Below are 124,362 nucleotides of genomic sequence, written 5' to 3'. Positions count from 1 at the left end.
TTCTGTGTCTTGGGCCTTGAGTTGGAGTGAATCTCATGAGCAAAGTGTAAACATCAACATCTCCGCTTCCTCAACAGCTACATTTTCTGATTTATTTAAGCCATTCGATTTGGTCCAAAAAACTTGAACTGATTGTTCTTATTTATCCTGCAAACTATTTGAAGAAACTTTGCACCACGTTATCCTGAAAAAGCCAAAAAAAAACCAAAAAAAAACCAGCAGCTCAGAGAGACAGGCAGGTATGCGTCTCATATCCTCGCCACATAAATAAGAGGATTCGAGTAAGAGGGCATTGTGCGCAAAAATCTCAGGTTACATGCCCATGATCTCAGCTGCGAGGGTAAGCTGCCCCCCCAGTGAGGAAAAAAAAGAAGAAAAAAAGAAGCGTGTTCTTCCCTTGTCACAGCTAGCATGAATGAGAAACAGCTCCAAGGAATGCTCCATTATCGTCCTATCAGCAGCACTGGGGGAGGAGAGCTTGTAGTCTCTCTCTTTACGTCGCAGCAAGTGTTTCAAAATCGTGCGTCTGAAGGAGGACGGAGGACGGGGGGCTTTGTGAGTGGCACTGGCCTACAGACCCGCAATTGGGCCGAGCGTCCTCCTCCCCAACCCACCAGACCTTGCACTTCCTCATTTGTCTAGGTCAGACGTTCCTTTTTGTCAGCAATTAATCTGCAGCCCCGCCCTCCTATATTTATCCCCTTTCACTCTCTGTTTCCCCTTCACCTCTTGTTCTGTTGGCCTTGAGGAGATTTACACTTGGGTTTGATCACTGTTCACCGTTGTATACGTGCGACTTATAATGGATCACCGGGCCCTTTTTAAGTGCTACATTTTTTTTCTTCCCCCCCCCGAGCATGATGAGTGTCTTGTTGACCTTCCCATTATTATGCATCTGCTGTGCAACAGTGCTCCCTCTCCGCTCCGGACTGACCTTTCACAGACCCCCCACACACTTAACATGATATCGGTGTGTTACAGATTTCGATGGTAAATGATTTTTTTTTTTTTAATCTCTCTTACTGATAACAGAAAAAAAAAACATTTGTTATATATGCAGCATTGAAAGGAAAAATGAATAGAGCATGTGAGTGGACGCGTCTTTGATCAGTGCTTCATGGGGTCTGCTAAATTAGACGTGAGTTAAAGTATGCAAACCAAATGAATGCTGCTAATCCCGGATTTGCTGTGATGACGGGATCTACAATGCCTTTCGAGGCAATTATTCAAATCAATTTAATTAAACCTGTTGAAATTGGCTTTAATTGCCTCCCTGACTAAACAAACACTAAGTTTTGGCATGCAAATAATGGTGGCAGCGCCATAGCTTCCTCCAAGTTGATGCTGTGGAGGGGGCGTGAAAAGTAGTGAACTACAGCGCCCCCGAGTGGCTAATAGCTTCCTCTGGCTTTCTTAAATAATGACGTCAGCCCTGGACATTACTCTGTACACACTGTCTGTGTGTGTGCATGTGTGTGTGTGTGTGTGTGTGTGTGTGTGTGTGTGTGTGTGTGTGGATTACCTTTGTTGCAGATGACCCAGATTCTGATTATTTTTTCGAGCCAAGGAGGGATCATCATCATCATCATCATCATCATCAGCAGCAGCAGCAACGCGCACTCTAAACGACAATTAAAGGTCAGCGGTTCTTCAGAGACCTGCCTACAATTTGTGGGTTTAATCAGTGGCCATTAGATGTACTGTTTGGTGTATATTTTAGATAAAGACGATAAATGCCTCATTGTTTTTGGGGGGGCGGGGATGGGGGGGGGGGTATATCAATATCTTTCACTGTAGTTTGAGGCCACCAACCAGATCTGTCTGTGTTTGCATCTATTGTGTTCATCTCCTCCACGCTTTGAATGAGAGAAGACACTGACTGTAACCTCACAGACGTCCTTCTCTGCCCCGACTGGATACATTTACACTACTTAAAGGTCCAATGTGTAGGATTAATGGCGCAGGGAGCTATTTGTAAAATGTATTTTTAAAATTGTGTAGAGTCACCTGAAAACAATCATGGTTTTTTTCGCGCCAATCCTATCTAAAGAGGGACCTCGTCACTTGTCCAGAGTACAGACAAACCTAACACCGGCTCTGCAGAGGGCCTCTTGTTTCATCCACCAGGGCAGACTGAGAGGAGGGGTGGCAAGTGAGGTGGCAGATAGCAGATTCCACTAAATCCTACACGTTGTTGAGGCGGTCGTTTCGTTTGTTGTGCAAACTGTGTGTCTATCTCCACTTCACAAACACATGTCACTAGTTAAAGGAGCTCTGTACAACTTCTGTGTTGTGCTGGAAGCCGGTCATTATGTTAGCAGACTACCGGACAGTGAGCATTGAGTCACAACCCTTTGGACTGTCACTGAAAATCCGACCCGAGAGAAATCCCCCAGTCCAGCAACAAATCGCCTGAAGGCTTGTATAGGCAACCGAGAGAGACAGGAAGGATTTGTTTTTCACCTCACGTTACAATGCGCTCACACATAGCCAATAAAACTTGATTAATACATGTAACTTGCTATAAAAAGACACTATAAACGTCAGCCAATCTTGCAACATGTTGCAGACTTTGGACGTAGCTTCCAGTTTTAACTCTACCACGTACCGTTGAGTGACGCGTCTGCATCTCGCACGGTTGTGAAACCATTGCATCAACAAAAACCTGCCCGCAGACAAACAAAAGAACACCTGGCAAAGTGCTGAACACCGGGCCACAGATGTGGGGCAGGGCGTAAAGTGAGAGGGGGGCCAACCCAAACTTATTCCACCCCACTGCTCAGACCACACCCGTCTCTGAAATTAGCCGTCACGTTTAATCCCAACTACACACGCCTCTTTAACGGTTGTGGTGCTATCATGCTGACAGAATCTGTCCACAGACAGACAGACAGACAGACAGACTTTACAGGTTTAACATTTGGCAAAGTACCCAGAACCGCTACTCTGCAGTTTTTAAGGCGTGTCCATGGCCACAGTTTGCCAAGATGACACACACATACAAAGACTCACAAGGTGAAAACATAACCAGTCGACACTGTTGCGGCAACTGGAAAAATGTTTTTAATTAAGTATTTTGAAAACTTTCTCTCATCTCCATGGCAGTACACAAGACTGCTCACAGTTTAGTAGTTTTAATTTACAAAGGATTTGAGATGTCCATCTCTGAGATTTCTGCCGCCACCCTAGAAATGGATGAAAGTTAATTTTGTGCGGCTCAAAACCTTTTTCCGGAAAAAAAAGTTTTTACTCTGGATAATCCACAGACTTTAAGGCAAACCATTTTGATTAAAAACACAATCTATGGACGAAACAGTCCCAACAGCTCGTGTCTCTGCTTCACAGCCGTTGTCTGCATGAGGAGCTGCTAAACCATCAGAGGTGTTTTCTATTTTCATGACTCTCATAGGGAAACATTTGCTCAGTATTTGGCATTTGCCGAGCGCCGCTGAAAAGCGTGTAAGTAGCCGTAAGCGGGGTTTTTTTGCTTATTAATTTTGACTTGTGTTTACAGTGTCTCCCTCGGGGCAGTAATTTCGAAAATGTCACAATGTCACGATGCACACAAGATGCACCACACATGCCCCAGTTTTGTCAAAACCCAGTGAGTGGTGTGTATGAGATATTGTACTTGAAAGACAGACACTTGTAATGCTGTGGTGCCTTTTTGACTCCCTCCTCCAGATTCTGTAGTTGTCGTTTTCATTCATACTTGTTTCGCCTCACGTAGCTTTAAAAAGTCAGTAAGAGGTGTTTGTGTGTGAGAGCACAGGGACTAGAAATGCTTTGAAGCAACTCAGTAGTGAGACTATTTCACAGCTTTACAAGGAGCTCTTCATTTAGTAGATCCACGTGTTCAAGTGTTAATATACTGAAGCTTTACCATGGAAACGGAAGTAACAAAGGAAGTTTGAAGCACCAAACATATCTTTCATATTTTGATTAAAAAGTACATTCGCGCACATACGTCACACAATTTGATATGTAAAAGAAATGTCTTGCTCACAGACTTTAACAAAACACCATGAGGGGTCACTCAATTTCTTTTTCAAAACTACATAGTGCCCCTTTAACGCCTCACTAATTATAATCCAGTAATATAATATAGGCTGTATTATTCTGAAATCGGCCATTCTTCATAATAAATACTTTTGTTACTTTAAGTACATTTTGATTCTAATAGCTAAAGTACTTTTTTAAAACGGAGTATTTTTACACAGTGGCATTTTCAAGCAACAAATCTGACGTTTTTATCTGAACCACACGGGGGCGCTGTTTGACTTTCTCCATATGTTCATCAGACGCCGTGAGGTTCCAGGTCTAATTAAATCGGTGCCGTTAATGTGTCGGTCCTTCTCGAGGTGCACCGATGCAATATCTACTAAAATATACTCACAAAAACGTGGAGGGACCGTGTGCACGAGGGGAACGAACCACCTGAAAGCAATCTTGTAAACCACTCCCTCCGGGTCACTGTACATCAGCTGACCTTGTGTGTCAACAGCAGTCAACACGGACGCCATCGTTCCTGTTGTGCCGCTGAAGCAAGTCAGCTCAAAGGTGAGGGTGTGTGCCGACGGTGCGCCGTGTTGTGAGTCACCTGGTGAACTGCCACTTGTCGCCGAGAGCTCGTTGTCTCAAACCAGCGTCGGCTAATGTTTAAGCCAGCACCGCGGGGCACTTAACGCAGCATGCCAGGACTTCTTAACGCCATGCTAACCAGCTAGCTTGCAGCTAACGAGGTTGCTAACCGCAGAAGCTAACGGTCCCGTCGGAAAACATCATCTGAATTGCAGCATGTCTAAAAGAGCACTGAGGAGACCTTTAGTGTTTAATGTCGGCTCCTTTACACATGCTAAACACGCTAAACGTGGTGTGCATGCTAGTGCCCAACAGCGAAGTTAGCGTTGTGTTGTTGCTAACGTCGTCAGATACCTTGAGCAAAACAACAGTAAGGGGAAGTTTCGACGAGGAAACTTTAACGGAAATAACACTCGGGTAAATTTAATGTCAACGTTAGCTACAAGTTGAAGTTTAAATGTCATCCAACGCTCGTCACTTGGCTAACGTCAGCAAGCTAGCTAACGTTTATAACCTTATTTGCGATTTAGCAGTGGAAAGTAGACAGATCGTTAATTATCAATCAGCAAAGGGATCAGATGAAGGACAGGGCAAGCCTATTGTTTCACCTTGAAAACATCACCACGTTTTTTGTTTGTTTGTTTGTTTTTTTATGGTAAAAGTTATCAACCAAATTGTCTCTGCTTAGCTAAACGTGAGTGTTAATTAATAGTGTTAATTTTTGTTTATTAGACAATGTTAGTTTCAGATCAGGAAATGAGTTTCTATGTATAGACTGGGAGACATGATGCCTGCAGCTTGACACATGGCATCCCATACATACACCATTAGTTTCCTCCTGTTTATCTGTTAAGTTGATTGTTTATTAGTTAGGCATTTTTGTTTTTTAAATATTTTGTGTTCTGTTCAGTGGTAGACAGATTATCGGCCCAGCTGATTATCAGGCTCAGTATTCAGTATTGTCCCAAATATTGTTATTGGTGATTCTTCTGTCAGATTGCCCATTTGAATTTAAAAATGTGCTGCTTTGGCTCTGATGCAACATTCTCACACGACGTCCTGCCCACAAATATTTCTGAGCGGTATCTCGTCACAATGAATAGCTTGTAAACACTGTATAATAAGAACAGAAAACAGGAAATACTCAAAGTTCAGAAGCATTATACTTAAGGACAGTGCTTGAGGAAAGTGTACTTGGGTCTGGTCTATCACTGTTTGTTTTAAATTTTGACACAAAGGCTGAATTTTTCACTGCAATTGGGTATTGGTTTCTAATATCAGTCTCCTCGATTTCTAATAATCTGTATGAATACTGAACAAGCCCCTCGTTCTGTTGCAGGTGGTTTAACTGTTAAAACATGTTGTGATGTGGCTTTAAATGTCTGTCTGACAGGCTGCTGCCTCCTGAGTTATCTTTTACCACAGGTGCTGTAGCTAAAGTCCATGGATCCATATCACTGTCAGGGAGTAACTCATACTCTACAACCTTATGTCTGAAACTCTCAAATCTTCCTTTTAGGTTGGCTTTCAGCTCATACATCAATGGCATGTGAGAGAAGATTACGGTTTCCTTGAATCTGTAGTGCATGTTGGATTTAGTAATGCAGTTTAATAATACATGAGCTCACAGTTGTGGCTGTTGTACAGCACCTTGTTTGCTTGGACATGCAACTCAGAGTGCTGCTGCTCATTTGAAGTGTCATATTCATGTGACAGAGTTCAAAGTCCCCAAGATAGGCATCGTGACTCTGATACTGAGTCCAGAGAGCGGCATGGTGGCAGGTTTTGATGTTTACAGACACACTGTCACGTGTGCTGCATCAACATCTCAGATACGCCGGCCCAACCAAGCCTCATTACTTGCTGTGCTCACCGATTGCGGACACTTCCAGAAGTCTAGCCTGTACTGTATTGATGCATCTCACTGCTTCCTGTCAGCAAATCTCAACCACCACCCTTTAATATTTTTGGATTTGTCATCCTCCTATCACCACAGGCAATCCGTGATGGACTCCAGGTCTCGCAGACTTCCTTTTTGTCTGCCCAGCTCGAGGTCGTCCTACACATCCAGTTCAGCGGTCTCCTCCTCGTCTCTGGGCTCCAGCAGGTTGTACAGTAGGGAGACATCGCTGAATAATGACCACTTCCCGAGGGCATCGTCAGCTTACAAGGCAGATTTGGAACAACAGGTAGGTTGACGGCTCAGCCCTCTACGGCCCAGTTAAAGGCCAGGAACCATGCATTGTCATTTATTACAAGGTGCACAGTCCCCTCTGTGCAGTTGTCTACAGCATATCTTATTCAACTGGACATCCCTTCCTTGGTTTGTCATATCACTGTTGTTGTCCTGTTTATGTTACTTCACTTAGCATGCTTGATTTTCAAACAGTCATGGATGGACACTAATTTTATCCAATGCAGCCTGGTATACAGAAGTCATGCAGGGTCACTCTGTCAGGTGGATTAGTGTTTGCTTTAAGTTGGATAAAACAGTCCAGAGCAACATAAGCAACAGCTTTGCTCGCTTGGTGCACATCATCCGACTGTATCCGTGTTGCTATGACTTATCTGCTTTTCCAGTGTATCCCAGAGAGGGAGCATGCGAGTGAGCTCTTTTCCTACAGCTTCCCTCAGGAGCACGGTACAGTAGCTCACTACATTTATCAGCGGTGCAACAGCAGACACTTTGGAGGTCTTTTTATAGGGCAGCCTAGATTCCTTGGCACACGTTGTGTGTATTTTAGTCCTGCTGCTCGTCAAAGCCCGTCTCGAAAGATAGTGTTACTGTTGGCCTGGCTGGGCCCTTTCTAGGCGTTTCTTTCCAGAAGAGTGTGGAGCTAGGTGCAAAGACCCAACGCCACACAAACATGGCGATTTAATTTATTATTGGGTTAGGGAGTAATTTAAGTTGTCCTGAGTAGGTGTTTAAAGACAAACCTATATTGGTTTATATATTCAATTTATTTATAATTTCACCACTTGCTGCACTGTCCAAGATTATATCAGATCATCTGCGGTTTCTTGACAGGCCTGAACACAGAAGCAGCACAGAAACAAAAAGTACAGTTTGATTTCAGCATCAGCCACATGTTGTTTACAAGATAAAGCAAATCTGTTAACATAAATGTTTTTGTTAGTTAGTTTCCCACAGTTACGGTCCATTTAAAAAGATCCTGAGTGGTTTTCTTGTAAGCAAAGTCATGTTTATATTCACTTTTTCCCATCAGAACACACTAACTGGTTGAATGCATGTCCATCCTCATAAAACACATCCAAAGCCAGTCTCTTGAACCTGTTGTTTACGTTCCATGTTGATATTAGCTGTCAGTTTTCTTCTTCCCTGTCTTTTCTGTGTTTTTTTTTTTCTGGGTGTCTTACAGCCATCATCACACCATATGCATGTGCTTATGCTAGTAGAGCTAACAAAATGCTCCATGGCACCACTAGTGATGGGGGGGCGATAGGAGGAGTATCTACTCTTTGTATGCCACGTTCGCCCGGACATGAGTCTAAACTAACTCTGTTTTACCTTCTCCCCTCCTGAAGAATTCTCGTCTCCTGAGGTCATCCAGAGACTACTGCAGCTCTGACAGTCACTCCACCAGCTGGAAGTTGCCCTCTTCTCTGACATCCTCCAGCAGATCTTATGACCGCCCGTGGGCTGAATCCTCTCTCAGCAGCAGGAGCAAACTGGTACTGGAGCTGTACTGTCATTTGTTTATAACAGGCAAAATACAGTCTGGTAAAATATACTGTCTAAAACATTTTAGAGTAGTAGTTGGAGGAATATTTCAGAATGATATCACTGAAATGTATTTTTTTTTTTGTATGTCTGCCTTCATCTCCCCAGACTGATTCTGAGGGGAGGTTGGGGATGCGCTCAGTTCTGTTGAACGCCACTGATGATGGCGATTCTAAAAGGGCCAAACTGTCATACAGCAACAGAGGACTGTACTCAAGAACGCCCAGCACCTCAGTTACAGGATCCACCTATTCCAGTAATGGGCTTAGCAGTGGCAGAGGTACAAAATATCATATGACTTGTGGAGGTCATGAGAAGGATCACTTCCCCCAGTTTTGGAACCTGTGTCTTGTCTCGTGCAGTTGTGGATGTAAAGATCAGATATGTTTTTACCAGAGCGCACCCCAACCGCCTGGCCTGAGCTGCACATTACATTTCCACATTTTGGTCAATGTGCCTGCAGTGGAGGGCGTGTGTAAAATCAGACGACCGCTTCTTTTTAACGTTTTGTGGGCTCATTAGCAGTAGAAGCTGTGGAATACCACGAGATTAAATTACACCGAGCGATTATAATCATTCACAGTCAATACACAGAGACGATACTGGGCATTTTGAAGCATGTCACTGAGTCTGATTTGACTTCATTACAGGGGGTAACGGCAGCATTGTAGTGTGGGTGGTTAATATTAGGTTACATCAGTAAAAGTCATCATACATCAGTAACGCAAAATATGATAAGGAGTGTTGCAATTTGTGAAAATTAATTACATGTTAAACATAAATTATAATAAACTATATCTGAATAGTTCTTTAAGGAAACTTGGCTCTGAACTAAAGTGATAGACTGCTGGTGATAATTATGAATCAATTAAAAAATGTATTAATCCTAACCAAATAAAGCTTTATCACCTGAAGTATGTCATGTTGACATTGTACACTCCAGTTTTTATAATTATATTTTTCAATCTTAAAAATGACGTCCTAATCAGATGTCAGGACCATCCCATCACCTCTCTCTCTAACAGGTTATAGCTGAGCTAACGAAAGCTTTGTCATTTGAATCAGTTGGCTTCGTAACCGTCACACCTGGCATTTAGTGTGTGTGTGTGCATGTGCGTGTGTGTGTGCGTGTGTGTGTGCGTAAGTAGCCTCTTCTGCTTTTTCAGCGATGCATGAATCTTCACTTGGAAACACAGATGGGCTCAGTTCAAACTTGCAGCCGGCTCTAGATGTTTATTGTGCTGTAACGTAGGAGCAGGTTGTCAGGAGAAGGCCTCTGTCAGCTGAAGATTTAGTTGCAATTCATCACAATCTCAACCAGACATGGATACTTACGGCTAAAATGTCTGGGTGCAGAATAAATGACTAATGAAATGATTAATGAAAACTGACAAATATACATTTTCTTTGCTTACATTTAAACATGTAAAATAGCTCATAACGTGCCTAATTGAATCCTAATTCAAATTCTGATACCTTCCTGCAATATTAAGGTGATTTGGAAACCTCAAAACAGTTTTTCTTCTCTTGTCTGAACAGGTACAGGTGAAAAACAAAATGACACATATGATTCATCGTGGAGCTCGCGCCATTTACTCTCACGGTCGTCATCCTCCTCCACAAAGCCGCTGTCAACCAGGAGAGAGCTGGAGACGAAAACTGAGCCAAGTCTCTCAGGTTTGGGGGAAGGAAGGATGAGGACTCCTGGACTGGGCTCCTCATTGTGTAGGCATACTTTATGAAATAAAAACACACACAGAGTACACAGTTGGCTTACAGTATCACATATGTTTAATCCAGTATAACACAAACTGCTCTTCTTTCATTTCAGATCAGACAGACAGGGTGACCTCCACATATGCACAGGGAGCTCGGCCTAAAGAGACTGCCTACTCTCCCTCCTTCTCCTCCTCCTCCTCCTCTTACGCCTCCACTGCCAGAGAAAGCTCCCTAAACCGCCACCTCTCATCTTCCGCCTCCCACCGGTCTCCTCCTTTGGCGCGTGACTTCAGCACCAGAACGGCGTCACGTTTCTCGAACGGCTCATCCAGCCTCCACTCATCTCAGGAACAATCCAGAAACCCTGAATCATCCTCAAATATCAGCTCCTCTTACTCCTCCCGCACTCCCTGGTCTACAACTCCTCAGGCCGTATCAGAGTCCATGCTCCCTACCAGGCTGATCCCTGAAGGTGGTGAGCCAGAAGGCCGTCGCTCCACTCGCCACTTCCTGTCCCGTCTCTTTTCGCGGCGCTCCAGCCAGGACTCCTCCAGTGGATCTTCCAGTGTTCGCTCCCTTGACGATGACAGTCCGTCGACTGGTGGAGAGTCTGTGGACAGTGACGAGTGTGCCAGAATGCCGAGCGTGGAGCCCGGCACTGGAGGGTCCGAGGCAACCTTGGGTAGCCTGAGGAATCGTAGAGTGGACCTCGCCCCTATCAGGGAAAACAACAGTGATGGCTACTGTAGTGGCCCGGCTCAGTCCAGACCATCATTGTGGAGAGAGCCTGGCGTTGGCAGCACTAATAACACAAGCACTGCCGGTGGAAGCAGCTCCTCCTGGCTCTCCTCCTCCCTCCGTGGCCGCTGCCCTCCCCTCCTCTCTCGCCTTAGAAGACACGTGAGAGACGAGAGCACACACTCGGCCGCAAGCTTAGAAGAAGGCTACAGTCGCCCGCAGCATTTCCTGAGAAGGTGGGACAACCTAGAGCGTACAGCTTCACAGGACGATGATGATGATGATGATGATGAGGAGGAGGACGAAGAGGATGAGGACGAGGAGGAGAAAGAGGAGGGCGCAGTGGGTGTAGAGGCCTTTGGTGCAGGTCATCCCTGCAGACTCGAGGACGAAGCATTACCTGAACTGGAAGATGCCTCGGTTGGGTTTTCGCCGCGCCGCAGAGTTGGAGTGTATGAAAACATCTCAGTTTCTCGGCGTCCACTGAGCGCTGTCGAGAGCCAGCTGGATGAACAGAAGGAGAAGCCTGTCTCCAGCAGGGATCAAGAGAAGCTGCGCAAGATCAAGGAGAGGTAAAGGGTTTTCATCTCCCACATTATATGCATTTATTACGTTTGTCCACTAAGGAAACTGGTGCTTAATAAACAGTGTGTTTGATTGCTGTCTTAGTACGAGTTAGATAACATTGGTATCAAGCTACTTTTTTTTTTTTTTTTAGAGACAGTTCTCTCACCAGTTAATCTTGCAGTAGCTGGAACCTCGACTAAGGTGGCATTAAAAACAACCCTAACTGGCTACTTCCCACTACTTCTGCCAATGGATAACCGAGTTAGAACGGCTCCAAACGAGTCGAGTTCAGTGTTAACATTTATTAGAATTGTGACATTCTGGTCCTGTTGCTGTTTTACTTCAGCTCACTTTATCACAAACTGCTAGTTCTGGATCTGTGGAAATGTTTAGATGGTGTTTTTTTTTTTTTTTTTTTTAAATTTAATTACTTTTTTTTTGTCTATTGTTGAAATTTAACTACTATTATTACTTATTATGGATCATTATTACTTAATACTACAAGCATCAGTTTTTATCAGGCTTTCTACACCAAACGTACTGTAAAATAATTTTATCTGACGATGAAATGCTACTACTGCTCTCTGGTTTCTCAACTATCATCTTACATTAAAGTTGCAGGTTGGTCTTAAAATATACATGACTGTTTTGCCTCTCACATACAGCCTAAGATGACTTTGTTAAAGACAGTGATGAGTGAAAAGCAGCTCATGTAAAACCTGACTGACAAAATGGAAATGGGAGATGTAAAAACTGAGCCATATCTCCAGTGGAACTAAATGATCCTCCTGTCCCGCTTCAGACTGCTGCTGGAGGATTCTGACGAGGAAGAAGGCGACCTGTGCAGAATCTGCCAGATGGGGGAGGAATCTGCATCCAACCCCCTGATTCAGCCGTGCCGCTGTACAGGCAGTCTGCAGTACGTCCACCAGGACTGCATCAAGAGGTGGCTTCGCTCCAAAATCGGCTCAGGTAAATGTAAACCTCCTCCTTGGCTTCAGCTTTCACCAAAACCACATTTTTTCAAACAAGTCGTGTGTTGTTTTTTTTTTCCTCCACCTTCTTTTAGGCACAAATCTCGAGGGCATCACAACGTGTGAACTCTGCAAAGAGAAGCTGCGTTTGAACATTGATAACTTTGACATTCAGGAGTTGTACAGGACACACGTGCAGGTGAGTCACCACTTTATCGACATTCAGATCTTCAGCCAGTTGAACATCTATGGTTCATCATTCGAACACTAAATGAGAAAGGATCTTTTGAATCACGGTGCGCTTTCCTCTAAAATAGTTCCAGAGACTTTTACAATCTGTCAAGCAGCATTGAAACTATTCTGGCTCCTCTTGGTTTCCTGATGTGGTCTTTGTTGGCTTGTCTTTTCATTTTGTCAGCCATACTGTGTGTGCGGCCTTGATAAAAACTGTTGGGTTAAAGATCTTTTATTTTTGCCTTGCAGTCAGAATATGACGAGTTCATCAGCAGTGGTCTCTATCTGGTGGTGCTGCTGCATTTCTGTGAGCAGAGGTTCTCGGATGTTCTGGGAGCGGTCGATGCAGCTGGGGTGAGAACGCAAACACACACACGTGCAGACACACACTAGATTTACCCGCAGTGCTATTTCTGTATGACGATTGATCGTGCTCTTAACGCTGGCTGACTTATTTTTCTGTTTCTTGTCGGTGCGTAGCTCGTGTTTGCACACATTGAACGACAAAGGCTCCAAGTCAATACTGATTTACACAATTTGAAACTGTTGAATTGTAGAATAGAAATCTTACAAAGAGAAACTTCTTCCCTTTCTCACCCAGTTATTCAACCTGGTGAGAATCCTTCACGAACACATGGACAATCTTGAAAGTACGTTGCTCACTCTGTCTCTCCAATGCTTGTGTACTTATTGACAGGCCATCCTCATGTTTCTGTAGATCACTCACTTGGTGTATATTCTTGTCTTATTTATAATGAGGCCACAGAATTTGACTTGATGTCTCTGGATTGCAGTTCCCCACGGCGAAAGTGACGAGGAGATTCGCGACAACAGACCATCGATTGAGTTTTCCGACCTGGATGACGATCTGGAGGAGTACTGATCATGTGAAAGTGGCGGGCCGAGGGTTAAACGAAGAAGTGGGTCAGAGTTGCAGGGCTACTCCATGCCATATGGTAGCTCACCCAGTTTTAGCACACGCTTAAACATTATATCCATCTAAAATGCAACGGCAGTGAGAAACGCCGAGTGCACAGAACGCGTCTCGCCTTTGTCGCAGGTGGCTTTTGAAGTTATGCAAACTTGAAGTGAGCTAGTGCGTAAACTGTTTTGGTTGACACCACCGTATTTCTGTTTCTGAGAGTGCACTTTATTCAAATATAATAAAAATGAAAATGCAAGTCTTTTTAACTGTTATACCACAAGTGCTTTAAAACGAAATGGCAGAAATTGAAAAAGCATAGAAGGGAAACAGTGACTGATGTGTTGATTTGTACTTAAGTTGTGAAGGTAAGGACGGCACTTTCCAGAGAGGATGTAAAAAGTGGTGGTTATTCCTTTTTGTTGTCGGTTTTTGTGTTTAAAAAAAAAAAAGATCTTACCCCATTGTTGATTTTCTTCCTCTTAGTTTTCAGTGTTTGTTTTATGTATGTACAAATCTGGTTTCATGCTTTTTGTTTTGGGAATAAAGATTGAATATGCTAACTGTCTTTTCTGCTCAGTCTTTTTTTGCTGTTATCCTTTATCATTTTAAATGTATCTGTTGCACATTACAGCTGACAAGCATTCTTACATGTCACCTAATGACACCCAGTTACAATTTAGGTGAAAAAATGAAAATCGAAGAGACTGATATCTTCTGTGTTGATTGGGCTGATTTACAGCTCGATGTTGATTTCTAGTCAGTTGTCAGTAATAAGTGATGGGATGTAACTAAGTACATCTACCCAAGTACTGTAGTTGAGTCCAATTGTGAGGTATTTACACTTTGAGTATTTAAATTTTCTGCTACTTTTTACTTTCAAGGCAAATACTGTACCTCACTCCACTACACTTCTCTGTTGACTTGTCAGTAAGCATCTAAAACAAATACAGAGCACTAATTCCAAGGGTTAGAAATATGCTGAATGTCTGATTTACCTCTACTTTTGATACAAGATATAAGTACATTTAAGATCAGATACTTTAAGACATTTATTAAAAGTTATAACGACAGTAAATGCAGTGAATGACATTAAGATGGACAGGTGTTTGAAGACATGAGTTTTTATTTGGAGGATGCTGTACCTGATTTGAGCTGACAGATCTCTTTAGGAGTGTTGGGAAAGTAAAAAAAAAACAAAAACACGGGTTAACAAGCCGTGCCGAGGAAAGCTCAGGCTTTTGACATTCAAACAAGTCAGAGCAATCTTTGGTTCATTCTCAGTTATAAACAAACATCACATATTTACAAAGCATTCACAGCAAAACGGCAGTGCAACAGGAACGTCTTTAAAAACTCCTCAGACCTCGTTGTGCTTAAACATAGCAGGAACTGTAGCTCCACGACATTTTAAAGTGCGATCTTAATCAGTAGTTAAGTGCATAGGAAAGTTTGATCGGCATAAACAGACACTTCACACACACAAGTGCCTGACTGATTTTAAGACAGTGTCCTACACGTTTAAATCAATCAGCAAGACTGGAACTTGGTAATTATTTCCCCATCATTTCTATACTGACAACTATTAGGTGTTAATAAGTCAACTCAATCAGTAAATACACTGGAAAGTACCCAATGCAGTGGCTGAAAACCCCCCATTTGTTTTTGAAGTTATGATGCTGAAAGGCACAGTCAGTGTTCCTACTCATTTAAAGGCACAGTCCAACTAAAAACACATAGCAAAAACTATTTTCTCTACAACTTGAGTGCAGTCTCTAATAAAGTGGAGCCGATGTCCTAGTCAAATTAAAAAAAAAAAAAGCAGCATAAAGTGCTCAACAGCAACGTTGCCTGTAAAGTATAATTCAATCAAAGGGGTTCTACGCAACAAGTAATAGCCATTAACATCTGTTAATCACTTATGGGAGGTAACAGTAGCGTGATGCTAAAAATGCGAAAAAGTCTCTTTTGGTTTTCTATACAAGCCTGTGGATGATTTGCTGAAGTAGTTTGAAGCTGCTGGACTGTGGATTTCATCGTTAAGGACTCGTGTAAGATTTTTAGCGACAGTCCAAAGGATGTGACTTTATGCGCGCTCTCAGTACATCTCTCACTCTGCTAACAGAGAGCAACAATACCTAATGTCAGCTTAGAAATGATGAACGCCAACATAAACATAAAACAACTGGCTTTCGGCACACAGAAGTTCCGCAGAGCCCATTTAAACGTTGATATACCTGTATGGTGAACAGTCTTTAGTTTCTTCCCTTTGTTAACAGTTACGAGGCGTAACTAGCTGTAAAACTGTTAACAGTCACATCTGGGGAGTATCTGAGGGAGAAACTTTTCAAATATATCACACTCAAGGTCAAAGAAAACAAGTCTTCCTCTATTTTCAGGTGAACTGACCTTTTAAGTCTATCGCTAAGCTATGTGAAAATGCAAACCTTCTGTATTTGAAAATTAAAGCTTGAATAGTTTGAATAATGTAAATACAGCAGTAAATCAATAAATGCACATTATTGTTTCGGATGGTTTGGAGTCACTCATACATCAGTGCAATTTAACCCCGGCCAGAGGGGAGTGTTTTATCAGGCTGCATGTTTCTGTAAATAAAAAAATGATTTCACAATCTATATTATTAACACAAAAAGAAACACACACACAAAAAAGAGTAAAGAACCATCTCAAAAATCATCATTTACCAGAAACCATCAGCCCAGGTATTTACATTAGGTATAACACAGGGCTCCTTATAAACATCTAAAATAACCCAAATTAAGAAACCGAGTTTTTGGCCAATATTCACAATTCTCCAACAATATTTACAGTTTGACAGACAAGTTTGAATCGGTTTGTGCAGTTTGAGCATGATAAATAAATAATTTAAAAAAGGGGGGGAAGGTAGCTTTTGCTCCTGCTCAGAGGAACTAAAATGCACACGAGGCAGGCACATCAGTACTCCCTGAGGCTGACTCCTTAACGCGATCAATCAGCTTCTGTTATAATACTGGTGGTGTCCAAGTCATCTAGCGTCCTCTCGTAGCGGACGGTGGAAGAGAAGTAGTTTCTCCTCTTCTTATAGACGATGAAGCCGATGGCTAAAACAAGAGCGATGAGGACCACGATGAAGAGACCCAGTGCCACAGGGGAGCCTGAAGACTCTGAAGGAAGTTAAGTCAGTCAGTTTTGTGTTCCCACAGTATAATATGTCGTCAGGTTTGAGTTCACACAGCTTTTATCTGAGATCAGATGCTCAATCTTGGACAAACTGAGTCATTTATTTGTTTGCAAAAACACCACTGTTGTCAATTAAGTTATGTAACTTCTAAAAAGGTGGAGCTTTGCAACTGAGATAATTACACTTGTTTTCCTGCTGAGAGTTAAATCTGATGATTAAAACCTCTCTCATGTTTGTAAAGTTGAGATAAAGCAGCAGCCAGAAGCCAGTTAGTTTAGCTTAGCTTAGCACAAAGCCTATTTCTTGTCAAAAGGAAACAAAGTTGGCCTAACAGCTCCTCTAAAGCTAAAAACAACAACAACAACAACAACAGGGCTAGCTGTTTCCAGTTTTTGTGTTCAGCTAACTGGCTGTATGTATTTTTAATTTTTTTTTTGTTGCAGTTGTGATACTCACTTGCTTCAGTTTTGCAGACAACGCGACTGTGGCTCGCCTTGCAGCTGACAAGAGTCCAGCTCGCATCGTCTCCCGCAATCATGACGGCACACTGAGGCTCCGACTTCTTACTAGTAGGCAAGGACTTAAAGTTGGAGTATTCCAGAGCCGAGCCGTCCTGCCAGGATACAGGCTTACCTGAGAGGAAGAACGATGTTGAGGGTTAACATTTGACTCAAATGAATCACCTAAAAAAATTCACAAAATAAAAATGACAAAGTTTAAGAGATCTGTAAAAATTAGTGATGTGTTGCTTGCAAACAGTTGCATATTAAAAGTTCAGCAGGCGTGCAGCAACACTAGCTACTGTTTGGAGTTTATGTCCACTTAAGAAATTAAGACCAACTTTCTCTCTCCTTCTAGCAGTTTTAATGCAGATGACATGCAACAGCTTTGAGGTGAATCATTCACTTTATCAGACAAGCATGAAACTTTGTACAGTTGTACAGTTTGGAGCCCTGAACAGTTTCAGATATGGAGACATGGCTGCCACGTGGCATTTTTGCGATGGCTTTTCTGTTGCTGTAAAATGTATTTACAATTATGCTCATTTGAGGAACACAAATAGCATGCTTTTCCTGTGTTTACTTTCTATCAAAATCCTCATCAATGTTTTACTGTCTTGCTTCAATTTAAATTATGGGGTTTACCTTTATCATCGAGGACCACGTCAAGCCATATGCGACTGGTGATGAGAGGGTTATCGTTCATGTACTTTGTCACAAAGTCGTTCTCCTCTCTGGTTTTTAAAGTCAGCAATTCAGCCTCTGGCAGCAGAAAAAAAACAAACAAAAAACAAATGGTGACTACAGTTGCTTTAGATGAATACTGGTTATAACCCTTTGTACACCAAACAAGAGCTCACCCATGCTCTGACAGATGCTCTTGGCCTGCTCCATGCTGTACACGTTGTAGTTGTAGAGACTCATGTTGAAGGCGTAACAGTGATCCTGGTGCTGCACCCACTGGGACATACCATTGCTCTGAGGGCAGTGACTGGCCTCTTGGGCAGCCCGCAGCTTGGATTCTGATTCACAACACAGAAACAAGTTAGATGACGGTCACTGCCACAATGGTACGACTTTGTGCAAAAAGACTCAGTGGTGCTAGCATTCTCCTCTGAATCCTCTGAATGTCTTACGCTGGGAGGTGGTGGTGATGTTGGTGGTATAGCAGATGGCCCCCTCGACCAACTCATTGCAGCTGGTCCTCACCCAGTCTCCGGTAGGGGTTACGGAAACACAGCTGGGTTCTAGTTTGTCTGAGCTGGACCTCTGCTTTGAGTCAACGATTGTGACTTTGAAGTCAAATCTAGTCCCATCGGACCACTCGTAGGCTGAGCTGCTTAACTGCAGCGAGAGAGAGAGAGAGAGAGAGAGAGAGAGAGAGAGAGAGAGAGAGAGAGAGAGAGAAGAAACTGTTAGTAAAATTATGAGCAAAGAATTCTGAGGGACTACCATGTGACAGAAATCCAACGCTTTATTAAAACTAAAATGAAAAGATTTTATGTGAAATTCTTACATCCTGGTTCGACAGGCCGATCCAGAGCGGGAAGCCATCTGTCTTAGCAATGAGCTTCACATGTGCATGGTGCTCCAAGTCGTTGACACTCGCCAGGTTGCCTCCACGCTGATCACACTCTTTCAGAGCCTGGTACCAACTCAGCTTTTGGGTTATGACCTCATAGTTTAAGTTGCCGTATTGTTGGAGATCCTTGGCTGACTGGTTGTACTCCTGTTTTGAATCTTGGAAGGGGAAAGATAAGACCAAGTTACATCTGTTTTCAAGTGGCAAGAGAAATATGAATTATGATGTACGAATGTAATACACCAACCGTTATCCAGTTTGCAGGTCACAATACTTCTTTGTTTGAACTCTGGGAACAGGTTTGGGTTTGAGATGAGAATCCACCCTTTGTCAATGGTGAGACCGGCCATGAATGGTCCATCTATGTCTGGTCTGCCTCGAGCCCAGTTGGAATATTGGACATTTGTGCCGTCATACCACTTCATCTGGTTATCTATAGCCAAAAAAAAAAAAAACCCTGACATGACATATATACAGTATATAACCACATACACAATCAGTACCAGTATTAATATACTGGACAGCTTATTGCACAAGCCTAAAAAGACTGCACAGGTAACATGAGGACTATACTACACTACAAAAACAGAGAAAATTTGAATGACAAAATTCCACACAGCAACCCTAAAAATCCTGCACTCTCTCTTAAAGTCTGAGAAAGTAACCCTGGTACAAAAATTAGTACAAGTGGCGTACAATCAAGAAAACAGCATATGCACAATGTATATGCTAATACAGCCCCAGAAACACAAACACCAATCACAAGTCTCTAGTAGCCATATCACCACACAGAAGGAAGCAAGCATCTATTCATAGACAAGAGGCTAGCTAACTAAGCTAGCTTCAGTTATAGATCAGCCAAGGAGGAGGCCATTATTGATTACATTCTGCAGAGACATTGCTGTCAAGTTTCTCAGATGTTAATTTTTGCCATTTTAAGCACTACAAGCTATCTAGTTCCATTATACTGAAGATAAGTCAGGCATATTTTATGGCTGATATCTCCAAAACTGCAACTCAAACAAAAACAACCTAGATGGATAAATAGCACTACAGCTAAGAGGAAAAATATGTGTTTTGGATTTTGGGGTGAACTTTCCGTTGAACGTCAATGAGCTCTTTGATGGAAACAGTGATGTCAGCCCAGGTTTGTGATCCAACACACCTGCGTGTAAGACTTTCTGGCCTGTATCTGAGCAATATCAGCCAATGCAATGAGTTTAGGTATCCAGATCTGTATTAGAAGAAAAATGTCTTGCGGCCCTATAACACAACACACCTACTGTGGCTTGAAAATAAATGACTTTACAAAGATATCAGTAAAAGCAGCTACATGTAGGGACCACAGATCCATCTAGTAGTAAATTAACATCTGCGGTAAAAGTAATAAAATACAAACCGTTTTTATCCTTGAACACCCCCAGCCAGACAAACTGGACCAGGTTTTTAAAAGGTATGAGCTCCTGCTTAATAAACTCTTCCTCCTCTGCATTTCTGATGGTCAGGATGTCTGCATTTGCGTCTGAAACATAAGTACATCATCATTAACAACATCAGTCCACTATAGAAAGGTTCATAATAACTTTATTTTTGTGATCATAATATATACTATTTGTTATTTTTCAACACGTAGCCGGTGTTTTCAAAAAGTAAAATTCGTACGTAGTTTTTTGCAGGTCTCCTGAATCCATCCTTTGTCGAACTGCTCCCATCTGGTGGCTACCAACTGGAAGGAGTAGCAGTTGTTCTTGAAGGGGATCCAGTTTGGACCGTTAATCTTATGAGGGCACTTCACTGCAACATCCTCTGGTGTGGTGATGATCTCTTCTGTAATACGTAAGTTTACATTTTTATTCAGATTAAAAATTTAAATATCTGCTTCTTATTTTTGTCATTTGACAGTAAATAAAGAGTCTTTGTGTTTTTCAACTCTTGGCTAGACTTAAGAAACAACTTGAAGCTGTCTAGTCATTTTGAGCTAGCATTTACATAGTTATAAGACATGTTCTCCATCATCCTGCTGTACAAACGTACCCCCAGAGGAAGGAGAAGATCCTTTTTACAATTTATATTTATTCCAAAGAGAATGTTCCCAAATTGTCTTTATCTAGAAAAAATGTTTCATACACTGGCAAATCAACCAGAGGCAGCAATAAGCAGTATTAGTGTTTCAGTATATGTGTATTTGACATCTCCCCTCACCATGTGGCTTATGACAGATAGCGCCTCCCAGTTGTTCCTCACACTGTGTGGCTTTCCAGAAGCCGTCAGTGTCAAGGTAGACACACGAGCCACTGGTGTCATCAGAGGACCAGCGACTGAACACAGTGTGGCTGTGGTCAGTCCAACGGTAGTGGATCCCATCCTAAACACCAAACCAAAGACAACAGGAACTTTATTTACAAAGGATCTTGTAAATACAGTGGAATAAAATAAAGTCAGCCATTCTTTGGCACACTTACGTCTTCACTAAAGAGACCGATCCACATGGGAATGCGCGCACGGCTCACATGCACAGTGAGGGTGGACTGAATGAAGGTGTTGGCCACACTTGCCAAGTCCATGTTGTTACTCATGCACTGCTCTAAGGCTTCAAACCAGGTGAGATTTTTGACCAGCAGCTGGAAGGTGTGGTTGCCGACAGTGAAGGGCTCTGTAGGGGTTTGGGGCTCCTCTAGTTTATCTGAAATGAGAAACACGTGTTAAAAGAACATCAAGTCACATTATATAATGCATACTGTTCATTGTAGTATATTGCTATTAGTAATATTACTGCTTTTTTTTACATGCCAAGGGACTATGATTGTAAATAAGCATTCTTCCTTAATCTAGCACATTTACCGTGTATATTTTTATGCAGAGAGATGACAGAAAATAAATGGAAGAGAAAGACAGAGGTCCATGCATCATTTACTGCTCGATACTTATTAAAACCTTAATCAGAGTGAATCTGAAGAGCAATCATGGCTTCCCAGATGAAGTTAAAAAATCTATGTAATAAAGTACTAACAAGAGTTGGACGTGCTGATTTACCTGCATAGTGCTGGCAAACGGACAAGTGTTGAGGTTGAGTGCAGGAAGAATAGTCCCAGGTACCCAGCATGGCGGATTTGGGGATATTCATCATAAACACACACAAATCCATACTCTCTGGATCCCACGTCTATCAGAAAAGAACAAATAAAGTACAAACAAACATTAAACGGTGAACTCAAATCAGACTTAGCCTTATTTATTTCTTTGAAATATTCCATTATAATGAACTACGCTATCAGTAAATAACATACTGTATCAATCTACGGTCTGCCACTGTAATGCTGACTGGGTAAAGATAAAACATGGTGAGCACAGTCTTTTTTATCCCACATATTCTTGTCAAAACCTGCTGGGACATCACTTGGTGCTGTCACGGCAGCTTTGGCGAGGCTTCCTCTGGAGCTACAAAATTCAGTCACAACTTTTTTATGCCACATGCTGCAAGTCCTGTAAACAGACTTTGATGTGTTAGAACAGTGGAGTCACTTTTAAATAAAGAAATGAAGAGAAGGGGAACTTACATTGACTTTTATAGCCTTGTTCATGCCCAGAAGCAGTGGGTTAAAATTGAGGTAGTTCACAGGAGTGTTATCCATCCACTCAGGGTCGCCTCTTTTGATTTTCAGTCCGATCCAGATGGTGTCCATGTTTCTCATGTTTGGCAAAAGGGTGGTGATGAAGTCTTAAACAAAGATATGATACAACAATTTTCTACCATTCAATAGGGCATCGGATTTGTCTTTTAGAAATTTCATTAGACGTAGAAAAGCAAGGTTTTTAACATCATTTGAGACATGACAGATGTCCTCACCTTGCTCCACCTGATCTGATATAGTGACCAGGGTTCCCCTCACTGACTGGCAGTCCTCGTTAGCATACTTGAATGTCACAGGCTTCATGCTCTTCATCAGCGTGTAGCACTAACAAAAGACAACAGTACAACAATCATTTGAGCAAAACCTGCTTATTCAGCCTCTCTGTTACATACTCTCCATTGCCATTTGGTCCCAACAGACTTCCAAGTTAAATTTAGGTCAAATAAAAAAAACTCAAGCTGAGTGGGCAGATACAAAGCAAATATATTTTGCATTTCTTAAGCACTAATCTTTCTTTTAACAGCAATTCTGTTTTATATGATAGAAAAGTTCAGTGTCTAAAATGTGGCTGCAATGTTAAATTAATCAGTTTAAGAATCAGACCTTATTTCTGAAGGACAGAGAGTTGTTTCCACAGGGCTGTCCATCAGGTTTAGGATCCAGAGGGTTTATCTCCACCGACGTGACGTTGTGTTTCTCACACACAAAGGGCAGTCGCTGCTGGCAGCTGAGCTCATGATCTGGAAGGAAGCATACGACAGTTAATGTGTGCATTTGAAAAAAAAAAGAAAAGATGACGAGAATCATGGTGAGTAAGTTCATCAGAGTCTACTGTTTTATACTGCTCTGGTTAGTTGTCCACTTAAATATTTGCTCATATTTCATTTCTCTTGTTGTAATTAGGGTTAGCATATTAAATATTACAATATACTCTACATAAAAATAACAAATAAAAAAAAGAGGTTTAAAAAGTTCTATAAAATCCAGCTTCAAAGTAGATTTGTGAGTTAGCTGATACTATTGGCCAATATTGTCCTATCACAGATGTACTGTATCAGTATCGGCATATATATTGTCTGATATGTGGCAGTCTCTATATTGACCACTAAAATGGAGCAGTGAAGTCAAAGTTTGGAGAAAAAAAACTGTTACAACACAGCACATGAATAAAACAAAACAGTCTGTCATCAGGTTTCAATAAAAATGTTGATGTTTCTAAACTCTGATCAGTGCATGAAAATACATTACACCATCTTTTTCTAGCTGAGTCAAAACCACTTCGAACCAGCAAGAAGAGGGAGCACAAAAACACAAATCTCTCCTTTCAAACAACCAAAGCTCTGGCAAAACATCCTGTGGACCCTGTCTACCATAGTAGAACTCTCACTGAGAAGTATCTGTTTTCAGGGCCTTTATTTTCATTTTATTTTCCAGGTTAGACCTATAGAAAAAATATATTTCATCTTCTTATATTATAGAACATCCTGCATGCCCAAAGCTGTGAGATACTGATACATAAAATTACGTATTTCAAAAATGCCTGACTTTCTTTGACTTTGACGTGGCAGCCAAATGCATTGTGGGTGATGACACAATGATGTTTACCCACCTGGAAAGTAGTTATCAGGACTCATGGAGGTGCATCTGCCCAGGAAAACTGAATGATAAAAGTACATCTGGGTGTACCTACAACATGGATTATTTCAGCTGGTCAATCTCCACATCACATTTTACCACATATATAGAGGTATAAGAATCGTGAATATCTGCTCGATGTACAACAAGTGCAATATGTTTTGATGATTAAACTGGCTTACGACATGGGAAATATCCGCCCGGGCTGGCTCAAATCGATCCACCAGCTTTGCTTGGAAGAAGTTGATAGCTGTTCAAAACATGAAAGCTTTATTACTACATAATAACTGAATTATGTAATCACATTTAAGACGTTTAATCTTAAGCAGAGTTCATAAAGTATTGCACAAAAGAGAACTTGCAAGGCAGCAATCATTAGGACAAAACACAACAAAAGGGTTATATTTTTAGATGATTTTTGTGGTGAGCGTGGGGGCAGAATTTAGCTCCACTTTATTTTGATTGTTTTCCGCTGTGTTCACATGAAAAAATGTCAGCTTTCTCTGACCAGAAGTTTGTGGAAAGAATTCACTAGGTCTCCTGTCTCTACAAATCGACTATAAAAAAATGTAGACAAATGAGAGAAAAGGAAAGGGAATTACCATTTATACATGTTTTACCCCTTTTATTATTGACTGTACAGCAATTTGGAATTAACTGACTCATCACTTATGTCATGCCCTCCCAGCAACTGTCCAAAAATAGCTTAGCAACCATAACCAGGCATGGCAGACCTGTTACCTAAACAGTTTGCAGGGTAGAGGGTGGTGTGTTTCCTAGACTTCACATTTTTCATGGTGTATCTGCTATCATTATCACTGTTGCCCTCATGTGTGCCCTTCTTAGGACCAAGAGCTAAACAAGCAAAGAAACAATAACTAACAAACTACAAGCACACACACAACTTATAGTCCCCCCTCACTTACATTTCTTATTTCCTGGTGGATCTGTGAGCCGGCAGTTGAACTCTGTGGTGTAGCCAATTTGCTGCCATTTGCACTGCAGTAGAGCTTTGCCTCCTCAAAAGATAGTTTAGGCTCAATAACAAACCAAAACTCTGCTCCATCTATGAAGATCGATGTCTCATGGTGGCCACCTTTAACATGCAACAAACAGCTTTAAAATCATGACACGGTTTAAACAGTAACGACAGACATACTAAAGGAAAAAAAAGTGATTCCAAGAAATTCAGGCCACTAACAGAACCACACTACAGACTCTAAGCATAATTAGAGAAAGATGTGTTCATTACCTGGATTGTACCAGTCTGGGATTTTTGGAGTCTTTCCTGTTGAGGCATCAGCAATGAAAGAGTTAGAATATAACCAGGAACACACAGGTAAGATCATGTTTCAGTAGATTTGTGTATTAGCCCAGATGGTGCATTACTAAAAAAGAACTGTAAAAATAAGTCAGCTACTGTTTAGCCACTTAAGTCTTATGACATTACAAAGCCCTTCACTGAGGCAATCTTGATTTGGGCTGACATGTGCTTCACAGTAATTCTTATATGTGCATTCTTACCACGGGGTATTTGGCAGACCCACTCTAGTCTGGCGTCACAGTGAAATGGTGTGGCAAAGAAAGGAGTGGGGGGTAAGTCGTGGAGAAGAAACACAAACAGGTGTTTCAAGGAGCTCTTCATTGTCTAATGAGGACACAGATTGTTTGCAAAATGCAGGTCAGTGACAATTCAAGAAAACAATGTATCTTTGTCTAACAACACAATCATTAACTAAGACAAACTAAAAGAGAGCAGAGGTCAGAGTCTCAGAAAAAAAAAATCTTAAATGTGGGGCAAACGGCAAGAGTGAATCAGCTGGCACTCCCTTCTGTGTGGAACACAGAAGTCAAACAAACAAAAGTGATGGGGAAACCATTGTTCTGACTGGCTGTCTGTGTGGGATTTTGTTTCAAGACAGCATGAAGGACATGGAATCATGTCGGTGGGGGCAGACTTCAGCTGAAGCGCTTCTCATGACACCCACAGCTGAACAAATGGCCTTTATTCACAGGTCAAGCTGCACGGTATAGACAACAAGACTCCATGACACTTAACACTTCAAAATATTGAGAAAAAAAACATGCAGAGATATATAAAGTAAGAAAAATATAAGAGTCTATACATTTAAATATACATAAGTGGGTATGAAATGGACAATAAAGGCAAAATAACAATGTTTATCTCTCATTTTAAGAATCCATATATTAGTACAGATCTACCCAGCCCACCTTGAATGCAGTGCAGTCCCGACTGTATGCATCATCCTCATGGAAATCCTGGTGTAAAACATCCATAGATACCTGTTGTAGAGAGAATGAATAAACAGACTTCACACTCAGAAATATATATGATGCACTAGAGAGAGAAATAAAGGTGCAGTTTCAGCTGCAGGTCTACACAGATATACAGACTAAATTCCTATTAAAAGAGTATAACTAAAAAACGCTGGATGATATGACATTAACACTGACGTCTTAAGGTACAAACTACACTGTATGTCTTCTCATAATGTGATATGGAGGGGTTTAGGGGTCAGGGTTATGCTCACAGGCTGGCCGTTGCTCCACTGCCAGGAGCGATCGGCTGGGTTTCTCCTGTTCAGGCCAACCCAGAAGTATCGATTATCACTGCAACAAGAACACCAGAAGAAACCATTATTATTCATGACACTAAATTAAATCTTCTTTCAAAGAAAAAAAAAAAAGAAAAAATCATATTCAGTACTTTTAATAGGGATACTGGCATCTTATTCTTAGACAGTTTAGACTTAGCTCAACAGCTCAAAAATGTAAGGCAGGAGATCTAATGTGTTTATAATAAAAGGAAAGTAAAGTGCTGAATGTTTTTGCGGACACTGAGATGAGGTTGAATTCTGAGGTAAATGCATGTAAAGAGAAGCTGGCATGTTAAGAATTTAGCCATTATAACGTGTATAAAACTTTAATTGGTTAATGTTAAATGACCAAAACTCAGGCTTAGGCTAGTAATGCTTCTTTATATTACTTGCATGCATGTATGTTTACCTGATGATATTTCTCATGATGCTGTGCACAGCCCTCATCTCAAGATTACTTGTGAAGCTGGGCAGGTTGGCACCCAGAGCCTGACAGAACCTCTCAGCTTCCTCCCAAGAGCGCTTCCTGCTCAGCCTTTCCTCATGAAACACCTGACAAGGTGAAAGAACAATTTACAACCACTTTTAAAAGACATCCAGTAAAGGAACACCCTGAGCTGTAAAGGAGAGCCAATTCAACTGTTATCAGATCAGGTCAGGCAATTTCCCTTCAACTCCCACTACAACCATTATCACCCTTGCCAAATAACTGCATGACTACAAGTGTTCAAAGTCTCACACACACGCACACACACACACACACACACACCTTGTAGCAGTATTTGATGTTTGGTCTGGATACCCATCCATCAGGACAGGTTGCATTAGGGTTTGGCTCTGGTTCTGGGGGTGGAGGCGGACTGAGATCCTTTCTACATATGGTGCCAGCCTTAAAATTGGTGCAGTTCTGCACCACCCACTTGCCCAGGGGTTTTGTGGTGGAAATCGCTGCACAACCCCCATCTCGCTCTGAAATACAAATGTAGATAACACACAACAAAGTCAAATCTACTACCATGATCAAGGAGCTTGACTTCTAGATGAAAAACATCTGTAGTTTTTGTATTTTTATCACATTAAATATAAAAAAAGAAACAAACATAGGCCTGTTGTCCTGGTGTGCAGACAGTGTAGGGAGATAACATTAACACAAGAGTCTAGTCTTTTGACATATGCTGTATATGGCATATAAATACTAACTAGCAGGACACATAATGGTAATGTGCTATACATAAAACAGTGAATGTTCAATCAGTAAATCTAAACCTCCACATAAGAAAATATAACCATATCCTTGAAAGAGTGGTTCAGATTTTTAAATCAAATCACAATACATTATTCATGAATCTGTTGTGACATTGCTAGTCCTCCAGCCTTGAGATATTCTGTCATTATATTCTGAGTGGAGCAGCAGAAAATACTGTGGCTTTTACTTACGTGGTTCAAACCAACCCCAGTTGGTGTATGTAACCACACCCGGGGACCCATCCTGACTCAGCCACTGGTATTCCCCTGTGTTCTTAATGTCCTGCAGCCCTATCCAAAAGTACTGAGGGTCCTTGCTGATCTGCTCTCCAAGCAGACGGCTGATAAAGGCCTGCTCAAACCTGTAAAAGATGGTCAAGTATGAATGTCAGTTTCCTGCTCAAACATTGAAAATACAGTTAAAATACTGTAGTGTTTAGGAAAGCATATGTGATGAATGAGTTATAATCTGCCTCAGAGTTAGACAGAGAGGCCTTCTGTAGAAATGTTGTGAAATTGGTGGGCAGCAGCAGTCGAGTCACCAGCTGAACAGACTCCTACCTGTTTCTTATTGTGATGTTACAGCGATCTTTGAAGGATACTTGTTTGCTGTTCAATTGATAACAGGAGTTGCCGTGTCTCCTCCAACTCTGGGGAATCAACAGCAGTAAGGTTTAAGATGCATTCAAATTATAAGAAATTGCATTAACAGATTAGCTGCTAATATGGCTACAAATCTGACTTTATCCTCTTTATCAGAGAAAAGCTTAACAAATGTCATCTGACCTTGATAGCATGTGATATAAAGAGAATACACAATGGCACGGCCACTCCATTCTAATGATTTTATCATTTGCAGACGGATGCAAGTAGGCTGAGTACAAGATGTCCAGATGTGGAAGGATAGATTTCACTTGTAAACATAGATTATATAAATATACAACAAAAGAGTTATATTCGATTAAAAACTCCTTTGGTCTGACCCTAATTTACATGACATAATAATTCTATACCGTCAGTTTCCAAGTAACATAATTTAACAGTGCTGCTAAACACAGCAGGCTTCCCTAGAAAGTTACACCATTTAGACAATACTCACACCCTCCGAGGGACATCCAGTCTGTGACGATGATTCCTTGACCTCTCCTTTTTTCTGGCACATGAAAGGTAGCCTCTGTGAGCAGTTCCCAATCCGCCAACCATGAGACTGTGAAGAATGGATATAGGTTTGATTTTCAAGGCCTCATAAAAACAAACTTTAAACAGAGCCTTGGCAGTGTACAACACAGGTCTGACACAAAAAGACTGGACACAAAGGGAAGGACATGAATGTACCTCTCCAGCATAGAAGACACAGCTAGGATGCTGAGTGGGTTGGACTGGTTGGTATGTGTCCCAGTAGGTGAAGGTGACAGGTGCCTCATCGATCCACTTGAAGACAGTGGGGCTCAACTGGTCACCGATCAGACCGATCCACACATCCAAGAACTGGCCATCTGATGGATCATAACACACGTAAGAACACTACTTGACAGAAATGTTTCAAGTCAGTCAGTGCAGGGGCCTCGTGAGCGAGAACATTTTAAACTGAGTCCCAGATTCAGGTGATGCATTAGCAGATATTTAATTTGTTCAAAGAAATATGTCTACTTCAGGACTAAAGTAAAATAATATTAAAAAACTGAAACTGAGAGATTTACCTTTGTGGAAATTAGTGCTGATCATTTCCTTGCTGTCAATGGAGTGGAGGCTGGCCAGAGAGCCTCCCCCTCCTCCCTCTGTAATGTTACAGTGCAGGATGGCATCTGTAAAGTTTCTGGGATTGTCCTTCACTAACTTGTAACACCAACCGTCCCATGGGACCCAACCCTCGGCACATACTGTTTCTTTATATACAGAAGACTCTACATAGAAGCAAAAAGAGGAGAAGTCTGATTAATATTATATATATTTAGAACAGAAACAGAACAGAGGGATCTCACTTCAAGATCAAACAGCAGTACTTAATATGCTGGTTGACAACCATCATTAAAAACAAATAAAAAGAAGAAGAAGTGAAACCATAGCATCGCTGAGTGTGTTTATATCAATTTCATCCACTACTGGGAGCATGGGGCTTCTACCGTCCTCTAGTTATAGTAATTTGGATCAAACATTTTGTTGGATCTGATGTATGTATGTAGCTAAACTGTAGTTTAGCCTGACAGTCTGTCTGTGTTCACCACTTTGGACCATAAATATCTCCATGCCTATTGGTTTGAATTACATGATATTCAAGATCCCTGGATACATTCCTATGATTTTAGTTTATGACAAAATACTTGAAAACTGAATTACTTTCCCTTTAGCTTCAACTGCGATTTGTGTTCATTACTAAGTATCTAATGTCAACATGCTATTATGCCAAACTGGCCAAGGTGGTGAACATGGTTAAGAATACACCTGCCTAATTACAGCCCCACAGAGCTGCTAGAAATTAACCCTTAGTTTTACTTAAAGACACTACAAGGAACTTTTACTTTTATATTGTTGCCCCCTGTGGACAAAAGTGGTATTAGGACCATCACTTAGTGTCTTAAAGATCATGATCATGCCGGCACATGGATTAGTTTTGAATTTGAGTGAAAAAAAGACTTTTTTTCAACACAACTGTTCGCAGAATGTATATAATGAATAACTGTAATGCGACACAACACATGATTTGTTTGCTCAGTAACAGTAATCGTGTTAAACCAAGCTACCAACATTCCCTAGTGATGTTGTGTGTTCATAATAATAAGCCAATAGCTCAGTTGCAAGGCCAAGAGAAAATGTTAAATTTGCAGCTACTTGTTTTGCCTCTGTCTCACAACACCGGACTGCAAAGCAGCATCCTTCCTCAAGCAGACACTGCCGTAAAAAGTAGTTTTAAGACATCTGCAGAAGAGTGCAGAAACTGAACGCAGCAGTAACCAACCTGTGGTTCCTGTGTGAGAGGCATTGACGCTTTTCTTGCAGATGTATGGCAGCCGTCTGTTGCACGACTCTGATTCATAGTTCTGTTTGGAGTTCAATACTCCGCAGTCTGACTCAATAATCAGGGAGGTAGAGGGCATTCCTGTCAAACACATTCCCACACACAGCAAATAAATATAAAATCACATCCTGACTGTGACAGCAGAGCAGAGGAGTGGTGTTTACCTCTGGATATCTTTTTTAGGTTTCAGCTTATCAACTGTGTTTCACACAGAGAGGTGTAATGAAAGAGACGTTTTATGTTACAGCACTGTTTCACCAGAGCGCTGCTAACAGCAACACTGACATGCAGTAAATTACAGCAACCACAAAGAGGCTCATATCAGTAGAAGGCCAGATGGCTGCAGTATCCTTGACGTTAACACTGGAGTGTAAGAATGACACCAGAATGAAGAAAACTACAGCAAGCATATTATAATAGCTGGATGGTTTCATAAAGCCTTCCATTCAGTGCCATTAATGGGTTATTCAGCAACACTAACAATCCCAGTGCCACACTGTGTCCAAAAAACAGGCACAATGAGCTTCTTTTTAACACTGGACTCATTGTTTCTCTGACTGACACCAAGTTTGGTGTGCAAAGAGGAGCAGGTCCTGAAACCGGCTGCCTGCAGTTATGCAAACGTTATGCATACAAATCAAGTTACACAATCTATATATAGTATAGATTTTTTAATAGAAATGTTGAGCTTAGGCACCTCTTTTTTTTTAACCAGCAAGAAATGTAACAAATTTAGATTTATGTGTATTTACATGTCATTTGCATACATACTCTCCAAAAGAAAAAAAAAATTACAAAACCACCATCACCTGTTTCCCAGCGCAGGATGGAGAGAGGGGAGCCATCCGACCACTGCCAGCCCTGAGTAGTGTCTAACTGATGAAGGCCGATCCACATCCTCTCAGGCATTTCGTTGAAGCCGTCCAAATTCGTCACTGTTCCACATGTGAAAAACAACATGGAAAAACAAAATCACAGGATTAAAAATAAATTGACTTAAAAAGGACAGTCAAGCCCTTACTGCCACATAAAACCAGTCAGTATCAGTATTCCTATACCGTCCCACGAAAGGGGAAAATTGTTACACTTGCAATGACGGTTTTCTGACCCAAAAAAAAGTTAGTGGCTACAGCAGCATAGAGCTAATTGTAGTTGCAACAGCTGCACTTATAAACTTAACACTGTGAGATGTTGCGGTTGCTACCTATGTGACATCCTGCGAACACCACATATTTTACACAAAAGGCAGGGCTGCTGCTGTGATCTTAAATCTTCTAAAGACATGGATCCTTAAGCCGGCAAGACTGTGTTAAATTGACTATACAAATATTTGAAGTGCACTGTAATTGCATCAGACTGTGTTTCTAGTCTGTTTTATTTGATTTCATTTGATCCCAAAAAAAATCTTAATCTATCCTATCTTATTCTGTTTTTATTGCCTATGGTTTAGAAAATATCATTCTAATGCTTGTCTTTTGAACTTGTCTCAGTTGTTTTAATTTTTCTCTTCTTTGATGTGACAGTGACCAGCATACTGAACACAATCTTTAAAAAGAAATAACAGAGGAACGATAAAAAGAGGAAGAAGAGTGGCCTGTCTCAACATCCACGCTTGCAGCCTTGGTGACAAATTTACAAGAATCACCAACAAGTATGTTTTTTTTATTATTTGCAGAACAACGTATGAGTAAGGTGTTGAGTAAGGTGAAAATGTTCTAATACTTGGTGACCTGAAGAGCAGTGCGTGAGAACAGACAAATCATAAGCTTGACAGTAAAAAAACATACATGGGGGGGACTGAAGAAGTAAAACAACAAAACAAAGTCATTACATGGAACTACTTAAGGAGCTGCACTGGACATAAGCTGAATAAGTGACCGGTTTGTGAAAGAAAGTTTATATGATGTGATATTTGCCAGTGATATCAATGAATTTAATATAAGAATTTGTGATATTATTCATACCAATGAAATCTTACAATCACTTCAGTTGCTTGTGGTTTTTGGGCAAGAATACAATAGATGTTTCTCTTTCTGTTCTGTTGTTTTCCTTGAAACAGTTTCGTACATAAAACAATCTGAGATATCCTCCCATTTCTAGGCTTTCACAGATGGAGTCCAGTTATCCTCAGAATAGGATTTGTGTTTTTGTTCTTTAGTCCTACCAACTTCATTATTAGTGCAACATGGAGTCTAAAATGTCTAACAAGGAGTTGATGATTGTGACAACTTTGTTATTCTGATTTTAACAGCTCACATGTAGAGTAGAAACAAGAACAGATGATGAAGAAGAAGAATCAGTAAAGAGTATATCAGTCTCACTGGTTTTGGAGTGGAAATTATTGGGCCCCGACACACTCAGCAGGTCAGCTCCCTGACTGCGACATGAATCCAAAGCTTGCTGCCAGGTCACCGCGGCACTGGAAACAAACTCATAGCAGGATTCCCCTTCCGGCCCAGCAAACAGAGTCTGGCAACCTTCCTCTGCAAAGTCAAAGAGACAGAGTTAGTGTGTGTCATTCAGTTTTATGGTAGACGTAGTTAAACATGATTAATGACAAATATAGTTTAAAAAGAGATAGTAACTTTGCACATGTCAGTCTCAAATCTCATGACTGAATCTTGGAAAACATCCAGTTTCTGACAGTTATGCCGCATTTGGAACAGGGCTGCTGAATGTCTCCATAGTTAGTTTGTTTACAAGTTGAATTGCCAAATATCATGATATATGATATATGAGAGCTCCACATACCAGGTGTTAGGCAGTATCCCATCTTTCTGTCTTGATCAAAGTCTGATGTGGTGGCACACCAGGACAGTTCAGGTAAATCTGCATCTGGGAGGCATCCATGATGCCAGCTGCCATTGTATTTGAAGGGGAAGTCACAGGGAGCCCCAGCAGAGTTCCCATTGGTGGTGTGGACAACTTCACAGAGAGGAGAGCAAAGAGTCTCTTTCTTAAATGTCTCTTACGAGCCTCTGGTATTTGTGTAAACCAAAAACATGTGTAGATTTAATTTGCAGAAAATGGCACTCAAATGACAATTAACTAATGCCAGAGGGGAATCTTTCTTTTGAAACCTTGATGGACTGAAGTTTGTTTATTTCTGGACAACAAAATCACAAAGACAAAGGACCTTTAGACATAATTAGTTTAGGGTTGCATTTTTGCAAATGGAAATGATGAAACAGCACATCTAACACTCAAAATACGTTTCTACGATCCTCACCCAAAACTTGCATCACATCCCCCGAGTTGGTAAATTAAATGACAATAAATAACAAGGAGAATTAACATAATACAATATATATATATAATAGATATAATACAACACAATATCTAAAAGAGGTCATATTACACTTTCTGGCTTTTTCTTTTATTTTGTTATGTAGCACTTGTGTGCATGTAACAGGTCTGCAAGGTGAAAAAGCCCATGCTAAAGGGAGTCACTCTCTCCCAAAGAAAACACTGCTCCTGCACTGCCTGCATAGCTTGGTTTAGAGTTGAGCCTTTACTTCCATAACTTATGTGCATCACTATGTAACAGGCAGTACATAAATACATATTTCTATAAATCTATTATAAAATATATATACTCCAGTCAGTCAGCAGACATACAGCTGTAGCTGTATAACGCTATCTTTGCTTGTCATGACCCAGCCTCTGACTGGCTACATCCTGCACAAAGATTGAACAGAGGCAAGTTGTTTCACCGTGTAGCCTAAATGGGGCCTTAAAAAGACACCATTTGAAAAGGGATGCTGCAGCAATGCACCACATGAGAAAAATAATGTGTTCTTTCTACTAGGACCCACAAATAAAAGTAGGAATGTGGATATTAGCATAATCTGGTCTCATTAAAAAGAAAGAAGTGAGTGAGAGTTTTTTATCTTTTGAAATTGTCTTTGTGCAGAAAATCTAATTACTGAAGACATGATACTTTTGTTTGTTGTTTTCTTGTTTTTTTTTTTTAGTTTGTTGTTTCAAAGACAGAAAACAAATACATTTCACAATATTTTTAATTTGCACAAGTGCAAATAAAAATTACCCCCCCCCCCCCCCCCATTCTTTAATTTAATTCTTTTTATGTTTTACTACAATAAGAATACACCACTGATACATTTAGGCTGCCAGTTGAGACCACCTCCAGTGAATGTTGAGTCATCAGCTTTTGATATTTTGGCTATTTTGGTAAAAATGCCCCCACTTATTCGAAAAATTGGGTAGCCAAGGACCTAAAATATTGAGTCCTGACAACACCTATCGATAATTTTGAGTGTAAAATACATTAAACTGGAGTAAATTGTAATTCCTCACATTTCTGCATGTTTTTAAAGGTTAGCTGATATAATTTGATTAAATATGTGTCAGTAGACTTATGCCGTGAGCATTACCTATGAAACAAAAGTGAAAGCTGCGGTCCTGCAGCATACTAATACACTGACACAGTTACTAAGAACACTCAAAAGAATTCCCCAATAATTCAGAAGGGGCAGTTTTGGATTGTAAATGTTTTTCTAGCGTATGTTCTTTCAGGTTTCAGAGGAAGTCCTGTCTTAACCGGGGATCTGACAAGGTTGTTATGTAGCATAAAGGAGTAATAATTGACAGGCATGACGATAACCCCGCAGTCAGGCGCTGTTGAAAAATGTAAGAGAACCCGTTTGGCCAAGTGACACAAGAGCCAAAGGAAGTATGACCTGTATATACAAGACTGTAAAGCATCACAAGGCTGAAATAAATTCACATTGAATTAAGGAAGTGGATTCTCTGGCACAATTTACTGTGTTGCACTCAACACAAACTGAATTTAACACTGCTTTCCTTTCCTGACTCACAATTTCCTCAAGCATTAGTCAGTCCTCAGAGCTTTTTAATGGACAGCTTGAAACACTTTATGGATTGAAGTTTGTAAGTTTTTTCACTCTCAGATAAGATAAGTGAAACCACACTCACTGCGGTATAGCTTCTGGCAGATGTTGTCCTGAGATCCTCCTCTTAGCCAAGTCTCATTAGTGTCCCGTTTGGCGGAAACTTTGCCCTCGCTGGTCACCAGGCCCATCTGGTAAACGGTGAAAACAGCTCCATCCAGGCATCGCCACTGCTGCAGGATGCTGGAGCCACAGTCAACCAGGGACAATTTCTTAGAGCGGACATCCAATGCCAAGCAAAGGGACGTGGCCACATGGAAGAGCCGGTGACCTGAACCCCACTTCCACAGCTGGGACCTGTTGTCTGGGTCACAGGTGGCGAGTCTGAAGTCTGCTGAAGTCTCTGTTCCAAGGCACTTCTTTGTGCTTGCGTGCTGGATGGTGAAAGCATCTTCATCTGTGGAAATGTGCGGACACACACACAAAAAGACTGTTAGTTAAACCCTTGGGGACAAAAACCAATGCTGAAACACAAAGAAATGGTTGATCACTTTCATATTTCATGGGCTTGTTTTCAGAGTCCTTCATTTTGGCAAGAGATGGCGAAGGCAAGGAGACAATTTGAACAGAATTTGATTACTTATTTGTCCTATTTTACCAGGGAAAACCCCGGCTAAATCAACAGCATGGGATGAATATCTTTAAAACACTTGTGACAAGAGCAAGAAAGCCATCATAAAAGGAAAGGGCTGCATCGGCCAAGGAAATGTATGGAAAAACATACCTTTTTTTTTTAAACAATATGTAGAATATTGTTAAAGATTCAGTAGTATATGTTCAAACCCTTTACTCTTGATGGTTATTTTACAGGGCTGTTTCCAGTATTTGTTTAGAATCAGTGTAAACTTGATTGGTTTGAGGCCAAGGAATAAAAATACCAATCAAGTTTTAAGAGGACTTTGAAAGAAAACTTGCATATTCATGTTTGGAATTACATTTTCAGTCTCAATACTCAATAAAATATGAAGCAGATGGATAAAATCGGCTGGCATAGATATGGTAACTACGCACACACAGGCTTTCTAATGTAGAAACTAATATTTTACAGCTTCACGGTATGGTACTGCAGTCTTTCAGGCTTTGATTATAGTAGCATTACGTAGCATTACCTACATAAAAACATAAAATGAGAGCAGCGTACAGATGTAAACACTGAGAGAGCTACTACAGGAGGGAGGGAGAGATGAGTATGCAGTTTGTTTGAGCTGTCAGTCACGGTGTGGCATCACACTCACTGTGCATTGCAACGATATCAAACTGCTAACTTAACGAACTTCAACTAAAAGCTGGTTTGCATCTGGTTGTATCTGCCTCCACTTGTCCTAGTCGAGCGGGTTTGTTGCTATTGTCCTCGGTTTCATGCCGTTGACGAAGTTATCACGCCAAATGGCTCGAGTGTGAGTGGCAGAAACAGGTCGGACATGACCGCAAAACGCAATTTACGACGCAGAAAAGGCAAAGGAGAGTGGCGTAGTTAGATAACTTACCGAAACCCTTAACGCCAGCCGGTGAGCAAGTCCCCGGGAACGACACCAACACAGTCAACAAACAAAGGCAAAGTGTCGCTCCGGATATTTTCAGCATGGTGACGGCAGGGACTTTTTTGTTGCATTCATAAATCGTCTGCCCTCCCGGAGTGTTGAGCTGTGAATGCAGGCCGCTCGATAAGTTAACTTAAAAACGCAAGTAAGCAGACAGAGCGATCAACCCAACTCTAACCCAGTTCTACCAACTGTCAGATACGCTGTCCCGCTCCGAACGCACGCGTTAAGTTAGCACTAGCCACGGTAACATAACAGACTTCCGGTTTAACGTACAAAAATACGTCTGACAAACTGCTCTTGAGAAATCACAGTCCACAATTCAACAAGGTATACTAGGAGGTGATATAATTGCATAAAACCAGCATAACAGATTATATATAAGCATTACAAAGCGCAGCGAATGCAACGCGATGCTTTTATTTTGAAGGCAACATCACTCGTCTTCCTTTTTGCAGTGTTTAATTTCCCTGCTCTTTGCGTCGGGGCTCTCCCTGGCCTCTCTCCCGGAAATTTTCTCCATATAAACCCACTTCACGCCCACTCGGTAGTTTCCGTCAACTAAAAACACACTTATGTTGTGTATTTTAATCCTCCGCTTGCAGTGTCAGAAGTCCCTATTGAGACCAACAGCAGAGCACTCGTGACGTATTTTGTTGTGGAAGTTGCGTTTTTATCTGTCTGTAAACGCACCAGCTGTTTTATATAATGAATTATTAATTGCTTTCCATCCTGATGTCAGATGTTGTCAGCGATACTGTCAATATCTGCACTTTGGCTTGGAGTGTTTTTTTTTTATTTAGATCAATCAAACCTATAGTGATTTTTATATTTTTACACAAAAAGCCTTCACACAGTCACACTCAGACTCCACAGAGACTATATATCTGTGGCGCTTAAGAGATTATTCCAATTCGATAGGACAAGAGTGACAAGGACAATACTTAGGGAACAAAGATAAATTATCTCATTTTAAAACAACAACAACGACCTTCTTGCCTCAGTCTATATCAGGAACAGCCCACAAGGACAAACCTGCTAATTTAAGGAGCAGCAAGGTTCTGAACATGTGGGACCAAAGAGCTATTTTGTTTTAGGTCTATCTAGTGGTTTGCTTTTCCCTGACCTTTGTCATCATGATATTTTGCAGTGATGGTGAAACACTACAAGCAGCGAGCCTGTAGACTGATATTTTAACATCACTCTACACTTATACAACACAAGGTCCAAAACCCCTCAAACTTTCGGTTGGATTGTATTTCTACATGAATTCTTTGATCTAAGTAGTAATGAGGATGTTCAAAGAGGAAATAGCACATAATTGTCTTAGCCTGTGGAGAAATTCTACAGAAAGCGACGTCATTCTAGGATTGAAAGGGGGAACTATGTGACGTAGAGGATTTCACTGAATATTTCCCCTTTTTTTAAATTCCTCTGTTATTCCCACACAAAGACTAACACACATAGACTAACAAAGAATTGTTAGGCCTGACTTAAATTTATTAAAACACAAAGAAAACTGTGCAAAAATACATCTAATAACTTGCTATGCATCAGCAGACAAATGTGAACAAGAGTCATCAGTTTTAGGCCACTTTCTATTAGTTTCGAATGTACAAAAAAAGCTCTGGCATCAATATACAGCACGTACGCTTAAAAAAATAAAAATACAAAAAGTAATACTGACAAAATTGCTGCACCACATGTGCAGCTCCAACAGCTCCTGAAATTGTGAAATGTACAAAAGTATATAAAATATCACTGTAGTTTCTGTTTTGTCTTTGATCTGCACCTTTTTGTTCAACAATAGTGAAACTTACTTTTGACACTGACAAGCAGACAAGATTGTTCCTCAAAATATTGTTGCCTTAAATAGTGTCCAGTACCTCTTTTAAGAAATTTGCTTCTCAACATTCTCATTTATGTACACTTGGTTAGTCCAGAGATTCAAATGTGGGCTCTTCAGTGTCAACACGAGAAACATCTCTACAAACATTTGCATCCTCATAATTACTGTAATAAATGATAAACGCAGAGAGCAACAGGGATTCTTCAAGCGCATTCTCAAATGAACAAACACGAAGCTTGCTTTCATCACCTCACCACTGTCCTGAGGAGTCAGCGTCACAGCTTTACAGTGTCATGTGGCATTTATACCTGATGGTGAAATGGTGAGAGACAGATGGAGAACGTGAGACATTGAAAAAAAAAAAAAATGGAAAAGCAGTCATTGAGTGCTATTCTCCTGAGTGAGCCTCTAGGTCTGTGATCAGCACATTTCCATCCGACTCTGTAGCCTGTGAGCTGGTTTGTCGGTAATATGCGCTGGCAAGAGTGGGAAGCCCCTGGAAACGTGAAGCGTTCCTCTTGTACACAAACCACATCGCTCCTACCAGCAGGGCAAAGATGAGTACAGCCACCAGCACCGCAGCCGGGATGACGCCATGATGTAAACCTGAAAGAAACAACATTATGACCTTTGTGTTTTATCATACACTGTATCCTCACTGAGCTAAACACAGCCTCACATGCGATACCATGTGCTCATGCTCATGACACAGGACACATATAACAGTCGGAAGTGTATGGCACGTTACCATTTAGCGGTTCCACTTCCACCTCACTCACAACATCTGCAAAAGAACACATACAGCTAAGTTCAACTTAACCTTCAGCATGTATCATCTTCGTTAGTAGACCAAGATCATCACCATGAAATGTGTTTCTATTCCAAAATTAACCCTTATTTTTACCTTATTACCTTTATTTGCCTTTGCAGTTTTATCCATCTTGTATCTGTGTTTAACTCTGGAATTCGGGATACATAACCTACAGTAGATCTTAGTTTTTAAAACACAGCTACCCTGAATAAATAACCACACATTTTTCTGCATACAGTAATGGTGTTATTAAAGTATCTCGCAGGCCTGTTTGTCAGAATTCTGATTTTCAATCATGCAACTTCCTTTTTTCATGTGGTCATTGTGTCAGCAGATACATGACATAAACACTGATATAGCATAAACTTTCAAGTTGTTATGACCAACCTACAAATGGTTATTTTACACATCCAGCATATACAGAACAACTTTGTTTTGCAGGTGTATGTCTGAACACTTACAGACTGTAAGTTCAGCCTTTATCGGCTATGTTCACCAGCCAGTTGCTAATTGTCTCATGTTTGGGGCGGTGTAGAAGTGTACTCGGACAATGCTCAATACTAAAAATGAGCTGGAAAATGCTGAAACGTTCCGGAAAAGTAACCTGCCAGCCTAAACTAATTTTACCATCCTGCGCTCATCCAGTAAATTGCAAACTGAAGTAAATAGAGCCTTACATTATGTGGCTCTTACCTTTTTTATACTTCACATATTTTTATCCACACCAATCTTAATTCTTCACTTTGTTCATTAATTTTGTCTTGTTTTATTTTATTTCATGCCTGTGGCATTGTTACTTGAATAAAAGGGAACAGATTTGGGGGACTCACAGCTAGATAAGGCCAACCCATTTTACAATATGATGTATGAGTTCAATGCAGTGTATCCACTCTGCTTTGAGAAGCTTCAGCCCCAAATTCAACCTACTTGAGGCGGTTTTGCAGACAAAGCCGAGCCGCTCCGTGCACTGGGACAGGTGCCACACGCCATCAACCACCCTGGTAGTAACGCAGGCGTCTGCAGTCAGCAGCTTGGAGTCTGGAGCTTTGCTGGGCCAGTTGGTGTAATCCATAGGTGATCCATCCACCCAGGACATAGAATCAGCTAAAAACAGAGACTTCTTTTTAATGAAATGGGCTTTGGAATGGGATCTCGATCATCTGATGTGTACGGGGGCGTGACAGATTCTTACTGTCAATGTTGAAGTACATCCCCAGCCACACAGTATGGTGAAGGAAGCCCGACGACCACAGCTGCTCCAGAACAAAACGGTTCTCATTGTCACTCTCAATGGTCAAGACATCTGAGGTGTTTACTAGAAAGTGAGAAGAACACAAGAAATTCACAATCACAGAGGAATAGTTTGACATTTGGTGCTGAATGTCGTCATCAACTTTCTTGAGTTTTGATTACATTTTTGCACATATTAAAATAAATAAATATTGTGTTAATGAGTGAGCTTTAGTGGTTCTGGTAGATGGATTTGTTCCATCAAGGAATGTCCAAACTATTTCCTGGGAGGGCCAAAATGGTAAATTAAAGGTGGGCCATGGGCCCAAACATCTATTATGTTGTATTTTATTGAATTGTATTGTATTGTTAAGATGCAAAATGGTTCTAGGATCCCAAGACTTGCAGCACAAAGTATCACTCCACCCACTGCTCTCAGGTTACAAAAAAATAAAGGAATCCTATGCATTTAAATAAAACATTTACCCAAATAAACAGGATTTGCATCATAATTAACAGGACAACTGTTTCCCCTGGGTCCAGTCATTTTCTAGGCTAAGCTAACCAGATGCTGGCTGGGGCTTCATATTTGCTGTATGGACATGACAGTAGTACTCATCCCTTAAACTAACTCTTGGCAACAAAATGTAAAAGCGTATTTCCCAAAAGTAAAATGTTTCCATAAAACAACAAGTAGATTTTTTTTTCAGATCAAGCAGGATTTTTTACATTTATCCTCTGAGTGACATTTTTAATCAGGAACTCAATCAGTTTTCTACAGCATAGTGCTTTTCAGAGCAGCTCCATCGTTAGACCTGTAGGGGGAGCATGTCACCCATCCTGCACATAAAGAGGCCAATTCTTTACTTAATATTTCTAACTTTCAATCATGATAATTCACATGAGACAAATGCAGCACAGCAATTAGACTGATAATCAATAGCAAAGGTCACATCTGATGAATCCCTACCTTTCTGCCTGCAGTGCTCTCTTGCCTCTTCAAATGTAAGTTTCTGCACCACGGGCTCAAAGTTGTAACAGCCTTGTCCAAATTTGACCCACGTGGAGGGGCACGCCACCTCGTATGAGATGAACGGTTTGCTGCCTGTGAGAGAGAGCACAAAATGGTGTGTCGTGTCACTCAGTGTCAATGACAGAACCGGCTGAAGAGAAGCTGTGTCGAGTTTTTTCACCGAAGTAGCACTGACTTGCAGGGGGAACGTGACAGAGGGCTCCTGGTAGCGGGGTCTCACAGTCTGCTCTCCGCCAGCCTCCGCTCACATCCATGTACACACATTCTCCTGGCACAACGTCTTCGTCGTCATCGGTTGGGTCCCAGTGTGTGTACACCGTGTCGCTGCCATCCAACCACTGATAATTGATGCCACTCTGTCAAGAAGTACCAACACGTCAGTCAAGAAGTTGCTGTGGCCTGTAGTACTCAACACTTATTGAGAAAGCAGGAGTGGAGGTCAGTCTGTGTAGACAGCAGTTTGACAGCGAGTCATTACTGACCTGGCCAGTTATGAGATTTGATATTAATCACTTTTCTGTTGATCAGTGTTTTTCTTTATCTGACTGCTGATAAACCAAAATAATTCAAAATGTGCTGCTTTAGCTCTGATGCAGCTATTAATCTGCAAAGTAACTAGTAACTACAGTTATCATATAAATGTAATGAGTAAAAGCAAAAGAAAGTAAAGTACAAACACCTCATAGTTGTACTTAAGTACAGAACTTAAGTAAATGTACTTAGTTACATTCAACCACTGGTATCAGCAATGTGTGGACAGTCTATCTGATTATTTGTACTGTAGTGTATAAAGTGAAATCAAGTTTAAGTTAATAAATCTGCCCCATGGTTTAGGTCCTGGAGATTCCAGTTACTGATTCATCGGAGGTGACACACGCTCAGTGTTCCATGATGTTATGATGATCAAGAAACATGAATAAAGCAGACATAATAGTAACCAAACTATGTCAAAAACACTACACATATTTGTTAGTAGTGAACGGCGGTGGTTGCTGTACCAACGAGTATAATCAAAGCCAAAAGGACAGATTTACTTTGGGCGGTTCATGAGACCGAAATCGAACAAGATCAGGCAAGAGTGGCAGAGCGAGAGTCAGTTAATTCACTCCCTGTGTTAATTTCCCTCCATGACTAAGACATTCCACAGGGACTCAGTGATAGTTGGATCCGGATGTTAAATCTCTGACTGTCTGCTGGGAAAGCACATGCCTGTGGATAGAGTACCTCCACATGGGCTAAAGGCCAGAAGAAAAACCCATGAGGCATCCGAGACAACTGTAACTAGCCATCAGTGCAGGGCATCGATGTGAAATAAACAAACGGTGAAGTGAGTGAATCTTTTATGACCATTTTCTAACATCATAATTTCCTTGCTAATTCACATATGGTGCTGTTAAGGTTATTTTATGGCTCTTGTCAGGTGGTGAAGCAAAGCGACGTTGGAGATATTCAATCAAATGTTTTGATTTTCTAAGATTATTAAGTGTTTACTTATCTACATGAAATGACTGTGACACTGAAAGGATTTAGGCTGCTGGTGACATGCTGACATGCTTTTAGTGAGGAAAAAAAGACAAATAAAAATATTGAACTTAAAGGCATGCTTTCTTGACCTAAGGTTAGATGAGAATATCCCTGGTTAGCTTAGCTTAGCATAAGGATTGGCAGCAGGGGGGGGAGCCTAGCTTGGATAGTTGTTTCATCTGACTTCCCGGAGTATTGTGATGACTGTGACTGTGAGACCCAGAAGGCTTCTGCTTCTGACCAAGAAATTAAAACTACTGGGTTTTTAAAAAGAGAGAGAGAAACATTTTGAACAAAGCCAGGCTAGCTGTCCCCCCTCAGCTATCCAGCTTCTTGCTGTAGCTGCGATTTTTTCATCTCACTCTTGGTAAAAAAAAAAAGAGTTAAAGAGTGTGTCTCCCAAAATGCAAAGTTATTTGTTCAAACATGAACTGCAGGAAAGCAAAAATACAAACACAATGCCACCTCTCCAACACAAACATATAGCAGTAGACACAGTAGATGTATATAGTACATATTGCATGAGAGGATACATACGTCTTCACTATACAGTCCAATCCAGTGGGGGACTGCCAATCTATTGACAAGGACAGTAAGGAAAGCCTGGTGGTAGGCATCTGTAACGCTCACTAGGTCAGAATCATTCTTTTTGCACATATGCATCGCGTCGTACCAGCTCATGTTGCCAGACACAACCTTGTAGCTGCGGCTTCTGTATTCAATGTTGTCAGGGAGGGGGTGGTGATTGGAGTGGGTGGGGGGTTTGGACGTATCTGAAACAGGAAATAAGGGGACAGAGAAGAGTGTGTGAGGTAGGTAAGACACTGGTAGACTTGGTCAGAATTATTACTTCAAGGTGTTCATATTAATGGATGTATGATCAACTGCATCAATTAAAGGAATAGTTCCACATTTAGGGCTTCATTTCTTTCTTGCCGACTCTTGTTATTGATTCTGGGAATCAATGTAAATATAAATGTGACAAGAAATAAACTAATTTCACAAAATGACAAACTATTCATTTAAAGGTCACAATCAAAGATTTACATTCTTATACTTAACAGATCTTTAAATTACTTATTTTAAACACTTCTTTCTGCATGTGTCTGAAAATGAACACAGAAAATAGCCACCCAAATCACGACAAGAGCCTGACAGGTACTTAATTTTGGGGGGCGCTGCTGATAATTGGATGTCAAAAATTCCACTATCTATACATATCTATACGGCTATACCATTAGAAACATATTTTGCAGTGATCTCTCAAATTATGTAATCAAAGCTTTGAGGCAATGATATGCAACAAGGACACAATATTTCACAGATAAACAATGAACTTTATTATGTAAAATGACATCAGTGCACTAAAACAGTAAACTTTACAGGGAAAATAATAATTATCCCTTAACACAAACATCTTTTTCTGCATTTTCATATCAGCACATATCAGGAAACATCCTAAATCCACTAAGACTCATATCGTGCACCACTTAGAGTTACTGACAGATCTTTCACACGTATATAGAAAACAGTCTGCATGAGTGTTTACATTGTATGTTTCAGGATGTACATAAACATTGCACAGGTATATGAACACAGATCCATCTAATATATATACAAGTTCTATTTTATCTTGTTTATTTGAGTATACTTCCATTTTACTTCTCTTAATTAATTTCATTTTTTGCCGCTACTTTGTCATTGTTGGCACACTGTATGTTTTCTCATCGTGCTGTATCAAGTTTGATTTCCCCTACGGAGGAGCAATAAAAGTACATCTTATCTTGTATCCATGTTTATGTAGCTATGATAGGCCAATACTGACTGATAATATCAGGTGTATTCATCTGGTGGCCTGGAGACAAAATGTCGCCCTCTTATGACCTCATTCTAGTCCTACATTCATTTTCTTAGTAGGACTGTTCATTAGTTTTGTAGATTGCTAAGCAAAAAATACTCTTTTTCCACAAAAAAAGTTTGAAGCCGGGCTGTTTAACAGAGGAAATGTATACACAAATCAAGCTGACATCATACGTCTGAGATTAAAAAGGTGCATTGTTTTTTTTTTCATTCTTTTTTCTTTTTCAACTGTGAAAACTAAGACAGTGCGTTGATTTGGCAGATTAACTTATAAGTTATTAAGGGCAGATTTAGGGAATGTAAGTCTGTCCCCTTAGCACTTCGGATCGGGTCCTTCTGCCAAAGAAGATGAATAGGCCTGATCTACAGGAAACACTGGGTCGATAAAATCTGGAGTCACAATGTTGTATCACCCTGAAGTTTGCTTTGTTCGCCTGTTACAACACTGTCTATTCAGTGATGCCAACAGTGACAGATCATTTAGAAATCATTGGAGGTCATCAATGACTTGGTTTTCAGGGGTTACTTAGTCATTAATGTGCCCTCAATGTTTTAGTTGTTGTTTAATGTGTTTAATTATACTTTATACATGTACAATTTTTGTTAGTTGTGTTCATTTTTCTTTATTTGTGGTCCCACCACACTACAGTGTGAAACACCTGCCAGAACTCAAGTTTCCACTTCATGGCAAGGGCTCTTTTGACTTGCAGAGAGAATAGGTTATAAGACAAGTGTATGAGAGACCATTCAGCATGAGAGAGTTAGAGCGGCCTGACAGAAAAAGTAAAAGGCAGACATGCTGAAAAACGCTCAGAGTGGCAATGAAAGGATGACAGCGAAGAAATGAAACCCAAGGTTAGGAAAGTGAGGGGATCTTACCTTGAGGTTTTTGACAAACAAATCCATACCCACTCTCGCTGCACTTCTCATCGTACCACTTCCCTGTCAGGTGGAAGTTGTGGTTGTTGGAAAGAACAGTACACAGCGGCTCCTCAGCAAATCCACTGAGCCACTCATCCTCCTGGGGGTTCATAAAGACTGATGTTACACTTCAGCTAATGTCTGCACAGGTGAAGTGGTGGTGACAACTTACAAATCGTTGTCTGTGTCTTATATCACTACCTGGGACTGGTCAACAATTTAATGTGAATTATGTTTTTTTACTAGTTCAGCTTCTGGTGTTATTGTTATTGTTGGGCATCCAGGGTATCACTTAGAGCAAAGTCATAGCAGACAGTTTTGGTAAAAAAAATGGCTAATGGTAAAGTTTTCAGGTGTGTTGGTAGTGACAGAAATTACTTCTGAGACGATAATGAAATGCTTGTATTGATGGGGACTGCTTTTGTTTTATAATGCTTTTTTCGTAAATATCCTTGTTCGTGTTATGCTATTGAAAAGAGATCGGGAGCTGTGGTGAGTATACTTGGAGTACACATATATCACTTGTCCATACACACTTTGCCTCAAAGTAGTTTTCTACTTTTGGGCGTATTTAGACAACTCAACTGTGGACCTATGAGGGACACATATTCACATGGACACAAATATTAAAAAAAATAGACAACAGATTGTTACTTTTCTAACAGCAGTGCAGGCAAACCAGACGAATTCACACTTACAGTGAGATAGCTCTTTGGTTCAATTGGAGACCAGTTGGTGTAGCTGAGTTGTTTCCCATTGGTCCATTTCATGGTGTCCTCATCGTGCAGACCAATCCACACACCTACAGAGCTTCCCTGGAGCAACATGGTGATGTATGCTGCAGAAGGACGGCATGTCAACAAAAGAGTAAAAAACAAAAAGAGCTTTTACTAATGTTGTTTGAATATAAAATGTATATTAGTAACGTATAGTTCACTTTTCCTCTACCTTGTTCAATCTCATCTTCTATAGCGACCAGCGTGCCTTTGAAAGATGAGCAGATGGACTGGGCATCTTTCCAACTCTTTCCCTCCTTTGGACTGCCAGGAAGGTGGAGCAGGAGACACTGCCAACACACACACACACACACACAGGTGCCACACAATACATGAACATCACACTGTGAAATACTCATTATTATTCCCCCATCACCACCAGGATTCTTGTTTGGCGAGTTCAGGATTCAAATCCCAACCATGTCTAACATCGTCTAACATCTGCCGTAATTACAAGTGACTGCTGAAACTAGAAAACAGCTCAAGTTTGGCAGCTGATTTTATGCACACTGTTATATCCCAAGAAATTGAGATGCATACAGAGTCCCAGAGTTTTGTTTATTATTGATTCCTGCCACTGTAATATATATGCATATCTCCTAAGATGCCACATTTTGGTTCTCCAGGAAATATAGTTTCATGTTGTTGTAATCTCTCTCACTGCCCCTGTTGTGCCCTCCAAACAGAAAATAATTTGATAATTACTTTTTGTTCCATATTTCATGTTCATGGAGAGAAAGGGCAGACATTGCTCGAGGGCTTTCTACTGTGTTTAATATGCAGAACAATGATACTCTTGCTACAGTGCATCTATTCCAAGATAGTTGTCAGAGTGCTAAAAATAGCCATTTTTATGTTAATAATGAAAATTGTGGGCCTTTTCTTACATGTGAATGAGACATGAGGGGGGAGTTGGATAAACACAAGTTAGCGCTGACATCGCACAACTTAGCGATGACATAGCACTGCAGTACACAGTTCATGAGCTGACGAATGAGCCGCTTCAGGAGCAACAGATTTGTTCTGCTGCTAACAAAGTAACATTAGCACCAAGCACAAACCCACTGCCACATCGGGTAGCCTTCCTGAATGGGGAACACTCTGGACAGCTATTGTGCTCGTGTTTAAGAGATTATGTCATTTAACAGTTATTATTTATGTATTCATTAGACTAAAAAAGTGAAGAAAGCTTGATGAATGTCACAAGCTAGCTGCTCATGCACACATCTCCCAGCTGACTAACGAGAGCTGCGGAGCAGTCAGTGTCGGTGTAGTCGGGCAGTCCGTGTTCATGTTGTGACCAAAATGAGTTCCCAAAAAATCCCACATCTTGAACATGATCTTAAATAACTGTGCTTGCTCTTGCTGATTTACCCAATCTTACCAACCCCAACATTGTATTCAGAAATGCTGTTTTGTTGGAACCTTTCTCCTTCAGCTCAGATGATTTCACATGTTCCTGGTGGAAGCTAACCTTTTTTTCAAAATATGTCTTTAATCACCCAATATGGTATTGATGTTTACAACTATCAACATTACTTGAACAATGCAGTGATTCATTTGGAAGGAAACTGCATTTTTATGATCTAGAACTAATCTAAATGACAGGGTGAGGATCACGCTGGTTTTGCTCTTTTTTGAGGTTGACTCAGCTTGAGAGTCATCAGCAGGGGGTCATTCTTAAGTTATCAACAGAACTCAGTCAGGAACAGTGAATGTAAACACAAACATCCTGCTTGAACCCCAGAGGCAGCTGGGGATGCAGAGTTTTACAGAGTACAGATGCAAGATTTTTGGGGGGAGAACAAGTTGAAATGATAGACTTTGTAGCAGTTTGCAAGTGAATTTTCATTTAAAGCACTACCTTTTTACTTTAACATGTCTAGTTAGCATCTATAAGGACTATAGATGCATTGAACACATTTTTACACATGTAATGTATTTACAATTGCATGTCAACAATTATTACTTCTCTTGTAAAGACATATTATACAGTATACTAGTAAATATTACTAGTATATCATCATTTTCAGTTTCATCATTGTCTGTTATCAGTAGGAACCAGCCTCCATTTACAGTTAGAAGGGTTAGGGCTGTAGATTAATACACTGATAAATGCTCATGTCTGCTTACACCTACATTGTTATGTGTTATAAAACATTTATTAAATGTAAACATACTGTCTCTCAATGCTGAATTGTGGAATTTAATCAGTATTACCTTTGCATCAATAAAGCATTGTCATTTTTCTCCAAGACCAACAAGATGTGTCAGCTCTGCCCTGAGTGCCTCAGGTGTGACTTCCTCCACATACACCTTTTGTTATCTAGACGAAGGAACCGTCCAACTTCTCATTTGAAATAAAGCGATCAGAGCATAAATAATATACAAGTATGTGTGTGTGTTCGTGCAAGCGTATGTCTCAACCTTGCGTCCAAAGTACAGCCATTTTTCTGGACATCCTCCGATGTAGTGCGGCTCCCTGGGAGTCTCCACCACAGACACGGTCTTTCTCTTGCAAACGTAACCGTGGAGATCGCTGCACCTGCTCGTCGACCACTTCCCTGCAACAAATCAGGAGAATCTCGGAAAGTTGCGGCATGCGCAAATACACATGCATCAGTGTGTGTTTCTGAATGCGCGTACCTGTTGAAGAGGACATGGTGACGCACAGACCGTTTTTCCTTCGCTCATCTCCGACACGCTGCTCGGCCCAGTTCTGAAACTCTACCTCTGTCCTGTCGCTCCACCTGCGAACAAACACACAAATGCATTTAATGAACAGCCCTAGCTGATGTCCTGGTCTCACTGAGCCTGTGAGTGGGTTTACATGCATGTATCTAATGCTGTGATGACCCCTGAACCACAGAGTCCCTCTGTATGGATGTTTTTGTATTATGCTTTGGGTTTTTGGTTTACTTGTTTCCTGTATAAGTGGTGAAAATGTCTCCTCATGTGTCATGCTTTGCTTTCCATGTTATTTCTCCATGGATTTTCTGTTCTTCCTGCTGTTGTTCGTCTGTGTTTGTTGTGTGTCCTCAGTGTTCCAGGCTGTTGTTCCCCTTTCTGGTCTCCCCTTCACTTTCTGATTCAATCTCTTTTTGCATTCGTGTTTTTTTTCTCTGATTCTCTTTTATTTCCTTCATTTTGTTTTTCTAGATACCAGCTTTGTAAATACAGCTTTCTTTTTGTTTCCAACATGGCTGCCTTACCGTCTCTGCATTTGGTTCCTCTCATTTTGGAGACTTGCGCCTGAGTCCTTCAGCCTTTTGTTTGACTTGTAATCTGAGACACCTGCTGTTGGCTTCTCTTAGACTGGGCTGAGATTAGTAAAACTTATCTTTACATAAAAGCCGTTTGTGCTGAGACATCTGCGCTCTGTCTACCACACTGGCCTCTATTGTGTTTTGTTTGGGAAGGAAAGCAGAAGTACATCTCAGTCAGCTGAGGCTTTATTTCTATATTTTGGGTATTTTTTTTTATCTGGCAACACCTGCAAGGTCTTTTCATTTGAAGCTATGATCTATTTCTTAATATACCAATTCAGTTCAAGTTTGTTTAAAACTTTGTTGCCAACCTACGCCTAGAAACCTGGTGGCACATTTCACTGAATTTGAAACATCAGATCCTTGACATTCTTTACCGATCAAGACACTGCGAACCACGCAGTGTTCGTAAAGCTTGTAGATCTTTAATTGGAAAGTGGCTGACGGCATTTTCAAATCTGTACCCAAGCAGTGCTGGAAGTTTGCTTTTATGAAGCTGCCCCCTGATTGTAACTTCATCAACTATGTCTGTTTTAAGAGATCAGCAGCAGCACCACCAATAAACACACACCTGGCCTCTTCTCCGGGCTGCCTAATGGACAGGCCGATCCACCAGTCGGTCGGGCCCAGGGAGAGCTGAGGAGACAGAGTGAAAGGAGCAAAGATTTAGATAAAGAACTTCACTTTTACCCTCCTCCTTTGCAATCCAGCCCTTACTTGGCTGGAAGATAGCCTTTTCAGAGCCCCTCTTACATGAGCTGCCATTCAGGCGCTCTCCTTGGCCTGTGCTTCGGCTCTTTCTTTCTTCTTTTTGTTCCCTTTATCCCCTCACAATCCCCGACACCACAAGAGACTCCTTTGGTGTTGTCAAAAAGGCTGCTGCCAAAAAAAACAGCCTTTTTCTTGCTTCCTGTGTGTGGGAGCACTCAAGCATGAAAGTGTCACATATGAGGTACATTTTAACTTGTCGGTGTGTGTCTGTAAACACTTGAGATTCTATGAGGAACGAGTGTGTCATTTGTGTTCACACTTGTTCATGCACGTGTTTGCTTTTCAGTGTGTGTGTGTGTGAACTGTTAGAAGAATGGGATAAGTGGACCATTGAATGGAGAAGAGCCTCTGTGATTAGGTACATCACTTTGGCTGTGTGCTCCTGTGTGAAATTGTGCCACTGCCCACTGAAAACAACAAAAGAAGTGTTCATGTCCAGAGACTCTGGCATCATTTTGGTCACAGCGATTTTCATGCGTTTTCTCTTAAAATCATAGCGTGAGATGTAAAAAGGGGGTAAAGAAATTATTCACAAAAAAACTGTTAAAGTAGCAAAAAATGTTAGATTTCCTATTAAATAAGCTGTTTTATTTTGTTAAATACAATCATTAATTAAGTTGCATCCCCTGTTTTAATTTGAACTTTAATTTTTTGAAAGTTAATTCGACATCAAAATAATATACACATTTGTGCTGCATGTTAAAATCGTGTACAAATTTAACACATCTATGCAAAACAAAAACATCACTCCTGTGTGATTTTTGTGTTTTTTTAAAATAAGTTTTGGTTTTAAACGGGAACAATCACAAAACATGTACTGTTAATATTCTGGATAAAATGAATGCTATTACAGTAGTACTATATCCTATATTCTAAAAAGGATTATGAAAAGATGAACACCAGGACACAATTGACTCTATTTTATTAAAAGATACACCTGAGCGAATTATATAAAGCAAAATGTCAAATACTTAGTTTGCTTCTTGTTATTCGTAATGTAATTATTAATAAATTGTATCTTGGTGTTCGTTTAAATATTGACTAGGTTTTTATGGTTTATTGTTGTTGTTGTTGTTGTTGTGTACGCTGTAGCAGCTGTGAATGGGGTATTTTTAGTTTTTTCTCTATATATGGTTAGAAATATGTGTTAGAATATGTAAATAATATATATAAATAAGCAGTGGTCGTGACAGACCCGACGCAAGCGCTCCTTGATGAAGTGCAGCTCCTCTCTGGAGTGAATGGACAGCAGGTAGCCTCCCATCATCTGACAGGCCAGAGAGACAGCGTCCCAGTCGAAGGGCTGCTTGGCCAGCAGGTACTCAGCGCCGCGGTAAAACACCCAGGGCTCGCTCTCTGTGGGCGAGCCAGGAGGACACTTATAATACAATACACATTTTTCAATGACGCTATTGTAAATACATCCATGACATTACTTTTCTGACTTCCTGTTTTATTTTATAGTTTATATCCTCTTGTGTTTTCTTGTCACTTTCTGCTTCCTGCTCATAACACTGTATTCCATTTCCATTTCGCAGACACTTTTGTCCAACCAACAATAAGTCCATTTATCTCAGTTTGTTCCCAGTGTTATGTTTCCCTCCTGTGTTCGTGTGATCCTCCCCAGTCTCATTTTCCCCCCACGCTTGTCTTAACATCAGCCTCATCGACATCAGAGTAAATGAAACTTCTACTTACGCTCAGTGTACCAGTACGGTTTTGTCAGTTTATCACCTGCAACATGAATCAGAGTTCAGTAAGTAATGCAGTACAGAAGCGTGTGCTGTACGTTTGTGGTGTGGCGGTGTTTACCTCGGGCCATCTTGCAGATCCACTCGTGTTTGGTGTCACAGGGCTGCGGCATGAGAGTGTTGGTCAGGTCAGTGTACACGCCACAGTCCCTCCTGTCGTCCTCCTCATTCTTGTCCTCTATGAAAGACGTCACCACCTGAGACAAAACCATAATTAATACACTCTCTTGTTTATTACGTTGTGCTACAAAAAGGCATGTGAATACTTTGTGAACACCACTCACAGGGGAACCATCAGACCACTCCCACGCTCCGAGATGTTCGGGGTCTCTCTTATTTAAACCAACCCAGAACCAGCGACCCTCTGTTCTAAAAAAGAGGAACAGAACAAAAAAACACTGCAACACAATCCAGCTGAGCAAGTCCTATAACCTTTTCACATTTGAACTTACCAATACACAGTGGAAGATATCTTTTTAGTTGTATCTGAGCAAAATCAGCTGTAAAAAATACAATTCAATTGTAAAATACACATCACAATTAGAAAATACAAAATGTATTTATTTAGACAAAAAAAACTACTGATGTGGGATTGAATTTCTTTTAAATTATATTATTTCACCACATCATTGTGATCTGGATTACATCATCAAACTCACCAGAAATGGACAATGTCAGTAAAATTACTTTATAGTAAGTGTATATTGTAAACTGTGTGTGAATTTATTTAGGATCAGAGAACCAGGAGAGAATGTCTCTTTCCAGTGAATAAATCACCCAACAACTCAAAGTATCATCACAATTATGCAGAAACATCTGGAGTGCTGAAGAGTTCAATTCTCGGATCTTGAGGCCTTTTTTTCCCTGTACATGCTTACATTTTTTTCAGCTTCTTGTATTTGCATTACAACTAAATGTTTCTGTTTACCTGTTTGTTTTACCAGCTTTCTTCTCATTGTTTTAGATGTATATTTCTTTCAACCAAAAAGGAGAGTCATGTGCCTCGTATGTGTACACATACTTGGCCGATAACGCTGATTCAGATTCTCACATGTCTCCCTGTGAAGCCCAATGACCTTTCTGATTTGTCCTGTCTGGTTAGATGTCAAGCAGAGGTGAAAGACTGGATGACTTTCTTCTATTAAAACCTGAAAACAAAAGGTGACTCTTGTCATTGGGCTAGATATCTTGTCTTGGTACCTTTGCTAACAACATCAAACCTTTTGAACATCATCTGAGTGAACTTGTCCCGTCCCGTCTTCATCATAAAAATATTTATGGCTGATCCTATCTCTAGATTTCAGACTAGAGGGGGGCACACTTTTTTTGCCATTAGTCTGATTAATTATTTACTCACTGTGGTGAGTCCACCATTGTTCACAATGTAATTTCAGAAACTTGATATTTGAAGATGTTATATTTGGTTACATGACTTATTCAGGCATTGTTGTTTTCACTGGAGATGTTGTTTCTCTCTGTAGAAGAGTAACCATCTCTACACAAATTATAAAACAATCCCTAACCACAGTCTATCTTCAGAAGCCAATACTTAAATGGTGTACTCGCTTCTCTGTGCACATAAAACAAAACATAACTCCCCGACTGATGCATTTGTCAGTTCACATAACATTCCTGCACTGACGAGGCCCAGAGGGCTGTACCAACCCTTCAAACATGGTACTGAGGAGCTGCTTAACAAACACCTGCTCCTCATAGTGGTGGAAACTGGCCAGCTGAGCCCCGAGGGCCTGGCAGAAGAAGTCAGCCTCAACCCAGGAACGCTTCATCAGGACTTTCTCATCGTGGAACACCTACAAGAGCAAAACTTGGTGTCAGCTGAGAGTCGGTAGGTTAAATTGACAACAAGCATTGTCAGAGGAGCATCATATATATGTTTTATCTGTATATTTTAGAAATAGCTTGTTCATTTTTCAAAAGAATCAAACAATTTCTGTATACATAAGCCAAGAATGTGCATTATTCACTTATACAAACTACCTAAAACAGTGATGTATTTCAAATACATATATATTTTCCACTAATTCCATTACATATATTAAAGCTTGCGTGTCACGTTTGATGCAATGTTTTTCAATCATGTTGAGTCATTGTGTACAAATGAAATAAGCAGATGTGTAATATACTTTGAGACTTTGAGAAATGTATTTCTTATATGTTTAATACTTGAATAAAGACGCTATGTTTATGGAGGCGTTCCCTCTTTACTTCTAATACTTATAATAACTGAATAAACGCGTCTTGTGATCTATTTTCTAAGTCTTATCTAGATGGTTTTTTCAAGTTTATGACTTGAGAACTGCTAGAAAAAATGTTTTGCTGAAATTATTTTTATAATACTATATATATATATATATATATATATATATATATATATATATATATATATATATAAATAAATAAATATTATCATTATTATTATTTTTTTTACTCTGTTTTAAGTAAAACTTAGGTCATCTGTGCATCCGTGTTAACACCTTATCAATGCAATTTAATCAGACAAAGTAATCCAATTTATCTACATTAAATCAAAATGACAGAAAATGTTTGCATTGAATGTGACACACTGTTCTTTGTTCTAGGTTTTTTGGGTGTGTTATAAATCAGTGACTGAAGTTTAACTGATATTAAATTGAAAAATAATTAATTCAAATATAAATAAGTTTGTTTGGCTATGTGTAATAGACTGTCATTAGTCTGTCTCTGTCTCATGTGTGACTTCTGAAACTTTTCACTTGTACAAACAGATACATTTGGATTAAAAAAGGAGAGGTGAGGAGAGAAGATGAAGTTGAAAAGACAAATCAGAACCAAGAGTCTGGACGGAGAAAAGTTGACGATGAACCAACCTTAAAACAGTGGAGCAGCCCCGAGTGTGATTCCCACCCTGGAGGACAGGGGGCATAGGCATCAATGTGGTGCTCTGGCAGTTGGACATCATGGTAACTGCTAATGCTCTGCTTGCATAATGAGAAGGCCTTGTGGGAATCACAGTCTTTCACCTCCCAGTGACCCAAAGCAGGACCACCGGACATGGCAACACAGCCACCGGCACTGACTAGGGAAAGGAGTAGAGAGGAAGATGATTAAGGAGTTGAAACACAATCACAGCATTCATAACTAGCAAACAAAGGATTTACAACTGTCTACCCGGCTGGTGTTTGTTCCAGTTTGTGAAGGTGAGAGGTAGAGAGGAGCCATTGTGAGGGCGCCATCTGTACTCTCCGATATCATCCATGTCCGTGAGGTCGATCCAGTAGGACGTGCTACTGTTGGCGCCACTTTCACTAAGCAAACTGTTGACGAATGCCTGCTCAAACCTGAGACGAGAGGAGAGGAACTCAAATGCTGTAGGAAGTACAAAAAAATTGTAAGAGAATGTCAACACGGTAAGCGTTTTGCTCAATAAAACACCTGTTTTCCACAGTGAGGAGAGGAGCCTGGCAGTAATATCCCAATAGTGCATCTCCATAATTCTGTTCATGGCTGGTCACCATGTAGCAGAAGTGACCATGTCGCTTCCAGCCCTGCAACATCAACAACAAACCATCAGTCAAGCTCCATCTAGGTTGTATTGGAAGCCCCCCCATCCCAAAACTACAGGCCCAGAGGCTTAAACTAACATTTACATGAGAACAAAAAGCATCTTTAGAACCAGACATCCTGGATTCATTCATCAACAAAATTAGATGAGCGATTTACTTTACGATACTTGATGGTACAGCTCAGAAAATAAAAAGTGGCAATTATAGTTTTGCTGACTAAAATCCCCTGCAGGGATCATCAGAGACCGTTGATTTGTGCCTGCAGGGCAAGTTTTAACCTTGTGTTCCAGCATAGAAAGTAGCCTGATGACTCAGGGGTCTGATATTCTTGCAACATGGAGGCCAGACAATATGTCAGCAGCAGAGTGAATCAACTCATTGTGCTTCTGAAGGGGAAACTTGCTCAGAAGTTGAGGCAGTCATGTGGGTCTGCCTGTGCACGTCCAGATCTGTATGGATCTATTGTTAAACTGCACAGCCCATAACTGGCTTGACAGAGTTAAAAATAAATCACTTCCATATTCCACATAAATAGAAAAAAACATTTTTAGTATGGGCAAAGCATTAAATGGTTATTTTAACTCAACAGGTCAGACTTTCATGAAGTTCATTTGTTACTGTGATGGGTCACTTTTCACTGTGCTTCAAGTGGCTACAAGGGACTTTCATTTTGTTGATGATTCTGGCAGCCTCTGTGGACAAAGGCAGTACGAGCATCATCACCTCCCACCGCAAAGATCTTGATCTCGAAACAAAAACAGCCAACCTTCGCACTGATGGTTTTATCTGCTTATGAAGGTCATACAGAGGCATCAATTAAAAACTATTCTATTATATTTAAATAATGCCTTTTGTTTTTTCCGACACAACTGTCAGATGTTACCTTTGCTTTTTTGGCTTGACCGCAGTAAAGCAGGGCTGGCACTATAATCACAAAAGTCTGTCCCTGACCGAGTGATTAAGTTGCCCCATTGGTTGGTCAAGTGTTTGAGTTTCCCCATTGGCTGTTGCTTGTTCAAAATGAATAGGTCAGGCAGTGCTGAATTATGCCATCGAGAGGCTTTTGAGGCATGGACAGCCCTCAATTATGTCCTCAAGAGCCCATTGACCATAGATGCTTCAGCTAAATGCTAGGTTTCCACCTAGTCTTGTTTAAACCAGATTTTGCCACATTATGGGCTGTCTGTAAGTGCAAAGCTACTGTTCAAAGCTGTCCCACTGCATGACAACGTTTCCCTGTCTTGCTCCAAGAGACTTGGGCCATTCAGTACATGTTGACCTGGACGTGTGCGTGTGTGTGTGTAATTGTGCATTCATGTCGCTACCTCAGGACAACCCTCATCCCATGTTCCACTGTGACGAACAGGATTCTGGCTCTCTCGTCTACAAACTGCAGGCAGTCGTTCATCACATGATGCTAAAAGCCAGTTAGCTTCCTGTGGAAGAGGTTGACATTTTAGTCTTACAAGGAAAGCACTTAATGAAGGAGACCTATCTTTTTAACTCTTTTCTTTTCCTTTAGTGTTTTATATTGGATTTAGTGCATGTAAAACATCTTGAACATTTAAAAAAAAACAAGGTCAAAGTGTGCACCAACAGAAGCTCCTCTCTCCTAAAGTAAAACACTGTTAGTTACATTATGATCGATAGAAAATGAATCACCAACTATGGATACATGTAAATTATTGAAGAATTATCACGTAATTAGTCATTAAATGTTTCCAGCAACTCAAATAATAGATATGGTGCTTTTCTTTTAAATCAAAGTGAACTGAATATTTGGGGTTTTAAACTGCTGGTCTGATGAGACATTTGAAGAAAACCTGACAGGCATATAAACTACTGTCTACAGAAAAATGACACCATCTGTATTTAGATTGGTTCCCCCATAGCTCACTTTCATCATGCCATTTTGTCTGCAAACAGGAAGGAAATCTCCCATGAACAGAAGGCTAACCGGCGATCCCGTCAGTCTGGCACCATTTCTATCTGCTTTCATGTCACCATTACAGAGTAAATGACCAAATAAACTCAGTAAGCTAAGATAAACAAACAGTCCTGTGTTTTTGCTCTTGCTGTATTACTCTGAGGAAAACAGGAAGAGATGCATTTTGGACATTTCATTTCTATAGTTCTTTTCTAATCTACTGACCACTTAAGGGCTTTACAACACTTGTCACATCCGTCCCATTCACACATAAATTCACACACTGATGGCGACAGCTACCGTCCAATGTGCCGACCTTCCCATCAGGAGTAAATTGGAGTTTAGTACTTTGTTCAAGTATACTTTGGCACGCAACAGTTGCCCAACACTCACTTGTTATAGCTGAGCTTCGAGAGAGTTCTTACATAGAACAAGCACCAACACAGGGTTCCCACCTTTCTGTCAGCTTTGGCACAGAGTGTTGCATCCGACAGGTTGTTCGGGGGCTGATACTGGTGCCAGAGAGTGAGAGTTACTGGTGACGCGTCAGACCACTCTACTGTCGGCGACGAAGCCTGTTTCCGAAGACCAATCCACACCTCCATGCTCTCCCCAGAAACTGCAAACACAATTGCATTCGGAGAAACAAATCAGTATTTAGCGTGTCTACAACAAAGAGAACTTTGTGTTTCTGTTTTGCACGATGCTCCTTACAGTTAGCCAGGAGGTTGAGCAGCATTTCCACCTCAGACAGGGAGTGGACACTGATGAGGTTTGCCCCGTGAGAGCCACAGGCCCGGGATGACTCCTCCCAGCTTCCTGCTTCTGTTTCTGACAGCAGCCTGTAGCAGAAACCATTATGAGGCCACCAGCCTTCAGCGCACTCTGTATGGATATACTGCCAGCTCGCTGCAAAGATGGAGGAGAAATCAGAACACGACAGACCAGAATAACACGGTCTTACAACACAGTTTCACAGTAGACATTGTTTTTGTCCAGCTGCCAACAGCGCAACAGACAGAGAGGTCAAAGTTCACTCCCCAGGTGCAGTGCAGCTGTGGAGGCCAAGGGCTCCAAAAAAGGCTTCAGAAAAAGCTTCTCATAAATTTTGTTGCACTGACTCATTATTTGTCCCTGCCACAGGCCATGACTCCTCAATATATGCAGGGAGGGAGACTGCATGTCAGGTGTTCTCGCAACATGTATGCACATGCTCTCACCCAGCGGCTCGGCTCTGCGGGTGTCGTTAGGCGTCTTCTTACAGATGTAAGGCAGTGCAGACTCACAGGACAGACTCTGCCAGTGACCCTCGTAGGCTGAGTTGTACACTCCACACTGACTGTCGTCCTGCAGCGGCCGGGCCGGCAGAGCTGATGAGAACACAACGAAGAAGGAGAAAGACCAGTTGTAACTCTTGTGTTTTGTGGACATTCTCTATTCACTGTCCCAAACATCAACAACTGACTGTCAGTAAATTATTAGTAATTTCATTCATTCAGTCAATGAAGAGCTTTCTCTTCTGATTAAAGTTTGACAGGATACGTAGCCCCCGCACAGACACTATTAGTCAGTGTCACTTATCATTTATTTTGACGCTACTTATTTATTTATATTTAGAGAGATGAACATTTAGTGTATTCATTTATACACTACATTTTCAATAAAATAAGCAGAGGCACCATGGAAACTGATGTGACCAAACCTGACCCTACAATAATTTACTTCTGTGTCAATGCTGTGTAAACCTCCTCTCAATATAATAATTACTCATTTAGAAAATAAAACAGTCATGTAAGCAGCGGCATGAAGACTGGTGAGATGTTTTCATGACTGTCCAAAGTTTTCTGTTCAGGTAATTGCTCTCTTCAGTCTTAAAACTACAACATTCAACATTTGTTTTGCTTGACAGAAATGCGAGTACACACTGAAGAAATCACACACTAATGTGACTGATATGACATGTCTTATGATGTTAAATAAGGTCTATTAAATCAACCTGAGAGTGACTGTGATGCACTGCTGAGCCATCATTAAAATGCAGTGGGCAGCAATTTTAATGGACTGAAAGTTAGTAGTTAATTGGTGGTGAAGATTTATGTCTATCAACACTCGACACCATTTATTTATGTCATGCACACATTTTACAATCTGTCAAAGAGCAACACATCAAAGGAATTTGCCTCTATTCATGTTAAGTCTCATGAAACAGATTGCGACCTCTCATTTGGCCCTGGAGTATACCAAACAAAATAATCAGTACCTGTGGTGAAATTGACCAGTGCCAGAGGAGCTCCATCAGACCACTGCCACCCCCACCGATCCTTCAGGTGGTTCAGCCCGATCCACACCATTGCTCCGACGCTTGCAAGTCGATCTACCACAAAATACAAACACAGAAATGTTTATCAGTTAGTCATTTGGCAAATATTTAGTCGGTCACACTGTGATTTTAAAATAATCCGAACAGCAGGTGGTAATTCAAATAAATACTGAGTGATAGAACAAAAACCGCAAAGGAGAGACGTCTAAGTATAAGTGCAGAATCTTTATAGTCATCAGTGAGCAACTTCCTGATCTTTGTATGTGTTTCCTACCAGATGCCTACCTCTGATGTACCTGTGCTCTGCCAGGCTGGTGATGCTGAGCAGACTTCCACCTTGAGCCAGGCAGCTTGACTGCGCCTGGCTCCAGGTGAGGATGGTGTACAGGTTGAATTGGTAACATGCCCGCAGCTCCTGGTTTGACTCCCAGAAACGCTCACAACTAAAATCTATGAATAAAACAGACAAAAAAAAAGAAAAGAAAGGAGACAAGTTTGCATTAAGAGGGGATTTGAATTCTCAATTGTTTTTATTAATCACATGCAAAACTGGGAAGACATTCAGTTATGGCTCTCGCACTGTGCATGGTGGCATTACAATGTTTTAACAGGAGTCCACATACTTTAGGCCAGGATGTGTATTTACTCACGTTCCTTTTTTACTGTTGGATGCATATGTGTGTGTGTCCATGTTTACCGTGCACCGGACAGAAGCCCCATCTTTCCGCTTCATCGTAGCGAGCGCTGGTTGCGCACCATGGGAGGTGGTCTTCACGCCCCTCTGTCGTGCACTCGGAGTACCATTTATTGTTGTAGCGAAAAGGCAAAGCGCAGGGCATGCCGTGTGCATTCCCCAACAACGTGTGGATATCTGCAAATAACACACAAATGATCATTAAGGGAAAAACTCTGACGACTGTTTTATGTGTCAAACCTCACCAAAGAAGCGTCATGCGGGTAATTACAGCCATTTACCTTCATATGGATATGCGCAGGGACCCTCTCTGGGGGTGTTGTACCTTATCCACTCATGATGAGAGTTCTTCTTTACCACCACCAACCGTCCGGCCACAGCCACCTTCCACTGGGACGGCCCGTACAGCATGTTTCCGCTGCAGCGCCACCACAGCATGGGGAGGGCCAGGTCGCACTCGAACGTGCCGAGAGGCTGCGTCGTGTCCGACATGTTGAGTCCCAGGCAAGTGCTGGTGCCCAGATTGAAGAGGCGATGACGAGAGACCCATTTCCACAGCATGCGGCGCGTGGGCCGCTCGCAGTCCTCCAGCACCAGGTTAGAGCGGTCCACCGTGATGCAGCGTTTCAGAGGCTTGCTCTCCAAGATAAACAGACCTTTTTCTGGAAAGATGGATGAGATAACAAAGTAGAGAATGAGATGAGTGATAAGTGTAGGAAAGGTGAGGAAAGGGGAGGTATGGAGAGAAAAGGGGTGAGGGAGACGAGGGAGGAACTGATGTGAGTGTGTAACATAGCGAGGGGAGGACCACAGCCTGAGGCAACCTTTTGTGTAACAAAGCTCTTACGTAACTGGATACTCAAACACAACAGAGGATGTATGCTGAATGTATACAACTGGCGGAGATAAAACCAGCTGGAGGAATGATGTCCTCCTTCATGTCAGTGCTGCACACTGGAGAGGAAAAACAATGTGGGTTACTAGATCTAAACTGAATGTTCACATCGGCTGTGTTGAAATCACAGCGTTGGAAAAGATTGTTTTAGAAAGGAGTCGGTGTTGCACATTCAGCCTGAGATGAACTTGAGGGACGACGACACCAACACTCTTCTTTTATGTTCAGATACCCTTCCTCTGTATTCATAGTGGCATTCCTACCATCACATTCATACACACACGCAACATTTAAGTTTGTGTAAGGGGGGGGAAAGATTGATAAGTATGAATGCAGCAGTAAGTTATTTTTTTTTTTTAATCCTGGATTCATCTTTTGATTATTTGTTTGATTAATCAAGTTACTGTTTTAGTATATAAGAGATCTCAAAACAGTTTTTCCCTCACAAGGTGACACTCTTGTGCTCATTTTGTCCGACCAGCAGTCCAAAATCTGAAGGCATTCAATTTTAAAAAAAAAAAAGAAAAGAAAAAACAGCTGAAACCAGAGTTCATAAACAATTTTTATTTGATTTAACTGAAGAACTGTATTTTCTCTTGGTCATCTTATCAACTCGTGACTTGACAACTCTAATTGAACATGAAATGAGAAACCAGCTAGTACAAAACAGCTGTGGCGCTGTGGTTCTTCAACATCAAATCCATAATATTAATCAGTCTGACTCTAAATATCCTGTCTTTATGTGTTTTTTTTAAATGAAATACATATTCAAATTGATTTACAAATCATTGTACTCTGTTGCATCAGAGCCTGACAGATATCCAATCGTTGGGGACGACGTCAATACTAAAAATAAACCAAATAAACCAATTCTGACATCGATTTATCCACCAATAAACTTCTAAAACAGACAATATCCAGTTCTGGGTGCCCTTTATGTCCGCCACTGCCAAAATATACATTTTTTAACAATGATCCCTCACATTAAATATGTCACGGGGGCACGATATTTCACAGTTTAACAATTAATTTCATTGTCTTAAACAACATTGGTGAACTGAAATAATAAACGTAACTGGGAATTGAATGATTAAGTACCCCAAGCATCTTATTCTGCATTATCAGATAACATATGTATGCCGATATCGTGACATCAACCGATATATCTGTCGGGCCTTTGTTTCTATTCAACACAGCAGCCAGATTTTGGGGGGGGATTGGGGTATTATAAAAGGCTTCTTCTCTTGAAATGTTCTGACATTATTCCTTCATATATGAATTGATTTGCAAAACAATCATTGATTATCACTCATTGATGGATCATTTCAGCCCTGTTGCAAACATCCAGCCATGCTAACCAGCGTTCCCCTTCAGTTTGAGCTGCACCAGACATAGCATCTGCATTTTCATGTGCTCAGACTTCAATGCATCATGTTCATCTCTCTTAATGAGCTACTGTGAGTGACCTAACAACATGGGCAGCACAGATTGGAAGAGCTTTCATTCAGCCTCTGACACAGCCTCCTTTATAACAGATAAAAAAAGAAAAAATCAATCACTGCTGTTAATGTGAGCCAGGCTGCAGCAGTGTGGCTCAAACTGTGGGCCCGAGGCCAATGAGGAACTTGAAGAGAAGTTTAGCTAAGGGCTCTCCAGGAAACCGAGGGGAGAGTTTCACTTCAGTCATCATGGTGACAACATGCAGAAATGATAACTCTGCTCTCTCCACAGAGTGCAGCACACTTACACAATTATCCAGGCGACCATGTTGAAAACGAAAAAAAAAAACCAACCGCAGCATGTACAGTGTGGATTTACTTTGCAGGAGGTCACTTTGTGTTATTGATACAAACAGCCAAAAAAGAGACGATAATTCGACTTACTGTAAAACTCCAGGAGCCGCTGCTTCTCCAGGACCTCGCCGTCCTCCTCGGGGACACACAGGCAGCTTTTCGCCAGCAGCACCGTCGCGCAAATCGTCGCCACGACAGCCACGGAGTCGATGAAGCGAGACAACGGCGTGAACATTTCGACGGCGGGACGCGGTGCTGAAGCGCCAATGTCCGCACATACCGAGGCTCCCGGTCAGAGAGGGGGAGTCTTTTTTTTTCCTCCTCCTTGGGGCTAGTTGTTTTTTTCCCCTCCTCGCAGAAAAACTTTGGCCGAGTCAAAGTTTTTCAGCGGGGGACCAGCGACGTCACGTCTGACGGAGGAGCTGCTGCTGCTCTCCGGGCTGGAAGCTGCATTCCTGCCGCTCCGGACTGTTTTCACTGGGTCACAGGAGCCAGAATAACACGGCTTAGACGTAAATAAACTCAGGGACGGATACATACTGCAGGCTTGGACATATAAATTCTCGCTCCACCTCTATTATAGTTTGGCTGCTTACTTTTTTTACTTGACTAACGGTACCTGTAATGTTTTTTATTTTTTGTATTTATTTTTTTTTATTTCTTACAAAGGAGCAGCGTTGCGAAAAAAAAAAGAAAAAGAAAAAAAAGGAAAAAAAGACCAAAAGTCAGCAAAAGTAAAGATACTGTGATCAAATATTACTTTTGTAAAGTGAAAGTCACCTATATGAGTAGTGTCTTTGAGATACAACGTACTCAAGTATTAAAAAAAGTTTACAAGTGAAGTCATACAAATGTTTTCATGTATACATACTGGACACAAAGATACATAGAAGATACTCACTTCAGTTAACTTGAAATAGTATTTAAGTACAGTAAACCGAAGAAAAGTACTTAGTAATTGTTAGTTACATTCCATGATCACTGTTAAGATGCAGGGTACTCAGATATTTTACTTAAGTAGAAACACACACAGTAGAAACACTTTATTACAAATAAAGTCATGTGTTTAAAATATGTGTTTAAAATGTTTACTTAAGTTAGAGACTTACAGTGCTCAGGTCAAGTACAGTTACCTTGAAATTGTACTTCAGTACAGTAATAGAGTAAATGCAAAGTTACATTCTGTCACTGGTAAGATGCGCCTTTACTAATGTAATATCATTACCACAGACTACAGATGCTTTATTAAAAATAAAGGTCATGTGTTTAAGTTTAGCATCCGGATACTCAAGTACAATTACCTTGGAATTGTAGTTAAGTACAGTATGAGGGTAAATGCACTTAGTTACATTCCATGATCAGCAATAAGAAGTAAGTCGCTTAAAAGTTGCAGTATCACAGAGTAGAAATACTTTGTTACAAGTAATGTAATGTATTTGAAATTTTTACTTCAGTCTAATACTAAAAATACTCAAGTAAAGTACAGTTACCTCAAAATGTATACAATACTGTACGCCATGAGTTGACTGATGCTCGCATTTTAGTGCATTTTTTTCTGATTATTGGAATTGGTGTATATTTAAAAATCCAATTGGCATTAAAATAATTCCATTTTAAAAATAGGTAATCTCTGATACCAAAGAAATAAGTGACTAAAGTTATCAAATAAAGTTTAAAGTAGCAGAGCATGGAAATATTCAGGGGAAGTACAATTACCACAAAGCACAGTACTAGTACTTATTTACATTCCATGATCACTGTGAAGATGCAGGAGACTCAGATCTTAAGTGGCCTAAAAGTAGCAACACACAGTGAGTAGAAATACTTTATTACAAGTAATGTGTAAAATGTTTACTTAAGTTAGATGTTAAAAATACTCAAGTTAAGAACGATTACCTCGAAATTGTACTTCAGTACAGTAGCAGAGTAAATGTACTGCGTTACATTCCATCACTGATCAGACACTCCACAAGTAAAATACAAGAACCTCAAAGTAGAAAATGCACTTTAATTTTCCATCACTGGCCTGGAAAGAGGGAATAAAGTGACGACTCTCACCGTAAACAAAACTTGAAATCCTCCAAATCAAATCAATCCTATCAATATCTTACACCCTTAAATGCTATTTTACAATAAGTCAAAATTCAACTTTATTTATGTGCCATGCCACTAAAAGTCTTAACCGTCAACATCGAAGGCTCAGCCTTACTTTACGATAAAACAACAAACACAATATTTAAAAAAAACATAATAATCATCCACCTGCCTATTTACATTCATTAGAATAAAACATTTGTTTCAGTAGTAGACCACTCGTACGCCTCCTTTCCACGCTGCATGTTACAGTGGACACAAATGTGTCAAAAGTTCGTGGGGTCATGCAGCAGGGGAGTGCAGTGTGTGACAGTACATTAACGGCAGTGCACTTTTACAGCAGGAAATTCATCACAATCTGTTCACAGTGTCATCTACTGTGTGACAGCATCTCTGAAACTACACAGAGATTCATTCAAAAACACTCCTGGTACAAGACATTTCCCTCTTACTCTTTGTCTCACACAAACTCGCGCGCGCACACATATACATACACACACACACACACACACACACACACACACACACACAAACTTCTAAGTGCACTGAGACGTTGGTTTAGCGTTGTCTCCAGTTTATCATCGGTGATGATCCAGTGTAATAATCTTTTCTCTCTCATTGTTCCTGTAAGTTACATTTTTGAACGTAGATGTTGAGCTTCTGAACAGAGGGTTGGTCCCCTGGAGAAAGACAAAGAGGAAAGGCATGAAGCTGTTAATATCGATAATCACGTCAAATTAACATGAGGGAACAATGGATAAAAATGTTGTCACCAGAATATTAAGAACAGACTGTTCTATATATAAATGTTCAACAATGACTTCATATACCAATATACCATCCTGTCTGTGGCTTTTAGCCCAAAGCTCATTTGTTCTGACTGAAAACGTAAATCTTTCAACACAGGTCACAAATACTTCCTTTCATTAGCATGCTAACTTCAGTAGAAGTAAGCATCCTAACTAGCTATGCAACTCTGCAATACAATTCATATACATCATAAAGTCAAACCTGGAAGAAAACTGCTATTCCAACCATTAAACACTGTCTGGTTGACTTCACTGACAACTAACATTTACAGAAGATTTGATGTGCTCTAAGTAACAAACACTCTTAATTTCCATTAAGTACATTACAGCATGCAGTTAGAAGACAGTGTACATCTGACACCTTTGTGATATTTCACGATGTGTCATATAAATGTGACAGAATGTGAGAAACTAAAGACATACATGGATTTTGGGTGGGTGGGTTTTAGGGCACAGGCTCTAAAACTGTGAAGCACACACTGCACACTCCTTCTACGAGTCATAACTCAGTCAAATACCAACACACAGACACTATATGCATATTTTTAGATCCTGTTATTTACACCTTGCAATAATCTTTGATGTCATCATGCAAAATCATCTCTTAAATCTTAAATGAATGAAATAAAGATGCTACTTTTAACCGAACTTGCCTTAGAATCGCCACATTTTTATGCTTTCTTCAGGACGAAAGTAATACAGTGATAGTTGTCTGTTCATACCTGGATACAGTGCGAAAAAGAACTGCTAACAGACAATTCGGCACACTTTTGATGCCAATTTGCCAAATATCTAAGTAATCAGGCTTAAGTTGTAGGCTACAGCTATGCAGCTGACTCCATGTAACACTGTTCACACTCCCTCTACATGAAATTTAGTTCCGAAATGTTCAGCATGATTGTACTCTAAACAGCATAAGACAGGGAATAACAAAAAGATTACTTCAGTGACTTACTGTCTGCCATTTTGCCTTTGACCTCTCAGCCTCGAACTTGGCCACCTCTTTCTTGTCGTGGACCGACACCAGCACCTTCCACACACCCAGCAGAATCAGGCCGATGCACACGACGGAGAGGGACACGCCCAGGATAATCATGGGGATGTTGGGAGGCTCTGGGCAACCTGGGACGGGACGGAGGATGAGACGAGACCCACCGCCACAACTCCTTCTTCGCTTTATCTGTTTTGTGTTCCACTGTAAAACTTACCGTGCATCTCGAGATTGTAGGCAATGATCCCAGTATCACCTCCCACCACATGAAAAGAGATCCGGCACTCGTTCTCTGTCATCAGCGTGCATTTCATAGAAGGGCCCTTGTCATAATCTGAGAGGAAATGGGAACATGCATATCCATAAGGAAGCCATGAATCCACCGTGTATCATCTTCCCCCTCTGCATTGTGCTGAGAGCGTAAAAGGATATGCTCGCCTCTGTTGTGCTGTCAGTGTGATTTCCATATCAAAGTCTAAAATCTGGTGTGTGTTCATGTGTGTGCCATTGTGTTTCACATCTGAGGCCTGAAAATCCGCGGCGATAATCAGATATACCTCTCAGCTCGCGCAAGGTTTAAAATAATCTGGCGTATAAAGGAAGACGAGGTCCTGTGGCCATTCACATGCACTATAATAGCTCTGCCTGTACGACAAGGTAAATAATATGTTCCCCATTGTCCAGCGCTGCCTGAATGGACATGGATGGTGTTGTGTTAGAGACGGGGGAGGTCGTGCAGGCTACAGACAGACACCTGAGTTGGTGTGGGTCAGCATTCCTCCCAATCTCTGACCCATGGGGGAACTGAGCATGGCTCTGTGTTGATAGCACTATCAATAACACCGAGCCGAGAGGACAACCTCCACACGCATTTACAGCACAGGTAGGAGGTCATGCTAAGTTGCAGGTGCATATGTAGTGCAGCTTTCTTTCATTCTGCAGGGTTCGAGGTTTCCTATCCTAATTTACTGTATCACGTATTTGCATGTTACCTGACTGAAAAACCTCTGCTGGCGGCCATTTTTAAAATTCATATCAAGTTATTTCCTTCAGGCTATCCGCTGATTTGATTTCACGCCAGTCTGATATGAATCCTGCCTGAAGCGTTCTTTCAGAGAGAGGATTTAGGTTTTCTTTTGATTTTTTTTGTTTTTTCTTTTGCTGTCAATGTTATGTTATATCATGCCAAGGACAGTTTTGGATATTCTCCCTTCCTAATCTCTTCCAAGAGACCCTGACATCAATATTTGGCTGCCCCCCCAAAAAAATCCATGCTGTCCTCAGCTACTGTATGTTATCAAAAAACAAAAAGGGGCGAGCCTGGATAACAAGAAACAAGCAAACATGGACGCCGTTTCTTAACTTTCAGATTTTGAAGGTTCCCACGTGAATTTTGTAAACAATACCCTCCCAAAACTGCATCAGATGTTACAAGATGGGAACATTATATTCCCTTTGATAGACTGACAATCTGAAGCAGGTTTTAGGTATCAGCCAGCTGATTTTCACACTATAGTGACATCTAAAGCCATACAGCATGCTTTGGAATATAGATATGAGATATTAGGTGCGTGCCATTTGTAGTTAACAGGTTAAAACAAGCAAAATCCATGGTATTGACCTTTTAAATGCTTACATCCTCCAGTGGTTGAACAAATTATTCACCTTTTCAGGTACTGAACCATGTCAAAATCAAGTAGATCACACCTAAAGTTGAACATTTGACATAAACTTGACAAGAACTGTACAATAATAACATAACATTTTATCATAATCGCATCATGATGATTTGCAGGGGTTGCAAAAGTGCACACATTCTCTGCAGTGGTAGTACAGATACTTCAGTACAGAAGACTAGAAATAGAAAAACTGATTCGACCTCTTTACTCAAGTAAAAGTTAGTAAGTACAGGCTCTGAAAAGTACTAAAAGTCTAATAGTGAAAGTATCCCTCTGAAAGAAATTTGCACAGGCCATTTTTTGTGCAAAGCTGACTGAACCTCAATTCATATTAATGTAATTCAAATCGGTAGGACTTGTCTGAGCTCCTCATAATGCACCAGAAAGATAGCTGATTGTTGAGTTTTTATACCAAGCATGTCAAATACTAACATTTTTGGTTGGTAAAGTGTCCCGAACACAGCAAAAAAAAAAAAAAAATTAAAAAGAGAAAATAAGAAGATATAAGCAGAGGGCTGCAGGATCTCTGCCGATACAAGATACTAAAATGTATTTTCTTCACATTTGAGTTCCCTTATCTGTCTGTTTTCATCTTGCTATGCTTGCATTATATGCCCTGAGAGGTCAAAATCACTGATGTTAGGAAGGCGAAATAAAAATCCTCAAACCCTTAACATAACAAACCTGTTTTGGAAATGTGAAGAGTAGAAAGTACAGATATGCGTGTGTGTGTTTAAATGTAGGGGGTACATACAAAATAGTGTCAGTACACTATTTTACCTTTACCTGCTGTTGCGTTGATGAAAATCTTAGGGACGCTGCATGTTTGATCACAAGTCTCCGCGTCGTCCTTATCTTCCAGATGGCACTCCACACAGGCCCTGGTTGCAAAACAGGAGGGAAAACAAAAGGTCAGGTTTTCCTTCGGGGCGACACAGTACCTGCCGGGAAGCTGAGGTTTAATGAGTCTTCAATCACTGACACAGTGAGTACAAGAAAAACACAGTGTTGGACACTTATCACAGTTTTCCCAAGGCTTCGCTCACTCTCTGTCACCAGCCTTGCCCTATAACAGTGGTATCGAATGGCACTGGCCCTGGCAGCTGCTTTACAATGTGGAAAGGAAATCTCTTAGTGCTGTGTTGGCCATTAGTTGTCTTTTGATGTCACATGGAAGGTGTAGACACATGTGAACAAGAGGATCAGAACCTGATAGGCCTGTACTCAAAGGAACAGACGGATCATGTGGCGTAAGGAGACAACATCTTATATCTTTCAGGTAAAGATACAACAATTACAGCCGACAAAGGCCTCTACATTACATCCTCACTCAGGAGCTGGTGGCATGAAATGTGCCCTCACCTTGCAGAGCTGCAGGCGTCCCCACACGTAGCGCACTTCTCACAGTTGTCCCCAGATGCTCCAGGCAGGGAGCAGACGCACCGGCCGCACTCGCACCTCCCCCGGCCGCTGCAGAGCGCGCCGTCCTCCGACATGCACGCCTCCGCGCTGGTGCTGCAGTTACAATACTCCCCCGACCAGCCGCTCTCGCAGAGACACTGTCCGCAGTCACACACGCCGTGACCTACAAAACACAGAGGTCGCTCAAGCAACAACAGGCTCAAAAACGCATGAATAATGCACGACGTTCACACATAATCGCTCACCTCCGCAGAGCTCCCCGCGGAAGCGGACACAGGAGTAATTGTCACACTCGCAGTACGGCCCGTAGACGCGTCCAAAGCTGGACGCGTGACACACACACTGGCCACAGTAGCACTGGCCCTGACCGCTGCATAGCACGGACTCATTGTTCGCCAGGCAGTTACTCAACAAAGCGCTTTCTTCGCTGCATTCGCACTCTGCTCCCAGGAACCCCGGCTGACACGCGCACACGCCGCACTGGAATGCCCCCTGGCCCTCGGTGCACCGGCTGCCGTCCGCTTCAGGTGGCTGCCGGCAGTCACACGAGCAAAGAGACTCCAGTTCCACCTCCAGACTGTCCTGCAGACCCACCGGTTTGAGGGAGAAGTGCCGGACTCCCGACAGGCACCCTGGGAGCGCCACGGACACGTTGAAGACCACCTGAGGAGCAAAGGAGACGTCCATGACAGCACTGATACAGCTCTTCTTCCCCCTGACATCTAGTAAACACACATCAACAAGTGAGACCGTTGCTGTTGTGTCACTTTCTATTATTAGGAACAACAGAACGGTACTTCCCTTTTAATCCATCCCACCTACACCATCCTGCTGCTGTAAATACTCACTAAGTCATCAAATGTGTATGAGAGTCCATTTCTGAGAACATTCTCCAACACATACACTGTCTACTCCCCTCTGAGTAACTTAAGCAAAAAGCCCAGCGCTCAGCTGTTTTAGGAAATTATTTTTAAAGAAATGATGTGAAATACATGTGTAATTGCATGTGTGATTTTTTTATTTTTAAAAAAGAGACAGAAAGGCAGGGAAAGTCAGAGACTTTTAAAAGATAAATGCATCATTACTTTTAGTTTTTTCTTGAGTTAGTTGCCAACTAATTGCTTATTTCAATAATCAGTTATAATGTCAATTATCTTGTTGATTGATCCATTAATTAATTTGTCTATAATATGTCAGAGAAAAAGCTTATTATAATTTCCCACAGCCTTCTTTTATTCCCAGTAATATTTACTTAAGTATCATATCACACATAGATGAGCAGTAAATTATCAAGTTTGAAACGGTTTCAAATATTTGGATGTTTGACAATTTTAAGCGACTAATTGATTATACTAGGACACAACGCCCGGCGAACAGGAAGCTTGAGAAACTGGTGAATGTTTTTTAGTAAATGTTTTATTGCCTCTGCAATGTAGCTAAAGTGAGGCGAACAAGCAGACCACACAGTGCACCCGTCTTTTTTGTTTGTTTATATCAAATACGTATGCTTTTGTGTTTGTCATCCTCTGACATGACACTTTTGGTTCAGCCTGATAGTAGAGCAGGAACCTTTCATGCAGCAGCTTTTTGCTGAGGAGCCAGAAGTGCTGATGTCATAAACATAACCTTTAAACCAACCGCTTTAACCTCAGGCTGCTTCATGATTACAACTTTCTTATTGTTTTTGCTGTTTGGCAAAGAAGATTCATTTATTTTCTCACTTTTATTTATCTGATTTAATATTGCTTTATTTTAATTTTTTTTTATTTTACATCAGTTACAGCCATCTTTTCTTCTGTGTTCTTTCTGTTTGTGGCCATTAAAAGAAAAAGTTCTCCAAAATCCAAACTAGATAAACAAACTGATTTATCCCTGAGAGGGGGGTAAGTATCCTCATGGTCCTGTTCTTTTGTTCCTCTTGTCCCCAGCACTAGCACTGTTTGAATGTTTACAAAGGAGGGGACAAAGACATGCCGGGGGAATTTTCAAAATCAGTGTTTTCATTTTGCAACGCTGATCACTGAATCGATACATCACCCTGGATCGTTGCACCCGTGCTCAACCGTCTTATTAGTTTGCTTGTTGCCTGTAAAGCACGCGTCTGAATGAAAGCTAGGTGTTATACAGAGACAGAGGCGGAGCACTTGAGAGCAAAATAACTGACCATCTCTCCAGGTTTGATGTTGGAGCAGCGTTTTAGATCCGGCAGGACGGTCCCATCCGGACAAAGGGATGTAAAAGACATCTGCAGCCCTTCTGTGTCTCCGAGGGCCTCCAGTTCGATCTCTGAACGCAGCTCCTGGAAAACAGGGCACACATGTATCATATATACATCAGCGCCTTGTGCGGAAATGCCATTGGTACCACAGACCTGCTACCAAACAAAAGGTAGCGGAGTAGCAAAAATCACCAGCTATCAAATCAATAAACTGATGTCTGTTATTTTTGTATTGCTGCTGGTGCTCTGATGTCTGATGAGGTGACCTGTCTGATTAAAGCTAAATAAAACAAAATGATGACGTGGGATTTCCCGGGCTTCGAGTGGAGTCACACTTTGACCCTGCGCTGACCTGTAGGGTGCTCAAACCTCCTGTCTAGCGCTCTCCTTTTGGGTGAGTCACCCTCCCAGGTGCGCTGGGCTGCACGAAAGCACCTGAGGGAAGAGTGACAGCGAACCTCAGCCCGAGGAAACACTGTGTTTGACTGACTAATGAACTCTGTGACGGACTGTCTGGGGTGCTAACACAGGGTTAATTGTGTGTTTCCTGCAGGCCTGTAATTGCACTATGACTTCGCTGTTGCTAAGGAGGAGAAAACAGGGGGATGTTTAGTGGATACACCCAATTGTAAGAGGTATTAAGGGGAAGTGGGTAAAACAGATTCATAAGACTCTTAACTCTTATTCGGTAATGCGTTGCAGGGTGTTTAAATGTCTACCCACTGAGCAACAAAGATTAATCCCAAGATTCAGGTGAGTATAATTAAAAGTCGTGTTTCTTCTGTAAATAAATAGGCCTCTGTTTAAGAACCACGGGGATCTACAATAAGCGGCTGCTCTCTTCGGTGTGGTTAACGTGGCACAGACTAAAAGTAGGTGTCAGCGACGTAACTGATGAAGTAATTAGAGGACTCGCCGCCGTTCACCGTCGCCAGGGGGGATTTAAAAGAGGAGGACACCGAGTGCAAAGTGGTAGACAGACAGAGAAAGATGGAGAGAGAGAGAGAGAGAGAGAGAGAGAGAGTGGGGAAGAAAGAGCAAGTCAGAGTCGGAGGGACGAGGACATCAAACAGCTGAGACAAGCAGAGACTTGCCGTCAGACATGCTGATGCAAAGCACCGGGTGGCAGAGGGAAAAACGTGTTAGAGGAAAGAATGAAAGAGAGAAGAGCAGAGGAGGCAGAGAGGTAATTCATTAACGCTTCATTTTCATGTGTGCTGTGGTTCAAACTCAAAAACTCGATTAAATCCAATCTAGATAGATTAGATAGACACACACACACACACACACACACACACACACACAGACACACACGGAGACACACACAGTCGACCTGCACAGTCCCGATCACCGACTGTTTATTTACCTTGTACGCCGTCACAATCAGCTCCAAGACATTCCGTGAATCTTTGGCCAGGTCTCCGACTGTGGCGCCAGGAATGAGATTTGCATAGTTCTGTGACAACAAAAAACAAACAAACCGATCAACAGCGAAGCCGCTGTTGCAAATGTGGGCAGACTTGGCTCGGCGTCCTGAAAGCAAAGAACAGTACCCAAGAGGAGCTGCGAAGAGCTGGAGGGCCAGTTCGAACAGGTTCAATGAGAATGCAGCCCCGTGAATTAATACGCAGACCTCAGTAAACACCGTGCCCACAGACAAACACCTCACCTTATACTTGGGTGTCTGTTCGTTCGTCACTGCGAATATCAATAAGATGTTGTTCTCCACCACTTTATCAATCAGCTGCCCGAGAGTTGGATACTCCTGGAATAGAAACAGTGACATTTCATCAGTGAGCGTGCTGTGAGGCAGAGGTGACTCATCATAGATGAGCCTGAAGTGACATACGAAACTGGGTTCGCGTTTAAATGAGCAAAATAATCCAAAAAAGTCTTTCTAAACGAGGACGTACTTGCACCGTGGACAGGGCGTACTCGTTGTTGTCGTCCAAGTGACACTGCCCATCATTAGGGATCACGATGCCGGCCATCTTGCTGTCCATCCCAAAGTGGGAGTCGGCGTCACTGACAAACACCAGCAAACGCATCGAGTCATTCCTCCAGCCGATCTTGTCCTGCGGTGACACATGCATTGCGTTGCTCCTCACTCAACTGACTAATCGACTGACGAGGCTGTCATGACGGAACATTAACACATCATTTGGTCATTTCTTTAGAAGCAGAAAACTGACCCCACAAACAGCCGCCTGCATGATGGCGTCAAAACCACACTCCGGCACATCCGTGTTTGCGGATACTTGCTGTCTCGCAATTATCTCGTTGAACTTGTCCGTGCTGCTCGTCAGGGACAAGACGTGCTTGTACCCAAAAGTTGGCAGGCACGTGAAGCCAACCCCGCTGCAACAAGGCAGAGGTCAAAAAAACAGAGATCTGTGAAATGAGAATCTGTAAAATACATCAGAAATCAGAGGGTCTTGGACACGTTTTCTCGTTCACTGTGTACCTGCAGGGGTTGGCCAGCTCTTCCTCTGTGACCTTGATGAAGGGCAGCGCGGGTTTCTCCACAAAAGAGCCGAAGCCCATTCGAAACTTACTGGTGAGTTTGGCCATCTCTTTGGACAGAGAGGAGCCCAGGTCTTTAATCTTCTTCAGATCGTCGAACATGGACGCTGACAGGTCCATCAGGTAGTACAGGTCCACAGGGTAGTCCTCTGTGTGTTGAATCTTGACCTGGAACGTCACCTGACTGCCTGCGCGAAAAACAAAACAAACACTTTATCTGCGGCTGAAAAACGAGGAGACAACTTGGGGAGGCAAAATCGTCAAAATCAAAGCAGGCTTGCGTACCAGGTCGCAGCTTGAGTGCCATTTTCTGTGGCGAGATCTGAGTGCTGTTAACGTTGCCGGTCTTCTTCCCGAGTGGGAGATCCAGCAGGATTTGACCTTTGGAGACAGGGAACTGCAGCTGGCTCCGGGTGCACCCCTTTTCTAATAAGATATCCAGTGTGTCGCACCGTTCGCTGACTGAAAACCAGTCTGTGAAGTTCTAAAAAATGAAGGAGAATGTCACACGTGCTGTCAGATGGAGGACGGCTTGGTTAACGTGGCACAAAATATTATGATCACCATCATGACAGAAACAAGAGATGTTTCGGCTGTGGGCCCTCCTCCGGCGTTACAGATCATGAAACACCGAAACGAGACGTTCTGTGTTTGCACATCTGTGGAAGGCATTATGCTCCTCTGCCAACATGTTGTGGTGTCATACACGCAGCAGCAGTTTGTTTACCTCCTGTGTGCACCAGGCACATTGGGAGCTGAGCTGCAGACATTCATCACAAGTCGCGGCGCTGCCAGATGAACATGATCCTGCAGTGAATATGAACACAGTGTACAGGGTCAACATCGGCCACAGCTTCCTGCAACAATAAAAGGTCCCTCCAGGGAAGTTTTTTTTAAAAAAAGGTGTGTGACCTGTTAACATTTAAAAAATGATGATGTAACACATTTATTGACGTGTGTAACTCCTTTAACTATCAGAATAAGAGTGCGAAAAAGGGATTTTCACAGTAAAACGTGTTAAGAGGTCATAAGTACCAACAACAGAGAATGTATGGTTTGCTCTTGAGTCACTGTTACTCTTTGTGTGCGCATTATAAACGTGTTGCCCTTAATTTTTTTTTTTCTTTCTTTTTTTTAAAGCCGACAACAGTCCTCCCAATGCTGCTTACCCTCCACGGTGTTGATCCAGTACCGAAGAATCAGGCTCAGCAGTATAAGCCCCATTAGTCCGTGAGGTTACTGGATGAGAGGAAACAGAAGAAGAATATTTCAAGTTGTCTCATATTTACAGGAGTCAGTCACGTCCAGCTGCCATGCCTCCTGTCCTCGACCGAGAGCGGACTAGAGAGCGGAGCGCCGCCGTGCCGCACTACCTGTACGGGGCAGGAGGTGGAGGAGGAGGAGGAGAGAGGCTGCCTCCACCTGAGCTGCCTTTTATGTTCACTTCCGTCCAGGTGAGAAGGCGGGGCGGGGCGGGCGCGACGGGGAAACCAAAGCCACATGCTGTCATGCTGAGCTCGTCTGTTTCCCGCCCTCAACGGTCTGAATGACCATTAATCAGGTCACTTCTCACGGCCTGGGGTCACATCCTGAACTGATGCCAACAACAACACCAAAACAAATAGTAGTGCAAAGAAAATGAATATTCAGAGTGTAGCAGTGCAGTGAGCAGGTGTACAGGTACCAGTTCGTTTTATGGCGGGACCTGTTCTTCTTTCTACTCCATTGCCTTTACCTGACAGCTAAAGTTATGAGCACGTCCCGGATTAACATTTCATTTAAAATGTGTAGCTCACAGTGTATATACAATACAGTATATTGTTAAAGACAAAGCCCGCTGTTCCCTTTTTGGAGTATGGCCCCATACAGAAAAAGCACTGCGTCTGTCAAAGAGACATTTCAGCCAAACCTTTCAGGTGGTTTCATTTAGATAACCGCTTGAGGCCCAAAGAGGTCAAATTATCCAATATTTCAATGCGAATTATGATTCAATTATTTAATATGTAAATGCAAATATATTCAGCGATGCTTGCTTTTTATTTCTTTCCCAGTCCATCATCTTACAACCCCTCATTTCAGAACAGACGTGCCCATATAGGTTGAGAAGCACTGGACTAAGATTCATATTGAGTACTTAAATTAGCTCCACCTCAGCCAGCTCCAACCTTAAAATGCTGCTTACGCACAAATGATTTAGTAATAACAAACTTATCATGTAAGGATATCTCTCTGACATCCTTGACACACTTGGTGGAGCAACTGTGGAAACTGTGTGAAGGGGGCAAAGCGAGGTGAAGAGGGCGAGTGACAGAAACCAGTGACCAGCATTTACTGATGGAGAGCACCGTCTGTTCCTTCCCCATCTATTAGGACTTGAGATAATTCAAAACTGACATTCTTTCTCCTAGATCAACAGCAACAACAAAAAAAATACTGCCTACTTATTAATACAACCAGGTGGTTTATTCCGAATTTCATAGCACTGAGATCAGGGTTTCTAGGTCAAACTGGTTGTATTTAGCTTTGGACAGCAGTCAAGTTGCTGCTGTAGCGATGTAAGTAGAGGATCTGATTACTTCTTTCACCACTCTGGTAGATAGATAGATAGATAGATAGATAGATAGATAGATAGATAGATAGATAGATAGATAGATAGATAGATAGATAGATAGATAGATAGAGTTATTGTATCATCAAAATAGCCATATTAATCACAAATTAAACAAAAAATTTATTAGACATAAAATAACAAAACAAAACCATTACCAATTAACCAAAGATCTTTAACAATAAACTTTATTAAAGTGGGGACATTCTAACTATAAATATAGGGTTTATATATATATTGTCAGTGCAGGTCTAAAAGAAAAGTAATAAAATAGCAACAATATTTCTGAAATACAAATAGCCTGTATAGTCTGGCATTTATATAACTTATTACTCAATTCCCCTGAAGCTCTTGTTGTATTAAACATTGTTGTATCTCACGTGGTTGTGGATTTAAGAGGTGCCGTAGATGTAAAGCTGACTATGTGCACGACTGCGGGGTTGTTTACGCCGTTGCTGCTTAGCTGCCTCGAAATCGATTCCCAGGTGAGCGTCACTCTCTCTGTCATTGAACTCTGGCCAGAGAGGAATAATAAAGTGCCGACAGGCCACGCCATGAGCAAATACCGCCTGTATAGCTCCATTACCTAGACATCGTATGTTAATCTTTAACCACGCAGGGACGTGAATCACCGTCTTCAGTGGAAGAGGAATTTTTTATTGATTGACTCAAGACTAAACCAGCCGTGCAGGCCTAAAAACAAGATATGAATCGTGAGTGTGTGTGTGACAGAAGGGGGGTGAGGAGGCAGGGAGGGAGGGAGCGAGGGAGGGAGGCATGGGGGTGCGTAGGTGTTGAACCATTGACAGCTGCAGTGCAAATATCCCTACTCACAGGAATCTCACAATTCATCACCACACCCCTCTGGATCTGGGTGAGTCCCATCTGTCACCCCCCAAACCAAGCCCCAGCTCCACTGCTCTTACACTAATCCCCTCTCACCCTTCTCCTCTTCTCCTCCTTTCTTCTTTCACCTCCTCTCTCCTCGCCTCTCTGCATTTTGATCCACCTTGCCTCGCCGCCCTCTTGAAGTGTCGGCCTGTGAAATTTCATTCATAACTCCTCTAGGCTTAATTCCTCTCATTTTCTACCTGCAGTCCGCTCCTCTCCCCTCCTCCCTCGCAGCCTCCGTCTTTCCCCGCTTGTCATTTTATTCTTGAATTTTCTTGAGGGGCGCCTCGGCATGACGCAATGACACACCGCTTTTTTGAAACCTCTCCCCTCTTCAGGTGATTTTAGTGTCCTGCGTGAGAGTGTGGTCGAGCGGGTCGGATGTTTAAAGCGTAATGCGGTGTCACAGTTGCACCATGCTGTTCCTGACTTCGCTCTACATTTTAAAGCCGTTGCCTCTCGGTTTGTTTTTCCAGGAAATTCCTCTCAATGAATCTGACGGCATTTGAAGCGTACCATGACATGTTTTTTAAGGAGTCTCATCAAAATTCAGCCATCCATAAATTATTCTCTCACATGTCTGTCTCTCTCTCTCTCTCTGTCCCTCCCTAAGCACTACATGTGTAGGTGAACCCTGCAATGAGCCAACTCACCTTCAGGGGCGTCCTCTGATAACATGCTGTCCCGTCTCAGTCTGTCCTCCTTGTCATCAAGTGAAAAATGTAGAGGAGCAGGGAAGCATCAGACCAGCACATTCAGTCTCATTGTGTCCCCTCAGTCGTCAGAGCAACAGTAAACCTATTGTAACGGCGCCCTTTATGAAGCATGGCGCTAGGGTGACCCTGCTGCCCATGCTCCTTGGCTCATGTCTGCTTTGTGTGTGTGTGTGTGTGTGTGTGTGTGTGTGTGTGTGTGTGTTTGAAAGTGAGTGAGCGTATGTGAATGCATGTGTTTGTACAGGCTTCAGCTTGCCTGTGTGTGTGTGTGTGTGCACGCGCACAGGGGGAGGCTGTGATGATAATGAGTGACAGTAACAACTGCTGACCACAGGAACCGGCTTCTTTATTAAGAAACAACCTGACTGATGTGCTTGTGTTGCGCTCTAGAGGCTAAAGCTGGTGTCAACTGCAGCACAGCACTCCGGACTCAAAGCGATGGTGTTTGTGATTAGTTTGGAGTGTGTGTGTGTGTGTGTGTGTGTGTGTGTGTGTGTGTGTGTGTGTGTGTGTGTGTGTGTGTGTGTGTGTGTGTTTGTTTGCTTAAGTTCAATTTCTTCCTGCAGCGAGGAGGAGGAAGAGGAGGAGGAGGAGGAGGAGGAGAGAAGGAGTGCCTGTGCTGTAATACAGCAGCGGTATGGCTGGAATGCAGGTGCACACATGGATGTGTGAGTGAAACAAAGTAATAGAGCACCGGCCTGTTTACAGGAATCAAAGATTACATTGTACCCGAAACCACTTTTTTTTTTTTTTGTCTCAGAGGACTTTGTGCAACGTGCAACACTTTCTATGTACTTAGACTGTTAATGGTTTCGATAAAACCAAGGCTACTACAGCCATCCTTGTGGCTCCTCGCCTCCCTTTTTATGAAATGAAACATGGCCAGTCCTCCTTCAGCTGTCACGTTTGAACAACTATGGAACTGCAAAAGACATGTTGGTAAGAGCTCGTCATCTTTGCAAAACAAATGATTGAATTTTCTTTTTTTTTTTTTAAAATGTAACTTCACAGTTTTTTGTTGATACTTGGCACTTGTATTTTTTATAATCATCTGGTTTTATATATGATTTCATTATGATAACGTATGTGTGCGAAAAGGTCAAAAATGTAAAAAGCTGAAGTTAAAAACAAAGTCCATGAGGCTGTATGTGGGCTAAATGCTAAAATGACACAATGTAAAATTTGTGACTTTACTTGAAAAAAATCGAGGAAACCCCTCACCTCAAAAAGACCAACTAAAGTAGACTAATTGTTTTAAGTTGTTAAAACTTTGTAGCTCGTACAACTTCAGTTGATAGTGTACTTTACTGACTTTTTAAAAGAAAATTCAGCCGTGTGTGTCATCACGGCTGAATGTGGTCCTGGAGACACCTCTCAGAGCGAGAACTAACAATGATGCAGTTCTGAGTACTTTTCCAGGTGTTTATATGTCTGTCTGTCTGTCTGTCTGTGTCAACGTGATGGCATCACAAGCAAAATCTGACGAGTGTCATGGCTGTTGTAATTCCCTCAACATGATCTGTTTGACTCTGTGTTCATTAGCGTACGAGCATCTGAACCGAAGACCCGCCGTGTTTTCGTTGACCTTAGAATGAGCCGTTATATCTACAGAGTCTGCCTCGTCTCTACAGTAGCCCAGACAAACAAAACAGTGGCTCTTGAGAGGGCCTATGTTTTGTTTTTTCATTTTTATTTATTTATTTTAGTGTATTTTGAACAGCCACCAAAGGAGAAGGTGATTTATTTTCCCGGACCTTTAACTCGAAGACAGCACGACGTGAAAAGTCAGGACAAAATTATAATGATTCTCTGTCTGGGGACCGTGACTGCTTGTATGAAATTTCACAGGAATTCACACAATCGCTGTCCAGATATTTCAATAAAGAATTTAAAAGTCAACCACATGGCGATGCCACAGGAAGAGTCAGAAAATGATAAAGTTTTTGGAGGGTAACCTCGAAGCACCTTGAATTTCTATCACTAAAAGCCAAAATTTTTGGCGTCATGACGCTACAGAAGACAAGTCAGGCGCTTCCCATCTGATAGTTGTTAAGATAACTCAGTCTGGACCAAAGTGGTGGGCTGACAGACATTTCCATCCCTAAAGAAGTCTAACAAAAAACAAAAAAACAAAACAAAAAAAAAGACTTTAATTAACGAAAACAGAAGGCTCAGGAAGAGCAACAGAGGAGTTAACCTTTTCCCCAGAACAGACAAACATGCAACATTATCCTACGAGATACCATCGCTGTTCCGTGAAAAGCCTGTTTTGAATTTTCTTGAGCTGAGACAGAATAACAGCTTTGTTTTCGTCTTTGTGACATTTTCAGATGATCCAGAAAGTTTTAGAATTGTCACTTGTATCTGAAGAAGTACAAGTATTTTCTCACAGATAAAAAACAAACAAACATTGAATCCTTCCAGTTATCTAAAAAAAAAATGGACTAAATACCAAATGACTCTTCTTGTAAGTACAGAATGTACAGGAAGAAACTAAATACAGATAAACCAGAAGCTGTTTGTGCCTGTAGTCCCTGCTGTATGTGCAGTATGTTAAAGTGATCGAGATGAGGAACTTTGTATTAAATACTTTCAGGTTAGAAGGAACAACGAAAATGGAGCGTGGTTTTTTATTTCCTCGTTTAATATAACTAGTTCTACCTTTACTTTATATCTGATGACCACTACTGGTATTTAGCCAGGCAGTGAAACAACAAAACATGGCCCAGGCTTGCTAGCTGATGAGGTTAAGAGATAGAGTTCACTCAAAAATGAAAATGCTGTTGTTATCTACTCACCCTTGTGGTCCACAATACATTTCTGGGGCTTCACAGAGAAAACAGAGTTGCAGCATTCTCCTACTCCTAACTACAAAAAAAAGAAACATACGAGCTATATCAAGTCTCCAAGTCTCCAGATACCCCAGATTGTTTTGAAAAGATGTTATTAACACTCCTTTATAAGCCTCTGAAGCTTCGGGAGACTTGGAGTTTTTAAAAAAGCTTTTTTTAAAAAAAAAAAAAAAAAAACAAGCCCCCATCGACTTCAGTTTGTTGTGCAGCTCCAGAAATGTTTTGTGGACTCCCAACTTCACACGACTTTTCTATCTGCATCGGGGCGAAAGTAGCTAATGACTGTTTTAATCTTTTTTTGTGTGAATTTATCCTTTAATCAATTCCTAGTCAGCCAAAATGTAAATCGTTTTAACTATTCCGATGATCTTTCAAACTTTTACGTTATTTTTGGTCTGTCGGTCGAAGAAAACATGACATGTATCTTATAAACCAGATGATGATCTGAGAAAACAATCTGCGGGATTATTGGTAATGATATGACATTCATTATTCGCAGCCATATACCATATATACAAGTGTGGCACACTGTCTGTTTGACCGCCTCTCTAGGGGCTATGTTCCTTTTAACATTCCTCAGAACACCTGAATTAATTTGGGAGTCACAGCATTGAGAGCAGCACACAGCAACAGTCTGCATCATCAGGAAGCATCCCGTGTGTTGAACTGCTGACCAGTATCACGCTAAATGAATGACACTGGATACTGAAGCAGGCCTCCCCTCTTAACGTCTGTGCCCCGAGTCTGACCTTGGGCTTCCTCGGGGGATCAGTGCCATGTGTCCCCTCAGCTGTGGAGAATTAAAGGAGAGATGGAGAGCGGATGAGAGGAAAGAGAGAGAGAGAGAGAGACTCTGCTTGTGTCTTATGTTCAAAGGCTTGATGCCCCTTACTGAAGGCACTTGATTGACATGTGTGTGTGCATGGGTTACATGGGACATGTATGTATATTCCTGGCTGGATGGATGGTGTGTTTGGGGAAGGGGGGGCAGGGGGGGCAACAGTGGGTGTGATGGCTAATCTTGCGTCCCGGCGGTTTTTGATCTCGTTGACTGGTAGGAGATGAGAGCATGGTGCCTTTATGTCTCTGGGATCAGCTGTGCTAAGTCTGAGCTTAAGAAGGGGGATCCGGTGTAAGAGGGAAACTACAAAAGCTGCGCGCCCGAAATAGTGCCGGAGAGGGCTGAGACATGAGGGCACACACACATGTCGCTCATCTGATCCGAATCAAACACACAGTCAGACAGAAAGCTTGAGAAAAAATTAGTTCTTGTTCAAAATGTGATGGACAGTTTTGGCTCACAGCACCCTCTGCTGCCAGATACTCAGCACAGCCCAGTTATCACAGTTTAAAGGTGCTTTCTTGATATTTATTGCACGGTCAGAGGATTTGAGTGTGTCAGGTTAACGTATCTCTTCATTTGTACTTATTTATTCAGTTCTGTTGATTGATATCTTTTTGTTAGGACTTGGAGAAATCTTAAAGCCTGGAATACAAATTGGAGATTCATTTTAAAAGGACATGTGTTCTGCTCACTGCCAGGCTCACAACTTTATTGTGGGTTACTTCTAGGATAGGTCTGCATGCTCTACGGCCCAATAGACACATCCGTTTTCTCATATTGTCCATTGCTGCAGCAGTGAAATGCTCTATTTAAGATCCTGTCTCTTTAAGCCCTCGTCCCCCTTCCAAAAAAAACAAAAAAAAAACAAGGCTCCTCTGATTGCTTGGCTCGCACACGCCTGACCCCACACCGCTAACAACAACAACAGAGCAGCTGCTCCAGATCAGACATGGTGACGTAGTGTGATGTCACAAAGTCACGTGATTACGGACGGGACTTCTGACGAGGGGTTTCAGGAGCCGTGTTTTCTGTGGGAGAGAGGAGCTTCTGTTGCTGTGTCCTGTCACTTTGACCTTTTTAACTTTTACGTGCACAAGAACCTGTATAAAATGCAGATGGAAAAGAAAAATACTACTTTAAATTTCAGAGCTTTAAGTACTATTAATGGGTGTTTTTAAAAAAAAATTGTTGTTCTATGTATCATTCCCACTCCAGTTTCTTGTTCATTCATTTATCATTATTTAACTATATTATTGTTGTTACTAAATCTGAATCTTTCTAGCCTGTATGAATGTGAAGTCAGGGCATTGCTATGAAGGAACTCAAGGTTAAACACAGTTTCCCTGAATGAACAAATGACCTGGAATATAGAAAAAATATATATATAGAAAAACACCAGAATTATCCTTTTACTTCAAAATACACAACATTCACAATTTAACAGGAAAAAACTGAAGCAAAGACACGAGACAATGAAAGAGATGGGGTCGTATCTGAGAAAGAGCCTTTTATTCAGCATTGTTTTTATTTCAATGTTTTCAAAGGAGAGAGCGGGGACTAGAAGGTTGATTGAGAATCAGTTGAAGGTGACAGGGGGAAGCAATGAGGATAACATGTACAAGATTTTTTTTTTCATTTTCTTTTTTTTTTTTTTTTCATTTTTACATTTTTTCCAGCAGCATATGTTCAGAATGGGAAAGCAGGCTCGGTAAAACCTTTGTATCACTGCTTGTATTTTCTGATAGGGAGCATTTGCTGCGACGTTACTACTGATCCGGGGAGAAGCACCGCGATCGTACAGCTTTGACCATTTTTCTTGTTGTAGTTTAGAGTTCTTAAATCAGAAATCATCAGATCAAAGAAAAAAAAAGGCAAAGCAAACAATAAAACCCACTTATTTTTCTCGATTGGCCCTGAATGTGTATAATTTACAAGTCTTATTCTGAACAAACCAAAAACACGGTCATGTGATTTCAGCTTCCATCCAACTCCGATGAAATACTGTGATTTTGAAAGTATTTCATACATGATTGTTGCATTTATTTGCATGAGGCAACATTTGAAACTTTTCCACTCATCCAAAGTGTTTGGCATGTACACGCTTACGCTGCTTTAACCAAACGACCAAAATTTGGCTGAATCCAAGCGTCATTTTTGGAGAGCTTCACAGTAGCAGTGTAACCCAAGATAGTGACTTTAAGTCTTTCTTAAAGGAAAAGAAAAAAGGGAAAGGGGAAAGAGGTGAGTCATCTAAGATTTGTCTAGAATGGCAAAGGCAGAAAAATGCACCAAGTAAATCCACATAGTCGGCATTCATTTCTCTCAAACACACCCGAAACCAACAATTTCTAAAGGAGAAGCTAGTAGTTTGTCTCATTTTGAATCTCTAAAACGGAACCTCACAACTCAACAACACTCATCATGAAGAGAAATAGAAACACCAGAACAGAAGCAATGACAAATAAAGATGAAGCAAAGCACAATGTTTCTTTTTGCAGATCAGGAAGAGAAACGCTGCGTGTGGGAGACAAACGGCAGAAGTCTTATTTTAGCCAGCTCCTGAGCGTGGCTTTCGCTCTGCTTCATCGACTCTGGTGAAAAACGGGGCTTTACCTGCAAACCCCACAAAACCAGCAGATTTCTAGCAGAACCATGAGGTAGATCACTGGTCAAACTGACCACAAGAGAAAAACAACAACAACAGCGACCCTCCTGAAAGATGTCCATTGGGTGTAAAACTTTCATAAAAGCACATCTCGTTTTTTTCATGTCTTGAAGTTTTAAAAAAAGAAGGAAAGAGGGAAAAGAAGGAATTACCTTGCTCTGAGTTTGTCACCGTTCTTTTTTTCTCAGTATTGCCGTGGGACTCTCATTGTCTTTATTGCTACCAGAAGACTAGATAGCGAAAACACTCAATGGAAACCTCTGTCAATGGATTTCACACACACATTTGATCAATCAGATAGAAATATGACACCTGATCAAGTTCGATGGAAAAGATGTTGGAGAATGTTTGATGTGACGTAAGGAAGGCACCTTTTTTCTTTTTTTTTTCCAATAATAAATTCATTAATTTCCTAATGAGGTGGTCACTTGTCAAGTGTCAGCTGGCAAGTTCAGTTGAGCAGTAACTGATTTTGTGAGCTATTCTGTGGCAGCTTTGAAAACCAAAATGAAGCCAGTCTGAAAACTTCAGTGCAAACAAGGTTTTTTGTGTATTACAAATAAAGGAACTATAAAATCATAGAAACCTTGAAGGGGGGGGGGGGTATCTGAATCTCATGCATTTTAACATCACATCATACTTAGGGGAGCTGGGGATGGTGAGGGAGGTATGTGTGTGTGTTTGTGGGCGTGTAACTGTGTGTGCACGTGTGTGTGCGTGTGTGCTTGTGTGTATGGTGGGGGTTGGGGGGGGGGGGTCCTCTGGCATTTGTTTGAGAATCCTTGATAAACGAGAAAAAGAAGAGCATGTGGTTTCTTATCAAAATAAATCTTGTTTTTTTTTTTTGTTTTTTTGTTGTTGTTGTTTGTTTTTTTTTTTGTCTGTGTATGTAGCCAACAACTGCCAGTCCATTTACACTGTCCTTATTTTCCACCACAAACATCAAGGCTGTGCAAAACAGTTCATGTATCTGGTCCAATCAGAGAAGGTGGCGACTGTGGTGTCACTGTGATGTCATCAGCAGTCTGCCCTCTGGCTCACAGAGCGGGAATTTAACCTACAAATGAAGACACAGAAAGCAGAATAATTAATACAAAACATAAGGATATTATTATCTTTGACCTACCCAGTGTTGCTCTATTTTGAACAAATGAGGGTAGAACAGCACGATATGATACAATTTGAAATTATATGGAAAGATACAATTGCATTGTGATTCAGGGCTAGTGGTAATTATCTTTTTCTCTTTTTCATAATGATTTTAAAGAGCACAAAGAAACACAGTTAAGACAAGATAAACAATCACAAGACGAACGATAAGATAGATGTTAACTGTTCAGTCATAAATGAAGGTTATAGGGGCTCAATAACTTTTTTTTTACATCAATCTACTGAATGATGAAAATATCTGTTTCTCTCCCCTTCAGTCTGAGCTCTACAATCTCATAATCGCACAAGTGGGTGGAGGTATTTAGACAATAGTGGAAAACAACAAGAGAGAATTTAGCTTGCAAGAATGTTAGTCTTTAATTTGGCACCCCTGCTGAGGAATAACTGCTGCACATCTGAAGTTGACAAAGATGCATGTTACTTTAATATAATTAAAAAATATCCATTTGTGGCTCTTCTGGACAACAGCTTCTGGTCTTTAAACTTTTCTCTTTTATGTACCTAATTAAACTGGAGGAACTGGAGAGGAAGATGGATAAATATGTGTTGAGAATATTCTTAGTAGCTTGTAAGAAAGCCTTAAATAAATGGCCTAAAAATGGGCAAACCAAGTGTTTGCCAAGTGTTTGACAAATGGATTGACTTGGTGCACAATATCCTAGACATAATTACTTTCAATGTGAGAACAGAGAAGAAGACATTTCTTGAAACCAATAGATTATTTCTATCTAAATTCAGTAGTATTTGTCAATTGTCCCCTTTAGAAGTCAAGAAAATTACAAAGAAGTTCACCTAGAGATCTTGTCTACAACATGTCTAAAGGATGTTGATAAGAAACTCGTCTTTTCTGAGTAAGGCCCCCCACACAGAGAACTTTTTACCCCGAACTTCTTAATTTGAATGGTTTATAAACGATCTTTAAAGCATTAGAAAAGCAATTAGGTACATCACATAAACATCTTATTAAAAACTGGCACCATAACTTTTATCATCTGTAAAACAACCCGCTGTCTTTCACGTCAGACACACACATTCAGCGTACCTGTGATTACTTGCTGAGCTGACTGTAAGGAGACGAGTTGTTGGAAGAATCAACTTGCTGCGGCGTGCCACTTTCCTGGAAAGCAAAACAGCATCGCTCATTTAGAAGGGAATAATTACTATCTTCCCTGTGTTGGCACTGTCCGATAATTGATAGTTTTAGATGTGGAACACTTTCGAAAACAACTCAAGACTGTATGAATGGGATTGGACTGTTGAAATTATTTCAAAACAATCATTGTTTTAAGATATATATTACAGTGAAACAGACACAAAGATATAATAAACTTACAGGTGCTGCCTGCAGGGGAGGATACTGAGGCATGTACGCTCCTTGGACACCAGGGTTGGCTGAAATATACTGTAATTATGAGAAAAATGACATTAAAACCAAATTATTCAATAGCATATAACGTTGAACCAGACCTGCCTGGCTACACATGCATTTTGTACTACTGAACTTTATTGATATCACACATTCAACAGAACACAGTTCATCCGAAGAGAAAGAAAAACACCAGAATGGATAAATATAATAACATACAAAGAATCACATTTTAAACCATGTCTAAAGAGATAACAATTCTAGAGAGGCCTCAGGAGAATAGGATCAAATTAGGTAATGCAATAATCACACAACAATGTACAAAAGAGTGTTGGAGGTCGACTGTCGCCCAAACGCTAAGTTGTAAATCTAGAGCAGGGCTGCCTGAAGTGTGGTCCATGGGGCCCAATTCTACACGACATAAGGTTCAATATGGCCCTCCAAAATGGTCAATCCAAAAACATTTAAATATATAATATATATATAATGAAAATCAGTTTAAGATGCTTCATTTTCTGTGAGGTGAAAACACTCTTTAGGAAGCCTAATTATTTATTATTTCCATAATATGAGCATGGTGGGCAGGGTGACACATTGCTAAGTCAGTTATTCATTTAAAGGAACTTCTGAATCGTGGTACTGTTTTTTTCTTCATAACAATAAAATACTGCACAATACAATAGGGGTTTTTTGTGTTTGGTTGGATGCCCCCCATCATGTTTTAGTTTTTGCCCACCAAGGCCACAGGGGCTGACACCCCAGATACAGCAGAGCTCAGGTTTCTGGAAATGTGGTATGGAGACCTTAGAAAGAGGGTTTTATTTATACAACAAGCAATGCACTGCACATGGAAATGAAATACTGTTTCAGTGGAGAACCATTATCGGACATGAGTGTACCTCCTCTCACATGACATTATGTTCCAAACAAGAAACTTTGTGTTCTGTCCCAGATTCCCTAATGGGTAATAAAACATGAAATGGACTTTGTCTTCAGTCTCACCAAAATATCATGAAAAAACAAAAAAATACAAGTATTTTCTCCTGAGGGAGACCAATAAAACCTTCCTTTCTGCTGATGCTTATGTACCAGAACATCACTGTGAGTAAAGACTTCTTTGATTTCGGTTAAATTCCGCTTCACATGAGGATGTTTGTTTTTTGTTTGTAAAAATACGTTTGTATTAAGCACTGACCATCTTTCCATCTACATTAGAAACAAACTGTGGCAAGGTCGCAACATTTAAAGAAACCAAAATGAAAAGAAAACATGTTTGTCTGGTACAGCTCAATGTGAATGTCACATCATCAAAAATCAACATTTTAAGTTTCATCCCCACTAACTGTGAATCATATCAAAGTTGTAATATCTGTAAAAACAACTGTGATCTGATTTTTTTTAACATGGAGCTCTAACTTGTGCAGAGGAAAATAAAAATGGAACCTCACTAATCCAGGGACAATCGTACAAAATATTCCACTTAAACATCTTTATAGTAATATTTTGCCATAATATATATATCCTGTTTAACCATCCTAATACAGATAAAATTTGATCAGTGCTCTGTATGTGACATTAGATATCCCAGAATCCAACTCACCGCTCCAGTGTTTCCCAGTGACAGCTGACCCATCTGCTGAGTAATCATGGCTGAAGGGTGCAGTGACATGGAGGGATCCACAGAGGGAGACATCACAGCAGCCTGCAACACAAGGCAGCTGTGTTATTACCACTTATCACATGATCCCACAGAATAAAATCGACTCATTCTGATAATAAAACACTTGATAAAACGCTGTAACAACAGTGGCAGGCAGTATTGAGTACATTTAAAGCAGGAATCGCTGTTTGAAACCCCTTTAATATAAATAGGACAGGCGAGATCTTTGTGGCTTTGAGGTTTGACAAATTGTGAAAAGAAAACATTTGCAGCAATATCTGTGATAATATGTCACTCCGAGGTCAACATTAAGGATTCTATGCTCCTGAGTGAAGCTAAGGGATGATAATATGTAAAAGGTATGGCGTCGCCCGCTCTAGCCAGATGGGGTGTATTCCTTAAAACATGACGCCTTTAGGGAATAGACCATTTCCTAGTAAAAAGTGGGGGAGGGGGCAGATCAGGAGAGACACTTGTTCCACTGGAAACCATCTGTTGGAAGAGTCAAAGAGTCACAAGACTGTCTCTGCTTCAGGCATTTCCTGCTGGATCCAGAGAGAGAGGGAGGAGGAGGAGGAGGAGGAGGAGTGGGGGCAGTGGCTGAATGTCTTTTTAGTTGTTCCATTTCTTTTTTCATACACACTCCAGAACACACTCACAACACGTAAATACACCGTGGCTATTTCCCAGAACTCGTCTCAGCTCAGCGCTTCGTCTTCTACATTTAGGGAAGTTTTGGACGCTGGTTTGATTGTGTCAGCAGAACGGGACGATTAAAGTAACACAGTTACTGTGAGCTCAGAGCTTTAGCTGTGGCGGTGCCACACACCCATTTCCTGTACACAGAATTAGAGTGGGTGTATGAGTGTATGAATGAACAAAAAAAAATGCTGCTGTTCTCTTACCGGGTGTTGCATGATATATGGCTGATGTGCCACCCAAGAATGACTCTGTACCTAATAGATTGTCAGACAGGAAGGGAGAGGCAGAATAAGAGACAGATGGAGAGAAAAGAGTTATTGACTCGTCCTGAATTAAACTTTGATGTTACAAACTTACTTTATAATTGCGGTAAGATTTTTTTTTTTTTTAACAGAAACACAGGAATGTCATCAATCTGAATAATACATTTGGACTGCAACAGCCTGTTCATGCTCAGGGTCCTTGGTCAACAATGACAGCCAGAAATATCCAAAACCTTCAGCTTTTTAAGGCCAATCTGTTGACATGGGACAAAGGAGCTGTAAAACTACCAGTCCTGCTTCCTGCTCTCGGGGCATGTTTATCTGATTAGGTCAGCGTTAACGCCACCTTACTGACAGCCTTCAGCTAGATCCTGCCTCTCCCTCCAGAGGTTCTACGTGGTTCTTGTGAACATCTTTGAGGCTGACAGAAGGTTGTCCTGGCTCCTGGAAAATTACTGTGATCATATTTTTGGCGCCACAAGGGCTTTCCACTATTCACACATGCGGCTACATTCAGGAGCATTTCCGTCTAGCGCCATTTCACGCATGCCATGGAAATGGCAGAATAGGATGGATACCAACCCCAGTGAATCTCGACAAAGGAAGAAGATGGGGCTCGGTTGGACGTGCATGTGGGGGGCAGATGACTTCTGTTATTACTTTCGATGAACATGGGTGAGGAGCTGTCTTTTCCCAGGGCTCTTGTGATGTATTTAATAGTCAACAAGTTTGTGTGACAACTTGTTTTCACGACAGTAAACAAGTTACGGATTAAAACACTTCATCAGCGAAACCTAATGATTGGTTCATGAGCTCCACGTAACCTGTGGACGTAACCTTGTACGTTCTTGTCCCTGCAATGAAACTGATACTTTCATTCACACACTTTCACCACAGCTCTACCAGCACTGGCCATGAAATGTTACTCGATCTTGAGGTGGGAATATGGCAGTACTGATTTCCCTGAATATCAATCTCTGATCCCATTCACACACGCAGAGATGTCGTGAGATGTCAGAGAAAGGCTTCATGTGTGAAAGGGGCTTATAATAGGTGCAATCAGAGTGCCTCCGTAGCTCAGTTGGTAAAGCATGTGCGATGTGCGATGTACAGAAGCTTCCCAGGGCTCAAATCCAACCTGTGGCCCTTTAATGCATGTCATCTCCCCTGCCTCTTCCCATTGCCTGTCATTCTTCAGCTGTACTATCAAATAAAGCCAAGAAAAGGCCAAAAAGAATTACAACCCTCAAAGCAAAAGGTTGGAATCTGGTTTAGAAATGCAGTGGGCACTGAAATAAGAGGGGTAGGAGCTGAAGTTTAAGGGGAACTTCCATCTTATGTGGATGTCCAACCAGTATTGATGGTAAATGTTTCCTTAGGAGCAGCGGCTAAATTCTGACGTGAGGCCCCTGGCTGCATGTCATCTCCTCGCTCTCTCTCTCTAGCCTTGTCTTGTCATAATCTCCAGCAGTCACTATCATATTAAAAGGCTCAAAAAGCTCTAAAACACAGTTTAAAAAAGAAAGCGGAAAGAAATAGGATGCATTGTGCACGTTCATTTGTATCTTCATAAGAAAGATCCTCTGCAATAATAATTTGAATTGCCATTCCCTCTGTTGGAAAAGATACTGGTTTATAAGTAAGAGACAGAGCTATGTTTGTGAGCGGCAGGATGCCCTCCGAGCTGAAATAGCAGGTAGGTCTTACTGAACATCAATAATATCACTGGTGTCAGAAGAACACATTTTGCAGCAGCTGTGCAGTGTAGCATGCACTTAACATTTACCATCAACACTGATCGGACAGCCACATAAAAAGTGGCAAAAACTCTCCCAGTGGATGAGAGGGATACTTTGATGTGACTGCTAGCTGCAGTCTGACTGTCGTCTGGGTGTGTGTGCTTAAATTACGAGCGAGTTCGGTCCTTGAGAAAGCTCCAACTGCTCCATATTCTTACTTGAAACTTCAGTGTTCACACTAGCGATAAATAAGAAACCCGGAGAGGAGCGCCTGAGATGAACTGCCTCTTCGTCTGATTGATGAGGTGAGCCTTTGTTTGGTGTCAGTTCTAGCCATAGTTGGATACGTTTTCAAACACAAGAAAGCTCGAGTGTCCCAGAGCCCTTAAGGTGCAGCCAGTGATCGACTTTGCAGTCGTTTCATCAAATGTCAGCTGTCATCGTGACAGGAATCTGCAGCAGACAGGCCTGGAAGACCAAAATATGTTGTGGGATTCATCTGAAGAACATCTGGTGGAGGGCTTCATTCAAAACCTCTTTTGTTTATGTTGCAATCCTGCGACACAGATGCCTCAGATTCATCCCTCATGTGCAAATTACTTTCAAGTGACAGATCTAGTCAGTGGTGGGAAGTGTTTCTGCTGCACCAAAAGTAATGAATCAAAACTTAGGAGTGAAATATTACGAAACAGTGAGCAAGACTCACATTCAGAGAAGATGGCTGTAGCCGCTTCACTCCTATGAACCCCCAGGCTCACAGTCATATTACATGATTTCTGGTTGAGCAAGCTCTTGCACCTTTTCCTACATCTTTAGCACCTGTACAACCTACACTCTGGCAAAAAATACAGCCTATGTATACCCACATATACATAACCTCAAACGCAACATAAAAGAAATGAGAGAGGCAGAGACATATGATTTATATTCAGCTCTGGCTGGATTTGGATCTGTTGCTGTACCTGGTAAGCAGAGACTGGAGACATGTAGGGCGACATCGCAGGCTGCACAGTCATTATCCTGTTGGTAACTGGATACGGAGAAGGATAGTACCTAGGAAGCAGATGGTATTTCAAAATAAAGCTCATGTATTATGATTCCAGTTAGACGTTTAGCGTTGTCGTGACCTGCCAGGTGTAACTTACCCATTCTGTATAGCTGCTGAGGAGGGGTCATAGGTAAGAGTCATTGCGCCCTAAGGTGGCGAAATAGACAATAATATAGAATTACATATTTGTATCCTACAATTTTACAAAAACAAACACAATATGAAATAACAACGATCTAGCATGAAACCCTTCACTTTATCACTTTTAATGAGTTGATATAACTCGGTTAAATTGAGCATTATAATTATTACTTAATTAAGAGAGATAAAATCGTGACATATTCGGGGTACAGATAATGAACACTCAGTTGAACTTTTATGGCAACAATTGGAAATACAGTTACGCTTGGCGCTGATGGTTCTACTCTTGAATTTCCCAAGCAGCATGCTTAGCCAAAACAGAGGAGTGCAATGCAGAAAACCCTGCAGGGCAATACAAGATGAGCCCAAAGCAAGACAAAGGATTCCATTTTTTAACTTCTGTGCCCCGATAAGATTCAAAACTATCAAGGTGGAGGTCGGGTTGGCAGCGGCAAGCTTGCCAGCAGCAGCAGCAGCAGTGTGTGACAGCATATGTGTAGGAGGGATATGAGTGAGGAGGGAGCCAAATTGAAATGGGTCGCCTTGTGGTGAGAATGGCTGTGATTGGTGTGCGACTGATTGTTAACAATGATCCAATTGTCCGGCTGTCAGCTGATCACAGCCGGACCATATGATTTATGTGTCCTGCATGAACTACCGAAAAGCTTCACTTAAAAAATATATCGATGTTTCGAAATCTTCTCAAAGACAAAAAGGCTTTTCTGTAATGCAGCCTTTAAACCGGGAAAAGACGACACTTATCACATTATGAAGATGTCCAAATCTAAGACGATATACAGTCTCATATCACACTAATGATATAATATCGATATAATGCACAGCCCTGTGTACAAATAATCATTAAAGGGGGAGACAAAACCTTCACATATTCTGTTTTACTAGTGATGACAGTTTTTAATGATGTGTTTAAAGGGCCAGTATGTAAGAGTTTTGATGGATAACATTCAAAAAAGGTCGAAAAGTGTCAACAGAATGTGCAGAAATACAAGTTTTTAAATCATGATGTTTATGTGTTTGTGTTGAGTTGTCTTGTGTTCCCAGTCTGTACGGCTAGCAGCAGAAACACGGTTACTTGTCATTTGTTATGATTAGAAATTTGACATCATTCTCACCAAATTAACAAGTCCTACAGAGGGGGCTAAAAGATTTCAAAAGAATAGAGGCGGTTACATACTAGTCTGAGATCTCCTGACTGTCCATTGGGAACAAATCCGCCCTGAGCATGTTTCTTCCTCTGACTGTCTGCGAACTTACACAGCAACGGCTGAGAGGGAGCTGGGGGGCAAAGCACAAAAAAAAAAAAAAAAACACGACATATTAACAGTCACTTGACAATCAATCATCACCGCCTCCACAGTTTTTATTGGAAGGAAAGTATAGAGAAAGGTACAAAATCCTTTCCTACCCAGAGCTCCAGAGGCTATCTTGATAAACTTCCCATTGAAGTGGGAGATGACGGCATTACACTGCTCTGTTGTGTCCATCCTGACGGGTGGGGGGTGGGGGGGGGAGATAAAACAACAATGACTCATCATTAAAATCACAAAGAGACAATCTACTGGCAAGGAGGTATTGTTGAGGCGTGACGTAAATGGGGAGAACTCTTTCCTCCCTTCATTCTAAAGTTAAATGGCTGTAGATCATGGGTCCAAAGGAAGGCCAAAGAGGCCAAGAAAAAAGTCAACGCAAACATTCAAGCTTTCATGTTTTCTGCATGTGGAAATCAGATTTACGCTGGTTGCTTTTATACACATACTGACAGCAGCGTAATACAGCAGGACATGACTGAATCCAATGACTCATTTGACCGTTGAGCTGTGGACGAGGTCTTTCTCTAAATTTCAATTAAAGTTGGTGTTAATTTGGTGTTCACTCATTATCCATCATCATAGGTTTGTGATCAAAGCTGTACTTTTGTTCTACAAAAAAGAACACGAGTGCCCCTCTATGTCAATCCCCTGTGACCGACCTGGCGAAGCCCACGCCCCGGCTGTTGCCACTGTAGTCTCGAAGGATCCGCGTGGAGACGACCTGTCCGAAGGGCTGCAGCATGTTCTCCAGCTCTTTCTCATCCACTGAGAGGGGCAAGTTGGAAATGTACAGATTTGTGGGGTCCTGCTCCTGTTGCTGCTCACGATGGAAGGACGACAGAAAAGAAGAGTGTATTGAATGCTAAAATGCATGAATCAGGCAAATGTGTGTTGAGCCACAGATAAATGCAGTACTGACAGGACAAGATGTATTTTTCTCTACTATGAAACTTGTCTGTGTGGGTAAGGATTTGAGAATAATTTAAGATATATATAAGGGTCAGGGGAAGACATTTGGTTAGATAAACAATGATAAGCTCCCCTTCTCTCTCTCTGTCTCACACACACACACACACACACACACACACACACACACACACAAAAACACACTTCATCTGTGCTGTGTAGCAGCTCAGCGCCTCCACGGTCTTCCCTAGAAACAGCAGGAGAGCAGCGTAGCCTAGCTACCACAACACACAAACTGTGTTCTGCCTTGTTTGTTCCAAACAGAGCAGCTACATGCAGTTCTCCGGAGAGCAACCCCTTGATCAATGAACTCTCACCCACAGCAGCACAGGCTGGGCCGGGAGAGGGAAGTGCCTGAAAGAAATGAAATGATAGAGGCAATTTCTGCTGCCCGCTACGAGACAAATCGCAGATGTGATTGCACAAATACCCTGCCCGTCTAAAAATATTTTTGTCAGATGAAAAACCGGTGTTCTTAACTTTGTATTAGTCAGAGCGGATGGAGGCTGGCTCACAGCAGTAGTACCGTTGCTATAGTGCTTTGGTGCAGATCAGCATGCATGAACGATAATCGGTGACATACTAACAATACTGGTAAAAAAAAACTGTACAGTCCACAGAGCGTGGCCTAACAAGGGTGGTGTGTTAATGTGGGCTGGTGGTCCTGTGTGTAACGTGTCACACTGACTGACAGGTTATTTGGCAGAGAGACGTGACATCTGGTTTCTACAGTGAAAGTAAATGGGGTCACGGGAAGAACAGCTTGTCAGCTGAGGTCACGTGACCAGTCTAATGTCACACACACACACACACGCACACACACACACACACACACACACGCACACAAAAAAACATGTCTGTACCAAACTCACCTTGGCCATCTGGGCCTGTATGCCGCTGGTCTTCAGAGCATGTACTGCCTTTAAAGCAGCCGCCGGGCTGTCAAAGTCCACAAAGCCGTAACCTGTCGTCGGTGGAACAGTATTTACATGCAAAGTCAGTGATAATTAGAACAACCACCATTTTGAACCCCTTAATAACACTGAGGGATGAGTCATATATTAATTCTTATCATCTGTCATGTTATCAATTATGAAACTGCATGTTGTCGGCTACATGAACACGAGAAATAATCACAAAATCTTATGTCTCTGATATTAGGGAGTTCAAAATTTTGATATTGATGTATTGGCCGACAGACACATTTTTCTGCATGTGTGGTCGTCAAATACTTATGACAAAAATATATAATGGAGGCAGGATATTTTACGGTTTAACAAAAAAAAAAAGTGACATCGTTCAACTTAAACAACAAACTTAATTTAAAAAAAAAATAAATAATTTTTTTCATATGGAAACCATATACACTGCCATTGCTGTGAAAGGCAAATATCAACCAATATATATCAGCCCTGTTCGCTTAGCTTAGCATAAAGACTAGACATAAGAGAAATATTCAGCCTGGCTCTGTCTGAAGGTACATTTAAAAAGAAAAAAGAAAAGAAAAGAAAATTGCCTTCCCTCCCTCGAAAGCTCAACGTGTTACAGCCTTTTTGTTTAACCCATACAAAACTGAAGTGTATTCCTGAAAATGTTGAACTCTTCTTCCCCTAAGGCCCAAAACAGTCTACCCAGATTTATAACAAAAAGCAACAGACTTCATATCCCTTTCCCCAGTTTTTCAAAGCGTGACCTGGTGTTTCTCATTTTTGAATGTTTTCCCATCACCCAATCACTCACCAGCTTCCCCCATCTGTTTGCAGAGTTTCCAAACCTGCTCGAGTTACGTAATCCATCATAATCTGCTTTAGTTTTAGTCAAATTTATATTATCGTTGCATTGTAATGCAGTGCAGACTGAGCAAATCAATTTGCACTTCTGGCTGCCATGTCATTGCAACAACATAAAGAGTTTGACAAACAGAAAAGTAGACACATTCACGGTTCATGTTCACGGTGATGGATTACCCGACCTGTGCAGGTCTCAAGTCAGCGCAAATTGATTTTTCATACACTTTGGAAGTGAATGAAAACCAGAAGCTGCCTGGAAGGTGTGGAGGCTCATTCAGAAATTTGGAAACAGCACCGTATGTTTTCGAATCATAGAAGTAAGCATAAAATGTAGTACGACATCCAAAAACACTGCAGAAATATTTGGGGCTCCAACTAAACAATTCATCAGATGAGTTTCCAAACTTAAACAGGCTGTGGAGAAATCAACTGAAGTAAAGAACCATACTGACCTTTACATTTGTTGGTCGTCTTGTCCAAGATTGCCTTCGCTGACTGAATCTTGCCATACCTGAGATCAGATCAACATGTAGATTACTGTCAAATAACTCACGTTGACAAAACAAAATCTGCAGGTGAGGCTGGAGATTGTATTATCAAATATATTTTCCCTTCTCATAATGTTTTGTTAATGTTGGTGAATGAAGAGAGAACCTTCACCTTCATTCAAAAAAAAAAAAACAAGTAAAGCAGAGCAAAAAACAACAACACAATAAACTGGTCATAGTAGTAAGCAAAGCTGGTGATTTCAGAGGCCCATAATAAACATGACTACACTCCTGCATGTTTCCAAACACTATAAATCTGATGACAATGTTTTAAGCTTTGCTTTATCTCTGACTTTATACTCAAGTTGAACTGTGGCACAGGCTGCGAGCTGCTATCTGAGCACACACACCATACAGACTGAATGCCTAGCTTACATCACCATTCAGACCTTGTTGCTATGAAAAGCGCTTTCATTTCTGCTTTGTGCTGGCAAACACCATTGGGAACATGAACAAAAACACAAGCAAACAGGACACAAACAGCTGCTGCTGCTGCTGGTTACATGGGTGAATGCCTCTCTCCATATGTTTGTGATTCAGAGAAAAAAAAGGGAGACAAAACTCTGCTAATTATGGCCTCCTAACCCACACTAACCACTCGGGCGGAAGCCTATAGTATTATGTATCGAACATGTTCACTTGGCTGCTTTACACGACTCTGCTTTATCCTTTTTAGAATGCAATCATTTTTACTGTCTGCTTCCCATACCACAGTTGAGCTATGACTTTGTGTGTGTTTATAGAGGTATGATGGTTGGAGCATTTTAACGGCCCATGTTGGCTCGTGGTTAAACCAGTTTCTTTTAGTTTCTGCCCAACAAGTGCAGACAATATTTTGGGGGGGTTATATTTCAGTTTAATATCATTATAGCCATTTAAATGCACAATAATTCATTTTAAATTCAGTTAATGTTCCCAAATGTCTCTTCTTAAAAAGGAAGAAAACCAGGCTAATTTCATGTTTAGCATAAGAAGCTTGTGAACAAATAATCTGACATTTTTGGGCAAATTTCAGTTAATTTCCTTTATCTATAGCCATTTAAATGAAAACAATTCTCTCTTATTTAGTACAGTTCGTAAATTTCTTACCAAACGTTAGATAAGAAGATTGATAGAGCTTTCATCTGGATGGTTAATACAAAGCTACTGTTTACTGGTTAGCTTAGCTTAGCTTAGTATAGAGACTGGAAACGATGGGGAGAGGGTACAGTTAGCATGGCTATGTCTAGCTGTGTGTGACAGTCAGGACCTTTGTACCTTTTTGGTCCTTTACAGAACAATGCTAAGTGTTTCCATGTCTCCAGTGTATGTGCTAAGCTAAGAATCTGTTGGCTGCAGTATTTTTATTCATTTTTATTTTTTTTTGCCACTTCAGTGTAATTTCTTCTTTTAAATGCAAAATACGCATTACCCTTTGTTTGGTACAATTTCCCAAAACGTCTCTTCTTATCACCTTTCAGTGTAGTTACTAAACCTTGTTGTAACCCAATTACACTGTGAGCATTAGCTAGTAACGAAATTAATTGGTCATTTTTTAAAATATGGTTTATTATTGTTAAGAGTTAAATGAGAAGATTGATACATATGCGTATGGTAGCCTAAATATGAAGTTAGGTTACCGCGCAAAGGAGGTTAGCTTATCCAAGCACAAAGACGAGAAACAGGGGGAAACAGCTAGCATATGGCTCTGTCATTTTTCTTACCTTTGGACAGAGCCATGCTAGGTGTTTCCTCCTGTTTCAAGTCTCTGCGCTCAACTAAGCTAAGCTAAGCTAACCATCTCCTTGCTGGGGCTTCAGTTTTATCATGCAGAGATGTTGAAATATTCTTTTAAATGTATAAATTATTTTCCCAAATATTTTACTTAACAGTCAGCGTGCAACTGAACTTTTCACAGCCAGTTTTACAGTCTGTGTTCTTGCACAGTATGTTCCTGTGGTTGGGTGTGGGCTTCATCAAATCAGACTGGAACGACATTGGTATGTGAGATCTGGGCCTTATTTCAGCAAACAAGCATATCAGTGACAAAACACTGGTGTGCGCAGACATATGCATACCCATTATGTTCATACTGTATATGTGCGTCTACTCACTGGTGACAGAGTTTGACGAGGTCCAGGTCTGTGGTGGCAGGAGGCAGCCCGCGGATATACAGGTTGGTTTTGCTGAGCTGCTCCAGGCCTGTGCTGCTGCTGTTGCTGCTGCTGCTGGGACTGGACGGAGTCATGGGGTAGGACTGCACACAGAAAACACACTGTTAGGAAGGGTACAGGAGCCGGAAAATCTAATTTCAACCCAGGTCAACAGAGATCACAAGAGCATCTCGTCTGTGTGAGACGAAAATGCAGAAAGCTCACGGAGAGGGCACATTTAGATTTTATTACTTCATGAGCATGATACATCCAAATTTAGTCCTGTATTCTCTTGAAATGATAATCATCAGTAATCCACACATCAGTCAACACAGCTTTACGTTTTTCCACACTGTCACACGCCTGAGATGATATCAGGGTCCTGAGCATCTACCGATTTAATGTACAATTTTGATGTACATTACTTATTTCCATTTTGTGCTACCTTATACTTCTACTCCACTACATTTCAGAGGGAGGGTTAAGGTTCACAACAACATTTAGAGAGTTTAAATGAAAAACATACAATGATACTTAACGTATATCTTACATATCAGGTGTTTTTGGACTATTTGGATTGGATATCTGTTTTTACTTACGGGATTTCTGCCACTAGGGGTCTCTCATTTAACACAAGTTGTACAAAAGACGTAATTCAATAACGCAATGATGTAGCGCGGGCTCATGGCAGTTGTTTTCTTCATTGTTGATCAACCACAATTGCCGTTGAAAACCCATCTCGCGTGACTCGGGCAGAAATGTCCCAAGTTTTATGGTGTTTATAGCGAACATTGTTTGGGTTGGAACATTGTTGGAAACAGGGCAGGAATTTCACAGCAGCAATTTGCCCCCTCCGTTTGGCCTCTTGCCCCCTCAAAAAACGCCATGCCCTGCAGCCACAGCGGCCTTGATGCTCGCGCCCGCACTGCCCCAGTGTCATTTCACCATTTTCTCCACTGCCTCTTCCCCGTCAGTACTGTATAACTGTGTCTTGAACACATTACGAGGGGGGTGGGGGGGTGCGATTTCTAGCCTGCTATGAACCGCTGGAAAACCGGGCTAATGTTTGATGATAACGTTGATGATGATGAATGTTTAAAACAAATCTAGTGCCGGCCAACGGGGAGGCTTATTCAAACTGACCCTGACGCTGCATAGCTGGAGAGAAAATGTGACTGAGGGAAATTTTGAGAACAGAAGACCCACTGAGGAACTGAGGTAAGGAAGTCTGATAAATTAACAGTATTATAGCCTCACGTTAATGTTCACAAAAGGTAACGTTAGCTAATGCTTGCTCATTAGCTGAGGTGTGTATCTTAAGTTTCAACATTTAAGATTTATACCATATTTCAAAAACAAAATTCATCCTCTTCGCCTCCCAAGTTGCAATCTGTTAGAGGTGGCATCCTGTCAAATTTCAACAAATTAGTGGCAGCATATCTAGAACTACCACTCACTGCTGCTAGCTGTTGCTACCATTAGCTAGTTAGCTCAGTTGACGTTGCATCAGCAGTCACAACTGGGGACTGCAAGCTAGGTTAGCATGCTAACTTCTGTAGTTATCGCAGCAGCAAAATACACAAAGCCATCATGTCAAAACGCTTAATAATTCATATTCAGCTGACAATTTTTGTGATTTTTAAAAATGTTTTCAACAAAGGTTCTAACATATTGCACCTTTAAGCTGAATCCTTTATTTCTGTGGACTTAAAATCATTGTTTTATTTGATGGCCTTGCTCATCTGCATTTGGCCTTTGAGCTGTCAAAAAAAAAAACAAAAAAACAAAACAACTGCACCAAAATTAAATTCCAGGCCTGGTTGGAAACATTTGGGATAATCTTAGCACACAACATAATATATAAGAAACACAAACACAAGAAAGACATTTTTTGACATTTTAATGCGGAAATGTTACGTATAATTTCTTGAACACTACCACTTCTCGAGAAAGACAGCTGATTGTTGAGTCTTATTCCCAAGTGGTCAAAATTCTGACGCTTTAGGCTGATGTGTCGGCCGGCAATCAACCAGAGGCGACCTGGGAATGAGACTCACCAATCAGCTATTTCATTAATGTAAGAAATGGTTTATGTTCTTCCCCCACCGTGTTCAGGCTCTCAGTGACAGGTGGGTTTGACCTTTGAGCTCCTGGTTGTTGTAAAAAAAAAAAAAAAAAAAAAAAAAAGCTGATTTCATCCACCACTGTACCACAGAGTACATCAAAATATATCTATTCTTGCATGTGGGCCTTTATGACTCACAAACTGATTAAATCTGTGTTCGGGTCTTACATTGAACTGGAGTGTTTATCAGAAAGCCACAGTTTTCTTCATACTCGCGAGCCAAACCACGCAGCTCTGCCCTGCAAAGCATTTCCTTCCCCTTACTCATTCATTAAAATAGCTCCGGGCCACCCCAAACCCTCTCCAGATCAGATCAAAGACAAAGCATGGCAGAATCACACCATCTGTCCGTAACCAAAGGACAATCCACTCCAAGAGCCGGGAATGCAGCGTGCCAACAGGAATCACTGATGTATTCTTCCGCCGTCATGTGATGGTTAAATGTTCATAGTGGCTATTTTTCTCTCACAGATGAGGGATTGATCGCTGTGGCAGCAAACATCTGTCGGGCCTGTTGTGTCCTCAAGTGGAGGCCTTGCATTCTTGTTGGTGTGCAATTACCGCACTAACTTTGTTAGAGGCCATCAAGGGTTCACATCAGGCCTCCGAGACTCTACGCCTACTCCATTAGAGGGCAGCTACGGTGGTACGTTTCACAGAGGCAGTCGTTACACCTTATAGCCGGCAAAAAACCCTGCGTTACACCCACACTGAAAAACTCATTCACTGCTTCCCTGCGGGGATTCATAATGTGGCTGCTGCCTTCAGATCCCTCTCCTCCGAGTAATACACAGCAGCACCTCTTCTGATGAATAAATATTGCAGTTTAAAATCTGAGCGGTGGATATTTGGGGGTCTTCCAGGCTGCAGGCTCCAAAAAGAAAAAGAAAAAAAATCATCTGCTCACACTCCCCATCATCAGAGGTTATGATAACAGCTGCTGCTCACCTCTGCTGTGCCGGCTCTCTATTCCCATCTTCCATCTGAATCAAAGGGTGTGATGGGAGAGCAAAAGGGGGCACGGCCTTCAATTACATTTTTTTTGTTCACCTGAGAGGTCAAAATGAAGGATGGAGGCAGCACAGTTCACCCCAGCACACTGACACACATTACATTACTCCCTCTCCCGTCCTCTCTCTCTCTCTCTCAGCCAGAATGCATTAATCTATAAAATGGACTACAATAACCGCCATGCATATTGACCACAGTGGGCGAGTGACTGGGCAAACAAGGTTATATGGACATAATAATTAAAGTCTCGGTAGTAGAGCTATAGATCGGGTCAGCATCTGGTTTTATCTCTGCGTGTAGCAGAGGATCAGCTTCCCGTTTGGTAGGTCGACTGAGAGCGGGGGGGGGGGGGTGTCTTTTATTTGGTTTTTACTTTTAAAAAAATCTAATTCATTTACATTAAAAGGACGATATATAAACGCACACGAAAGGCGAACAGTGGCGGCTTCCCAATGTCATTATTACAGCCCGTAGTGTGAGAAAAAAAAGAGAAAAGTATAGGCAGAGATAATACAGAAAATAGTCATTTTTAAAACAAGCAAATGGTGTTGGGTTTTCTGTTTTTCGTTGTTGCTGTTGGCCTACCTGCTTACGATTGGCTGTCTTCAGCGGGTTGCCCGTGTTCGCAAAGATCATCCTGGAGGTTACGGATAGATTTTTAATTCCCACAACAACACACACACACACATGCGCGCACACACGCACTCACTCACACTCACACAAACACACACACAAAAAAAAAATCGCAACGATGAGCAACTAAGAGACGGGATCCGAGCGGGAGGAGAAGGTAGCCTATAAAATATCGCGTCGGGTTAAAACATCCGCGTACCGAGCGCGCTGGTTAACAGTGATGAAGCCCCGGTCCTGCATAGGTATACTGACACCTCTACACAGTCAGATATGCACGCCAGGCGATGGACCAACCCTCCCGGTCCGGTTCATTGATCTACGACGTCCTGCTGCAGACCGCTCGAGCAGTCCCACCTACTACAGACCGAACCATCTCCGCCTCTGCAGGGTGATTCGCGTCAGACCGACTGCGCGGCTGCCTCGTTTCGCGTCGCACCGGCGGCTCGTTTCTCGCGACAAAAGGCGCGTCGCGACGTCTCGTGCCCGTGTCGCACTTAATAATCGGGCACAAAGAGCTCCGGGGTTTGATTTGTGGGCGCACAATCGGTCGGGCTCAACGCGCGTCGCCTCCCGTGTTGTTGTCGTCCGCACATACCAAGCATTCTTCACCCCCACCTCCACCAACCACACACACACTCACTCACTCACACACACACACACACACACACACACCCTCTTCCTCTTGCTACCCTTCCCCCCATCCAACACACTACATGTCAGAGAATCAGGATGCAATGAAATATAAGCAGGGAGCTGGCCCGGGCTGGAGGTCACAGGCTAGCTGTAAACCTATGGAGGAAACAGAGAGTGGATAATTTGGAAATGGCAGACTTTTCACGGGCCCCATCTCCGATAGGTCGTTTCATGCAATGTGCAGCCCGTGTCCTAGAGAATTCATATGGTGTATGTAGATCATGTGACGGGAGCAACATATTGACTCACACGCCAAGAGAACCGTTAATATTTTCATTTTTGAGGGCATTCACGGGATTGATTTGCTTACATGCAGCCTGTAAAAAAAAAAAAAGAAAGAAAAAAGAAAAAGTAAACTAAGCGTTTTCCACACATGGCACATACATTACTCAAGCTGCCGAATGATGACAAAAGAGGAACTATAGCTTTTCTAGCTGTATAGCTTATATATAGCTATAAGCTATAGCATATAGCTTTGTGGGATCGATTCTTTTTGGTGTGCTGTGGATGTTTGGTGTTAAACAGTCTCTCTTCCTAGATTTCTGATCTCCACCGTTTGACCTCCAAGGCCCTTTAGGTTCATTAGGCATTGGCTTAAATAGAGCTTTCAGTTGTTGCACCCACGTTGAGGAACAGCCTCCCTCATTACACCAGGGTCGCATACAATCAATCAAAAGCCATTTAGCTCCATACTATATCCGCCTGTGCATATAGCTCTTTTTCTTGGTATTTAGATCGGATGATGAGCCGCTGTATTTTTCGAGGACACAGAGGTCACGTCTATGATTAAAACATTTTGCTGCTACGATACCACTGAGTTCAAATTGACTAATAATTGTAATGCAGTTCAAGCATCTTTTTATGAATCATCTTCTGTGAAAAAAGTTTTTATATCAGACAACATACGTGGCAGTACCGATACATCGCCAATATCAGCCAATAATACTGGCCAAGCGTTTCATAAATGAAACATAGTAGTTTACATACACTTTACAAGATACAACAATGAAAAAATAAGGTGAAGAATCTGAGCAGCTAAATGACAGTTTTCTTTTTTTAAAGCTGCTGTTATTTTCTGATTAGACTATGTGTTAAATAGCTTTATATTCCAACAGTAATCACTGGTATGGAGTGAGAATGTCTCTCCTCCTTCTGCTCATGTGGTAAAAGAGAAAATACATTTTCTGGTATCCCTGTGCACTTTATCCAATCAGCACAGAGAACGCCATAAAGAGGCGGCCCTGCTTTTCCCAGACAGGACCCCCCTGTTTATCGGCAATGGCGGAACGAGGAAAGCTACCTACTCCAGTGCTCCCAGTGATGACTTACTCCACAAAACAGGCACAGCAAAGAAACATGTTTGAAGACAGGATAAGGGCAAATAGCTGCCGCCAGAATAAGAGAGGAATTGTGCAAGTGTGCCGATGTAGGGAGGAAGGAGGGCGTTGCAAAATGCAAAGCCCCAGCTGAAACGACGACAACGCTTACAGCAGCTTTTATTAGGTTCAGTACCCGATGCAACATCGGACCATGTGTCGCTCAATCTTCTATCTATTCCTGTGTTACTGGGATTTGAAACAGCATTTATTGTGCAGCAACATGACAATTGGATACTGTGGGACAAGACATCACCATACAAAGCATCAGGATCCAAACCTGAGCCACAAGCTCGGCAGCCAAACATTTTTCAAACAGATAGATTTATATTTGAACATGCAACTATTCCAAATATTCAAAATATGCTGAGACTTGAGTTTGACTATTTCACTTAGCGCAAACCATCAAGCTTCCATGTAGAGCTGGAACAAGATGATGCAAAGGAAAAAGTTCATTGCTGTTGGGCCTCATGCACCTTTTTTTTGCCTATGGTGCTTAAATTATGTGACAAACATTGTTTTTGCAAACATGTTAAAACCACAGAGAAACAGACACTTTCGCGGTGTGATACAGTCGTCTTGGTTTCATTTCTGAAAAGGAAACTGGACAATCCCAGCACGGTTTTTGAATTATCGTTTGGACATTTTCATTTAAGAGACTACAGTAAAGAGATGACAGTAATGAAAGGAGAGAGGGGTAATGATGTGCAGCTACCTAGTCGGAATCAGACCACAGACTTTGCAGTGCTGTTTCAAGTGGCTATGTTTATCCAGACAGCTAAAGTAGACAGATTGGTAGAGATGCAGAAGAGAAACTTAAATCTTAAACTACACAAGCACATATGTGGCCCCAGTAGTGTTGGACTTAACTCTCTAGACACACATTTACCTTTCACGTTTATATAAATTCAGCTCATTCTATATTCAAGTACGAACACTTAAGGGCACAAAAGCTGCTCTTGCCGCTAGCAGCCATCCTGCTGCAGGTCCTGCTGGAGATTTATAAAGCGAAGCTAAATCCAAATCCCATCAGGGTGCAGGGAAGCTCTTAAAGCATCACATTTCTTCCCCTTATTTCCTCTGCTGCTAGGATTAAGGTTTCATGCTGGTGTCGTGTTACAAGCTACTTGTGATGTTCTGAAGTCCAATCATTCCTATCTGAATAATCAGCTTCCTAGTCTTTATATAGATTACTTCCTGTGCTATATATATTTCAGTTTGGTATGATTTATTTCTAATCTGATTACATATAAACTGCCCTTTTAGTGACAGGTGAGATTTTATGCAGGATTTAAATTACATTTCACAATTTAAAGATGTGTATTGTGCATCCGTTTGCATTGTATCTTGAACCTAGTCTACTTCAGATGTAACTATCCAATATGCCAAATGATCTGTAGCCTTTGTCCAATTTATCTAGCCATTGTTCATCCAGGTCATTCATCAAAAGAGATTTAGAAATGACTTGAAACAGGAAGAATGAATAGTTTCAGATTGAACCACTAGAAAGTCATTAACCGATCAGAAGCAGAATTCAATGAGGCGACCCAGTCAGCAATAATCATTCACCGAACAATAAACTCAGTCAACTTCCAGAGAAGCTAACGACAGTTTGCTTCCTGTATTGTTCTGACTCTGATCGCTTACATCAGATCCTTTACTGCAGGATGTATACCTGCTAAAGTGTCATTACAAGAGACTGCATTAAACTGCGTCAGCAATAATCTGACAGAAATTAGATGAACACTGAAGGCACTGGGTCCAAAGGCAAAATTAATAATATATGCCGTATGTTGGTTAACTCTCAGTAGAAGCTAGTTTAGCCCATCATAAGGATGACTGAGGATGCTGAACGTATTGAATCATGTCGAGGTAGTGGGAGTTTCTGCGGGTGTGGAGAGGGAGGGACTGAGGAATGTGGATGATTATCAGCCCCTTCCTCATCAACTGAGGAATTAGGGAATTTGAAGTTCCCACTGACTGCCTCAGCACATTATCTGACTGGTCTGGCTGGTCACTGATGCCGGTAACTTTGCAGGATGAGATTGTACAAGTTGTTCTGCTGGATTGTCAACTGTATCAGTAAAGAATAGATGAAAGTCAACAGAGAAGGTTTTTTTTTTCTTCACAAGGCCAGTGATGGTGTGGTTTGGCTCCGAGTTTGTGGCTCCTCAGGGAATAATGAAATGCTTGCATGTTGAAATATGAGAAACCACACAAACATCACAGCTGCTTTCACTCTTTTTTAGTATCAAAAAGGAAATGCTGCGTATTACTTTCATATCAAGATAACACCAGTACTGAGAGCTCTTGCAGGCAAGGTCAGAGTGCAATTTAACATTTAATTTAACTATTCTAATCTAAGATTGAATAGTTGATTAGTAAAACATGGACTTAAATATACCAGTAATATGGAAATGTTAGTTTTAGTATGTGAGTCAGTAAAAGTGATTTGTGTAGCACCTTTCACAGATACAAAATCTCAAAGTCCTTTACATTATTCAGGATTTACATTAGCTTGAATATATATATATATATATATATATATATATATATATATATATATATATATATATATATATATATATATATATATATATATATATATATAAATTAGGGTAAAGACACATAAACAAAGGAGGAAGTAAAACTCATGAGATTTTATAAATTATACAGAGGAGGTTCACCACCAGTCTCCTCAAAATAGGACACCTTCATTCAGGTCTACCTAGAAAGCATTATGCAGTTCATGTAAAAACTTTGCCTAAAACATCACAAGTTGAAAAATATTCCTGCATCTGCACTGATATAACTGCATCCTATAAGACAATAAGTATAAATTTATAATTATCATTTTCATCATTAACATTAGTTGTCGTATGCTAGCAGTAGCAGCAGTATGTGTATCGAGTAAAATGGCTTTGGCGCCTCCTTGTGTCTGGTCAGGACTTTTCAGTCGGCAGGCGGGCCGCAACAAAACACGTCATCTGTGCGACGGAAGTAGTTTGTGTAAAGAAAAAAGACAATTCTGGCTGATTCATTGTAGGCAGTCGGTTTGATTCGACAGAACATAAAACAGAGTTTTCTGAACTTCCAAAGGGTTTGACAACAGGTAAGCAGACCTACAGCTTTAGCACAGTCAGTAGCTTTAATGAAATACGGTGAGGTGGACTTAACGTTAGCGGTGATAATTTGTTGCTGCTTTTGTGCGCGAGCTGAGGCTAAGCATGAGTAGGCTAACCGGACGCTAACGCTTTGGGTAACGTTACCTGCCACTCAAATAATCCAGGGAACTGGTGTCACTTAATGCTACATTTACCAATTGGTTTAACGCTAAAGACAATACACACTTAACGATAATTAGAATCAAAGATAAATGTACGGGTATCTGGCTGTTGTTGCTGTGTTGACGTGACTATGGATAAATATGCTAACTTGGCTAACTGAAGCTAACTGGCTATTTGGTTGCTAAATTCAGTTTACTTTAAGATTTCTACGGATCCTATAATAACGTTACAGCAATAATGCCCCTATATGAATACATTGACCCACGGCATGTTTCATAGACCAAAATGTCCAAATTTAGGCCATAATTTCAACACATATTTTGAAACTCCCCGGAAAATGCTGAAAGTCGATATAACGCTGGTTATTAAATACAAAGTTGAAGTAGATCATGTTTATCAGTAAACGCTTACGATACCTGTCAAGTCTCTTCGTAGAGAAAAGTTCAAGGAAATTATAACCATGACCCATACACAGATTGCCTGTAGTTGTCACTATAGTTTGATTTTAAAGTAAAGACCTCCGAGTCCAGTCCCCTCTGTGCATATTTTGACATCTTTGTACAGAATCTAACTTAAAATGTTCTTGGTTTAGTTACAGCTTATCTTGTGAAGGACTTGTGAAAAATAAAAAAAAGTGTCTCTTTTATTTATGACAGTATTACAGGTTGCTGGTCAGCTTTATAGTGTGAAGTTAAGCTAATGTCATTATCGTGTATTTGTTTGACAGATCCTGATATGGACCGGCTGCTGAGGCTCGGAGGTGGGATGCCAGGGCTTGGCCAGGTAACACAGTGTTTGAATTGTCCATAGATAAAGAACATAAACAATAACGATGTTTAGGCCCAAACAATCCAAGCTTAATCTTGAGGTCTTATTTAATAAGATTTACAAAACATTTGATGGGATAAACTAATACTTCTGCCCATAGCACATTTTGGATCCATGTTTGCACAAATCTGCCAAGCCATCATACCACACTATTGAAAGATAATAAGTGATAACCCATTATACAGTACATGCAATAAAATTCTGAACAATTGTTGTATTGTAATGAAAAATCTGAGCACCTGCTGAATTTGAAAGACCTCATCTGACAAATAAACTTGGTTTTGATTCCTCAGGGCCCCCCGACAGATGCACCTGCTGTGGACACAGCAGAGCAGGTGTACATCTCCTCTCTGGCCCTGCTCAAGGTAATCACACTTCATCTGCTTTAACACGTCATTTTTAACGTGTGTGTATATATGTATATGTGTGTATATATGTATATGTGTGTGTGTGTGTGTGTGTGTATATATATATATATATATATATATATATATATATATATATATATATATATATATATATATATATATATATATATATATATATATATATATAATATATAAAAAAATAACATTTCTGTACTTTTTGTCTCATGTGTTTGCTCCACACCAGATGTTGAAGCACGGGCGTGCTGGTGTACCAATGGAGGTCATGGGACTGATGCTGGGAGAATTTGTTGATGACTACACAGTGCGAGTGATCGATGTGTTTGCCATGCCCCAGTCAGGAACAGTATGTATCCTAATATATACAACTTTGTGGCCAATATAGGAAATACTTAATCTAATCCCCATGACATAGTCAGTAAAGCTGACTTATTCTTGTTTGCTGTATGTAGTGGGAGAGTACATTTGTTAAATGCTGGTTTTGACAATTTTACAACAAGTTTCATGGTGTAAAATTTCTTCTTCACAGGGTGTGAGTGTTGAAGCCGTGGACCCGGTCTTCCAGGCCAAAATGTTGGACATGCTGAAGCAGACTGGCAGGTAAAACTATCAACACATATCTACAACTACACTATTTAGAAAATAATCAGTGTTTATTTGCCTGCATTGCCTTAAAAATATTGGAATGTACTTGTAAAAATGATACTGTAGCTGTTTTCGTGTTAATTTAAGGTTGAGTTGTATAATGAAACCTCATATAGTCGACGAGCATCAAAATTCTTGGCTAAATTTTTATTTATTTTTTGCTGTTCATCAGACCAGAGATGGTGGTGGGATGGTACCACAGTCACCCTGGTTTTGGCTGTTGGTTGTCTGGTGTGGACATCAACACACAGCAGAGCTTCGAGGCCCTGTCAGAGCGCGCTGTGGCAGTGGTGGTTGATCCCATTCAGAGCGTCAAAGGAAAGGTAAAGATGTGTGGCTGCTGCAGAAGTACCTTGTATCTAGATCTGTTAAGTAATGATAATTAATTGTGAATCCAAAGTGACCAATTCAATAAACCGCCCCTCTTTTCTACAGGTTGTTATTGATGCCTTCAGACTGATAAATGCCAACATGATGGTGCTGGGTCATGAACCAAGACAAACCACATCAAACCTGGGTCATCTGAACAAGCCTTCAATCCAGGTAACACATTGGAAATTACATCATCACCATAGTTTCAGGAGAATTTCTTTTAAAAGACCTTGAATGTTTTGATTGGTCTTTCCCCACCTCCCAATGAGGAGGAGCAGAGTTTCATCCTAATGGCTGCTTGAGTCAAATTAGGTTTAATTTCTGCTGATTGTCAGTTTTCTTTGACATAAGTGGACAGATAAGCATCACATCAGAATTCACCTTGTTACAGTGAGAGAAAACTCACACTTCTCATGTCTCAATATTAAACTACTTTAATGTGACTCAATCCTCTGTTTTTGTCAAAAATCCAGTTTGGCATATTGGTGCTAATTTTTGGGACTTTTCTGTCAACACAGAGGTATTTTGTGTGTTACTTCTTCATATACTGAACATTTGATTTCATGTTTTCAGGCTCTGATTCATGGACTAAACAGACATTATTACTCCATCACCATCAATTACAGGAAAAATGAGCTGGAACAAAAGGTTTGAGAGTGCACTCATCACACAAGGATTTTTGGAGTGTTCTGAACAGAGCATAAGAAAAATAACTTGAATGATTCTTCAGATGCTGTTGAACCTGCACAAGAAGAGCTGGATGGAGGGTCTGACCCTGCAGGACTACAGTGAGCACTGCAAGCTCAATGAGACCATTGTCAAGGAGATGCTGGAGCTGGCTAAGAACTACAATAAGGTACAACGTTTAGACCGTATCCATAATTTTAGCATTATGTATTTATTCATCAATTTAAAACAATCAAAACAACTAACAGCAATTAAAATGGCATACAATGAACAATACAACATTTTATCTAACCTTTTTATGATAAAATATTTAATGAAGTATTCTAACAATTGATTTAAAATGTGCGCTATATTTTATTCATAGGACTAACATATTATTTATTGTTGTTCTTGACTCAGTTAACTGATACAAACTTTCATTAAAGAGCAACACAACTTTGTACTGTTTCACTTGGTTCATATTTGAAGGATCCTTCTAAGTAGCCTCCTTTCTAGCTTCAAAAACTGTGGAGACTTAATTCCCCTCTGACGACAGCTTGTGGAATCAGTCATGGAAATATATTCATCACATTAGCATTTCAGAGCATGTAATATTACCCTAATATTTTAATGATTACTTTTTAGAGTTTGACTTTCTTTTCCAAAACTACTAGTGCACCTTTAAAAAAAAAAAAAAAATCTTGCTGCATAATCTCGTTATATAGGGAATAAAGAGCATGATATTAATGGATCGCTGCTCCATCACCACATTCAGTTGTTCAGCACAAAACCTGTAAAAAGCATTGCATGCATTTAAGTAAGCGCGCAGTGCCTGCTCCTGTCGTGCTCCTCTGCAGTTTTAAGACACTGTTGTGTTTCCACCCCAGGCTGTTGAAGAGGAGGACAAAATGACCCCAGAACAGCTGGCAATCAAGAATGTTGGAAAACAGGTAACAATCTTGTTTTATTTAATTATTGCATGACAAAAATGTATACATAAAAGTTAGTGTGATTGGTGTTGCTTAGAGGTAAAAGAAAGAGAGAATGAGTCAGATTGTGTGGACATGTCTGTACGAGCAGAGATCGCGTCACTTTGTCATTAAAGTTTCCTGAAGGTAGCTGAAACTAGACTTGTCAGAACTCGTGTGAAACATAGTCACCACAAAATCACGTCTCACCGTTGTTGTTTTTTGTCTGTTTTCTTCTCTAATGTTATTCTGTCCTTCTTGCAGGATCCCAAGAGGCACTTGGAGGAGCATGTAGATGTTTTAATGACATCCAACATTGTTCAGTGCCTAGCTGCCATGTTGGATACGGTCGTTTTCCAGTGATGGCCCTGTGTGAATAACTGTTAATATTGCAACCCTTGTTTTCTTTTATATAAAATAAATGTATGTTGAAATGAAGACTTTTCTGGTTTGAGTTGGAGTTCTCCTTTGTCAGTATGAGTAACAAATGCATCATTAACAGGTAACAGCTTTGTTCCACAATTTTATCAACACTTCTATGCCTATCTGGATGAATTCTTTACAAGAGGAAACATACCTCATTTTATTTTTTTTACTCTTCAGTCGTTATAGAATGAAAGTACACTTTGGCGTTGTGTTTAAAGGTAGGACAAAGAGCTGCATCAGCTGCTCTTGGACTGATGTAATAGCCATCATAACCACTGGGTGGTGCAAGAGCTGCAATGTACATGGACAAAAACAAGGAGTTGTGATGAAGATGGAGAATATCGAATCACAACAGTTTAATTTTCAAACAGGCTTGGTTGTTTCTGTTGAAGGTGATGTCACTTCAAGATTTTATACAACATTTCAGCCCAGTTATTGTTTGAGAGTTAAGTGGACTTCTGAGAATTATTTGACAGTTTTGTGGAGTTTGATTTAACAGTTGGCAGGGAAACACCCTGGGCTCTGTTGCCAAAGATGACAGTCTTAATATCCTCTTAACTGTGTCCACTGTAAACTGTTACTGCTCCTCTGGTTGTTGACACACAGCATGGCTCTTCAACTTGCTGTGTTTGCATATCACAACTGGGATTCCTTCCTCTTTCTCTGTTGCATACATTAGCACATAGTTTTAAGAAATAAGATGAGCAATGATTTCATTTTGTCCTGTTTGGGGTAAAAAGGGGCGACTCAGCAAGACTGAACTGTCCTTTTGTCAGTTTATTTATGTGTAAATGTACAGCAGACAGATTTTGAAGTGAGTAATCATCATCAGTGATGACATGACAAACCTTTATTCAGATATAGTTCCACAGAATAGCATACACTGGACCTAATGTGATCTACTTCAACCAAGGAAGAACAAATCAAAAGGGAAAAACATTAACATGAAATGAATAATTCTTATATTCTGCAACACAAACTATATTGTTTACGAATCACTTGGATGAACATACCTTGATTGAGAAGGAGCTTATCCAACTGAGTGTTTTCCTGTGAGAGGAGGCATGTTCTCATGATCGGAGCAGCAGCCGACATCCCTCTCAGTTTATTACAGTTTGAAGGGAAGAAAAGTTTCCATAATGGGTTCACAGGATCTCAGCCAGAGATACAGCTCTTATTGCAGTGACAGTTGAGAACACGGAGCATATGGTCTTTCTCCGCCCTGTCCAGTGTATACTAACTTGACAGAGAGTTATGGCAGATGTGGCCCCCTGCCATTAAATCAGCCTAAAGGGTCCTCAGGTTACATCATTTTTTTAAAAAAATTTTTGTCCCTGAATGAATTCTTCACAACCCACTCAGGACAAAATTGGCTTTCTCTCTGAGCACAGTCTGACAAATGTGAACGTTCAGGGCTGTGAAATGAAACACCTCTCTATGGGAATGACAGAGTGGGCCCCGCCACTGTCCACAAGGTAAATTCATAGCCTAAAGCTCGAGAGATAAAAAGATTGTGTAACATAAATCAAAAAGGGTTTTACAGAGGGAATATTAAAACGCTTTCAAAAGCATGTTTTAATAATAATAAATACTTGTAACAAGGCTCATATTAGTCATTTATAATAACTCCAAGTTTCTCTTTGCCATTTACTTCATGAACAGCACAAAAGAATTATCAGAAAAATGAACTCGAGTATCAAATTAACAAATATCAATTGTGCAGAATGCATTTAGTGACATTACTGGATTGGTGCTACAGATGCAGAACAATGTTTTAGTGCTGTAGCTCGTTGAATTTGAGCTTATTTGAACCAATTCTGTTGTGTTATATAAGGGACAATAATTCATATTTTTGTGAACGGATTTTTGATGCAAAATCTTACGCTGCAAAATGGCTCGTGACTATAACTGTGAAGAAAATCTAGCTGAATTTAAAAAAACAACAACAAAAAAGCATGATTTCCATCTAGAATGTAGTGGAGTAGAAATATAAATGTAAACCAGTATGTAGTGTTTTTAAGATGACAGGGGTCAGAAATGTTTTAAGAAATGTGAAAATAAGAGTCATTCATGTTTCTTCCCTGCAAAAATTTAATTGCCTCCTTTCAAATTTCATCACTTCCCTCCCTGTAAGTTTATCTATTTATCTCTAAATATGCAACTATTTTATAAAAAGATAAGCGAGGATATGCATTTAACACCGCATTTGTTTCTCTCTATCTTTGTATGAACCCAATAGAGGAAGCTAAACCAAGATGTTGGGTTTACAGTATAAGGAACACTGAAGAAAGATGAAAAACCTTAAAAGCAGTGTTTGAAAATAGTGATTCTCAGTGATTGCATTTGCTGCAAGCTCTAAAAATTATGCAGAGCTTTTCTGCGTGTGCACATTGTATTGTGTGGTCACGTGTCGCCTCCATTGTGTGTTTAAAGTGCTGAATTGCCACACGGTGTTTTCATTCTAGCCAGCTAAAATCACGGAGACGTTTCCAGACAAGGTCTATCCTGTTTTAAAATGTCAGGCGATGTCTCACTGAGATTACGGCCTCAAATGAAGCCAGCGTGTGTTCTGCATAGAGACCATATGAGACGGCAACAACAACAACAACACAATGTTATCTTTCTGGAGCCCTGACAAGAGACTTCCCCCTCCAAAAAAAAAAAAAAATACCACTGTAGCACACAAGTCTGATCTAGCTTTTAGATTAGATAAGTCCAGAAAACACAACATAGCTGTGAGTGTTATACAACCAGCCGATCCTTTGGGGTTTGACTTGGTTAGACATCTTTCTTCCACCTGTGCAAATCAACCAATTTCTTCTCTTGCTCATTGCATTGAGGCACAACGGGGAACCCACGTATCTCAAGATCCCTTGCAGAACACTTGCTGTGTGTTTTTCTGCCTGCTCTCTTGTGGCAAACCACTTCCAAGCAGATGAGTTAAAGGAGGAGGCCGCGAGCAAGACAGGGGCTTTAATAAAAGCTGGTGCTGTTTGGTGTGGTTTTAAGAGGACAGATTACTCCCATGAGGCCACGGCCAAGTAGACAACCCTCTGGCCCCGCCTCAGTGGACGGGAGCCAGAGGATGACAGAGTTGAGGCTTTTTAAGTGTTTGCGCTCACAGATGAACATTTAAAAGACTCATAAAACGTGAACATCGTGGCTAGAAAACATGCAGATAAGCCAATTTTTGTTTCATTTTGAAGAGCTGAAAAATTCCTTGCTGCTGAGTCAGCATGTAATGAAGCGGGGAGGCACGACGAATCCAAAACGATTTGTATGAGACCCTCAGCTTTTTGAGTTTTAAAGCTCATTCTTGACCTTGGAATAATGCTGTTGACAAAACACAGCCCATTTGTCAGCTGCTCCGGAGCCTTTGATCATATTACGTGATCTTCACCGCCAGGGCTTGGCTCTTGGGACGCTGGTGGAGAGCGATCTATCTCAGTCACTCTTAGATGGATTGCCAAGGAGATAAATCCTAACGACTTGTTTCTCCAGTGCCACCATACAGGAATAACTTTGCAAGTACCAGCAAAACTCAAAAATTCCCATCATCCTCAGTTATCCTTGTGTTTGGTGCTGATTAGCAAATGTGCGTATGCTGACATGCTAAACAAATATGGCGAACACTGTTAATATTATTGTAACCACTTATGGTGGCTGTAGGGAGCGTGTGGTCCACTAATCAGGGGGGTCACTGGTTCAATCCCCCGCTCCTCCACTCTTCATTTCAAAGCACACTAATGTGACTGTGCCATTGGTGTGCTGGTGTGTATCAGATGAAACGAAAAACAGAGCAAGATTTACCCCAAAAATGACACTTCAGTCTTTAAGATGAGGAACAATAAACCCCTTTCCCTTCCCGAAACCCACTGTCCCCTCTTACCCTACTACTGAGTTTCAAGTTGTTGTTGTTCATAATAATGATAATAATAATGATAATTAATGGAGTCTGACATAAATAATAATATGGAAGATGATCGCAATAAAGCCTTGTTGTTGTAAGCATATTAACATGCCAACATTAGTGATTAGTACAGTCTCAAAGCCTTATAATAACATGAACATTTTTTTTTTACCAAATACTTCAGTATCAGTATTATGACAATATTGTGTGATTGACTGTTGGTATTTTAACCAAACATCAACACAATGAGATTATTGATAAATAATGGCCAGTAATGTGGATGCACTGACTAGGTGGGTAATAGAACAAGTTAAACAGCCTGGTAATTAAAAAAAATAATCTAAAAACAGACATAATGCAGCCATTAAAACCAGGAAAAGACAACACTAATGCTATATTATGATTTAACAATATCCAAATCTAAGAAGATTCAAAGTCTCATACCATGACAACAATAAAATATTGATATATATTCCCTCGCCCCAATAGGTCATTTAAATGCTGAGAAAAAATTGTGATTATTAGAACATCTACATTTACATGACCAATGGCAAACTATATCTATGAAGACTCAAAAGCTCTAGAAAAGCTAATAAACTTGAGACGAGATTGCTTTGCGTCTCTTTCCTCTGCACAGTGATTTGGCGTAAGGACTGTGCATACTGGACTGCATATGTGAGAAAGTATATATTATTTCTGCTTGTCCATCGTTGCACTTGTATGTGAATTTTTGCATGTGTTCTCTGCACATCTGGAGCTGCATGTCCTTGGGGTAATAAACACTCACTCGTCATTCCAGATCTGCTTTCACACAGTCTCTATGGAGCACTTACAGCACCCCAACTGTATTCCACCTTTCCTCACTTTGCTGGACCGTTTGGGTATTTTAGAGCAATGCAATCTGCCAGCCAGCTGTGTTATATCAGTTTAGAGTCTGACTCCCTTCTTGTGCACCCTGCCCCACCAGTCAGAGTGCCCTTAACCTGCAAAGATCCTCACACTCTAAACACATCTGTCCGGCCAAGAAATGAACAGCTCTGCACTCTCTGCTTAGTTCAGCTGAGGTTTAGTGGGCAGCTCATACCTGCTGTGTTTTCTGGCAAATAGTAAATGTATACAACACATGAAAAATGGTGCCTGCTACTGTAAAAGGGGGCATGACATGCGTGGAATGCCGACTGTATTTGTATTCAGCTCTGAATCAAACTCAGAACCAGACAGAACACGTAGATCATCGTTTGAACAGTCGGTAATTGTCTGCACAGCTAACCTCGCACAACAAAACCAGAAGTATGAACGCATGAATGAATGGCAGAGATGGCAAAGTAGTGATGATGCCTCTCGCGTGCCTCTTCAACCGTGTTTCACGTCAGGAATTCTTGTGGTGTGACAGTGATTTCTTCCTTAAAAGGGGTGAATGAAAGCAAGTGGAGCTTTGTCACCAGGCAGAATATTTTTAAAGGGTGACAAATAAAAAGGATCTCGGGCAGGTTAAAAAGCCTTGAGACCCACACATTAAAAACACATCACTAATAAGACAAAACATAGTTTGAAAAGTGCTTCTGGGTGCTTATAACTTCCCGAAGCTGAAAAGTTCTCCCTCTTTTCCTGAACGTGTTTAAGGAGCGTCTGATCCATATTTAGTAAAGCAGTGAAACAATGGACCATTTCCATGAACAGAGGGTTTAAAAGTCACAGTGCTTGTTCTGGCCTTTTTAGACAGAGTGTGACCTGCTCTGACCCCAACCCACAGTCATGATTCATCACTCTTCAACCAATCCATACTTTTTTCAGCCATATACAGTTGAGGTATAAAAATATGAATGAAATGAAACAGAAACAGCATCAGGAACCATTAGTCAACTTAGACAGCTTTGTTTGTTTTCAACTTTCGACCTTGGGTTGAGTTTGTTTTTAGGAGTTTCCAGGTCCAATAATTAACTCTCAAGTTCAAAATTAGTAGCACTCGATTGTTGTCTTTTGTGAGTCCATGTATTGAAAGATGTACCGATCAAATCTAGGACTGATAGCAGACACCTGTCATGTGTTTCATCTTGTTTTTGGTGCGGCCATCCTTTAATTACCGCCACCAATGAGGTTATTTATTCATTTTTTTACCTGTCACCGTTTGTTGGTTGGTTGGTTTGTGGGCAGGATTACACAAAATCTAATGAGCAAATTTCCACAAAACTTGGATGGATAATGGATCTCGGCCCAGAATAGACCCCCATTAACTTTCGGTGTGGATCCAGGAACTTCTGATTTTTTAAACATTGTGAGATGTTATTTTTTTGGTATGGTGTATTGCTGCAGCATCATCCTTTTCACACTTTGTCCTCAACGCTCCAATTTATCTACAGACTGAGACATCTTGCCTCTGTTCAATCTTTGGTGAGAGTTGCACATTTGCATTACTTAATGGGAAGGTTTAAGAGCAAGGTAGTGTGATCTAAAACAACGCTACAGCAGTAGCAACTATTTGTCTGCTGACTGTCTTGAGTGCATATATATTAATATATAGGTAAACTGTTGAAGGTCTAAGTACTGAAACATTGTTGTCAAACTTAATTGCAAATGAAGTATACAGTGTGTGGGAGTCTTTTTCCTGTTTTTTCTATTTTTTTTTTTTTGGGGGGGGCGTCTTATATGGCTTTATTAAATGGACAGCTCAGAGATGACAGGAAACAGGATGAGAAGGGTGGGGGGGCGTTGCCATACAACAGAAGGCCACAGGTTGGACTTGAACCCCAGGCTGCTGCAGCGAAGACAAAGCCTCTGCACATGGGACGCAAGAAAGCCAGATTTAGATGGCAACAGCTGTTTCACGTTTGAGCACTTAATGTGCGTTTTACACCTTCTATGAACAGAATTGTTCAGTGTTCTTAAAAACGTATTAAATCCCTTGTTTTCTCCTTGTCTTTGTATTTCATGGTTTGCAGATTGACCTTGAAAGATTAACTATGTAATATGAACTGCATCGTATCTGACAGACTGTGATTTAATGCAGCAGCGTGGACGGGGAACTCTTTGTCCTCTGTGCTGTGTCAAACTGCTGATTCCTGGGAAAAGGAAACACTGACTAAGCCTCCATTTGTTTTCAGGCATGTGTAAAGAAGCTTGTATTCTGCAGCGAAGGCCAGAACTCGAGGTTGTAGCCACACAGGGAGCCTACCGACCTCCCAATTCATATAATTATGTGAAGTCTTTCCTGCCCATGTTTGCCCTCTTCGCCTATGTTATGCAATGAAGCCATATGCTTCCAATCCACAGGAGACAGTCGAGAGCAAATAAGCACAAGAATTTACCAGCACCGTTTATCTTCCAAGGCACAGATAAACATATCAAAACATGGCTCACCCCCATCGGAGTGTTTGTTTTATAGGTGTCTCTTGAGATATTGGATAGATAAATGATGGAAGGGAAGGATGTGATAGCAGACGAGTACACAAAGGCCATCCGGTGCTGTCCAGAACATGTCATTTAAGGATCTGTGATTCGTTCCTTGATGTTTTCATCATTAAGCAAGATTTTCTGGAAAGGAGTGAAGACTTGAGAGAATAAATGAGCTCACTTTGTCTCCCCGGAGAGATGTTTTTACTCATTTGTGCTGTATGTGTGTGTGTGTGTGTGTGTGTGTGGTGGTCCTCGATTTGTTGCCTCTGCTCCCGTGGTTGTGGTGCATTAATGACAGTATCGCCGTGCCGTGGTGATGAGATGTTACCCGTTGCCCGGGACTACATTTCCGATCTGCTCTGTAATGTTACTCAGCGGTCTCCGGAATGATGATGTCACTGTCCACAGAGTTTCCACCAGGGCAGAGAGCCTGCAGAGATGAAGCGAGTGGGTGTGTGAGCTCTTGATGTGCAGTTCGACTGGCTTGCGTTTTGCAGAGGGAAGAGGGTCGTGTTGAGCACCACCACAAAAGAGAATTGCTGTTTTCATTGGTCTAGTCTTCAGGGACTCACCGTCTGGGTCGGTGTTATTTAAGTCAATAGTGAACTCTAACATACTCCTACACACAGCTCTCCATCTCACAGCATATATTTACTCTTCCTCCTTTAATATACAGTTACATAAGATTTTTCCTCTCAGAGCTGCAGTAATAAGATTTGAATGGCGGATACATCGGAAATGATCATAAAATGATGTATTACATGCTCAGATTGCTGTTTTATTTCCATAACTCGGCTGGAATTACTTCAATTTAAGTTAACTTTGGGGAAGCCTAACATTTTGGAAACACATTGGTGGGAAAAAAAGAGTCGAGAAGCCACTCTGCTTTGTCTCCACCTCTTTCCTGTAATGCAGACAGCTGGAAAAAAAAGTGAATCAAAAATGTCAGCTGGCTGCAGGAGCCTCTATTACACTAACATTTCTGTCCAATAATGATGCTGTGGAGTCTGAGTCACGGACTAATAATTTTGATTATGACAAAAGTAGGCTCTGCATGCAATTTGATTAACAGGGGGGACATTGTGATGTGCTTTAAGAGAGTTGTAAAAAAAAACAGTAGATTAAGAAAAAGCCTAACTCTGGAAATAAAATAACATTAATTAGACACATTCCTTTGGGAGAAACACCAAACAGATGTCCAGAGAGAGACTCATATGTGATGTCAGAATTTGTTCTTTGAGAAACAACAAAAGCAGAGTTATTCACAAGCTCCTCATTTTTGATAATGACCTACGTCCTCCATCTTTAATGAGCTGAATTCACTAGAATTACACACACGGATGTGCTCATTTCTGTTGAAACAGCTTCATAATAAGTCATAACTCCAAAGATATTAGACAAAATAGATTTGGCCCCATGAGACAGCTCTTTAGGATAAGAAACTCATGTCTTCATATCTGCCAATAGTTGACTACATGTGTTGTGCATTTTTGCACATGACTGTGAATTCAGATTTCTTAGCAAGAAAGCAGATTTTCACAGGTTTTACTTCCTATTTTCTGAGAATTTCCTCAATTGTTAGCAAGCATGACCTCTCCTCAGTGACCTCACCTCAGATCTCCAACCCCCCAGACTTCCTCTTTGGCTCTGAGAAACTCACCGCAGACCCAAACATCTCCACAACAAACACAAACTTTCACAATTCTTCTCCATGTCGCCGTCACATTTCCAACAGCTGCAAAATGATATTTAGATTCTTCCGTATATGAATCAAATACTTCTCTGTCTGGGGGCATTTCAATCCATTTATGCAATGTTTAGTTCAACTATAGTTCAAGCTGATATACGGTATCTACATAAACATCAGGAGAGACTTTTGTTTTCCATATAGGTATGTATTGAAATCACTGATATGTCACCTCCTCTACCTGTATGTGAACCTCACACCTCCTGTGGCGTCGCAGTCTCCAGTGAGTCAGAGGTCACAGCAGCCGCTGTACTGTGGGAACACGTGAAGATGTTCCAGCTTTTCACTTTTGAATAAGTCACTTGCTTGTGGTCCGTCTGATGTCATCTGCTGGATGCCTTCAAGGGAGTATGAGCTGTATAATTATAGGAGGTTAGAACTGGAGA

General features: G+C 41.1%; 6 protein-coding genes across 9 annotated transcripts; 2 read left to right on the top strand and 4 right to left on the bottom strand.

The window, feature by feature from the left end:
• Window positions 1-4,296: 4,296 nt before the first annotated feature.
• On the top strand, window positions 4,297-14,045 carry marchf7 (membrane-associated ring finger (C3HC4) 7). Of its 3 annotated transcripts, XM_037095629.1 has the most exons (11): window positions 4,664-4,998; window positions 6,578-6,770; window positions 8,128-8,274; window positions 8,432-8,603; window positions 9,863-10,048; window positions 10,155-11,352; window positions 12,150-12,319; window positions 12,417-12,520; window positions 12,805-12,909; window positions 13,157-13,205; window positions 13,350-14,045. In XM_037095629.1, exons 1-11 carry the CDS (start codon window positions 4,835-4,837, stop codon window positions 13,436-13,438), a joined length of 2,577 nt encoding a protein of 858 aa, XP_036951524.1. In that variant the 5' UTR covers window positions 4,664-4,834; the 3' UTR covers window positions 13,439-14,045. The 3 variants fall into 3 exon arrangements, with proteins under 3 accessions (XP_036951525.1, XP_036951523.1, XP_036951524.1); XM_037095630.1 differs by lacking the exons at window positions 4,664-4,998; window positions 13,157-13,205 and adding an exon at window positions 4,297-4,560; XM_037095628.1 differs by lacking the exon at window positions 13,157-13,205 and having other exon boundaries at window positions 4,659-4,998.
• Window positions 14,046-14,577: 532 nt separating this feature from the next.
• Window positions 14,578-37,401, bottom strand: ly75 (lymphocyte antigen 75). Its single transcript, XM_037096378.1, has 35 exons — window positions 37,305-37,401; window positions 35,843-36,214; window positions 33,638-33,811; window positions 33,208-33,369; window positions 31,696-31,821; window positions 30,827-30,967; window positions 29,571-29,774; window positions 29,206-29,366; window positions 28,970-29,077; window positions 28,432-28,520; window positions 28,063-28,232; window positions 27,395-27,594; window positions 27,035-27,177; window positions 26,560-26,638; window positions 26,240-26,311; window positions 25,532-25,655; window positions 25,260-25,295; window positions 24,934-25,103; window positions 24,190-24,257; window positions 23,982-24,058; window positions 22,976-23,112; window positions 22,588-22,696; window positions 22,298-22,458; window positions 21,774-21,903; window positions 21,203-21,423; window positions 20,943-21,105; window positions 20,403-20,567; window positions 20,140-20,262; window positions 18,988-19,173; window positions 18,675-18,898; window positions 18,295-18,502; window positions 18,019-18,180; window positions 17,804-17,920; window positions 17,115-17,291; window positions 14,578-16,641 (listed from the first exon to the last, which is right to left on the bottom strand). Exons 1-35 carry the CDS (start codon window positions 37,399-37,401, stop codon window positions 16,466-16,468), a joined length of 5,232 nt encoding a protein of 1,743 aa, XP_036952273.1. The 3' UTR covers window positions 14,578-16,465.
• Window positions 37,402-38,837: 1,436 nt separating this feature from the next.
• Window positions 38,838-66,007, bottom strand: pla2r1 (phospholipase A2 receptor 1). Its single transcript, XM_037096379.1, has 30 exons — window positions 64,433-66,007; window positions 61,936-62,316; window positions 61,658-61,831; window positions 61,246-61,410; window positions 60,901-61,014; window positions 59,861-60,010; window positions 59,355-59,549; window positions 59,096-59,259; window positions 58,039-58,149; window positions 56,583-56,695; window positions 56,319-56,488; window positions 56,018-56,226; window positions 54,816-54,961; window positions 53,435-53,519; window positions 53,212-53,347; window positions 53,098-53,133; window positions 52,595-52,755; window positions 51,200-51,264; window positions 50,009-50,112; window positions 49,790-49,926; window positions 47,535-47,652; window positions 47,285-47,424; window positions 46,545-46,686; window positions 44,343-44,578; window positions 42,457-42,637; window positions 42,219-42,353; window positions 41,211-41,333; window positions 40,946-41,122; window positions 39,956-39,991; window positions 38,838-39,813 (listed from the first exon to the last, which is right to left on the bottom strand). Exons 1-30 carry the CDS (start codon window positions 64,575-64,577, stop codon window positions 39,596-39,598), a joined length of 4,467 nt encoding a protein of 1,488 aa, XP_036952274.1. The 5' UTR covers window positions 64,578-66,007; the 3' UTR covers window positions 38,838-39,595.
• Window positions 66,008-66,330: 323 nt separating this feature from the next.
• On the bottom strand, window positions 66,331-80,403 carry itgb6 (integrin, beta 6). Of its 2 annotated transcripts, XM_037096381.1 has the most exons (16): window positions 80,231-80,403; window positions 77,248-77,317; window positions 76,806-76,885; window positions 76,364-76,562; window positions 76,020-76,266; window positions 75,748-75,913; window positions 75,469-75,630; window positions 75,225-75,320; window positions 74,922-75,011; window positions 73,502-73,636; window positions 71,583-72,000; window positions 71,278-71,500; window positions 70,702-70,796; window positions 68,454-68,570; window positions 68,201-68,367; window positions 66,331-67,116 (listed from the first exon to the last, which is right to left on the bottom strand). In XM_037096381.1, exons 2-16 carry the CDS (start codon window positions 77,300-77,302, stop codon window positions 67,015-67,017), a joined length of 2,352 nt encoding a protein of 783 aa, XP_036952276.1. In that variant the 5' UTR covers window positions 77,303-77,317; window positions 80,231-80,403; the 3' UTR covers window positions 66,331-67,014. The 2 variants fall into 2 exon arrangements, with proteins under 2 accessions (XP_036952276.1, XP_036952275.1); XM_037096380.1 differs by lacking the exon at window positions 80,231-80,403 and having other exon boundaries at window positions 77,248-77,440.
• A 5,073-nt stretch (window positions 80,404-85,476) lies between these two features.
• On the bottom strand, window positions 85,477-105,915 carry rbms1a (RNA binding motif, single stranded interacting protein 1a). The gene is made up of 14 exons (XM_037096117.1): window positions 105,232-105,915; window positions 101,472-101,614; window positions 99,283-99,341; window positions 97,913-98,004; window positions 96,734-96,891; window positions 96,170-96,249; window positions 95,939-96,039; window positions 94,700-94,749; window positions 94,517-94,607; window positions 91,756-91,806; window positions 90,791-90,892; window positions 89,158-89,226; window positions 88,867-88,941; window positions 85,477-87,711 (listed from the first exon to the last, which is right to left on the bottom strand). Exons 1-13 carry the CDS (start codon window positions 105,280-105,282, stop codon window positions 88,873-88,875), a joined length of 1,116 nt encoding a protein of 371 aa, XP_036952012.1. The 5' UTR covers window positions 105,283-105,915; the 3' UTR covers window positions 85,477-87,711; window positions 88,867-88,872.
• A 4,399-nt stretch (window positions 105,916-110,314) lies between these two features.
• psmd14 (proteasome 26S subunit, non-ATPase 14) lies at window positions 110,315-114,938 on the top strand. The gene is made up of 11 exons (XM_037094215.1): window positions 110,315-110,460; window positions 111,363-111,418; window positions 111,757-111,828; window positions 112,076-112,195; window positions 112,379-112,449; window positions 112,667-112,817; window positions 112,930-113,037; window positions 113,440-113,514; window positions 113,597-113,722; window positions 114,420-114,482; window positions 114,765-114,938. The coding sequence occupies exons 2-11, from the start codon at window positions 111,371-111,373 to the stop codon at window positions 114,861-114,863; spliced, it is 933 nt and encodes a 310-aa protein (XP_036950110.1). The 5' UTR covers window positions 110,315-110,460; window positions 111,363-111,370; the 3' UTR covers window positions 114,864-114,938.
• The last annotated feature ends 9,424 nt before the right edge of the window (window positions 114,939-124,362 follow it).

The sequence above is a fragment of the Acanthopagrus latus genome, chromosome 4 (assembly GCF_904848185.1).
Source record: "Acanthopagrus latus isolate v.2019 chromosome 4, fAcaLat1.1, whole genome shotgun sequence".
NCBI classification, from domain to species: domain Eukaryota; kingdom Metazoa; phylum Chordata; class Actinopteri; order Spariformes; family Sparidae; genus Acanthopagrus; species Acanthopagrus latus.
Note: the sequence above shows the minus strand (reverse complement) of the source record. Positions and strands in the feature narration are given on the sequence as shown.

Coding starts and splice junctions, on each gene's coding strand:
- marchf7 (XM_037095628.1), top strand. CDS start 4,835: ATGTCGGCTCCTTTACACATGCTAAACACGCTAAACGTGGTGTGCATG. Junction 10,049..10,154: donor TGGACTGGGCTCCTCATTGT/GTAGGCATACTT, acceptor CTTTCATTTCAG/ATCAGACAGACAGGGTGACC. Junction 12,521..12,804: donor TGTACAGGACACACGTGCAG/GTGAGTCACCAC, acceptor TTTGCCTTGCAG/TCAGAATATGACGAGTTCAT.
- ly75 (XM_037096378.1), bottom strand. CDS start 37,401: ATGCTGAAAATATCCGGAGCGACACTTTGCCTTTGTTTGTTGACTGTG. Junction 29,775..30,826: donor CTCTCACACAGGAACCACAG/GTTGGTTACTGC, acceptor GCTTCTATGTAG/AGTCTTCTGTATATAAAGAA. Junction 20,568..20,942: donor TATCTGTCATAAGCCACATG/GTGAGGGGAGAT, acceptor TACGTATTACAG/AAGAGATCATCACCACACCA.
- pla2r1 (XM_037096379.1), bottom strand. CDS start 64,577: ATGTTCACGCCGTTGTCTCGCTTCATCGACTCCGTGGCTGTCGTGGCG. Junction 53,134..53,211: donor GATCTGCAAGATGGCCCGAG/GTAAACACCGCC, acceptor TTCATGTTGCAG/GTGATAAACTGACAAAACCG. Junction 39,992..40,945: donor TGTCTGCAAAACCGCCTCAA/GTAGGTTGAATT, acceptor GTTCTTTTGCAG/ATGTTGTGAGTGAGGTGGAA.
- itgb6 (XM_037096381.1), bottom strand. CDS start 77,302: ATGGGGCTTATACTGCTGAGCCTGATTCTTCGGTACTGGATCAACACC. Junction 75,914..76,019: donor GAGCTGGCCAACCCCTGCAG/GTACACAGTGAA, acceptor GCCTTGTTGCAG/CGGGGTTGGCTTCACGTGCC. Junction 67,117..68,200: donor CAAAGGCAAAATGGCAGACA/GTAAGTCACTGA, acceptor GTCTTTCTCCAG/GGGACCAACCCTCTGTTCAG.
- rbms1a (XM_037096117.1), bottom strand. CDS start 105,282: ATGATCTTTGCGAACACGGGCAACCCGCTGAAGACAGCCAATCGTAAG. Junction 101,615..105,231: donor AGACAGCCAATCGTAAGCAG/GTAGGCCAACAG, acceptor TTCTGTGTGCAG/TCCTACCCCATGACTCCGTC. Junction 94,608..94,699: donor TCAGCAGCTATACAGAATGG/GTAAGTTACACC, acceptor TCTGCTTCCTAG/GTACTATCCTTCTCCGTATC.
- psmd14 (XM_037094215.1), top strand. CDS start 111,371: ATGGACCGGCTGCTGAGGCTCGGAGGTGGGATGCCAGGGCTTGGCCAG. Junction 112,450..112,666: donor ATGCTGAAGCAGACTGGCAG/GTAAAACTATCA, acceptor GCTGTTCATCAG/ACCAGAGATGGTGGTGGGAT. Junction 113,038..113,439: donor TGAACAAGCCTTCAATCCAG/GTAACACATTGG, acceptor TCATGTTTTCAG/GCTCTGATTCATGGACTAAA.